The sequence below is a fragment of the Oncorhynchus gorbuscha genome, linkage group LG16, assembly GCF_021184085.1.
Source record: "Oncorhynchus gorbuscha isolate QuinsamMale2020 ecotype Even-year linkage group LG16, OgorEven_v1.0, whole genome shotgun sequence".
Taxonomy (NCBI): Eukaryota; Metazoa; Chordata; class Actinopteri; order Salmoniformes; family Salmonidae; genus Oncorhynchus; species Oncorhynchus gorbuscha.
The window spans coordinates 76,165,517-76,309,695 of record NC_060188.1 but is presented as its reverse complement, the minus strand read 5'-3'; the positions used below and the strand labels follow the sequence as shown (position 1 = coordinate 76,309,695).

Below are 144,179 nucleotides of genomic sequence, written 5' to 3'. Positions count from 1 at the left end.
GCGGTAGCAGAGAGAACAATCTGTGACTTGGGTGGCTGGAGTCTTTGACCATTTTTAGGGCCTTCCTCTTGTTGGCAGGGAGTTCAGCCCCAGTGATGTACTTAACATGTGATAAACAGTGATAAACATGTGACCTACTCTTTATCAGTCCAAGGTTATCTTTGTGTGCTGGAAAACACCAGCAGGGGTCATAACTCATTTTTGCAACTTCCACAAAATTTCACTATTGACTTGAAAAACACAGAGGACATAATTGTTCATGCCATCCAGGATCCTGCAAGGTTGGCAATCAATCATACTGCCGACTGCTGATAAAACATAAAAAAGATTGAGACAAACAAAGCCAAACAATATGGATTTATTTGGCCAGACAAGACGGCCATTTCATGAGAAGATTGTCAATGTTTCTGGTTTCGATATTTAATTTGGTTCTACTATAAAAGTGATTAAGAGCCAAATACATCTATGAAAATTATGTTTATTAAATTGCCAGCCTAAACCATTGACAGGGAAGGACTTAATTTGATCAAATCCACACTAAAACAAGAACAGCATGTGGTAACACACTGAATAGGCTACGTGATCAGAATGTGCCCTTCTTGAATTCGTTAATCTGGTGAGGGAAGTCAACACCCCCAAGTATACTTTTTGTAAACCACTGGCAAACAGATGACTAGGATATAGGGTGGCAATATTTCTATAAATTCCCTGTTTTTTCCAGAAATCCTGGTTGGAGGATTCTGGATTTCCTGCTTAATCCCTCCTGATTCCAGATATCCACCAACTAGGATTTTGGGAAAACCAGGGAATTTATTGAAAGGTCCCGTAATTTTTCAACCCTACTAAGGCAACAACATCATCTTGAACAATAGTGTAAAAACATGAGTAGGGGACAGCAATCAGAGAATGACTCAACTAATCTGTCCTCAACTTAATCTTTAACAAACAAGTTTCATTACATTTGATCTGGCTGAGCTAACGTGTGCGTAAACATTCAGGTTGCAGTAATGTTGTAAACAAGCACAAGATAATACACTTTATTCAAATAAAGAGAAGATTAATTTAGATTCATTCACTTTGACGGCCTGTTAGCATTAATGATGATACATTATCTACACAATCTCAACGTCATGAGACAGCAATCACATTCCATTCATCTGAATCTATTACAATTACATACATATGGTAGGAAATGTTAAATTTACCAAGTTGTCTGGCGCATGATGATCGGGAAAAATACCCACAATCTAAAGTGCATTTGATTGGCCATGCATATTTCAGTTTAAAATGATGCCCTGTATATCATTTGATTAGAGTTAACGTGAGGACTGTATGTATAGCCCCGGGGGAACACATTTGCTCCAATAAATAATTGCTTTAATTCATCACACTCAATGTCACTTTGTGTTAACACTCATTAAGTACCCCCTTAGCACTGTTGAATGGGGGAGACCAGTGGCTGCACTCAAAAGCCATATTATCCTTTCGGATTGGGGCGGCAGGGTAGCATAGTGGTTAGTGTTGGACTAGTAACCGAAAGGTCCCCGAGCTGACAAGGTACAAATCTGTTGTTCTGCCCCTGAACAGGCAGTTAACCCACTGTTTCTCGGCCGTCATTGAAAATAAGAATTTGTTCTTAACTGACTTGCCTAGTAAAATAAAGTTCAAATGAAATGTAAAGAAGTGGTGGACATCTCCTTGACAAGCCAAATTGGTTTATGGATATAGGAGTACACCCTGTATCGTCCTCCCTCATCTTAAACATCTCTGGCCAGCATGTATAACATGTGCACTTAGTTGAAGTTGTTTTGAAATTCTTATGACCTTGGCCTACTGTATATTAGATACACAGTTCTAACATTATGTATGCTTGCTTGAGTGAAAGGGTGCTAAAGAATTTGTTGATCCTAAGAGCTGTCTATTGGCAACAACCAATCTAAGCAATCTACGCAAGCTTTGAACATACAGTAAGATCTAAATCTATGCAATGGTTAAGGTTTCTCAAAAAACATATAGTTTAAAGAAGGACATGTTGAGCACTTTCTGGAAGACCACTCCTATACACCCTTTTTCACATAGGAGCGGTCTTCCAGACAATGCTCAACATGTCCTTTTTTAAACTATATGTTGGTGACAACTAGCCTACCTGGTTAAATAAAGGTGAAATAAAAAAATAAATAAAAATAACCGCTAACCGCTACACACAGCTTACATTGTTGTCACCATATAAGGTAACGTCATAGTCAACATAGCTACTAAAACTAACATGTTAGTAAACCCGCTACAATCATGCAGTACAGTGTACAGTCAGCAATCAGTTTAGCAGTTACACCGGCAGGCCCGGGTGACAATAAATTCATAAAACCAAAAGGTTACCTTGACTTAGAGTTCCAGTGTTGGATAGCCATTTCCAGCTAGCTAACATAGTATCCCTCTCTGTTTGAGCCGAGTGATTGAGTAGGCTAAACTAGCTAGCTGCATTCGCTAGATACACTGAACAAAAATATAAACACAACATGCAACAATTTCAAAGATTTTACTGAGTTACAGTTCATATAAGGAAATCATTCAATTGAAATAAACTCATTAGGCCCTAATCTATGGATTTCACATGACTGGGAATACAGATATGCATCTGTTGGTCACAGATACCTTAAAAAAGGTAGGGGCGTAGATCAGAAAACCAGTCAGTATCTGGTGTGACCACCATTTGCCTCATGCCGCGCTACACATCTCCTTCACATAGAGTTGATCAGACTGTTGATTGTGGCCTGTGGAATGTTGTCCCACTCATCTTCAATGGCTGTGCGAAGTTGCTGGAAACATGGGATCGTCCATTATCATGATGAAACATGGGGTGATGGCGGTGGATGAATGGCAAAACAATGGGCCTCAGGATCTGGTCACGGTATCTCTGTGCATTCAAATTGCCATCGATAAAATGCAATTGTGTTCATTGTCCGTAGTTTAGGCCTGCCATACCATAACATCACCGCTAGCATGGGGCACTCTGGTCACAACATTGACATCAGCAAACCGCTCACCCACACGACGCCATACCACGTGTCTGCGGATGTGAGGCCAGTTTGACATACTGCCAAATTCTCTAAAACAACGTTGGAGGTGGCTTATGGTAGATAAATTAACATATTATCTGGCAACAGTTCTGGTGGACATTCTTGCAGTCAGCATGCCAATTGCACGCTCCCTTAAACCTTGAGACATCAGTGGCATTGTGTTGCGTGACAAAACTGCACATTTTAGACTGGCCTTTTATGTTCCCCTCTATGCACCTTTGTAAGGTGCATAAACTGCACCTTTGTAATGATCATGCTGTTTAATCAGCTTCTTGGATTGTTTATCTTGGCAAAGGAGAACCATTTTAGAGAAATACCATTTTTGTGCATATGGAAAATTTGTGGAATCTTTTATTTCAGGTCATGAAACAGGGAACCAACACTTTACATGTTGTGTATATATTTTTTTCAGTGTAAGTGAAAGCAAATGTGAAAAAAAATACAACCAAATATAGCTCTCTCGCTCTCACTTCTCTTCCATTTTGAAATAAATTAATTTGTTGATGCTAGCTTATACATTCTCTGATCCTTTGTTTGGGATAGACAACATGTCTGTTTTTGAGTTGCTGTGCGTTTTGTTGCCAACCTATTTTGTTACCTGACAACTTTACGGTTTTTACTTTTTAATTACCGTTTATATTTTTGTTTTTTTTCCCTCAACTTTTTCACTCCGGACGCTTTATCTGGACACGATTTGTCAGGACCTCCAACAGCCGAAGCTAAGTAGTAACTTTAACATGATGCCTTCTAATTGCAGTCGCTGTACTCGCCTTATGGCGAGGATAGCTGTGCTACTAGCCCAGCTTCAGACGCAATCGTTAGGCAAGGGTAATTTCAGTGTAGGAAAGGATGAAACAGCATCTGTGCCACCAGTAAGTACAGATAGTAGTATAAATCCCCTGGCACAGTCCCCGCAGCCGGACAACTTTCTCACGGTTTCTGGAAGGAAATGCTGTAGGAACGCTCAACCGGTGTCGCTCATTCAGCCGACAGAAACTTTCAACTGGTTTTCTCCATTAAGCAACGAGTCGGAGTCAGAGGCCGAGTCTTCTCTGGTCTCTACTCCTCCCGTTACGGGGTCTGAGACGCTGAAGCTTCCCACCATTAGCTCTGACAAATTGAAAACTCTAGTCATTGGCGACTCCATTACCCGCATTATTAGACTTAAAACGAATCATCCAGCGATCATACACTGTTTACCAGGGGGCAGGGCTAACAACGTTAAGGCTAATCTGAAGATGGTGCTGGCTAAAGCTAAAACTGGCGAGTGTAGAGAGTATAGAGATATTGTTATCCACGTCGGCAACAACAATGTTAGGATGAAACAGTCAGAGATCACCAAGCGCAACATAGCTTCTGCGTGTAAATCAGCTAGAAAGATGTGTAGGCATCGAGTAATTGTCTCTGGCCCCCTCCCAGTTAGGGGGAGTGATGAGCTCTACAGCAGAGTCTCACAACTCAATCGCTGGTTGAAAACTGTTTTCTGCCCCTCCCAAAAGATAGAATTTGTAGATAATTGGCCCTCTTTCTGGGACTCACCCACAAACAGGACCAAGCTTGACCTGCTGAGGAGTGACGGACTCCATCCTAGCTGGAGGGGTGCTCTCATCTTATCTACCAACATAGACAGGGCTCTAACTCCTCTAGCTCCACAATGAAATAGGGTGCAGGCCAGGCAGCAGGCTGTTAGCTAGCCTGCCAGCATAGTGGATTCTGCCACTAGCACAGTCAGTGTAGTCAGCTCAGCTATCATCATTGAGACCGTGTCTGTGCCTCGACCTAGGTTGGGCAAAACTAAACATGGCGGTGTTCGCCTTAGCAATCTCACTAGGATAAAGATCACCTCCATTCCTGTCATTATTGAAAGAGATCATGATACCTCACATCTCAAAATAGAGCTACTTAATGTTAGATCCCTTACTTCAAAGGCAATTATAGTCAATGAACTAATCACTGATCATAATCTTGATGTGATTGGCCTGACTGAAACATAGCTTAAGCCTGATGAATTTACTGTGTTAAATAAGGCCTCACCTCCTGGCTACACTAGTGACCATATCCCCCGTGCATCCCGCAAAGGCGGGGGTGTTGCTAACATTTACGATAGCAAATTTCAATTTACAAAAAAAATGACGTTTTCGTCTTTTGAGCTTCTAGTCATGAAATCTATGCAGCCTTCTCAATCACTTTTTATAGCTACTGTTTACAGGCCTCCTGGGCCATATACAGCGTTCCTCACTGAGTTCCCTGAATTTCTATCGGACCTTGTAGTCATAGCAGATAATATTCTAATCTTTGGTGACTTTAATATTCACATGGAAAAGTCCACAGACCCACTCCAAAAGGTTTTCGGAGCCATCATCGACTCAGTGGGTTTTGTCCAACATGTCTCTGGACCCACTCACTGTCACAGTCATACGCTGGACCTAGTTTTGTCCCATGGAATAAATGTTGTGGATCTTAATGTTTTTCATCATAATCCTGGACTATCGGACCACCATTTTATTATGTTTGCAATTGCAACAAATAATCTGCTCAGACCCCAACCAAGGAACATCAAAAGTTGTGCTATAAATTCACAGACAACACAAATATTCCTTGATGTCCAACACAAAGATTCCTTGATGTCCTTCCAGATTCCCTCTGTCTACCCAAGGACGCCAGAGGACAAAAATCAGTTAACCACCTAACTGAGGACTCAATTTAACCTTGCGCAATACCCTAGATGCAGTTGCACCCCTAAAAACGAAAAACATTTCTCGTAAGAAACTAGCTCCCTGGTACACAGAAAATACCCAAGATCTTTTTTTAAATATATATATTTTTGTACCTTTATTTTACTAGGCAAGTCAGTTAAGAACAAATTCTTATTTTCAATGACAGCCTAGGAACAGTGGGTTAACTGCCTACTCAGGGGCAGAACAACAGATTTGTACCTTATCAACTCAGGGAATCAAACTTGCAACCTTTCAGTTACTAGTTCAACACTCTAACCACTAGGCTACCCTGCCATCTCTGAAGCAAGCTTCCAGAAAATTGTAACCGAAATGGCTCCACACCAAACTGGAAGTATTCCAACTGGCTTGGAAAGACAGTACCGTGCAGTACCGAAGAGCCCTTACTGCTGCTCGATCATCCTATTTTTCTAACTTAATTCAGGAAAATAAGAACAATCCGAAATTCCTCTTTGATACTGTCGCAAAGCTAACTAAAAAGCAGCATTCCCCAAGAGAGGATGACTTTCACTTTAGCAGTGATAAATTCATGAACTTCATTGAGGAAAAGATTATGATTATTAGAAAGCAAATTACGGACTCCTCTTTAAATCTGCGTATTCCTTCAAAGCTCAGTTGTCCTGAGTCTGCACAACTCTCCCAGGACCTAGGATCAAGAGAGACGCTCAAGTGTTTTTGTACTATATCTCTTGACACAATGATGAAAATAATCATGGCCTCTAAACCTTCAAGCTGCATACTGGACCCTATTCCAACTAAACTACTGAAAGAGCTGCTTCCTGTGCTTGGCCCTCCTTTGTTGAACATAATAAACGGCTCTCTATCCACCGGATGTGTAACAAACTCACTAAAAGTGGCAGTAATAAAGCCTCTCTTGAAAAAGCCAAACCTTGACCCAGAAAATATAAAAAACTATCGGCCTATATCGAATCTTCCATTCCTCTCAAAAATTTTAGAAAAGGCTGTTGCGCAGCAACTCACTGCCTTCCTGAAGACAAACAATGCGAAATGCTTCAGTCTGGTTTTAGACCCCATCATAGCACTGAGACGTCACTTGTGAAGGTGGTAAATTACATTTTAATGGCATCGGACCGAGGCTCTGCATCTGTCCTCGTGCTCCTAGACCTTAGTGCTGCTTTTGATACCATCGATCACGACATTCTTTTGGAGAGATTGGAAACCCAAATTGGTCTACACGGACAAGTTCTGGCCTGGTTTAGATCTTATCTGTCGGAAAGATATCAGTTTGTCTCTGTGAATGGTTTGTCCTCTGACAAATCAACTGTAAATTTCGGTGTTCCTCAAGGTTCCGTTTTAGGACCACTATTGTTTTCACTATATATTTTACCTCTTGGGGATGTTATTCGAAAACATAATGTGGTGTCCTTCTGTAGCTCAGTTGGTAGAGCATGGCGCTTGTAACGCCAGGGTAGTGGGTTCGATCCCCAGGACCACCCATACGTAGAATGTATGCACACATGACTGTAAGTTGCTTTGGATAAAAGCGTCTGCTAAATGGCATATACTATTATATTATTATTATAATGTTAACTTTCACTGCTATGCAGATGACCCACAGCTGTACATTTCAATGAAACGTGGTGAAGCCCCAAAATTTCCCTTGCTAGAAGCATGTGTTTCAGACATAAGGAAGTGGATGGCTGCAAACTTTCTACTTTTAAACTCTGACAAAACAGAGATGCTTGTTCTAGGTCCCAAGAAACAAAGATATCTTCTGTTGAATCTGACAATTAATCTTAATGGTTGTACAGTTGGCTCAAATAAAACTGTGAAGGACCTCGGCGTTACTCTGGACCCTGATCTCTCTTTTGAAGAATATATCAAGACCATTTCAAGGACAGGTTTTTTCCATCTACGTGACATTGCAAAAATCAGAAACTTTCTGTCCAAAAATGATGCAGAAAAATTAATCCATGCTTTTGTCACTTCTAGGTTAGACTAATGCAATGCTCTACTTTCCGGCTACCCGGATAAAGCACGAAATAAACTTCAGTTAGTGCTAAATACGGCTGCTAGAATCCTAACTAGAACACCCCCAAAAAAATCATATTACTCCAGTGCTTGCCTCTCTACACTGGATTCCTGTCAAAGCAAGGGCTGATTTCAAGGTTTTACTGCTAACCTACAAAGCATTTACATGGGCTTGCTCCTACCTATCCTCTCTGATTTGGTCCTGCCGTACATACCTACACGTACGCTACGGTCACAAGACGCAGGCCTCCTAATTGTCCCTAGAATTTCTAAGCAAACAGCTGGAGGCAGGGCTTTCTCCTACAGAGCTTCATTTTTATGGAACGGTCTGCCTACCCATGTCAGAGACGCAAAATCGGTCTCAACCTTTAAGTCTTTACTGAAGACTCATCTCTTCAGTGGGTCATATGATTGAGTGTAGTCTGGCCCAGGAGTGGGAAGGTGAACGGAAAGGCTCTGGTGCCACGAACTGCCCTTGCTGTCTCTGCCTGGCCGGTTCCCCTCTTTCCACTGGGATTCTCTGCCTCTAACCCTATTACAGGGGCTGAGTCACTGGCTTGCTGGGGCTCTCTCATGCCGTCCCTGGAAGGGGTGCATCACCTGAGTGGGTTGATTCACTGATGTGGTCATCCTGTCTGGGTTGGCACCCCCCCCCCCTTGGGTTGTGTCATGGCGGAGATCTTTGTGGGCTATACTGAGGATGGTAAGTTGGTGGTTGAAGATATCCCTCTAGTGGTGTGGGTGCTGTGCTTTGGCAAAGTGGGTGGGGTTATATCCTTCCTGTTTGGCCCTGTCCGGGGGTGTCCTCGGATGGGGCCACAGTGTCTCCTGACCCCTCCTGTCTCAGCCTCCAGTATTTATGCTGTAGTAGTTTATGTGTCGGGGGGCTAGGGTTAGTTTGTTATATCGGGAGTACTTCTCCTGTCCTATTCGGTGTCCTGTGTGAATCTAAGTGTGCGTTCTCTAATTCTCTCCTTCTCTCTTTCTTTCTCTCTCTCAGAGGACCTGAGGCCTAGGACCATGCCCCAGGACTACCTGACATGATGACTCCTTGCTGTCCTCAGTCCACCTGGCTGTGCTGCTGCTCCAGTTTCAACTGTTCTGCCTTGTTATTATTCGACCATGCTGGTCATTTCTGAACATTTGAACATCTTGGCCATGTTCTGTTATAATCTCCACCCGGCACAGCCAGAAGAGGACTGGCCACCCCACATATGCTCTCTCTAATTCTCTCTTTCTTTCTCTCTCTTGGAGGACCTGAGCCCTAGGACCATGCCCCAGGACTACCTGACATGATGACTCCTTGCTGTCCCCAGTCCACTTGACCGTGCTGCTGCTCCAGTTTAAACTGTTCTGCCTTATTATTATTCGACCATGCTGGTCATTTATGAAGAGGACTGGCCACCCCACATAGCCTGGTTCCTTTCTAGGTTTCTTCCATGGTTTTGGTCTTTCTAGGGAGTTTTTCCTAGCCACCGTGCTTCTACACCTGCATTGCTTGCTGTTTGGGGTTTTAGGCTGGGTTTCTGTACAGCACTTTGAGATATCAGCTGATGTACGAAGGGCTTTATAAATACATTTGATTGATTGAGTCAAGAGTTTTGATAAGTAGAAGGACATCCTCCGGAAGTTGTCATAATTACTTTGTAACTCTTTGGAATGGGGTGAAAACCATGAGCCTCCTAGGTTTTGTATTTAAGTCAATGTACCCTGTGGTGGGCGCAAACTAGCTGTGCTCTGGCTACACCATGCTGCTGCCCTACAGTGCTGTTGAGGCAACTGTCGACCTTCATTGGAGAACAGTGTGTTTTAATCAATTATTTTGTGACGTGAATATATTTAGTAGTTTTATCTAAAACCCTTTTTTAAAGTTTCACTATTTAAAAAAATAATTAACTTAGGAAGATGGCCCTCCCCTTCATCCTGTCATGTTCATTGTATGGAGGAGACCAAGGCGAACCATGAAGCTAATATGGCTAGTGCAGACAGACAACTAAACATAGAATAATAACCCACAAATACCCTGTGGAAATGGCTACCTAAATATGGTCCCCAATCAGAGACAATGATAGACAGCTGCCTCTGATTGGGAACCAATTCAGGCCACCATAGACCTATATATACCTACACTTACAAAAAAAACCTAGATATACAAAACAACCTAGACAATACAAAAACTAACATACCCACCCTAGTCACATCCTGACCTGACCAAAATAATAAAGAAATCAAAGATAACTAAGGTCAGGGCGTGACACATTCTCTGAGGAGCCTCCACTGATGTTGGCATGGAACTGGTACTGAGTTGAAATTGTATTCTATGTGCATTCTAGACTACAAAATTAATATTTCCATCCTCCTCTGCCTCCCTACCCAATTTGTATTCTTAAATGTGAGGATTTGGGCTGAACTTTGCCATGAGGGACACTATCTGCCGGCAGCATTGAAAATGCCTCTAGTCTGCTTGTGAGAGCCATCTCACTGGTACTGCTGCCCTCTACTCTGCAGCTAAGCCTTAACAGCATTCCAACCCACCTCTGCTTCGAGTACACAATCTCAACGGAGCCCATGGGTCTTGAATCTTGATTATGGATTTAATATCGTCCTAAGGCCACCTGTTGAATATGTGGCACTGGTAAAATACTGACACATGAAAGGGAAAGTTGAATATGCAACATTGAATACTTCAAAGTAAGGTAGGTGTGGAAAGGGAGCAGAAGAGTACCTCGTCTATAGGACAGTGCACCTTTGTGCTCACCAGGAAACCATGGTATGGAGTGGCACATAATGAGTTCTTTAGCCTGCGTCATATGTGTCTTGGAAAGCATAGGTAATGAGGCATCACTATTCAGTCCGGGGAGCAGAGGATGCAGACGGCCATGTGGGCCAGCCTCCGCCTCGGTTGTCACTAGTTACCACAGCCTCATAGTCAAAATTGCTGATATCATAAAAGTACATTAAAACAAAAATGTAGGTTTGGGCTAGGCATAAGGCTAGCAGTGTGATTACGGTTATCATTAAGTTTAGGGCTAGTTTTAAAATCAGATTTTAAGAAGATAAATTGTAGAAATAGGCTTTATGTCACGCCTTGGTCATTGTATTTTGTGTTTTTGGTATATGTTTGGGTAAGCCAAGGTGTGACATGGGTTTATATGTTGTGTTTCGTATTGGGGTTTGTAGTAATTGGGATTGTGTATGATTAGGGGTGTGTCTAGTTAGGCTTGGCTGCCTGGGGCGATTCTCAATCAGAGTCAGGTGCTTGTCGTTGTCTCTGATTGAGAACCGTATTTAGACAGCCTGACTTTCGCGTTGTAATTTGTGGGTGTTTGTTCCTGTCTTAGTGTTGTAGTCACCAGATAGGCTGTAATAGGTTTCACGGTTCGTTTGTTGTTTTCATATACAGTTATTTAATGTACCGCGATTATTTTCATTAAAGTCATGAGTAACCTACACGCTGCATTTCGGTCTGACTCTCTTCATACAACAGACGAACGTCATTACACTTTAGCCATAATTGTGACTTTGTTGCTGTAGTAACTAGTGCCGAACCTCTGCCTCTCGAACCATGAATCATTCAGTGAGCCATAGAAAATAACAATTGCATTCTGCATGAGGAGAGCGCCTGGCTGTCCGCAACTTCACAACTCAGCTTTATTGGCTCATGACATGATTCCAATGAATGTGAAGGCAGACACAGAGAAGTGCTTCTGCTTAACATGTGGAGGTCTGCTCTCAGCTCATTGGTGGGAAGGAGATTCTGTCTTTACTCTGTACATATAACCAAGACCGTCGAAGAATCGAAGCTGGTTCCATATCAGTGTTATATTTAAGAGCCCTTTTGTTTTGTTTGTTTGACTGCCATTGGAGGAAGAAATACATTTTAGATCTGTATGTTAAATTCATTAAATGGGGTGGTCTGATTGCCACCAGTCAATTGCTTAAATACTGTAGCACACACTTGCAAAGCACATTTCACACAGACGCCACACCTTGTTTTCTTCCTTTTTTGGAGTATGGTGTTGGAGCCCTGAGGGTTGCTCGTCCTAAGGAGAGAGGCTATAGAGCAGCCTTCAGCAACTCAACATTGTGATGCCGTTATTTCATTGGCTCAATGTGGTTTCAGAGGGCCTTTAATCTCATTAGCTTGCTTTTCACAGGAACAGCTCTCATAAGCCACTTCACGCTTCCAAATCTGATCACACTGCATCACTGCTCACACCAATGATTCTAAATGTTCATAGGTGGCATCATGGATCATGTGTTTCTAGTGGTGATATGTTTCCTAATATTTATGTCTTTGATTGTAAAACTTTATTTGAATACTCCATTTGAATGCTTCACAAGGTACAATATGTTTTTACACCTGACTTAAAGGTTAACGTAGTTCATACTGACAGTATCTATAAAAAAGTATGTCACATAACTATGTCTCATTCACGTATGTGCCTTTGATGCATGACACAAGGTACACAGTAAGGTTTCGATATGTCATGCTTCATAACACATTTATGAAGGGAATATAACAATACTGTCAACTGAAATATGCAAACAGCATAGTAAAGCGTGACTGGCTTATAAAGCTGATACAAGCTGATACACAGATCTCGATGTGTGTAATGAGGCGACAGTTGGACTGTTCACCCTTGACTTGCTACTCAACCTCAGGAGCTGCATGTTGTTCCTCAGGTTTCCGCAAGCCATGGATGGAGTTTTAACCTGGCCTATGATTTTGAGGAACTTAGAACTGCATTTTAGAGTAACAAAATAGTGTTCCAGCCAAGGTCGGGAAATGGGGTGCTTTCTATTTATACCACATGCTTTTATCTATCTGTTTGATGCAATATATCATTGTTTCAATGGAACAATGCTTCATATTCCTTTACACCAAACATGTGTTAACAGCTACACCACCACTTCCATCCATCTGGACAGGGTGTGGTCTCTGCCAGTGGCGAACCGTGACTATAGGACGTAGGCCTTCAGAGGGGGTCAAAACCTTCCAATACATTGTATCAAAATCAAAAATCAAGAAAATAACAGAAAACAAAGCATCACTGACATTACATATTCTGTTGTCTGACCATTCTAGTTCTATTGAGGGAGGACCAATGTTTTTTGATGACATTATGAATGAATCAAACAGGCCGCGCTTCGGGCTGCTGCACACACAGAGACAGAACTGGCACCGACATGACATGTGACACACAGCATAAAATAATGCGTCCAGCAAAACAGAAAACGCACTGTTTACACAACCTATGGTAGCCTAACACCACTATCACCATTAGCAACAACAAGTGTCATATCAAAGGTGATAGCCTTGTGGTGTTGAAAGAACCGACAGGCACGGCTAATAGACAGTCGACAGCAGTCACACATAACATTAAAGAATGTTAATGAATAAGAAGCACATTCAATCCAGTAGGCCCCAGGAAATCATAACAATACAAAAGCACAACTATTTCATGTCCAAAATAAAATGAACAAATCAGCTATTACTTCTCATTGCAAATACATTTTATCACATTCATCACACTAACCGGTGATCTAAAATGTAAATGCAACAATGTTTCACAATCATTATTTTAAAAGACAAAGCTAACAGCCAGCTAGCTACAAAGCAAAACAGTGCCACTCACCAGATGATGATCATTTGTAAACTAAGTTTGAATGTTAATCTTGTAAAGGGTGATGCTAACAAATTAGCAACAACATCCACCTTGAAGCTGATAACAGCTGCTGCAGCCGCTGTCACCATTGTCACACTACTACAATCACATTTCAATCAATGTGTTTGTATTTATAAATGTGTGTGTATTTATAAAGCCCTTCTTACATCAGCTGATGTCACAAAGTGCTGTACAGAAACCCAGCCTAAAACCCCAAACAGCAAGCAATGCAGGTGTAGAGGCTAGCTAACATTACTAGCCTTATCGTGGGAAAACTACTGCTTGCGCCACTGATTATTTGCTCATGTACTCTCAGTAGTGATGTGTCTAGGGCTTCAAGAAGGCCCCACTCATTGCAAGTCAAAACGTGATTGTTCATTCCACTGTCACTCCAAAATTCTGCTCTAATACAATTGAATGGCAGAGGCCTTCTGTCCAGCTTTTGAAGGCCTAGCCAATGGCTGACTGAGCTGGCTAGATTTTTCTACCTAGAGAGCACCAAAGAAAAATCCTGATTGGATATATTTTTTTTTTCTTCAGTATTAACCCTTCTCTTTCCAACTCAAACTGAAGAGATGAACACAGAGGAACATCAACATTATTGTGAAGATGAAATAGAAATTCAAATGAAAAAAAATATATATAAAACATAAATCCTACAGTTCCCGACTGATCTCTGCATGCTTTAAGCCTGTGGTTGTGGTGGCCACAGTTGTGCCTGATCACATATTCATGTCCGCACTCAAGTTAACATGAAGGAATTACTTGTGTTGTCACACAGCACAGGGTGACCAGATTGACCTACTGTACTACTCTAATGCTTCAGTAGCTTGAATATTTAATCTAGGGTGCCATAGAAAGAGCAAAGTACTGTAAAAGCGCTACAAATCACGGTCATGTATGCATGGGAAGGTTCATGGCACAAGCATGTGTCTCCATACATTCCATTTAGGTGTGTGTCTGGGCGTTTGGGCAAAGGTCTTTGTCATGATGTAACTAACCCCTTTCTAATTGCCACTGTCCCCTTCATAGCTGCAGACTCAGCTTCTCACAGCTGCTGACATCCAGATTCACAGCCAGCTCTCAGGAAGTGGACAGGGCTTTTGGCTTTTGGCCGCCTGCTCTTTATGCCTGCCTGGGTGACTGACTGCCCAGTTACTGGAAATTCTATGAACCGAGAGCAATCACAGATTTGGAGAGCTGCCACCCAGAGTCACTTAGTGGGATGCTTTCAGCATGAACCAGAGACTGTCAATAAATAGGCCCTATTTTGCAAAGAGGCTAGTGCCAGAGTGAATCATAAGTAACATAATAGTGACTCAATACCAAACAGGCTACCCTGCCACCCCAGTATACTGTAGCTAGAGATAGTAAGGGTTGAGAAGTTGGCAAATTTGAGAGTTCAGAATCTTAAAATCAATTCTCAATATTATTCAGTGTTCTTAGTCTAATAGACTGGTCTAATTAACACTGTCTTCTGACTAGTTACAAAAATACTTACCTGATTGGTTAATCCTGTGACTTTTTACATGTACATACATTGGTGGATGTTCTGCCTCTGAAATGTTTTCATTATTGTTCTGTATGGCTCCTGCCTGTAAGATGGAGAGACATGATATGTCTGCCATTTCTACATGGCTCAACTGACAGTTCATGACACAGTTTATTACTCTATTTTGACAGCCAAAGGCTGTCTGTCTGCACTCTATAACTCACGAGGGTCTAAACCGGAAAAAGGGAAGGATACATTAGAGGGCCCTTTGGGCACTTCTGAGACTAAGATGTCGTCAGTCAGGAGGACATGGCTTTTAAGACCAATTCAACTGTGCATTTTCATTGCACTTCCTTTTTCGCCCAAAAACACAATCATCGTCGAATTCCACTCATCCCTTGTGTCCTCTGGTCAGACATCAAAGACACGAGGTCATGGATAATCCATATGGGGTATATTAATTGTGTAAAAGCAATCTTTATTGTTTGTGTCCCGTTAATTAATGCACCATGCACCTGTAAACCTTAATGAGATGAGAAAAACAACATCCAAAATGAACATGGTATCCCTCTGATACACTCTTAGAAGAAAGGTTCTATCTAGAACCTAGAAAGGTTATTTGGCTGTCCGTAGGATAAACCCTTTAAGAACCCTTTTTGATTCCAGGTAGAACCCTTTTGATAAGGGAATTTATATGTTTAAAGTAATGACTAAAGAATTCCATCCTGAAACATATTTAGGGCCTTTAACGGGATTGATATGACAACAGCCAGTGAAAGTGCAGAGCGCCAAATTCAAACTACAGAAATCTCACAATTAAAATTCCTCAAACAGACATGTATCTTATATCATTTTAAAGGTAATCTTGTTGTTAATCCCACCAAAGCGTCCAATTTCGAATAGGCCTTACAGCGAAAGCACTACTAACGATTATGTTAGGTCCCCGCCAAGTCACAGAAAAATTCAGCCATTTTTCCAGCCAAAGGGAGGAGTCACAAAAAGCACAAATATAGATCAAATTAATCATTAACCTTTGATGACCTTCATCAGATGACACTCATAGGACTTCATGTTCAACATACATATATGTTTTGTTCGATAAAGTGCATATAGATATAAAAAAAATCTCAGTATACAATGGCGCGTTACGTTCACTAGTTCCAAATACATTCGGTGATATTGCAGAGCGCCACATCATTTTACAGAGATACTCATTATAAATTTAGATGAAAATACAATTGTTAGACATGGAAATATAGATACACTTCTCCTTAATGCAACTGCTGTGTCAGATTTGAAAAAAACTTTACGGAAAAAAGCAAACTATGCAATACTCTGAGTTCAGTTTTCAGACAAAAAAGCAGCCAAAAAGATATCCGCCATATTGGGTAGTCAACAGAAGTCAGAAATAGCATTATAAATATTCACTTACCTTTGATGATCTTCATCAGAATTCACTCACAGGAATCCCAGTTCCACATTAAATGTTTGATTTAGTTCGATAATGTCCATCATTTGTGTCCAAAGAGCTACTTTTGTGAGCACGTTTGGTAAACAAATCCAAAGTCATGAAGCGCGCTCCCTAGTTGCAGACGAAATGTCAAAAATTTCCGTTCCTGTCCGTAGAAACATATTAAACAATGTATGGAATCAATCTTTAGGATGTTTTTAACATAAAACGTCAATAATGTTCCAACCGGAGAATTCCATTGTCTTCAGAAGTGTGATGGAACGGAGCTCCCTCTCATGTGAATGTGCATGGTCAGAGCATAGTCAGCTCATGGCAGACCTTACTCATTCCCTTCTCATTCGGTCCCACTTCACAGTAGAATCCTTATTCAATTTTCTAAAGATGGTTGACATCTAGTGGAAACCTTAGGAAGTGCAACATAACCAATATCCCACTGTGTATTCAATAGGGGCTGGGTTGAAAATCGACCAACCTCAGATTTCCCACTTCCTGTTTGGATTTTTTTGGTTTTTGCCTGCCATATGAGTTCTGTTATACTCACAGACATCATTGAAACAGTTTTAGAAACTTCAGAGTGTTTTCTATCCAATACTAATAATAATATGCAAGTCTGGTAGAAAAGTGATAAAACTGTGTGTGTGTGTGTGTGTGTGTGTGTGTGTGTGTGTGTGTGTGTGTGTGTGTGTGTGTGTGTGTGTGTGTGTGTGTGTGTGTGTGTGTGTGTGTGTGTGTGTGTGTGTGTGTGTGTGTGTGTGTGTGTGTGTGTGTGTGTGTAGGTGGGGGTGAGAGTTATAAAATGAATGTCTTTGCATTTTTGACTTCGGAACGTTCTCTGAATAAAGAACTAACCTTTTGCAGACTGGGGGCTTTGTCTAATTCTTCATTAACCAGGGTCTTACAAACTTCTGGGAATTGGTCAAAGCTATAGTGATAGTTGAGTTCAACCATTGGGATAAAAATTCTCGTGACACCTTTCCACAGAGGGTTCTGCATGGAAACTCACCGGGTTCTACCTGGAACAGTAGAACGTAATAAACAGAGTGTATCCTTCGTCAAAAAGACATGGTAAAGCCTTGAAGTGTGAGCACTCTTTAAAAGGAATGACAGATCTACTTATTGTACATTTGACTAAAGTATTTCCATGAATTACACATTTCGTAAAACCCCTGGAGTCACCAAACCTGTACATCTCTAGTCTCAGTATGACTTCTCTGACAAAATAAAGATTAAATAATAAAAAATGTATTCTGTCCTTATTGAAAAACCATGTATTGTCATGCCAAGGCCTTTGGTTCTCCTGCATGATGGTAGATTCCTTTATCCCTGATCTTGACACTTTCGGAGCTAATTTTAATCTCACACAACCTCTCTAGGATAGGATCATATTGACCTCATTTATTCTAAATGTTATATATGTGAGGTATACCTCTGCAGTGTACTGACATTTCAATTATGGTTTTCTACATGTACAGTGCCTTGCGAAAGCCCCCTTGAACTTTGCGACCTTTTGCCACATTTCAGGCTTCAAACATAAAGATATAAAACTGTATTTTTTTGTGAAGAATCAACAACAAGTGGGACACAATCATGAAGTGGAACGACATTTATTGGATATTTCAAACTTTTTTAACAATTCAAAAACTGAAAAATGGGCGTGCAAAATTATTCAGCCCCTTTACTTTCAGTGCAGCAAACTCTCTCCAGAAGTTCAGTGAGGATCTCTGAATGATCCAATGTTGACCTAAATGACTAATGATGATAAATACAATCCACCTGTGTGTAATCAAGTCTCCGTATAAATGCACCTGCACTGTGATAGTCTCAGAGGTCCGTTAAAAGCGCAGAGAGCATCATGAAGAACAAGGAACACACCAGGCAGGTCCGAGATACTGTTGTGAATAAGTTTAAAGCTGGATTTGTATACAAAAAGATTTCCCAAGCTTTAAACATCCCAAGGAGCACTGTGCAAGCGATAATATTGAAATGGAAGGAGTATCAGACCACTGCAAATCTACCAAGACCTGGCCGTCCCTCTAAACTTTCAGCTCATACAAGGAGAAGACTGATCAGAGATGCAGCCAAGAGGCCCATGATCACTCTGGATGAACTGCAGAGATCTACAGCTGAGGTGGGAGACTCTGTCCATAGGACAACAATCAGTCGTATATTGCACAAATCTGGCCTTTATGGAAGAGTGGCAAGAAGAAAGCCATTTCTTAAAGATATCCATAAAAAGTGTTGTTTAAAGTTTGCCACAAGCCACCTGGGAGACACACCAAACATGTGGAAGAAGGTGCTCTGGTCAGATGAAACCAAAATTGATTTTTTTGGCAACAATGCAAAATGTTATGTTTGGCATAAATGCAACACAGCTCATCACCCTGAAAATTACCATCCCCACTGTCAAACATGGTGGTGGCAGCATCATGGTTTGGGCCTGCTTTTCTTCAGCAGGGACAGGGAAGATGTTTAAAATTGATGGGAAGATGGATAGAGCCAAATACAGGACCATTCTGGAAGAAAACCTGATGGAGTCTGCAAAAGACCTGAGACTGGGACGGAGATTTGTCTTCCAACAAGACAATGATCCAAAACATAAAGCAAAATCTACAATGGAATGGTTCAAAAATAAACATATCCAGGTGTTAGAATGGCCAAGTCAAAGTCCAGACCAGAATCCAATCGAGAATCTGTGGAAAGAACTGAAAACTGCTGTTCACAAATGCTCTCTATCAAACCTCACTGAGCTCGAGCTGTTTTGCAAGGAGGAATGGGAAAAAATTTCAGTCTCTCGATGTGCAAAACTGATGGAGACATACCCCAAGCAACTTACAGCTGTAATCGCAGCAAAAGGTGGCGCTACAAAGTATTAACTTAAGGGGGCTGAATAATTTTGCACGCCCAATTTTTCAGTTTTTGGTTTGTTAAAAAAGTTTGAAATATCCAAAAAATGTCGTTCCACTTCATGATTGTGTCCCACTTTTTGTTGATTCTTCACAAAAAAATACAGTTTTATATCTTTACGTTTGAAGCCTGAAATGTGGCAAAAGGTCGCAAAGTTCAAGGGGGCCGAATACTTTCGCAAGGCACTGTACCTGGGCAACTGTGGCCCCCAACCCCTTTTGTATGACCGTGGATCAATTACCACCTCCACCACCCCAAAAAACATTTTATATATAATACAATATATATTTAAGAAATCAGTCAGGGTCTCAATTAACTGTTGAGGATTAGAATTGTAGAACACACAAGGTGCAATTTTTAAATTTGGTTGTCCTTCAGCAGTTTTTCTCTTGTTATTTCAGTCACTGACATTCAGTGACTGACACTGACATTCACTCAATTAACCCATATCAGCTTTAGATTGGTAACTTAGTCTATCCAGCTATCTAAACTTGTAGTAATCGTGGTTGAATTACTGACTTGCGTGCCCTCATTGACATTGTCATTCATGTTAAAATCTTCAAACATTTCTCTCCATCCTTTGGCAAAATGAATGGAATTGCATGAAATTTGCCTTGAAATGGCTAAATATTATCTTAGTACATGGCAAAATATGTAGAATTACATCAAACGTTAGTTAAAACGGCAACATTTTTTCTTCGACCTTGGTAAAATGTGTAGAATCGCATGAAATTACCTACACAATGTAAATAATTGTTTCGCTCCACTGTGGCCCCCACCCCCATCAAAGTTGCCCATCCCTGTTCTAGTGTGTCCAATCAAAACCCATATTTAGACCAATGGGTAGATAATCTTCTAAGAAACCAATGGTCCAAAAGTCATGTCTCTATCATAATCTTTTAAAACTTATTGTAGTTTTTACCATTGTAGGATTTTTATTTTTTTATATATTTTTTTATTTCACCTTTATTTAACCAGGTAGGCTAGTTGAGAACAAGTTCTCATTTACAACTGTGACCTGGCCAAGATAAAGCAAAACAGTGTGAACAGACAGCAGCACAGAGTTAGTTACACTTGTAGTAAACAATAAACAAGTCAATAACACAGTAGAAAAAAAGGCTATATACATTGTGTGCAAAACGTATGAGGAGGTAGACAAATAATTACAATTTAGCAGATTAACACTGGAGTGATAAATGATCAGATGGTCATGTGCAGGTAGAGATACTAGTGTGCAAAAGAGCAGAAAAGTAAATAAATAAAAACAGTATGGGGATGAGGTAGGTAAATTGGGTGGGCTATTTACCGATGGACTATGTACAGCTGCAACGATCGGTTAGCTGCTCAGATAGCAGATGGTTAAAGTTGGTGAGGGAGATAAAAGTCTCCAACTTCAACGATTTTTGCAATTCGTTCCAGTCACAGGCAGCAGAGAACTGGAAGAAAAGGCGGCCAAATGAGGTGTTGGCTTTAGGGATAATCAGTGAGATACACCTGCTGGAGCGCGTGCTACGGGTGGGTGTTGCCATCGTGACCAGTGAACTGAGATAAGGCGGAGCTTTACCTAGCATGGACTTGTAGATGACCTGGAGCCAGTGGGTCTGGCGACAAATATGTAGCGAGGGCCAGCCGACTAGAGCATACAGGTCGTAGAGGTGGGTGGTATAAGGTGCTTTAGTAACAGAACGGATGGCACTGTGATAAACTGCATCCAGTTTGCTGAGTAGAGTATTGGAAGCCATTTTGTAGATGACATCGCCGAAGTTGAGGATCGGTAGGATAGTCAGTTTTACTAGGGTAAGTTTGGCGGCGTGAGTGAAGGAGGCTTTGTTGTGAAATAGAAAGACGATTCTAGATTTGATTTTGGATTGGAGATGTTTGATATGAGTCTGGAAGGAGAGTTTACAGTCTGGCCAGATACCTAGGTACTTATAGATGTCCACATTTTCTAGGTCAGAACCATCCAGGGTGGTGATGCTAGTCGGGCGTCGGGGTGCAGGCAGGGAACGGTTGAAAAGCATGCATTTGGTTTTACTAGCGTTTAAGAGCAGTTGGAGGCCACAGAAGGAGTGTTGTATGGCATTGAAGCTCATTTGGAGGTTAGATAGCACAGTGTCCAAGGAAGGGCCAGAAGTATACAGAATGGTGTCATCTGCGTAGAGGTGGATCAGGGAATCGCCCGCAGCAAGAGCAACATCATTGATATATACAGAGAAAAGAGTCGGCCCGAGAATTGAACCCTGTGGCACCCCCATAGAAACTGCCAGAGGACCGGAAAACATGTCCTCCAATTTGACACACTGAACTCTGTCTGCAAAGTAGTTGGAGCACTAGCCAAGGCAATCATTAGAAAATCCGAGGCTACTGAGTCTGCCGATGAGAATATGGTGATTGACAGAGTCGAAAGCCTTGGCCAGGTCGATGAAGACAGCTGCACAGTACTGTCTTTTATCGATGGCGGTTATGATATCGTTTAGTACCTTTAGCGTGGCTGAGGTGGACCCGTGACCGGCTCGGAAACCAGAAACCGGAGCTGTTGGCCGAGGTTGGAGTAGCCAGGAGGAAGGCATGGCCAGCAGTTGAGAAATGCTTGTTGAAGTTTTCAATTATCATGGATTTATCGGTGGTGACCGTGTTACCTAGCCTCAGTGCAGTGGGCAGCTGGGAGGAGGTTCTCTTGTTCTCCATGGACTTTACAGTGTCCCAGAACTTTCTGGAGTTAGAGCTACAGGATGCAAATTTCTGCTTGAAAAAGCTGGCCTTTGCTTTCCTGACTGACTGCGTGTATTGGTTCCTGACTTCCCTGAACAGTTGCATAAAGCGGGGACTATTCGATGCTATTGCAGTCCGCCACAGAATGTTTCGGCGCTGGTCGAGGGCAGTCAGGTCTGGAGTGAACCAGGGGCTATATCTGTTCTTAGTTCTGCATTTTTTGAACGGAGCATGCTTATCTAAGATTGCGAGGAAGTTACTTTTAAAGAATGACCAGACATCGTCAACTGACGGGATGAGGTCAATATCCTTCCAGGATACCCGGGCCAGGTAGAATATATTTAGGGCATAATGCGGAGACAGGGGTATGGTGGGGTGCGGGTACAGCGGAGGTAAGTCCAGGGGGCAGCAGTAGATGGAGCCCCACTACGTGAGCCCCACTACGCTAGCGACACAGCGTTTAAAGTTCGTAGCGTCTGCTCCGACGGAGGCCGGATGAAGGCACAGTGCGGCGGGGGGCCGTGTCGACAGAGAATCCAAGCCAGATGGCGAAAGAGGTATTGTGGAATTTAGTTTGCTAGCTGGGAGATATGCCTGGCTCACGGCTAACTGGTGCTAGCTTCGTGGCAGTGGCGTTAGCCACTATATCCAATCGGTAGCAGCGGTGATCCGGTGCCAAGGTCCAGAGTTTACAGCAAGGATCCGGTGGAGTTTTGGGCTCTAGCCGTGTATGAGTGGGGTTCGGGTGAACAGCTGAGTAGGCCGGGAGGTGGGCCTCAGGGAATAGCTTCGGTACTAGGTGCCACGGTGAGTGAAAGCTGTGAGCTAGCTAGCTGTGAGATAGCTAGCAGTGAGCTATGAGCTAGCCAGCTATGAGCTATCTGGCTGTGAGCTATGAGCTAGCTAGCTGCAAGCTGTGAGCTAGCTAGCTAGCTGCAATCTAACTGTGAAGATCAGAAGTAGTGGTCCAGGGATTACGGCAGGAATCCGGCGTTGTTGTGGAGAGACAGTCTGATATTGGTAGACAAGCGATATTGGTAGACAGGCGGGTATTATCCAGGCTAAAAACAGGGCTAGTATCTGTGCAGAAGGTAAAAGCTGCTAGCAGTGACTAATAATGACCAAATAGCTTGTAGCTAAGATTCTTGAATGTGTTCTAAAATTGAAAATAATAGCGATTCCGCATCACATTGGGTGAGGCAGGTGACCGGGAGGTATAATCAAATAAAAAAAATCGAGAAGAGATTGAAAATCAATTGAAATATATATACAAAAAAATATGAAAAAAATACAAAAGTACACGATAACAAAACAAACACGTCTTCACTGCTACGCCATCTTGGATCAAGGATGGTAAAAATTAGGGTGAATAAATCAATTCCAGAGAAAAAAAGGGGACAAAAATCATGAAAATAGCATCGTGTCAGCTGGACTGGATGCTGTAAAATAATTAAGGCAATCTGACAGGGTAACCATTGATCTTGTCATCTTTCTTCTCAAATCTGAAGGACAAAGAACAATACAGAGGCAAGATACTAGATATCGATTTTGAGACATGACATTACTTTTTTGAAGACTTCTCACAAAAACAAGCGTATCTCTGTAAAATGTCAACAGAGTGCTGAGCCTACCGCAAGCTTTTTATTTGATTTCAGCTTGTGTCTTGCTAATTTAGCTATTTACGACCCGCGGAAACAACTTGTATGACGACAACCACAAAATGTGTCCAGCAAGCTGCACTGCTCTGTCAAACGAGCTCGGTGCTTATTATCGGATGTATTAGGTTACGATATCCAACTTTTTGGATATAATGTTAACATAATGTTAGAGAAACGATTCAGAACATGAAAAATCTTATTCGTCTTGGCAAAATTTATTTTATAACATAAAGAAATTAAATGTGATCACCTAAGCACCTTACATCTTCCCTTGTTTTGTGGTGGAACACATACAAAATGTGCTGCTGCATTGGGCTTAGGTATAAGGAGTTCCTGTTAGGCTCATATATGGATTTCCTGCTAGGGCTCCATTCCAACATGACTTCGACCAGAGTCAGCTACGCCCATATATGAAGTCCCTATCAGTCTGAGTACTCAGACTAGGCTGTAGATATACAAAACCAATCAATCAATCAGCACTTTGTGACTTTATGCACTTTGTGACATCAGCTGATGTAAAAATGGCTTTATAAATATATTTGATTGAGATATACAAAACAAGCTTTCACAGACTCCAAAACTATTTATACACAATGCTCTCAGCTTAGCGAAGCCTGATTAAGACAATTTGCAGTTGTGGATGCTACACCACTTTTGAAAAAATTATTATAATAATATTATCAGCTCCAGATACAAAGACATACAAATAAAGTAAATCTTTCATGAGTCATGTCAATCTCACTACATATAGGATTATACAGTGATCTATGAAATACTAAATAGAGCATAAATAGAGCATATAGTAGAACAGGCCTACCAAGTAAAAAAACTATTTGCATTCAAAAAACACTGTAAAAACACCAGCAAATCAGCTCCATGTGATTATCATTTTGGAAATCTCTTCCAAACTATCCACAGTGATAATAGAGAGATATATGTGATCGCATACACATTTAAACAAGGTTTGAAATTATTACTTTTTTAGACAAATATGTGACTCACCATCTGGATTTGGTCTTACGTAGCAAAATTTGCAATGGTGTTTTTACATTAGATAAAAGTAGAGACTCAGAGCTACAAAATGGTATATCATACACTGCATTTGAGAAACAATGGGAAAGTAATTCTTCTTTGAAAGTTGATCAACTTGTAAACTCACTTTTTAGAAAATTGCCTTTGAATGGTTTGCTATCTAGTGAAGAGCGCTTCTTTGTCTACACCCATTCAGCATTGTTCACACCCTCTTAAGCTTTAGCCCCACCCATCTTGTCTCGCTCTTGAGGTGCACACTCGACACTCTGGCCGATGATTTGTTTACCTCAGGATAACATGAAAACAGCCTAACCAGCTCTGCTGGCAACAATTTCATTACGCTTTTTTTGCAGACTTTTACTGACACTGGCCATATTCAACAGGTGTTGTACACACGTCACGTAATGTTAGATAACAAACCAGCCAACCAACTTTAGCTAGTTTAACAACAATGAACAGTGCCAACAATGCCACAGTGCTGGGAGCTAACAAACCATGTTCAATGTTAGCTAACTAACATTAGGCTCTAACTAGAACAGCAAACGGCTCTGGGAAACTAATAATAACGTCAGCTAGGGAGCCAGCCAGTTAATGTCAGCTAGATAGCTAACAGTACACTTCATCTTGAAATTTACCCTTACCCTTAGCTTGAAGATGTAATCCGGAGACAGGTGCTTTCTCCATCTCTTTAACTATCATACTTTAATTCCACTGATTTCAAAATGTGATCCTCCAGAAAGTGCAGAGCAACACTTATGCAGCTCCACTATACCAAACATTTTTTATTAAAGTGCGTTTGACAGGATTACCAACACAGACTGAATAGCTTCTATGGCAGACCAATCCGAACTCCGACCTCCACATGTTTTATTTGCATTTACGGATGGCATACAAGTTTGTTTTTAAGGCACATGAAAGCTCACATGTTCGAGAAGGCATTTCTGCCAAGAAACGCATTTTGATGAAACTTTTTTTTAAACATTCAAACGGCTCTCCTGTGGAGTTGTGACTTACGACCTACGCTTAGTCTCCTGAATCAGGTAATATATTATATCTGTTTGGGCTTCTTCTGGTCAATTTGCGGTCTACAAACTACTTTATCTAGTTGATGATCCCTGCAGTAGACACTCAGTTAGTCTTATGGCTAAGAGGCTGATGCTAATTACCCAGCAAGTTTCTTTTTCTCACTCTCAGCTGTGACCTTGTTAAGAAGGCTGAGGTGTTTCTTATTTAGTCCCACTTCCTGGGGACCTGCTATAATCCAGCTGTGCTAGCTGACCTCACACTGCACAGTAGGGAGAGAGAGAGAGAGAGAGAGAGAGAGAGAGAGAGAGAGAGAGAGAGAGAGAGAGAGAGAGAGAGAGAGAGAGAGAGAGAGAGAGAGCAGTCATCCACATTAGCCTGGCCATGAAAAATATTACAAGGAATGAAGCATTAATGTTATGAACACAAGGCCTCAGGTAGCTTTCATAGGAAATGAAACATCACTTAATTTATGAAAGACACATACTTAATGGTATATAACATTGGTAAGACATTACAGGGAAAAGTTAAGTAGGAAAACACAGGTGTGAAATCTATAAAATGTGTGTAAGTTTATATCATATTTCCTCCATTTAACATGCCATAAGTAGTGGAGTAATTGTATAACATTAACATACCCCCCCCCCAACCGTGGCACATAGCATACGCCCACCCAATGCAGGCCCTCCTTACCACCGCATTAATTAAGCTTTGACCTGAAATAGATCCTATTCTCATTTTAAGATTCCATCAACGATTTCACAAGTATTGCATCAGGTCGCTAGGGAAATTTACCTCAAACCATGCTGATAGCGTTTCATTCAAAACTCGCCACGAGCCCTCGCAAGTGCAGCAATTCGGAGTGCCATAAGTGATTCCTTAGCATTGAGTTTAGGCACCAGAGAGAGGTCGGTCACCCTGTCCCCTTCAGTGAGAATAAATGAAAAAGGAATGGCTTCAACTCCTGTGGTCGGGCAGCCGCTAACGGTGCCCCTGGTGTGAAAAATGCCACAGCAAGACATTTTCAATGCTTTCATATCGTAAAGAGAAGACTGCTGGAAGTCCCATGAGTGGAATCCTGTAATGAAGAGGCTCTTCCTCTCCTGCTACTGCTATTGAGATGAGTCACAGTGTCTTTGGTGCTGAGAGGGTTGGAGAAGTCAATGATGAATCAGGATGCTGCAATTAAATTACCATAAATACGGAATTAATTTTTGCCTCAACAGCATGTTCCTTTCTTATTAGTTAGACATTGGTTCAGGTTTTTGTTAGGGTTAAAGAAACGTTTATTTTCCTCTAACAAATGTTGCTGCAATAGTTCACAGTTAATAATGGACTGAAAATTGACTTGGTAAGAATACTTAAGAATACTTGTTATGTGTGTATAAAATGTGCAAATGTATTCTCATACTCAACTTTTGGTTGTCTTGGTTTTCATACTAGTAGGCTATGTTGGGCCATCTAGCATCCCACTTGGCACAGACTTCAGTTCAACATCTAGTTTTGATTTACATTTTAATAAGTTATCAACTAACGTGAATTCGACATTAAATCAACGGAAATGTGAACCATGTCATAGGATTTAGGTTAACATATGGGTGAAAAAATGATAACAATTCCTGAAACGTCTTCACGTTGATGACCAATCAGTTTTCCACATTGATTCAAAGTGGCCACCTATATTTTTTGTTGTTGAAATTACATGGATTTTTGTGCCAAGTGGGAGGATTCTTCTTTCACATGGATTTTAGCTGTGAAGTTCCACTGGAAGCTAGTTCAGGTGCAGGATCTTAATTTGAGCCAGTTTAGTACAGCAAGAAAATGATCCTGCAGCAACAGGAAATGTGAATTATTATGTGGATAATAATTAGTGGACATTTTTGTATGGGTTGAAACATGACATTTCTAAGTGGAAAAGACACACTTCAGAAGCTTAAATGTTTAACTGTCCTGCATTGCAGGAAAGTTATCCTGCAACAGAGTGATCAAATTAAGATCCTACATCTGGATGCGGTTACAGCTGTTGAGTAATGGAAGCTGCATTATTTCTTTACCCAGCTGAATGGTTCTGAGAGCTGTTTGAACTCATTGATCAAAATTAATTTCCTAACCAAAGGCTTCACTTCCTAAGTAAGGACTGTCTCATTTGTTTCCCTCAGTTTCATTCTCACATTGACAGCACCTTTGATTTGATCTCAGGTTAAGTACCATGACTTGTTATCATTAGACCATGTTTTGAGAAGCTATTAAGTGAAATGTAATTTCATCAGTGACAAGCAGTCAGGGATAGCAGCAGGAGCATTTGTAGGATTTGAAGATATTGGGGGTTTAGCCCAAAGACATTAGTGGGGTCCCGGGTCATCCTTCCTCCGTCTCTCTTGTCTGACCTCTTCTGTTGCTGTTTCTTGTCTTCCTTCCTCTCTCTTCCTGTCCTTGTTGTAAAAAGTGTCAAAGTAAAACAAAAATGTAATATATATTTTTGATCTCACCAGCTAATTCTTTGTTTTACCGTTTACCTTTTCGCTGTCCTTATTTCACCTGTTATAATTTGTGCAAATAAACACAACTTGTAAAAATCTACAGAGCAGCTTCAAGTGATACAAGCTGTGTGCGTAACCCACCTCTGTTCTCTCTCCATCTGCCCTCTTCTGTCACTTTCTCTGTGTCTTGTCTGTTGCTGTCTCAGGTTCTTGTTTGTTACTGTCTCCTTTGTCTACCATCTTCTGTTATGCCAGTTGTGTTATTCTGGTGTCTCTCTATCATATTCTATTCTTCTGTATACAGTGCATTCGGAAAGTATTCAGACCACTTGACCTTTTCCGAATTTTTCTACATTACAACCTTATTCTGAAATGGATTAAATTGTTTTTTTCCCCTCATAAATCTGTACACAATGCCCCATGATGACAAAGCGAAAACAGGTTTTTAGAATGTTTGCAAATGTATACAAAATTTAAAATGTACATAAGTATTCAGACCTTTTACTCAGTACCTTTTTGAAGCACCTTAGGCAGCGAAAACAGCCTCAAGTTTTCTTGGGTATGACTCTACAAGCTTGGCACACCTGTATTTGGGAAGTTTCTCCCATTCTTCTCTGCAGATCCTCTCAAGCTGTCAGGTTGGATGAGAAACGTCGCTGTACAGCTATTTTCAGATCTCCCCTGAGATGTTCGATTGGGTTCAAGTCCGGGCTCTGGCTTGGCCACTCGAGGACATTGAGAGACTTGTCCTGAAGCCACTCCTCCATTGTCTTGTCTGTTTGCTTAGGGTCGTTTTCCTGTTGGAAGGTGAACCTTCACCCTAGTCTGGGGTCCTGGGTGCTCTGGAGCAGGTTTTCATCAAGGATCTCTCTGTACTTTGCTGAGTTCATGCCACCACCATGCTTCACCGTGGGGATGGTGCCAGGTTTCCTCCAGACACGATGCTTGGCATTCAGGCCAAAGAGTTCAATATTGTTTTCATCAGACCAGAGAATCTTGTTTCTCATGGTCTGAGAGTCATTTAGGTGCCTTTTTACAAACTCCAAGCAGGCTGTCATGTGCCTTTTACCGAGGAGGGGCTTCAGTCTGGCCACTCTACCATAAATGCCTGATTGGTGGAGTGCTGGAGAGATGGTTGTCTTTCTGGAACAACTCTGGAGCTCTGTTAGAGTGACCATCGAGGTCCTGATCACCTCCTTTACCAAGGCCATTCTCCCCCGATTTCTCAGTTTGGCCGGGCGGCCAGCTCTTGGAAGAGTCTTTGCGGTTTCAATCTTCCTCCATTTAAGAATGATGGCAGCCACTGTGTTCTTTGGGTCTTTCAACGCTGCAAAACTGTTTTGGTACCCTTCCCTAAATCTGTGACTTGACACAATCCTGTCTCGGAGCTCTGCAGACAATTCCTTCAACCTCGTCAATAAGATTTAAATGTTTTTATTTAATTCATTTTAGAATAAGACTGTAACATTACAAAATGGGAAGGCTTCTGAATACTTTTGGGATTGCACTGTATATATATACGCACTGTATATGCCATTTAGCAGATGCTTTTATGAAAAGCGACTTACAGTTGTGCATACATTTTACATTTGGGAGGTCGCGGGAATCGAATCCACTGCCCTGACGTTACATGCATCATACTCTACCAACTGAGCTAGGTCCTTACTATCCGGGATCCTTGGGATGTCCCTATGATGGTCCTTCTGTAGCTCAGTTGGTAGAGCATGGCGCTTGTAACGCCAGGGTAGTGGGTTCGATTCCCGGGACCACCCATACGTAGAATGTATGCACACATGACTGTAAGTCGCTTTGGATAAAAGCGTCTGCTAAATGGCATATTATTATTTTATTATTACTTCCCATTGAAGTTGACATTTAAAGTGGTTACGTTAAAGGTTATGGTTAGGGTTAAGGTAAGGGTAGGGGTTAGGTTAGGGATGTCCTAATGGATACCAGATGGCGCTAACCATTATTGTCTAGCTTGTCTTTCTTAACACATAGACTCATCTTTATATCTTGTGTCATTACAGCATCTGTGACAGCATGGACAGTGACATTAAGGATGCAACCCATAGGATTCCCCACCCAGTCGACTACTTTAAAATGGAGGAAGCATGGTGGAAGCTTTCAATGGCACTGACCATGCTAAAATTGCCTTTTGGCCGCTAGAGGCCTCTATCATTTTCTATGAGCTTAATGCTACCTATCTAGCTACTTAGCTAGCTAGGTTTATTATTTGTTGTAGCTAATTTAACTTTACATAGAAATTATGTGTCTCTGCAAGCCTAACAGTCTCTCAGTCTTTCATGAACAAGGAAGCTAACTAACGTTACAAGTTTTTTGTTTAATGTTTGGATACAAAGTTGCAGGTACAAACCCAACGTTCCGCATGTCTCCAACAAGTGAGTATCTCCAAAGTGACTTCCAATAAACATGATATAGCTAAATATGCTATCTTTGTTGTTTTCTTGGTTTTCAGTTCTTTTTGCTAATGTTTAACGATGATTCTTTACGAAGTGAATAGCAATTTCTTTTTACAAAGATTTATTTTCAAACGTTGTGCTCTCATGCACAGTACTTAAAAATCACACCTCACGAGCATCGCTGAGCAACTGCTTCATCAAGGCTTGGTATTGACTCTTAAGGACCACTCGAGCACTCAAAGTTTCCTTCTTTTTAAATGTTTAGCTAACGTTAACTTTTATTTTGGTGTCGTGCATTTTCTATTTCGCTAGCTAGCTCTAATTTACCATTGTCAAGGTATAAACGGTACCTCTGGGACCATATTGTCTCAGAGGTACCTAAGTCAACTATAAGGTATCTATGAGGCGATGTAAGTAACGTTAGCTTGCTAGCTTGCCTAACTTTAGCCTCTAATATGTGCTGAATCTATTGTTGAAAAGAAATCTTATTTGTTGTAGAACTGTCCGCATGCGCAATTGAACTCAGACCAGTATGACGTGGACGACAATAGCCAGGTAACGTTAGACACACTAGGTTTGCACAAGTTTGCTAGCAGAGCTGTGCTGACACTGTCCCCTCTACTTTGTTTCAGACGAACCTTGTGAATACCCAATTAAACTTGGGCCATGATGAAGGAATAGAATGTGAGAACCAGGTAGGCCCAGCTAATCATCAAGTCATGATAACACTAACGAGACACACTTGACTTTTCCTCCAAAGGCACATAGTCCTCAAAGCCTTAAGTGTGCTGACACAGTCTGCCCTCATTGGCTTCAGGGGAACCATGTGAATGCCCAGCTGAACTTGGACCATGATGAATGAATAGAATGTGAGAACATGGTAGGCCCAACTAATCATCAGGGCCTGATAACATTACCTAGACACGCTTGATTTTCCCTCAAAAGACACATAGTCCTTAAGTTTATTGACACAATCTGTCCTCCTTTGTTTCAGGGGAACCTCGGGAATAATGGACTAGACTTTGACAATGATGGGTGATGATGGGACATGGGTGATGATGGCCAGATAGGTTACATTTTTGCTTCGTCTAACCTTTTGAAAATCTTCTTGTGGATTTACTACAAAATTACTTGAAATTATTGAAACGGATGGCTAATGAGGCTACCCTTTCACATACTTAACATATACTAGCTTATACAGTGGATGGTAAGGTTTCTATATTATTTAGATAAGATAATGTAACTGCTTCTTTGCACTCAGTTTCACACTATACTTGGCATAATTTAATTTCAGGCAACATTTGAAGATACAGACACTGATGAAGACTCTTCAGACGAACAAGAGCTAGAGGAATATGATAGAACACTCTTTGCCGCATCAGGCCTTACTGTTGGTGGTGCTATTGTTCTCATAATGTGTTTTGTTGTACAATTCAATCTGTTATGGCTTGCTCTTGTCGTGGAAATTTTCTGTATTACCAAATGAGGGGAGTTACAGACCACACACTAGTCAGAGTTATACTTAAATTTCATCTTTAATAATATGAGCTTCACAATAGCCCTTTGACTTTCAGATCATTTCAGTGTCTTTAATGAATTCTGAGAGTCCCTACAGTAGAATACAAAGATATTTTATAGCCAAGATAAACCCCTCTCAACTTACATGACGAACCACAGATCTTAGGAACTCTTCGCAAAGGGCCTTTTACTTGAGTAAGGAGTATCCCATAGCCAGATAGCATTAGCTATATATTATCGTTCAGTTTGGTCTCTAAGACGAGGTTCTAATCTCGTTCCTGGTATTTCATAGTACCAAAAAATTACCTCATCCAAGGCATAACTCAATTGTCAACTCTATGTACTCCCATCTCAAGTAAACCCCCTCTTCTCACCACTACTGGACAAGCTCACTGAGGGGAGTGACTTACGCACCGACATTGTGGAGCCAAGAGATAATTGGTTCCCCCTTAATCACGCCATCCCTTCACATGGTTGAACAGATACATTCACATATGAAGACAATGTTCCATTCTGACCTCTCCCCTCTCTGGGCCCCAAGTTACTGAGCCCTAGCTGAGAAGGGTAAAGTGCAACTGCCAACAGTATAGTCCAAAGGGATACATTCTAATGACAAGTATCTCACATAAGCTATATTATGTAAATAAAAAATCTTATTTATCTATGTTACCCAACTAATTCTGATTCATCCTCCACACTCTGCATGGGCTGTTTATGTTTCTCTGTTCATTGATGCCAAACTCCAACCTGCCTACCACAAAGTACCTGTTCAGAACATTTTTCAAAGTATGTGCGGCTATAGTGGAGTTTTATTTAGTTTGTCCCGTATTTTCTACATACACAGGTCCTAACAGTAAAATCTATGTTTAGTTCTTGCCATACAGAGACAAGGTCAGACACACTGTCTGTAACGGCGTTCGTCTGTTGAAGGAAGAGAGTCGGACCGAAATGCAGCGTGTTTGTTACTCATGATCTTTAATGAATGAAAACGAAACGATACATGAAATAACTCAATACAAAAACAACAAACGGAACGTGAAACCTATAACAGCCTATCTGGTGAACACTACACAGAGACAGGAACAATCACCCACGAATTACAAAGCGAAACTCTGGCTACCTAAATACGGTTCCCAATCAGAGACAACGAGAATCACCTGACTCTGATTGAGAATCGCCTCAGGCAGCCAAGCCTATACAACACCCCTAATCAGCCGCGATCCCAAATACTACAAACCCCAATACGAAAAACAACATATAAACCCATGTCACACCCTGGCCTAACCAAACATATAACAAAAACACAAAATACAATGAACAAGGCGTGACACTGTCATTGAAATTCCAATGAAGCAACAGTTATGTGACATGTTTAAGAATAGCAATCTGTCTGGTCTTATCACATGTCATTGCAAACAATACAATACACAACTTTCAAAGGATTATTTTATGTAAACAATATTTCATTGACATGGAATTCTGATTTCAATCATCCAAGATGTCCATATGGCCTATACACATTGTTATTACTGAGATGCCCGTTCTTTAAGATCCGGCGTGCTCACCTAGTTCTGACAGGGTTATGGTTTTGGTCCATCAAAGCCTGCTATGTGCTCTTTTCTAAAACAATTTGTGGCTGAGTGCAGATTACTTCAAGAGAAGGATTTATCCTAGTATTGTTAGACTTCATAACATTTTAAGAGAACAAAAGTTTTTAATTTGGTATGTTCATGCGACACAATAGCTTTCAGTATTTTTCAGAATGTGAAACAGGTTCATGATAAATTTGGCTGTGTGATGTATCTTAATCCAGTTGAAGTGGTGCCCAAGGGCAATGGTTTTGTGAGGGTTTATGATTCATAAGAGTACCCCAAATGAAGTAAAGACAATTTCATAAGAGACACAGAAAAAACAGTAAGATACAACACTTTAAGACATGGTGTTGAAGGTGCATCACCTCTCTTGCTTATTGACTCATTTGACATTGTCAAAGTTTTTCCGGTTGATGTTATGTACTGTGTCCTCTTAGGTGTTACTAAGTAGAAGACAAACTTGTGATTTGACTCTGTACATCATATTTCCCCATGGTACAGTGGAAGAAAAGTTGGTCATGTTGACAAATAGTTGAAGAGTGTAATACCTACAATGAATAAAACCTTTGTAGCTCAGTTGGTAGACCATGGAATTTGCAATGCAAGAGTGGTGGGTTCAATTCCTACAGAAGATCAGTTTGGGAAAGTTTGTAAAATGCATGCACTCACTAATTTAAGTTGCTCTGGATAAGTATCTACTAAATGACTGAAAAGTGCAACTCCAAGGTCAATATCTGAAAAGCTTCTGAATGAAGAAACAGGTGTTTGTTTTACTCACTCATTTGTGTTAATGGTATTCTTCCAATGATCTATCTAAGGCACTTTCTGCTTCAAGTTAAAGGTATTGACGTGCTGCTTCTAGAATCAATAAGTCCAAATTACCTGTTGAGAGCAAATTCTTTGTTGAGAACCTTTTCTCACAGAAGTCCCAGGTTTGTCTGCCATGAATCACATGACCTTTAATATTCATCAACTGTTTCATATTACGGAGTCGGTGGATAACTAAGGTCCGCTGTGGGGCACAACAAACTTTGTTTGAAACTGGGAACCACACAATATTAAAACATCCAACAGATTTGTAGAGTCACAAGCTTGATGTAGTCATTGTGTGCTATGAATATGGGACCAAATTAGTGATGCACCGATATTACGTTTGGCCTTTACCGATATCCAATGTTTTCCTTGCCAAAAAACGGACAAATCAAATCAAATCAAAATCATGTATATAGCCCTTCATAAATCTGGTGATATCTCAAAGTGCTGTACAGAAACCCAGCCTAAAACCCCAAACAGCAAGCAATGCAGGTGTAGAAACACGGTGGCTAGAAAAACTCCCTAGAAAAGCCAAAACCTAGGAAGTAACCTAGAGAGGAACCAGGCTATGTGGGGTGGCCAGTCCTCTTCTGGCTGTGCCGGGTGGAGATTATAACAGAACATGGCCAAGATGTTCAAATGTTCATAAATGACCAGCATGGTCGAATAATAATAAGGCAGAACAGTTGAAACTGGAGCAGCAGCACGGCCAGGTGGACTGGGGACAGCAAGGAGTCATCATGTCAGGTAGTCCTGGGGCATGGTCCAAGGGCTAAGGTCCTCCGAGAGAGAGAAAGAAAGAGAGAAGGAGAGAATTAGAGAACGCACACTTAGATTCACACAGGACGCCGAATAGGACAGGAGAAGTACTCCAGATAAAACAAACTGACCCTAGCCCCCCGACACATAAACTACTGCAGCATAAATACTGGAGGCTGAGACAGGAGGGGTCAGGAGACACTGTGGCCCCATCCGAGGACACCCCCGGACAGGGCCATACAGGAAGGATATAACCCCACCCACTTTGCCAAAGTACAGCCCCCACACCACTAGAGGGATATCTTCAACCACCAACTTACCATCCTGAGACAAGGCCTAGTATAGCCCACAAAGATCCCCGCCACGGCACAACCCAAGGGGGGGGGGGGGCGCCAACCCAGACAGGATGACCACATCAGTGAATCAACCCACTCAGGTGACGCACCCCTTCCAGGGACGGCATGAGAGAGGCCCAGTAAGCCAATGACTCAGCCCCTGTAATAGGATTAGAGGCAGAGACTCCCAGGGGATACTGATACCGATAACCAATATTTAACATTTTTGCGCCCCTTTTAGGATTCTAGTACAGTTAAGTAGTTAACACACAAACACAGATGCAGCGGCCTAAGGCACTGCATCTCAGTGCAAGAGGCGTCACTACAGTCCCTGGTTCGAATCCAGGCTGTATCACATCTGGCCGTGATTGGGAGTCCCATAGGGCGGCGCACAATTGGCCCAGTGTCGTCCGGGCCATAATTGTAAATAATAATTTGTTCTTAACTGACTTGCCAAGTTAAATAAAGGTTACACACACACACCACACTGACTAAAAAGTTATTTTGCTGGCATTTATGTATGTCCCCATTACCAGTAAAGCATAATCAAAACCTATTTCTTTCACTTACTTGCTGTGCTGTTTCGTGGTTAATTTGTTCAGTCGTTTCATTCTCAACCAGGATTTCTATGGAACGCCGTTTGGGTCGTTGCGTGTCAAAAAAAGATATACGTCAACACTATTTGACGTGTCAAGTACCACTATTTGACAGGTCAAATAAGCTTGTTGACCAATCAGGACCTGAATATGGCTGCATGTCAGATAATAATTTAACTCGTTCATACATTTTTTACACATTGATTACACTATCACTCACATTTCATATGTCACAACAATTCATCAATACATATGTTATGATGCTGGTAAAATAGTCTCGCACACCTACAGTGCTGGTCATGAGAAAATGCAAACAATGTTCTTCCCCAAAAACTAGCTCAGGTAACTATAGAGTTAGGTGTCATCGTCTAAAATAACTCTAATTTATAAGACAGTTCTTATTTGATTAATGGTGGTCAGACCCATCTATGTGAAGCTAGCCACAATACAATAATCTACATCAAGGTGTTTGTGTGGTAATGGGATGAGAACTGCCTCCTACAATAGTGGACTTTGCGGTTAGCCTTAAAAATAAAAGTATGGCAAAATTCTACTGTTTGTATTCATTTACATCACTGTCAATGACATACTTTTATTTTGAAGGCAAACTGCAAATTCCACTATTGTGGCTAATCGTTATTGTGGGTAGCTTCACAACACATAACCCGGTCCGGTCGAGCCTCACTAGCCAGATTACATTTACATTTACATTACATTTAAGTCATTTAGCAGACGCTCTTATCCAGAGCGACTTACAAATTGGTGCATTCACCTTATGACATCCAGTGGGACAGTCACTTAACAATAGTGCATCTAAAACTTAGGGGGGGGGTGGGGTGAGAGGGATTACTTAACCTATCCTAGGTATTCCTTAAAGAGGTGGGGTTTCAGGTGTCTCCGGAAGGTGGTGATTGACTCCGCTGTCCTGGCGTCGTGAGGGAGTTTGTTCCACCATTGGGGGGGCCAGGGCAGCGAACAGTTTTGACTGGGCTGAGCGGGAGCTGTACTTCCTCAGTGGTAGGGAGGCGAGCAGGCCAGAGGTGGATGAACGCAGTGCCCTTGTTTGGGTGTAGGGCCTGATCAGAGCCTGGAGGTACTGAGGTGCCGTTCCCCTCACAGCTCCGTAGGCAAGCACCATGGTCTTGTAGCGGATGCGAGCTTCAACTGGAAGCCAGTGGAGAGAACGGAGGAGCGGGGTGACGTGAGAGAACTTGGGAAGGTTGAACACCAGACGGGCTGCGGCGTTCTGGATGAGTTGAAGGGGTTTAATGGCACAGGCAGGGAGCCCAGCCAACAGCGAGTTGCAGTAATCCAGACGGGAGATGACAAGTGCCTGGATTAGGACCTGCGCCGCTTCCTGTGTGAGGCAGGGTCGTACTCTGCGGATGTTGTAGAGCATGAACCTACAGGAACGGGCCACCGCCTTGATGTTAGTTGAGAACGACAGGGTGTTGTCCAGGATCACACCAAGGTTCTTGGCGCTCTGGGAGGAGGACACAGTGGAGTTGTCAACCGTGATGGCGAGATCATGGAACGGGCAGTCCTTCCCCGGGAGGAAGAGCAGCTCCGTCTTGCCGAGGTTCAGCTTGAGGTGGTGATCCGTCATCCACACTGATATGTCTGCCAGACATGCAGAGATGCGATTCGCCACCTGGTCATCAGAAGGGGGAAAGGAGAAGATTAATTGTGTGTCGTCTGCATAGCAATGATAAGAGAGACCATGTGAGGTTATGACAGAGCCAAGTGACTTGGTGTATAGCGAGAATAGGAGAGGGCCAAGAACAGAGCCCTGGGGGACACCAGTGGTGAGAGCGCGTGGTGAGGAGACAGATTCTCGCCACGCCACCTGGTAGGAGCGACCTGTCAGGTAGGACGCAATCCAAGCGTGGGCCGCGCCGGAGATGCCCAACTCGGAGAGGGTGGAGAGGAGGATCTGATGGTTCACAGTATCGAAGGCAGCCGATAGATCTAGAAGGATGAGAGCAGAGGAGAGAGAGTTAGCTTTAGCAGTGCGGAGCGCCTCCGTGATACAGAGGAGAGCAGTCTCAGTTGAATGACTAGTCTTGAAACCTGACTGATTTGGATCAAGAAGGTCATTCAGAGAGAGATAGCGGGAGAGCTGGCCAAGGACGGCACGTTCAAGAGTTTTGGAGAGAAAAGAAAGAAGGGATACTGGTCTGTAATTGTTGACATCGGAGGGATCGAGTGTAGGTTTTTTCAGAAGGGTGCAACTCTCGCTCTCTTGAAGACGGAAGGGACGTAGCCAACGGTCAGGGATGAGTTGATGAGCGAGGTGAGGTAAGGGAGAAGGTCTCCGGAAATGGTCTGGAGAAGAGAGGAGGGGATAGGGTCAAGCGGGCAGGTTGTTGGGCGGCCGGCCGTCACAAGACGCGAGATTTCATCTGGAGAGAGAGGGAGAAAGAGGTCAGAGCATAGGGTAGGGCAGTGTGAGCAGAACCAGCGGTGTCGTTTGACTTAGCAAACGAGGATCGGATGTCGTCGACCTTCTTTTCAAAATGGTTGACGAAGTCATCTGCAGAGAGGGAGGAGGGGGGAGGGGGCGGAGGATTCAGGAGGGAGGAGAAGGTGGCAAAGAGCTTCCTAGGGTTAGAGGCAGAAGCTTGGAATTTAGCGTGGTAGAAAGTGGCTTTAGCAGCAGAGACAGAGGAGGAAAATGTAGAGAGGAGGGAGTGAAAGGATGCCAGGTCCGCAGGGAGGCGAGTTTTCCTCCATTTCCGCTCGGCTGCCCGGAGCCCTGTTCTGTGAGCTCGCAATGAGTCATCGAGCCACGGAGCGGGAGGGAGGACCGAGCCGGCCTGGAGGATAGGGGACATAGAGAGTCAAGGGATGCAGAGAGGGAGGAGAGGAGGGTTGAGGAGGCAGAATCAGGAGATAGGTGGGAGAAGGTTTGAGCGGAGGGAAGAGATGATAGGATGGAAGAGGAGAGAGTAGCGGGGGAGAGAGAGCGAAGGTTGGGACGGCGCGATACCATCCGAGTAGGGGCAGTGTGGGAGGTGTTGGATGAGAGCGAGAGGGAAAAGGATACAAGGCAGTGGTCGGAGACTTGGAGGGGTTGCAATGAGGTTAGTGGAAGAACAGCATCTAGTAAAGATGAGGTCGAGCGTATTGCCTGCCTTGTGAGTAGGGGGAAGGTGAGAGGGTGAGGTCAAAAGAGGAGAGGAGTGGAAAGAAGGAGGCAGAGAGGAAAGAGTCAAAGGTAGACGTGGGGAGGTTAAAGTCGCCCAGAACTGTGAGAGGTGAGCCGTCCTCAGGAAAGGAGCTTATCAAGGCATCAAGCTCATTGATGAACTCTCCGAGGGAACCTGGAGGGCGATAAATGATAAGGATGTTAAGCTTGAAAGGGCTAGTGACTGTGACAGCATGGAATTCAAAGGAGGCGATAGACAGATGGGTAAGGGGAGAAAGAGAGAATGACCACTTGGGAGAGATGAGGATCCCGGTGCCACCACCCCGCTGACCAGACGCTCTCGGGGTGTGCGAGAACACGTGGGCGGACGAAGAGAGAGCAGTAGGAGTAGCAGTGTTGTCTGTGGTGATCCATGTTTCCGTCAGGGCCAAGAAGTCGAGGACTGGAGGGAGGCATGGGCTGAGATGAACTCTGCCTTGTTGACCGCAGATTGGCAGTTCCAGAGGCTACCGGAGACCTGGAACTCCACGTGGGTCGTGCGCGCTGGGACCACCAGAGTAGGGTGGCCGCGGCCACGCGGTGAGGAGCGTTTGTATGGTCTGTGCAGAGAGGAGAGAACAGGGATAAACCGACACATAGTTGACAGGCTACAGAAGTGGCTACGCTAATGCAAAGGAGATTGGAATGACAAGTGGACTACACGTCTCGAATGTTCAGAAAGTTAAGCTACGTAGCAAGAATCTTATGGACTAAAATGATTAAAATGATACAGTACTGCTGAAGTAGGCCAGCTGGCAGTGGGTGCGTTGTTGACACTACACTAATCAAGTCGTTCCGTTGAGTGTAATAGTTTCTGCAGTGTTGCTATTCGGGGGCTAGCAGGCTAGCTAGCAGTGTTGTTTACGTTACGTTGCGTTAAAAGAACGACAATAGATGGCTAGCGAACCTAGAAAATCGCTCTAGACTACACAATTATCTTTGATACAAAGACGGCTATGTAGCTAGCTAAGTAGCTAGCTACGATCAAACAAATCAAACCGTTGTACTGTAATGAAAATGAAGTGAAAATGTGATACAACCTGTGAATGCGACCGGGTAGTTGAGTTCTATACAGAAGACGTTGGCTAGCGTTGGCTAGCTGTTGGCTAGCTAGCAGAGTCACCTACGTTAAGGACGACAAATAGCTGGCTAGCTAACCTCGGTAAATTAAGATAATCACTCTAAGACTACACACTCTAAACCTAAACAACACAATTATCTTGGATACGATGATACGATGATACGAAGACAGCAAAGACAGCTATGTAGCTAGCTGACACTAAACTAATCAAGTCGTTCAGTTGAGTGTAACAGTTTCTCCAGTGCAGCTAATCAGTGGACGTTAGCTAGCTGGCTAGTGAAGACTAGTGAAGACTACGTTAGGACGGCGAAATACGATAATTACGCAATTATCTTTTGATACAAAGACGGCTATGTAGCTAGCTGAGAAGAAATTGCTAAGATAAGACAAATCAAACCGTTGTGATATAATGAAATATAATGAAAAAGTTATACTACCCGTTGGAGCGACGTGCAGATGCGACCACTCGCTCCCTAACCTTAACACCTAACCATAACTCCTAACTCTAACTGTATCCCTAACCCTAACCTTAACACCTAACCATAACTCCTAACTAACTGTATCCCTAACCTTAACACCTAACCATAACTCATAACTCTAACTGTATCCCTAACCCTAAACTTAACCCCTAAGCCTAAAATAACCTTTTTCCTTAGTCAAACCAAACACACAGATAGTCAAACCAAACACACACACACACACACAGTTCACCATGTGGTCTCCATGTGTAGGTACCGTAAGGTGAAGCTATCTGGCTGCTTATAATGTTAGCTTTGGGCAGCAGGGTTAAGTAGCTGGCTAGCTATTTATTTTCCTGAACTGAAGTTCAATTTCAATAAGAGAACAATACTTACTCACAAGGATTCCTAAATCATAATGAAAATGACAGCAGTTTCTACTGGTCATTGTTTTCAGGCTGGTTGAATTGGTGATAGCTAGGTACCAAGCTAACGCTATCTACCCCAGAAGTTGCGGTCGAACAAATGATGCTTTAATACCAACGCGGTATTGTAAACACATCGTTTGGGGCCGGTATTTGCTTGTTTGCAGACTTTTTTGTACAGCTTTGACAGTGCTACTGTATGTTTTTTTTGACATGCAAAGACCCAAACGGCATTCCATAGTATGTATGTCATGAAGCTAATAGTGATGCTATTACTGTGTAACTCTAGTAGGGCAACATCTGAAAAATAGCACAGCAGCGAAAAAGCCAACATCACCCACGACAGAGAACGGTTGATTGTCAAGGGGAATGAATTCCATTATCTTGGCTTTAATGGATTTCACCTTTGAGTTGTCTCGCTGAAATTGTCTTACTCTTTCAAATGACTGCTCGACTTTTTGACTGCTCGATCCGCACATCAGACATTGTGGGCTAGGTTAGGAATATTGTGTCGCACGTGTAGCGCAAAATCATATGTGCCGTCATTACATAATATACCTACGTTATGTAAGTATGCACGGTAGCTTTGACATCGGTTTTTAAAATTGGCGTTAAACTAGACTGATGTCTAAACTAGACCGATGCCGATGATAGCAGTTTTAGCTAATATTAATAATTGGCCGATTCTGATTTGTTCACCAATATATTGTACATCCCTAGACCAAATACTTCACTTTTTAATACTTTAATAAACATTTTGCTACACCCGCAATAACATCTGCTAAATATGTGTACGTGACCAGTAAAATATGATTTGATACCGTATAAGTGAATTTGTTCCAATATTTTTTATCACCTAAAATGGGGAGACTATTTACAAGAATTGCTGTAATTTCTAAACAGTTCACCCAATATGAACGAAAATACCCTCAAATTAAAGTTGGCAGTCGGCGCCTTAACCTCATAGTCATTGTTTAATTTCAAATCCAAAGTGCTGGAATACAGAGACAAAACAAACAAACAAACAAGCTACTGGAGTAAATCCTCCTGCTCCCTACCATTTGCCCCTAGCTGCTCCACTGGCCTGCTGTTCTCATCTTCCTCCTCCTTGGCTAATCTGCAAGGTAGCAAGGTAGAGGTGCAACATGTCATTAGTTAGTTTTAAAGGGAGACTGCAATTCCTGTTTTGGCCTCGTTCTAGAGTTGGCTCACAAAGACATGCTAGCGGCCATGACTGAATTAAATTCCTAGCAACTAAAGACGATGTCGTCAAAGGATATATGTTGATATTGGCCATTGTGGATCTTCTTCTTCAGTGGGGTTTATCTGTGGTTGGCATTCAACGTTATGGTGCATTTCCTGTATCCCCTTCTCACTTATACTGGATTTCAGCCTCCAGCTTTCCCCCCTCATACTGCCCACACTGTAGCAGTACATGCTCCACTCTCTCTGTTTCCTGGCAAAACTCACACTTTCTTGTTGGATGCTTTCCTTTGACATTTAAAGTCTTATTCAACCGGCTGTGTCCCACCCTTAGTCTTGTAGAAAATATCCTCCTCTCTTCTGTCTCTTCCTACCGTCCTCCCCTCCCAACTTTCCTCTGTACTTGGAATAGACGCCTGCTCATAGTATCTCTATTCCACTGCTCCTGCCATCTCTGCACCACCACTGTCCATATCAGGCTTTTTGCTTCTGCCTTGCTGATAGCAAAAACTACAACATCAACATCCACACTACTAAGTGCATGTTTAGCCAGTACATCAGCTGCCTCGTTTCCCTCCACCCCCACATGGGCTGGGACCCAAGTAAACCTTGTCTGTATTCCTATCTGTCTAAGCCTGCCATGGGTTTGTAGTACCTCATACAGCAGGTCTTGTCCGCTACGTGAGCTAAAGGACTGAAGACTCATCAACACTACACATAGGTCAAAGCAAATAACTACTCTGTCTGGCTTGACTTCTTCCACCCACTGCAAAGCCAACTGTACAGCCATCAGCTCCACCATATATACAGCCAGGGGATCTGTAATACGTTTCCTGACTGCCACCTCACATTCCCGCACTACAAATGTTGACCGAGTACGTCCTGTCCATGGATCTTTTGAACCACCTGTGTAAATGTACACAAAATCCTGATATATAGTATCCAGACTATTAAACAAATCAGATGGATCAACTGCCTCCCTATCTTCTGTGGTCTCTCCAACATGGAGGGCATGTTGTCCGGACCTCTGGCAGTCTCTATGGGGGAGCCACTGGGTTCCATCCTCGGGCCGACTCTTTTCTCTGTATACATCAATGATGTACTCTTGCTGCTGGTGATTCTCTGATCCACCTCTATGCAGACGACACCATTCTGTATACTTCTGGCCCTTCTTAGGACACTGTGTTAACTAACCTCCAGACAAGCTTCAATGCCATACATATCTCCTTCCGTTGCCTCCAACTGCTCTTAAATGCAAGTAAAACTAAATGCATGCTCTTCAACTGATCGCTGTCCACACCTGCCCACCCATCCAGCATCTCTACTCTGGACGGTTCTGACTTAGAATATGTGGACAACTACAAATACCTAGGTGTCTGGTTAGACTGTAAAGACTCTCTTTCCAGACTCGCATTAAGCATCTCCAATCCCAAAATTAAATCTAGAATCGGCTTCCTATTTCGCAACAAAGCATCCTTTGCTCATGCTGCCAAACATACCCTCATAAAACTGACTATCCTACCGATCCTTGACTTTGGCGATGTCATTTACAAAATAGCCTCCAACACTCTACTCAGCAAATTGGATGCAGTCTATCACAGTGCCATCCGTTTTGTCACCAAAGCCCCACATACTACCCACCACTGAAACCTGTAGGCGCTCATTGGCTGGCCCTCGCTTCATATTCATCTCCAAATCCACTGGCTCCAGGTCATCTATAAGTTTTTGCTAGGTAAGGCCCCGCCTTATCTCAGCTCACTGGTCACCATAGCAGCACCCACCCGTAGCACGCGCTCCAGCAGGTATATTTCACTGGTCACCCCGAAAGCCAATTCCTCCTTTGGCTGCCTTTCCTTCCAGTTCTCTGCTGCCAATGACTGGAACGAACTGCAAAAATCACTGACGCTGGAGACTCATATCTCCCTCACTAACTTTAAGCACCAGCTGTCAGAGCAGCTCTCAAATCACTGCACCTGTACATAGCCTGTCATGCTGGTGAATGAGGACCCAAAAGCGACTTGGCGAAAACAGAGTATTTAATCCAGAATAAACTTTACAAAACAAAAAGCATAATACTACACGTAAAGACGAGAACAGACTGGAGACTTGATCGAGAACTGCAGGTTGCCTCGGGAAGGCACTTGAACCTAGCAGACTCAGACACCTGCTCACCACGCAGCATCTGAGGGAAACACGACACGACAGGGCAAAACATAGACACAGCACGGTGAATTATAAATGAGGATCCGACAGGGCAGGTACGGGAAACAAGGAGTGAAATAGGGACTCTAATCAGGGAAAAGGATCGGGAACAGGTGTGGGAAGACTAAATGATGATTAGGGGAATAGGAACAGCTGGGAGCAGGAACGGAACGATAGAGAGAAGAGAGAGCGAGAGAGTGAGAGAGGGAGGGGGAGAGAGAGGGATAGAAAGAGGGAAAGAACCTAATAAGACCAGCAGAGGGAAACGAATAGAATGGGAAGCACAGGGACAAGACAAGATAATAAATGACAAAACATGACAGTACCCCCCACTCACCGAGCGCCTCCTGGCGCACTCGAGGAGGAATCCTGGCGGCAACGGAGGAAATCATCAATGAGTGAACGGTCCAGCACGTCCCGAGACGGAACCCAACTCCTCTCCTCAGGACCGTAACCCTCCCAATCCACTAAGTATTGGTGACCCCGTCCCGAGAACGCATGTCCATGATCTTATGTACCTTGTAAATAGGTGCGCTCTCGACAAGGACGGGAGGGGGGAGGGAAGACGAACGGGGGTGCGAAGAAAGGGCTTAACACAGGAGACATGGAAGACAGGATGGACGCGACGAAGATGTCGCGGAAGAAGCAGTCGCACAGCGACAGGATTGACGACCTGGGAGACACGGAACGGACCAATGAACCGCGGAGTCAACTTACGAGAAGCTGTCGTAAGAGGAAGGTTGCGAGTGGAAAGCCACACTCTCTGGCCGCAACAATACCTAGGACTCTTAATCCTGCGTTTATTGGCGGCTCTCACAGTCTGTGCCCTGTAGCGGCAAAGTGCAGACCTCACCCTCCTCCAGGTGCGCTCACAACGTTGGACAAACGCTTGAGCGGAGGGAACGCTGGACTCGGCAAGCTGGGAAGAGAATAGAGGAGGCTGATAACCCAGACTACTCTGAAACGGAGATAACCCGGTAGCAGACGAAGGAAGCGAGTTGTGAGCGTATTCTGCCCAGGGGAGCTGTTCTGCCCAAGACGCAGGGTTTCTGAAAGAAAGGCTGCGTAGTATGCGACCAATCGTCTGATTGGCCCTCTCTGCTTGACCGTTAGACTGGGGATGAAACCCGGAAGAGAGACTGACGGACGCACCAATCAAACGACAGAACTCCCTCCAAAACTGTGACGTGAATTGCGGGCCTCTGTCTGAAACGGCGTCTAACGGGAGGCCATGAATTCTGAACACATTCTCGATAATGATTTGTGCCGTCTCCTTAGCGGAAGGAAGTTTAGCGAGGGAATGAAATGTGCCGCCTTAGAGAACCTATCGACAACCGTAAGAATCACAGTCTTCCCCGCAGACAAAGGCAGACCGGTAATGAAGTCTAGGGCGATGTGAGACCATGGTCGAGAAGGAATGGGGAGCGGTCTGAGACGACCGGCAGGAGGAGAGAGTTACCCGACTTAGTCTGCGCGCAGTCCGAACAAGCAGCCACGAAACGGCGCGTGTCACGCTCCTGAGTCGGCCACCAAAAGCGCTGGCGAATAGACGCAAGAGTGCCTCGAACACCGGGATGACCAGCTAACTTGGCAGAGTGAGCCCACTGAAGAACAGCCAGACGAGTGGAAACAGGAACGAAAAGGAGGTTACTAGGACAAGCGCGCGCGACGCAGTGTGCGTGAGTGCTTGCTTAACCTGTCTTTCAATTCCCCAGACTGTCAACCCGACAACACGCCCATAAGGAAGAATCCCCTCGGGATCAGTAGAAGCCACAGAAGAACTAAACAGACGGATAAGGCATCAGGCTTGGTGTTCTTGCTACCCGGACGGTAAGAAATCACAAACTCGAAACGAGCGAAAAACAACGCCCAACGAGCTTGACGGGCATTAAGTCGTTTGGCAGAACGGATGTACTCAAGGTTCTTATGGTCTGTCCAAACGACAAAAGGAACGGTCGCCCCTCCAACCACTGTCGCCATTCGCCTAGGGCTAAGCGGATGGCGAGCAGTTCACGGTTACCCACATCATAGTTGCGCTCAGATGGCGACAGGCGATGAGAAAAATAAGCGCAAGGATGAACCTTATCGTCAGACTGGAAGCGCTGGGATAGAATGGCTCCCACGCCTACCTCTGAAGCGTCAACCTCGACAATGAATTGTCTAGTGACGTCAGGAGTAACGAGGATAGGAGCGGACGTAAAACGTTCTTTTAGAAGATCAAAAGCTCCCTGGGCGGAACCGGACCACTTAAAACACGTCTTGACAGAAGTAAGAGCTGTGAGAGGGGCAGCAACTTGACCGAAATTACGAATGAAACGCCGATAGAAATTAGCGAAACCTAAAAAAGCGCTGCAACTCGACACGTGACCTTGGAACGGGCCAATCACTGACAGCTTGGACCTTAGCGGAATCCATCTGAATGCCTTCAGCGGAAATAACGGAACCGAGAAAAGTAACGGAGGAGACATGAAAAGAGCACTTCTCAGCCTTTACGTAGAGACAATTCTCTAAAAGGCGCTGTAGAACACGTCGAACGTGCTGAACATGAATCTCGAGTGACGGTGAAAAAATCAGGATATCGTCAAGATAGACAAAAACAAAGATGTTCAGCATGTCTCTCAGAACATCATTAACTAATGCCTGAAAAACAGCTGGCGCATTGGCGAGACCAAACGGCAGAACCCGGTACTCAAAATGCCCTAACGGAGTGTTAAACGCCGTTTTCCACTCGTCCCCCTCTCTGATGCGCACGAGATGGTAAGCGTTACGAAGGTCCAACTTAGTAAAGCACCTGGCTCCCTGCAGAATCTCGAAGGCTGATGACATAAGGGGAAGCGGATAACGATTCTTAACCGTTATGTCATTCGCCCTCGATAATCCACGCAGGGGCGCAGAGTACCGTCCTTCTTCTTAACAAAAGAACCCCGCCCCGGCCGGAGAGGAAGAAGGCACTATGGTACCGGCGTCAAGAGACACAGATAAATAATCCTCGAGAGCCTTACGTTCGGGAGCCGACAGAGAGTATAGTCTACCCCGAGGAGGAGTGGTCCCCGGAAGGAGATCAATACTACAATCATACGACCGGTGAGGAGGAAGGGAGTTGGCTCGGGACCGACTGAAGACCGTGCGCAGATCATGATATTCCTCCGGCACTCCTGTCAAATCGCCAGGTTCCTCCTGAGAAGTGGGGACAGAAGAAATGGGAGGGATGGCAGACATTAAGCACTTCACATGACAAGATACGTTCCAGGATAGGATAGAATTACAAGACCAATTAATAGAAGGATTATGACATACTAGCCAGGGATGACCCAAAACAACAGGTGTGAAAGGTGAACGAAAAATCAAAAAAGAAATAGTCTCACTGTGGTTACCAGATACTGTGAGAGTTAAAGGTAGTGTCTCAAATCTGATACTGGGAAGATGACTACCATCTAAGGCAAACATGGGCGTAGGCTTGTCTAACTGTCTGAAAGGAATGTTATGTTTCCGAACCCATGCTTCGTCCATGAAACAACCCTCAGCCCCAGAGTCAATCAAGGCACTGCATGTAGCACCCGAACCGGTCCAGCGTAGATGGACCGACATAGTAGTACAAGATCTAGATGAAGAGACCTGAGTAGTAGCGCTCACCAGTAGCCCTCCGCTTACTGATGGGCTCTGGCCTCTTACTGGACATGAATTAACAAAATGTCCATCAAATCCGCAATAGAGGCACAGGCGGTTGGTGATCCTCCGTTCCCTCTCCTTAGTCGAGATGCGAATCCTCCCAGCTGCATGGGCTCAGTCTCAGAGCCAGAGGAGGGAGATGGTTGCGATGCGGAGCAGGGAAACACCGTTGATGCGAGCTCTCTTCCACGAGCCTGGTGACGAAGATCTACCCGTCGTTCTATGCGGATGGCGAGAGCAATCAAAGAGTCCACACTGGAAGGAACCTCCCGAGAGAGAATCTCATCTTTGACCACTGTGTGGAGTCCCTCCAGAAAACGAGCGAGCAGCGCCGGCTCGTTCCAGTCACTAGAGGCAGCAAGAGTACGAAACTCTATAGAGTAATCCGTTATGGATCGATCACCTTGGCATAGGGAAGCCAGGACCCTAGAAGCCTCCCCACCAAAAACTGAACGGTCAAAAACCCGAATCATCTCCTCTTTAAAGTTCTGGTAATTGTTAGAACAATCAGCCCTTGCCTCCCAGATAGCTGTGCCCCACTCTCGGGCCCGGCCAGTAAGGAGTGAAATGACGTAAGCAACCCGAGCTCTCTCTCTAGAGTATGTGTTGGGTTGGAGAGAGAACACAATCTCACACTGGGTGAGAAAGGAGCGGCACTCAGTGGGCTGCCCGGAGTAGCAAGGTGGGTTATTAACCCTAGGTTCTGGAGGCTCGGCAGGCCAGGAAGTAACAGGTGGCACGAGACGAAGACTCTGGAACTGTCCAGAGAGGTCGGAAACCTGAGCGGCCAGGCTCTCCACGGCATGGCGAGCAGCAGACAATTCCTGCTCGTGTCTGCCGAGCATGGCTCCTTGGATCTCGACGGCAGTGTTACGAGCGTCTGTAGTCGCTGGGTCCATTCCTTGGTCGGATCCTTCTGTCATGCTGGTGAATGAGGACCCAAAAGCGACTTGGCGAAAACAGAGTATTTAATCCAGAATAAACTTTACAAAACAAAAAGCATAATACTACACGTAAAGACGAGAACAGACTGGAGACTTGATCGAGAACTGCAGGTTGCCTCGGGAAGGCACTTGAACCTAGCAGACTCAGACACCTGCTCACCACGCAGCATCTGAGGGAAACACGACACGACAGGGCAAAACATAGACACAGCACGGTGAATTATAAATGAGGATCCGACAGGGCAGGTACGGGAAACAAGGAGTGAAATAGGGACTCTAATCAGGGAAAAGGATCGGGAACAGGTGTGGGAAGACTAAATGATGATTAGGGGAATAGGAACAGCTGGGAGCAGGAACGGAACGATAGAGAGAAGAGAGAGCGAGAGAGTGAGAGAGGGAGGGGGAGAGAGAGGGATAGAAAGAGGGAAAGAACCTAATAAGACCAGCAGAGGGAAACGAATAGAATGGGAAGCACAGGGACAAGACAAGATAATAAATGACAAAACATGACATAGCCAATCTGTAAATAGCCCATCCAACTACCTCATCCCCATACTGTTATTTTTATTTTTTATTTTGCTCCTTTGCACTCCAGTATCTCTACTTGCACACTCATCTTCTGCACATCTATCACTGTGTGTTTAATTGCTATATTGTAATTATTTCTCCACTCTGGCCTATTTATTGCCTTATCCCTCCCTTATCTTACCTCATTTGCACACACTGTATATAGACTTTTCTATTGTATTATTGACTGTATGTTTGTTTATTCAATGTGTAACTTTGTGTTGTTGTTTGTGTCGAACTGCTTTGCTTTATCTTGGCCAGGTCGCAGTTGTAAATGAGAACTTGTTCTCAACTAGCCTACCTGGTTAAATAAAGGTGAAATAAAAAAATATATATTAAAAAAACACTTCTGGATCAACTACTGGAGGTGGGAGTAGCCATGGTGGGTTCACAGGATTAGCTGCCGTAGGGCTAATCTCCGTGTTCTGTCCTCATTCATGTTCCTGTAGAATCCCTTTCGCAGGATGAGACATCCCATGTCCCTGTAGGTTAACCCAATAATTAATTGTCAGCTGCTGTGTCTGTTATGCAGGTGAATGAGGACCCAAAAGCGACTTGGCGAAAACAGAGTCTTTAATCCAGTAAAGTAAATATTCAATCATAAAGCACAATTCCACTCGTAATGACGAGAACAGACTGGAGACTCGATCATGAACTGCAGGTTGCCTCGGGAAGGCACTTGAACGTAGCAGACTCAGACACCTGCTCACCACGCAGCATCTGAGGGAAACACGACACGACAGGGCGATACACAGACACAGCACGGTGAACAATAGACAAGGATCCGACAGGACAGAAACGGAAAACAAGGGGAGAAATAGGGACTCTAATCAGGGGAAAAGATAGGGAACAGGTGTGGGAAGACTAAATGATTGATTAGGGGAATAGGAACAGCTGGGAGCAGGAACGGAACGATTGAGAGAAGAGAGAGAGGGAGGGAGAGAGAAAAAAGGGAACAAACCTAAAAAGACCAGCAGGGGGAAAATGAACAGAAGGGAAAGCAAAATGACAAGACAATATAAGACAAAACATGACAGTACCCCCCCACTCACCGAGCGCCTCCTGGCGCTCTCGAGGAGGAACACTGGCGGCAACGGAGGAAATCATAGATCACAAACGGTCCAGCACGTCCCGAGAAAGAACCCAACTCCTCTCCTCAGGACCGTAACGAAAAACGATAAAAAGGGAAACTAGGGTACTACTCTAAAAAAAAATGAGACACGGGTAGAGATCTGAAAGCTTTAGAGCAAACAGGACCAAACAGGCCAGGAGAGTAACAACTAGGGACAGACTGAGACACAGCAAGGGCAGGAACAAGAACAGGAGAGATGCGATGGCAGGGAACAGACTGAGACCCAGCAAGACCAGGAGCAGAAGCAGAAAAAAATTACCAGACTTATTCTGCGCGCAGTCCGAACACGCAGCCACGAAACGGCGCGTGTCACGCTCCTGAGTAGGCCACCAAAACCGCTGGCGAATAGAAGCAAGCGTACCCCGAACGCCGGGATGGCCAGCTAACTTGGCAGAGTGAGCCCACTGAAGAACAGCCAGACGAGTAGAAACAGGAACGAAAAGTAGGTTACTAGGACAAGCGCGGCGACGCAGTGTGCGTGAGTGCTTGCTTAACCTGTCTCTCAATTCCCCAGACAGTCAACCCGACAACACGCCCAACAGGAAGGATCCCCTCGGGATCGGTAGAAGCCACAGAAGAACTAAAGAGACGGGATAAAGCATGAGGCTTGGTGTTCTTAGTACCCGGGCAATAAGAAATAACGAACTCGAAACGAGCGAAAAACAACGCCCAACGAGCATGACGCGCATTCAGTCGTTTGGCAGAACGGATGTACTCAAGGTTCTTTTGGTCAGTCCAAACGACAAAAGGAACGGTCGCCCCCTCCAACCACTGTCGCCATTTGCCTAGGGCTAAACGGATGGCGAGCAGTTCGCGGTTAGCCACATCATAGTTACGTTCCGACGGTGACAGGCGATGAGAAAAATACGCACAAGGGTGGACCCCATCGTCAGTATCGGAGCGCTGGGACAGAATGGCTCCCTTTCTCACGCCCACCCCGACGCGTCAACCTCAACAATAAACTGTTTAGTGACGTCAGGTGCAACAAGGATAGGAGCGGATGCAAAACGCTTCTTGAAGAGATCAGAACAACAATCATACGACCGGTGAGGAGGAAGGGAGTTGGTTCTGGACCGACTGAAGACCGTGCGCAGACCATGATATTCCTCCGGCACTCCTGTCAAATCACCAGGTTCCTCCTGAGAAGAGGGGACAGAACAAACAGGAGAAATAGCAGACATTAAACACTTCACATGACAAGAAACGTTCCAGGAAAGGATAGAATTACTAGACCAATCAAAAGAAGGATTATGACACACTAGCCAGGGATGACCCAAAACAACAGGTGTAAAAGGTGAACAAAAAATCAAAAAGAAATGGTCTCACTATGGTTACCAGATACAGTGAGGGTTAAAGGTAGTGTTTCACATAATATACTGGGGAGAGGACTACCATCCAAGGCGAACATGACCGTGGGCTCCCTAACTGTCTGAGAGGAATGTCATGTTCCCGAGCCCAGGCTTCGTCCATAAAACAGCCCTCCGCCCCAGAGTCTATTAATGCACTGCAGGAAGCTGCCGATCCGGTCCAGCGTAGATGGACCGGTAAGGTAGTACAGGTACTTGACGGAGAGGACCGTCTAGTAGCGCTTATCAGTCGCCCTCCGCTTACTGATGAGCTCTGGCCTTTAACTGGACATGAAATGACAAAATGACCAGCAGAACCGCAATAGAGACAGAGGCGGTTGGTGATTCTCCGTTCCCTCTCCTTAGTCGAAATTCGAATACCCCCCAGCTGCATGGGCTCAACACCAGAGTCAGTGGGGAAAGATGGTAGTGTCGGAGAGAGGGGAGACACAGTTAACGCGAGCTCTCTTCTATGAGCTCGGTGACGAAGGTGTACCCGTCGTTCAATGCGAATAGCGAGTTCAATCAAAGAATCCACGCTGGATGGAACCTCCCGAGAGAGAATCTCATCCTTAACCTTAGCGTGGAGTCCCTCCAGAAAACGAGCGAGCAACGCCTGCTCGTTCCAGTTACTGGAGGCAGCAAGAGTGCGAAACTCTATAGAGTAATCCGTTATGGATCGATTACCTTGACATAGGGAAGACAGGGACCAGGAAGCTTCTTTCCCAAAAACTGAACGATCAAAAACCCTTATCATCTCCTCTTTAAAGTTCAGATAATCGTTAGTGCACTCAGCGCTTGCCTCCCAGATAGCTGTGCCCCACTGCCGAGCCCGACCAGTAAGGAGTGATATGACGTAGGCAATCCGAGCTCTCTCTCTTGAGTATGTGTTGGGTTGGAGAGAGAACACTATATCACACTGGGTGAGAAAGGAGCGGCACTCAGTGGGCTGCCCAGAATAACATGGTGGGTTATTAACCCTAGGTTCCGGAGGCTCGGAAGACCCGGAAGTAGCTGGTGGCACGAGACGAAGACTCTGATACTGTCCTGAGAGGTCGGAGACCTGAGCGGCCAGGGTCTCAACGGCATGCCGAGCAGCTGACAATTCCTGCTCGTGTCTGCCGAGCATCGCTCCCTGGAACTCGAGAGTAGAGTAGAGAGAATCCATAGTCGCTGGGTCCATTCTTGGTCGGATCCTTCTGTTATGCAGGTGAATGAGGACCCAAAAGCGACTTGGCGAAAACAGAGTCTTTAATCCAGTAAAGTAAATATACAATCATAAAGCACAATTCCACTCGTAATGACGAGAACAGACTGGAGACTCGATCATGAACTGCAGGTTGCCTCGGGAAGGCACTTGAACGTAGCAGACTCAGACACCTGCTCACCACGCAGCATCTGAGGGAAACACGACACGACAGGGCGATACAGAGACACAGCACGGTGAACAATAGACAAGGATCCGACAGGACAGAAACGGAAAACAAGGGGAGAAATAGGGACTCTAATCAGGGGAAAAGATAGGGAACAGGTGTGGGAAGACTAAATGATTGATTAGGGGAATAGGAACAGCTGGGAGCAGGAACGGAACGATTGAGAGAAGAGAGAGAGGGAGGGAGAGAGAAAAAAGGGAACGAACCTAAAAAGACCAGCAGGGGGAAAACGAACAGAAGGGAAAGCAAAATGACAAGACAATATAAGACAAAACATGACAGTGTCCTAATCTGCAATGCATATCCCCCATCTCCACCTGTAATGCAGACACTGGGGAGGTCTGAAATGCCCCACTACATATTCTGAGTCCTTGCTTTGCAGTTCTTTTAGTTAGCTTTTTCTTCTCTGTTGCTTCTTAATTTTTTAATCATAGAACCCCTTGTTGGTCACCATGGCAACCAGCAAACCTGGGAGCTACCACACCTGAACCTGATGAGCTTAACGAGCCATGTGCACCATACAAAAAGGAGTTATCAGCTCACTTCCGGCAGCTACGCTGCAAGGAAAAGTTGCCGAATGCGGACGTTGAAGTGGATTGTGAATTGAATGGCAGTAGAATTAAGGAGAATTTGAATATTATCCAAAAGAATGGAAAACGGAGCAAAGTAGTGAACAGTGCTGAGAAGGTCCCTTCATAGCATCTAGGAGTATGGTTTGTTAATAAGGAGCATCTGATCGTATTACCAATCTTGAAGAATCCGTTTCAGAGAGTGCTGGGTAAAGGGAAGGTTGTGAGGATCACGAGAGGCCGGCATGTTCCGATTTTTTTTGTACTTCTGCTTCTTTTATACATTTGACCTGTTGTGTGTGTCTCCTTGGAACGGGGCACCCCTCAAGGGGGTAATATCTGGCGTCTAGTGGGAAGTTGTTGTTGAAGAGATTAAAATTATTTGATTAATGCACGTCGGCTGAATCATGTGGTGAATGATAAAGTTTAGAGTCTATCTGTTCTTTTGTTTTTGAAATGGTGTCTCTACCTACTCAAGTGCAGTTGGGGTATATAAACTGCAGAGTCAGAGGATTTATCCCAAGACAAATGCAGGTGGAGAGAAGGTCCAGAAAAACAGATATCATTATGGATGCATCGGATCGTGTCCTGGGACTGAAAGATTTCTTGGTGGAGGAGTTGCATGGAGTATTGTCACAAGCCGTACCACCCTCTCAGGCCCTAGAGCCTGAAAAGGCAGATTTGTTTTGGTTTTGTCAATGTACTATTTTTATTTGGGTGGAAGTTGCTAACTGGTGCAACTAGCGTTACCCATAGCCTTCCAGACATTGTGCTAACGCTAGTTATCATTGGCTCGCAAGACTACTAACTTCCTTCATACTGGACATAGACATATAAATCGTATCCACAAATTAATCTGACTCTGGGGAAATAAATAAAAAGCCTCATTGCCAAAATCTTGAAGTATCCCTTTAATGTAGATCATTCCATGATTACAGGTAACCCTGAATGAATTGTGAATTAGTGAGGAAAGTTAGAGACTCAAGGGTCATACCCCCAAGACATGCTAACCTCCCCTGTTATTGTTAATGGTAAAAATATTATCAAATATAATTTCCCCCATTTTGCATATAATGTAGCTCAGTATGTGAATTATTTTATACAGCCATTGTTGCTCATCTTTATCAAGGGTGTCAATAATGTCAGACCCCACTGTGTATCTTGCAAGATACGAAGTGATATGTCGTTTTTGCTATCTTTAAAACAAATGATTTAAATGTTTTCTATATTAAACGTTTTCACTGTAATAACCTTGTCCTTACAGAGCATAACAAAGAGAGAGTACTTGAGTTGGATGCTTGGATGGGGTGGAAGGGTAGCCTAGTGGTTAGAGCATTGGACTAGTAACTGGAAGGTTGCAAGATCAAATCCCTGAGCTGACAAGGCAAAAATCTGTTGTTCTGCCCCTGAAAAAGGCAGTTAACCCACTGTTCCTATGCTGTCATTGAAAATAATAATGTGTTCTTAACTGACCTCCCTATGATTAATGGATGGGGCAGGAGCCAGGTTCAATTATCAATCCTCTATGGAGCAGGACTAATCGTGTCACTTTATTCCATTAAACCATTCAACTCAGTACGAGACACGAGAGAGAAAAGTCCCTCAGCTTGAAAAGTTGGAGTGGTAGTACTAACACGTAACAGACGAGGCACAAATTGTCTCTCTTAGGGAGACAGGATAACTTCTGCAAGGTTTCATGTTCTGAATATTGAATGAGTGTGAGATTGTGACAAGCCATTCGTGTTAGAAGTTTATCTACTGTGTTATATCAACAACAACAAAACGAATCAAGTGTATTATTCAAAGAAGTCTAGCAGCAGCAAAGAATAGGTAATGTTGATTGTTGAAAAGCTCGTTTGAGCAGAACATCTGACGACATGGCCGTCAGGCCCTAACTGTAGATACACTTCGGTTTCACAAAGGTTCTTAGACTGTACGTACAGTACATATGCCTATTCACCGTGGTTTCTTTCTTCTATGCAAATTAGACTCCAGAAGAGAGAAATGATTGACAAATGATACCATCTAACTCATTATTGTAATAATTATTTGCGGTACACTAATGCGTTTTCAACAACCACAGTGGACAATATGATCAATATTTCATATGGCCTACATCATTTCAGACCAAGTGTCCTACAGTAACGATGAATTAATTAAAGATGGATGAAGAATATATTGCCCTTGGTGATACATTTCAATTAACAGTAGCTGGATATGTATGACACTTACTGCAGTGCCAGGCCATACTCATGTCACCAAACAGGAAGTGAATGATTATATCCATGAACATGAATATTATTTAAAGATGGAATGGATGTGGTGGTTTCACCATTAACGATTCCAGCTTTAATGTTCAGGTTTGACTAATGGCAATGATTGGTGGGCTAGGCTGGGACATTCAACTACATCATCCATGCTCTGCAGTGAGGACATTGTCAATAAAGTGGTCAGACCTCTTGTTGATCAGTCTTTTTAAATGTCATCACACCTAAAGAACATTGTAAATGTACTAACAGTGTTAAGGTTTTCTTCCGTCGGAAGAGAGGAGGACCAAAATGCAGCGTGGTTATCTCGATACATCTTTAATAAAGATAAAAACAAACAATACAAAAAAACACTAAACGTAACGTGAAAAACCAAAACGGCTCTATCTGGTGCAAACAAACACAGAGACAGGAACAATCACCCACGAAACACTCAAAGAATATGGCTGCCTAAATATGGTTCCCAATCAGAGACAACGATAAACACCTGCCTCTGATTGAGAACCACTCCAGGCAACCATAGACTTTTCTAGACAACTATACTACACCACAATCCTATAACCTACAAAAAAACAAGACAAAACACACCACATAAATAACCCATGTCACACCCTGGCCTGACCAAAATAATAAAGAAAACACAAAATACTAAGACCAGGGCGTGACAGAACCGCGGACTCACGGCCGCACACCTAAACCCATAGGGGAGTGTCCGGGTGGGCATCTGTCCACAGTGGCGGCTCCGGCGCGGGACGTGGACCCCACTCCAACAAAGTCTTAGTCCGCTTAATTAGCGTCCTTAGATTGGGGACCCTCGCAGCCAACCTTGGCCTTGTAACCCTAACCAAGGGCCCCAATGGACTGAGGGACAGCTCCGGACTGAGGGACAGCTCGGGACTGAGGTAGCTCGGGACTGAGGGGTAGCTCGGGACTGAGGGGTAGCTCAAGACTGAAGGGTAGCTCAAGACTGAAGGGTAGCTCAAGACTGAGAGGAAGCTCAGCACTGAGAGGAAGCTCAGGCAGGTTGATGGTTCTGGCAGATCCTGGCTGACTGGCGGCTCTGGCAGATCCTGGCTGACTGGCGGCTCTGGCAGATCCTGGCTGACTGGCGGATCCTGGCTGAATGGCGGATCCTGGCTGACTGGCGGATCCTGGCTGAATGGCGGATCCTGGCTGACTGGCGGATCCTGGCTGCTCCATGCTGACTGACGACTCTGGCTGCTCCATGCTAACTGGCGGCTCGGGATGCTCCATGCTGACTGACGGCTCTGGCTGCTCCATGCAGACTGGCGGCTCTGGCTGCTCCATGCAGACTGGCGGCTCTGGCTGCTCCATGCAGACTGGCGGCTCTGGCTGCTCCATGCAGACTGGCGGCTCTGGCTACTCCTTGCAGACTGGCAGCTCTGGCTGCTTACATTTACATTTACATTTAAGTCATTTAGCAGACGCTCTTATCCAGAGCGACTTACAAATTGGTGCATTCACCTTATGACATCCAGTGGAACAGTCACTTTACAATAGTGCATCTAAATCTTAAAGGGGGGGGTGAGAAGGATTACTTATCCTATCCTAGGTATTCCTTAAAGAGGTGGGGTTTCAGGTGTCTCCAGAAGGTGGTGATTGACTCCGCTGTCCTGGCGTCGTGAGGGAGTTTGTTCCACCATTGGGGGGCCAGAGCAGCGAACAGTTTTGACTGGGCTGAGCGGGAACTGTACTTCCTCAGTGGTAGGGAGGCGAGCAGGCCAGAGGTGGATGAACGCAGTGCCTTTGTTTGGGTGTAGGGCCTGATCAGAGCCTGGAGGTACTGAGGTACCGTTCCCCTCACAGCTCCGTAGGCAAGCACCATGGTCTTGTAGCGGATGCGAGCTTCAACTGGAAGCCAGTGGAGAGAGCGGAGGAGCGGGGTGACGTGAGAGAACTTGGGAAGGTTGAACACCAGACAGGCTGCGGCGTTCTGGATGAGTTGTAGGGGTTTAATGGCACAGGCAGGGAGCCCAGCCAACAGCGAGTTGCAGTAATCCAGACGGGAGATGACAAGTGCCTGGATTAGGACCTGCACCGCTTCCTGTGTGAGGCAGGGTCGTACTCTGCGGATGTTGTAGAGCATGAACCTACAGGAACGGGCCACCGCCTTGATGTTAGTTGAGAACGACAGGGTGTTGTCCAGGATCACGCCAAGGTTCTTAGCGCTCTGGGAGGAGGACACAATGGAGTTGTCAACCGTGATGGCGAGATCATGGAACGGGCAGTCCTTCCCCGGGAGGAAGAGCAGCTACGTCTTGCCGAGGTTCAGCTTGAGGTGGTGATCCGTCATCCACACTGATATGGCTGCTCCTTGCAGACTGGCAGCTCTGACGGCTCCTTGCACACTGGCAGCTCTAGCAGCACTGGACAGGCGGGAGACTCCGGCAGCGCTGAACAGGCGGGAGACTCCGGCAGCACTGGACAGGAGGAAGGCTCTGGCAGCGCTGGAAAGGCGAAGCGCACTGTAGGCCTGGTGCGTGCTGCTGGCACTGGTGGTACTGGGCCGAGGACACGCACAGGAAGCCTGGTGCGGGGAGCTGCCACCGGAGGGCTGGTTCGTGAAGGTGGTACTGGATAGACCGGACCGTGCAGGCGCACTGGAGCTCTTGAGCACCGAACCTGCCCAACCTTACCTGATTGAATGCTCCTGATCACCCTGCCAGTGTGGCGAGGTAGAATAGCCCGCACTGGGCTATGCAGGCAAACCAGGGACACCGTGCGCAAGGCTGGTGCCATGTAAGCCGGCCCAAGGAAACGCACTGGAGACCAGATGCGTAGAGCCGGCTTCATGACACTTGGCTCGATGCCCACTCTAGTCCGGCCGATACGAGGAGCTGGTATGTACTGCACCGGGCTATGCACCCGCACTGGAGACACCATGCGCTCTACAGCATAACACGGTGCCTGCCCGGTCTCTCTAGCCCTCCGGTAAGCACAGGAAGTTGGTGCAGGTATCCTACCTGGCTTCGCCATACTCCCTGTGTGCCCTCCCCAAGAAAGTTTTGGGGCTGACTCTCGGGCTTCCATCCACGTTGCCGTGCTGCCTCCTCATACCAGCGCCTCTCCGCCTTTTACCGCCTCCAGCTTTTCTTTGGGGCGGCGATATTCTCCTGGCTGTGTCCAGGGTCCTTTACCATCCAAGATTTCCTCCCATGTCCAGAAATCTGGATTTTGCTGCTCCTGCTGCCGCTGCCTGTCACCACGCCGCTTGGTCCTGTTATGGTGGGTGATTCTGTTAAGGTTTTCTTCCGTCGGAAGAGAAGGGGACCAAAATGCAAGCGTGGTTATCTCGATACATCTTTAATAAAGATAATAACGAACAATACAAAAACCACTAAACATAACGTGAACAACCAAAACAGCCCTATCTGGTGCAAACAAACACAGAGACAGGAACAATCACCCACGAAACACTCAAAGAATATGGCTGCCTAAATATGGTTCCCAATCAGAGACAACGATAAACACCTGCCTCTGATTGAGAACCACTCCAGGCAACCATAGACTTTTCTAGACAACTATACTACACCACAATCCTATAAACTACAAAAAAGACAAAACACACCACATAAATAACCCATGTCACACCCTGGCCTGACCAAAATAATAAAGAAAACACAAAATACTAAAACCAGGGCGTGACAAACAGCAATAATATAACAATAATCTCATGACTTCCGGCGCCGACAATCACGGACTACAAGAAGAAAACCAGCCCAGTCTGTTAAGCTAAGGTAACTGAGCTAAATGACTACCGCCCCGTAGCACTCACTTCCATCATCATGAAGTGCTTTGACAGACTAGTCAAGGACCATATCACCTCCACCCTACCTGACACCCTAGACCCACTCCAATTTGCTTACCGCCCAAATAGGTCCACAGACGATGCAATCTCAACCACACTGCACACTGCCCTAACCCATCTGGACAAGAGGAATACCTATGTGAGAATGCTGTTCATCGACTACAGCTCGGCATTCAACACCATAGTACCCTCCAAGCTCGTCATCAAGCTCGAGACCCTGGGTCTCGACCCCGCCCTGTGCAGCTGGGTACTGGACTTCCTGACGGGCCGCCCCCAGGTGGTGAGGGTAGGCAACAACATCTCCACCCCGCTGATCCTCAATACTGGGGCCCCACAAGGGTGTGTTCTGAGCCCTCTCCTGTACTCCCTGTTCACCCACGACTGCGTGGCCACGCACGCCTCCAACTCAATCATCAAGTTTGCGGACGACACAACAGTGGTAGGCTTGATTACCAACAACGACGAGACGGCCTACAGGGAGGAGGTGAGGGCCCTCGGAGTGTGGTGTCAGGAAAATAACCTCACACTCAACGTCAACAAAACTAAGGAGATGATTATGGACTTCAGGAAACAGCAGAGGGAACACCCCCCTATCCACATCGATGGAACAGTAGTGGAGAGGGTAGCAAGTTTTAAGTTCCTCGGCATACACATCACAGACAAACTGAATTGGTCTACTCACACAGACAGCATCGTGAAGAAGGCGCAGCAGCGCCTCTTCAACCTCAGGAGGCTGAAGAAATTTGGCTTGTCACCAAAAGCACTCACAAACTTCTACAGATGCACAATCGAGAGCATCCTGGCGGGCTGTATCACCGCCTGGTACGGCAACTGCTCCGCCCACAACCGTAAGGCTCTCCAGAGGGTAGTGAGGTCTGCACAACGCATCACTGGGGGCAAACTACCTGCCCTCCAGGACACCTACACCACCCGATGTTACAGGAAGGCCATAAAGATCATCAAGGACAACAACCACCCGAGCCACTGCCTGTTCACCCCGCTATCATCCAGAAGGCGAGGTCAGTACCGGTGCATCAAAGCTGGGGCCGAGAGACTGAAAAACAGCTTCTATCTCAAGGCCATCAGACTGTTAAACAGCCACCACTAACATTGAGTGGCTGCTGCCAACACACTGACACTGACTCAACTCCAGCCACTTTAATAATGGGAATTGATGGGAAATGATGTAAAATATATCACTAGCCACTTTAAACAATGCTACCTTATATAATGTTACATACCCTACATTATTCATCTCATATGCATACGTATATATTGTACTCTATATCATCGACTGCATCCTTATGTAATACATGTATCACTAGCCACTTTAACTATGCCACTTTGTTTACATAATCATCTCATATGTATATACTGTACTCGATACCATCTACTGTATCTTGCCTATGCTGCTCTGTACCATCACTCATTCATATATCTTTATGTACATATTCTTTATCCCCTTACACTGTGTATAAGACAGTAGTTTTGGAATTGTTAGTTAGATTACTTGTTGGTTATTACTGCATTGTCGGAACTAGAAGCACAAGCATTTCGCAACACTCGCATTAACATCTGCTAACCATGTGTATGTGACAAATAAAATTTGATTTGATTTGATTTGAATCTTTTTTTGTGAGGTACTGTATTGACCTCAATGAAAAGCATTTTAAATGATCAGATTACTTTTATTTACAACATATATAAACGGGGGTTCAATTATTATTATTTGAGCCATTGCAGTACAGTTGTTATAGCTAAAGCCATGGTAAAGAATAATGCAGCTAAAACACACTTGGGATTTATTTGTGCTCTGTATTTTTGGAGCTATTCGAATAGGGATTTAATTTCTTACTTATGTGGGAGTATCCTATTCATCCCTGGTGTTCTTGACCTTCCGGAAGGTGTATCTTAATTTGACTCTGCTTCTCACAGCAGCAACAGAAATTGGAATCATTATGTGGATTACAATTAATGGACTTTTTTGTAAGGGTTGATACATTTTTCGTAAGGGGAAAATGAAGTCTGAAATTTCAAAGTGGAAATTACAAACTTCAGAAGTGTTTTAAAACCTAAAATACACAACAAATGTTACATTTTCTGTATTGCAAGAAAGTTCTGCTCCAACAGGGTGATCAAATTAAGATCCTATCTCAAGGTTCTGAGTAATGAGTAATGCAAATAAAATAATTTGTCTATTATTGGTCCTGTAATGTTTCCGTAGACCTTTACAGTATCGTTCCTGAAAATGTGTGTTCCTGAATGATTCATGTGTTCCTAAAATTGCTTTATGGTATTCAAATGGGATCTATTTTGAAAAATTGAGATACAATTACTAGTGTTCATTATATGCATCATTGCAAGTATATGTTGAAACCGTTAACAACTATTTTACTCAAAATCATGTGTCTGTGGTCTAGTGAATGGCATCTAAAAATATTTTTAAGGTTAAATATTGAATTTATTAAATATTCCTATTCCTGAGAATGGCTTACCAATAACAACTTCCAAAAGGACTAATTAGAAGTAAAAATTAGTTGGAGTGGACCCCCTGAGTGGCGCAGTGGTCTAGAGTCATCACTACAGACCCAGGTTCGATCTCGGGCTGTATCACAACTGTCTGTGATCGGGAGTCCCATAGGGCGGCGCACAATTGGTCCAGCACCTTAGGGGAGGTTTTGGCTGGGGGCTTTACTTGGCTCATCGTGCTCTAGTGTCTCCTTGTGGCGGGCTGGGCGCCTGTAGGCTGACCCCGGCCGTCAGTTGAACGGTGTTTCTTCCGACACATTGGTGCGGCTGGCTTCTGGATTAAGCAGGCAGGTGTTAAGAAGTTCAGTTTGGCGGGTCATGTTCAGGAGGACTCATGACTTAACCTTCTCCTTCCGAGCCGGTTGGGGAGTTGCAGCGATGAGACAAGATTGAGTTGGAACACCCGATAAAAAAAGGCAGAGTGATTTATTTTGCTCACTTTATTTCACTGTACAGGATGAGAACAGACGACTAGCGTTTCGACGTCAAACTGACATCTTCCTCAGTGACCTGATCATTGCACTTAACTCCTATTTATAGCCTAATAGCCCATTGTGAAACAACAATGTAAAGCAAGTATAATGATATGTTTCAAGGTAAAATAGTGTGTCTCGTTAGTCAATAGGTCATGTCAAAATATACTGTACGTCCGGATTCACAGAATATCACCAATGTATATTTTTACATGGCCTGTTGATTAACGAGACACACTATTTATGTAATTATTTTGTGCTGTAACCTGCCATTTACCTTGAAACATATTATCATTTAAAAAAAATAAAAGTGTTGTGTCTCAATGGGCCAGTAGGCTATAAATAGGAGCTAAGTGCAATGGTCAGGTCACTCCGGAAGACATCAGCTTGACGTCAAAACATCAGTACTTCTGTTCGTATCCTGTACAGTGGATTAAAGTTAGCAGTGCTCAAACTCCTCTTTACTTTGAATTAGTCCTTTTGGAATTAGTTAGTTTTTTTTGGTAAGCCATTCTCATAATTATTGTCATGGTTGTTGAGCAGCCCTCCTTTCCTTTGTTTGTTGAAGCGCGAAGACCCACCTGAACTCATTCCTATTAGAAAGTTAACCTTCACTGAGTTTGTATGATTGACTTGCCTTAAGAAAAATATATTGGCTGCAAAATATCCTGCATTTTTTTGTTAATCTGTTTAACCTACTGTACATTATTCCAAGAAATGTGTGAAGGTATCTAAAAATATTCCTCTGAATGTAATAGTAATGATGACAATGATGTCAGGATTTGGCCAGGGTTGTTCCGGTTTTTGGTCACTAGATGCCCCCATTGTGCTTTTTGACCTTTTGTTTTCCCTTGATCCCCATTATTATTTGCACCTGTGCCTCGTTTCCCCTGATTGTATTTAAACCCTTAGTTTTCCTCAGTTATTTGCTCTGTGTTTGTATGTTAGCACCCAGCCCTAGTATTCTGTGTACTCTTGTTGATCCCGGTGGACTCGCTTGTGGAATTCTGTTTTTTGTTCTTGTTTATTTATTTTTGAGAATCTTTTGAGGCTTTTTATGCTATACCTACCACCTTGAGGGTTTACCTTTTTGTCTTGGAGGATTACCTTTGTTCTTGTGGAATTCCTTTTGAGGTTGGGGAGGTACATGTTTTCCTGCAGGACTTCACTTTTTTACTTCATTAAATACACTGTCTCAAGTACTGCTGTGCCTGCCTCATCTTCTGGGTTCTGCCGACTATTCGTGGCTCAGTTGGTTAAGTGACTGTTTCTCACTCCGGAGGCCCGGGTTCGTAACCGGGTCCTGACAAATGATAGCTTAGATGATACTATTTGGAAAGGAACCATATGCAAGAGGTACATTTACCATTACATTACTGCCTCTTTTTGCTATGTGCTGGCAGATGCCTAAAGCATATAATGTAGCTGTGTTCTCATAGGTTTAATGCAGCACAGAAACTGTCAGAAGTGGACTAAAATTAATTATGGGGTGGCAGGTAGCCTAGCGGTTGACAGTGTTGAGTCAATAACCAAAAGGTTGCTGGTTGCTGTCTGTACCCTTGAACAAGGCATTTACTGTCACGATTGTTATAAGGAGTGGACCAAGATACAGCGTGGTATGTTTCCATCCTTTATTTTGGAATAGAAAACTTTAAACAACAAAACGAACAAACGAAACTACTACAATGCTCACAGGCAACTATACATAGACAAGATCCCACAATGCACAATGGGAAAATGGCTACCTGAATATGAACCCCAATCAGAGACAACAATAAACAGCTGCCTCGGATTGGGAACCATACTAGATCAACATAGAAATATAAATCACCTAGATAACCAACCCTTAAATCACACCCCGATCTAACCAACATAGAGAATAAATGCTCTCTATGGTCAGGGAGTGACAGTATCCCCCTCCCCCGCCCTAATCGCCAGATGCTCCTATGGTCAGGGCGTGACAGTACCCCCTCGTCGCCAGAGTCTCCGGACCGCAGACCGTCGCCGGATGCTCCGGACCGCAGACCGTCGCCGGATGCTCCGGACCGCAGACCGTCGCCGGATGCTCCGGACCGCAGACCGTCGCCGGGCTGGGAACTGTCGCCAGAAGCTCTGGACTGGGAACTGTCGCCAGAAGCTCTGGACTGTGGAGGCCTGATGCGTGGGACCGGTACAGGTGGCACCGGGCTGATGGCATGCACCTCAGGGCGAGTGCGGGGAGGAAGCACAGGACGTACTGGACTATGGAGGAGCACTTGAGGCCTGATGCGTGGGACCTGTACAGGTGGCACCGGGCTGATGACACGCACCTCAGAGCGAGTGCAGGGAGGAAGCACAGGACGTACTGGACTGTAGAGGCGCACTAGAGACACAGTACGTATGGTCGGAGCAGGATATACTGGGCCGTGGAGGCGCACTGGAGGTCTGGAGCATAGAGCTGGCACAACGCGTCCAGGCTGGATGCTCACTTTAGCCAGGCAAGTGCGGGTGCGCTGGCACAGGATTCACTGGGCTGTGAAGGCGCACTGGCGACACAGTGCGTAGAGCTGGCACGGGATATCCTGGACCGAGGATGCGTACTGGAGACCAGGAGCGCTGAGCCGGCACAATCCATCCTGGCTGGATGCTCACTTTCGCACGGCAAGTGCGAGGAGCTGGCACAGAACGCACCGGGTTGTGGATGCGCACTGGAGACACATTGCGTATCTCCGCAAAACATGGTGCCTGACTGGTCCCACGCTCCTCACGGCGACTGTCTTGCTCCAGACACTCAAAACAACCACTCTACCTCATCACTCCCCTCAACTATCTCACAATACTCCTTGCTCAGTCTATCCCAATATTCCTCTTCGCTCTCAGATTCGCCGACCAACCTGTGTATCCCCCCCAAAAAAATGTTTTGTGGGCTGCCTCTCAGACTTCGGTCGTGGTCGTGAACTTCTGAGTCGCCGTTGATCCTCCTGCATCTGCTTCCATGGAAGGCTTTCGTCTCCTGCCATTATCTTCTCCCAAGTCCAGGATGTCTTCTCCTCCTGGCCACGCTGCTTGGTCTGTTTGTTGTGGGATCTTCTGTCACGATCATTATAAGGAGTGGACCAAGATGCAGTGTGGTATGTTTCCATTCTTTATTTTGGAATAGAGAACTTTAAACAACAAAAATGCAGAAACGAACCGCTACTATAATGCTCACAGGCAAATATACATAGACAAGATCCCACAAAGCACAATGGGAAAATGGCTACTTAAATATGATCCCCAATCAGAGACAACGATAAACAGCTGCCTCTGATTGGAAACCATACTAGGCCAACATAGAAATATAATTCACCTAGATAACCCACTCTTAAATCACACCCCGACCTAACCAAAATAGAGAATACAAGCTCTCTATGGTCAGGGCGTGACACTTAACTCTAATTGCTCTGGATAAAATCTGAATTAATTCCTTCATTAAAACAATATAATAAGAATCTTCACTGTAAGGTATTGAAGTATAATATGTTACATTATTCAGATTTTCTGTACTAAGTATCATGTTATTGCTGTTTTATTGGCTAATACTTCTGGGAGTGGTGCGATTAAATTGGTTTGAAATCCAGCAACAATTGGACTAAAAATATTAATTTGAAAGTCCATTTAAATGAATGGAGTCAGTCATACCCTTCTATGAAATCAGATATGCATCATGAAACTTAATAAGTTGTCAATATCCCTCTGATTGACCTTGAATTGACCGGTGCATCAGCGACCCCACATTGATTTATGTCTGTGTCATCGTGTTTCCAGCAGGTCTCGCTCATGGGTTTTGACATAATTAGATCTTGTATTTACACATTCCATCGTGATCAAGAAAAATGAGTGGTGTGCTCTCAGCAGGTTAAACATTGTATTTATCTAAATAGAAAGTGTTATTATGTTACAAAGCTGCCAGAGACAAGACAATCACCATCTGCAATGTTGTCTGTCCCCTTTTTTAACCTTTATTTAACTAGGCAAGTCAGTTAAGTATACCGCTGCGCCACTCAGGAGCCCACAGTAGGAGGCTATATTTCCTACTTATACAAAGAAAGCTGGTGACTATACTTTTTTTATTTGCTTGAATAAATAGCATAACAAATGTAAGAAAAAGAATACTTTATTTGCAATATATTTATACTTTTACACAAGTAAAATAAAATGCATATCTATAGTACACAGCAACTTCAGTGAACAAATAGACAGTACTCTTTTGAGAATGCTACCCATAACCACAGCGTGACATGAAACATTAAGTATTTGTCTTACATTTACACTTATAAACATAAAAATAGCATTTAAATCAATGTTCCACTCTAAAAAAAGATTAACAAAAATAAATGGAGGAATACGATCTATCACATCTTTGGGGTTGTCATGAAGGAAACCTCAGAACATTCTTAGTTTTAAACAGCTTGTGCTGTTTCAGTGTCTTTGTAATAACCAATCACCACCATTGGCAGAGTAAACCTAGAGAGGATAGGGCCTCCCAGAATAAGTGCTTTATAGCTGGGCAGAACATACAGTATCACCTGGGAACAAATCCATTACATGTATACATTTGGAATGGACATACTGTAGAAAGGCATCCATTTGTTGAATTGTCTTTTTTTTAGCTCTTCCAATTCTCTTTTCAAATTCATATCATCAGATCTACATGTAACTGACAAAATAAAGGAAACACGGACATAACGTGTCTTAATAGGGTGTTGGGGCACCACAATCCAGAACAGCTTCATTGCACCTTGGAATATATTATAGTGTCTGGAACTCTATTGGAGGGATGCGACACCATTCCACGAGAAATTCCATAATTTGGTGTTATGTTGAATTTACCATAAGTGTTCAAATGGGTTGAGATCTGGTGACTGAGACTGCCATGGCATATGGTTTACATAATTTTCATGTTCAACAAACCATTCAGTGACCACTCATGTCCTATGGATGGGGGCATAGCCATGGTAGCCAAATTATTGGCCAAAATAAAGGCCTGCCCAGTCATTTTAAAGATGACTCTAAAGGCCCATTTATGCTTGCTCCATAAATGCGAAGGCTTGCGGAGATCAAATTGAGCTCTGTACAGCATCGCAGTGCGCTCTGTAATTCTCCGTATAGCTCTGCATTAACATGATTGGTTGACAGTAGCTGGGGGTGAGAGGTCCAATATAAACATAAACTTACTTCCTTGACAATTTCCTTCACAACAGCTCTGCTCTGCACCGCAAAGTGCAAAAAATATCAATGCCCTGACTTCTGGTGAGGCCATATCACACTAAATGTACGGCCACTGAAGATGGCAGATTGATCATGCAGAGCCTTTGAGCATGACGGGATGTTAAGTGCCTAATTAAATCAGGAACCACACCTGTGTGAAAGCCCCTGCTTTCAGAATACTTTGTATCCCTCATTTAGTCAAGTGTTTCCATTATTTTGGAAGTTACTTGACTGAAAGTTCTGTTCCCCTTTCCCACCCTTGGCACTTAGCAGGGCCTCCTGCACTGGCCTTACACTGGCCCATATTATCCCTCTGTTATTGTAACTTCTAACAGAAGTCTAAGGATAGCCAAAACACAGGCAGAAAGACAAGCCTCCATGCTCCAATTGTAGATCCGTGGGACTTGAGACACAGAGGGTCTGACATGTTCTCCTTTGCACACCTTTTCTTCTTTTCAGGGTCATTGGAGGGGCTTAGATCCTCTGAGGACTGGTCCGGGTTGTTAGATAATGTTCCCACTGGCACATCGTTCAAACTATGTTTGTTCTGGGGTTTGTTGCGGTCAGCTTCCAACAGCTTCGTTTTGGAGATGTTCTCTTTCTCCTTCAGAGGATTGTTGGTGATTTGTCTGCTGTTGTAGGAGGAGGGATCTGGGAGACCCTTGCTGGAGATGATGGACGACTTGTCTTTATCTGAGAGGCAGCACCTGGGAATACCAGCCCTAAGTGGACTCTCCGTGGTGAGTTTTCCAGATCGTGTCTTGGAACTGAACATGCTAATCCAAGTATGGTCAGAGCTGTCATAGCAACCTTCCAGGTCAGGGATCTTTAGCTGTTTCAGGTCTTTTCCGGACAGTCTGGCCGGAACATGGCACTCAAGCTCTGAGCTAGACCCTTTAAATCCCTTAAACCAGTCCCACAGGGTCCTGGCCCGGCAGTCACAGATCCACTGGTTCCCATTCAGACGCAGGTACTGGAGGGACACCAGTGGGTCCATGGTCTCCCCTGTCAGCACTGTTAGATTATTGAAGAACAGAAACAAAGTGGTCAGCTTGCGTAGGTCATGAAAAGAATTGCGCTGGACGAAGGTCACTCGATTCTGATGCAGCAGCAAGCGGTCCAAGTTCACCAAGCCTCGCAGCATGTGATCCGTCACAGTCTTTATCTTGTTGTTGTGGAGGAACAGGTAGGTCAGGTTGGCCAGGTCCAGAAAAGTATCGTCATGGAGAGTCAGTAAGCTGTTGTCCTGGAGATAGAGGTGCTGCAGGGAAAATAGTCCCCTGAAAACGCCTACAGGCAGCACAGACAAGCCACAGCTGTGCAGGTGCAGGGTGTGCAGTCTAGACAGGCCTCGGAAGGCAGTGGGGCTGATGATCCTCAGGTCATTGTCCCCTATGTCCAGCTCCTCCAGCCTCTCTAGGCCGTAGAAGGCACCAGCCTCGATGTGGCTGATGTTGTTGGAGTAGAGCCAGAGTACGGTGAGGTTTCTGCAGGGACTGAAGCTGGTGGAGCGGACCACGGTAAGCTTGTTGTTCTGGAGGAAGATGCGCTGGCTGTGGATAGGGATCTCTGTGGGGATGGAGTAGAGGCCCTGCTGTTGACAGGCCAAGGTGGGCCGTGGCTCACTGTGGCATATGCATGGCGCTGGGCAGCCCTCCACCCAACCTTCCATCCGAGGCACTGACTGAAGCCAAAGGACCAGAAAGTAGAGTTCGCCAACTGCAAAAGAGGAATAAACAAGTGGGTAATGAGAATATGTTGGGGTTCTGCTGGACTTAGAAGAAAAGCATTTGTGTTAACTTCCAAACACCCAGCCTGCTGTAAATCATACAACATGAATAGAGTCTTGTCCTTGAGGCAGAACTGAGCAATTTCCTTTAAGGTAGGCCAGGTGCAAAGTCAAAATTGGCTATATTTAAAAAATTTATGAACCCAAAAAATGTGTTCTTTGTTTCTAATTTAAGGTTAGGGTTAGGCATTAGGGTTAACAGTGTGGTTAGGGCTAGGGTTAAGGTTAGGGTTATGTTTAAAATCATATTGTATGACTTTGTTCTAGCATAGGGTTTCCCAAACTCAGTCCTGGTTGATTATTTGAATCGCCTGTGTAGTGCACCCAGGGGGGGCCCCAGGACCAAGTTTGGGAAAGCTGATCTAACACATACTGTAGAATATTTAAACAGTCTCTTAAACTACCTCACAGCACATTTATAAAGTTCGAATTTACCTATTAAAGCTAGAATATATTTAAACAATGGAAAATAAAACACAATAATAGATAGAAGCATGTAATTCATGATTTTACAAATGTAGTGCTCTTTAGATCTTTACGTTTTGGGATTTTGTTGAATGAAGCAGCAGAACACAACACCCTCTATAAAATGGCGATATTTACAATCCTTAGAAGGAATCAGTTGTGCAAGTCTAATCAGAGCAGAAGATCCTGGTTTAGATTTCACTGACTGTGCCTCAACATTTCATCTCTGTTCAGCTCTCCAACTACTGCAGTATCTCAGTCTCTTCCTCTGTTTTACTACTATATAATCCCCTTATGATGTCTTCAAATTGAGTTTTTATTTACTATAGAAAACAACATTTATTAAGTGAAATGGATATAATGCACACAAGATGTACTCACTCAGTCAATTCACATAAAAAATCCACATTTCCCTGTATGAGTAAAGCATACCATATAAAGTGGATAGCGGCTGGAATACACATCAAATTTGGTAGCTTTTGACCACTTCATTTTGATTCCTGTTCTGGAAGCACGGGCCAGAGAGATAGGGAAAGAGACAGAGGGGAGCGAGAGAAGGGGGGGGGGTGTAGGGAGAGAATGCAGGAGTGGGGGGGTGGACTATTTGACAAATTAACAAAACATTATTGGGTTGAGAAAATTTGCTCCAGACTAACAGAGCAAATCACATTTGAGGATAGCTGGGAATTGCCACTTGGCCTGTGCTAGAGATCTCAGTGGATTTTCTTGCTTCAATAGTATCAGGAGTGATGGGGTGGAGAAAGGAAAGTTGGCATAGGGCTCTCACATCAGTACTGACATCACATGAGTGCCTACAGTAGAACTCGTGTCCAGTGCAGGATGCACTTTCCTCCTACAGTTACTATACTTTACTCTTATAGTAAAGGACAACTCAATTTGATAAAACAGATATGTTTTCTTAAACATAATATCCATAAAAAAACATAAACAAACTGTGTGCGGAAAAGTCTTACTTTGCAGGACTATGACACCTCAAAATATCATATGGACTACAGGTTTTTGCCAATTGATGTGCATTGGAGAAATAATTACAATATAGCAATTAAACACTGAAGTGATAGATGTGCTGACGATGAGTGTGCAAGTAGAGATATTGGGGTGCAAAGGAGCAAAATAAATAAAATAAATAACAGTATGAGGAGGAGGTAGTTGGATGAGCTATTTACAGACGGGCTATGTACAAGCGCAGTCATCTGTGAGCTGCTCTGACAGCTGGTGCTTAAAGCTAGTGAGGGAGATATGAGTCTCCAGCTTCAGTAATTTTGTTGGAGTGTTGGAGGCTATTTTGTAAATGACATCGCTGAAGTCAAGGTTCGGTAGGATAGTCAGTTTACGAGGGTATGTTTGGCAGCATGAGTGAAGAAGACTGTGTTAAGAAATAGGAAGCCGATTCTAGATTTAATTTTGGATTGGAGATGCTTAATGTGCGTCTGGAAGGAGAGTTTACAGTCTAACCAGACACCTAAGTATTTGTAGTTGTCCACGTATTCTAAGTCAGAGCCGTCCAGAGTAGCGATGCTGGATGGGCGGACAGGTGTGGGCAGCGATCGGTTGAAGAGCATGCATTTAGTTTTACTTGCATTTAAGAGCAGTTGGAGGCCACGGAAGTAGAGTTGTATGGCATTGAAGCTCGACTGGGGGTTAGTTAACACAGTGCCCTAAGAAGGGCCAGAAGTATACAGAATGGTGTCATCTGCGTAGAGGTGTATCAGAGAATCACCTGCAGAAAGAGCGACATCATTGATGTATACAGAGAAAAGAATTGGCCCAAAGAATTGAACCCTGTGGCACCCCCATAGAGACTGCCAGAGGTCCGGACAAAAGGCCCTCCGATTTGACACACTGAACTCTGTCTGAGAAGTAGTTGGTGAACCAGGCAAGGCAGTCATTTGAGAAACCAAGGCTGTTGAGTCTGCCGTTAAGAATGTGCTGATTGACAGATTCGAAAGCCTTGGTCAAATCGATGAATACAGCTGCACAGTATTGTCTCTACTTGATGGCAGTTATGATATTGTTAGGACCTTGAGCGTGACTGAGGTGCACTCATGACCAGCTCGGAAACCAGATTGCATAGCGGAGAAGGTACGGTGGGATTCAAAATGGTTGGTGATCTGTTTGTTAGGGGGCGAGGGGGGTATCTTTACTTTCTTGGGCACAGGGACTATGGTGGTCTACTTTAAACATGTAGGTATTACAGACGTGGTCAGGGAGAGGTTGAAAATGTCAGTGAAGACACTTGCCAGCTGGCCCATTCATGCTCTGAGGACACATCCTGGTAATCCGCCTGGCCCCACAGCCTTGTGAATGTTGACCTGTTTAAAGGTCTTGCTCACATTGGCTACGGAGAGTGGGATCACATTTGTCCAGAACAGCTGGTGCTCACATGCACGCTTCAGTGTTGCTTGCCTCGAATTGAGCATAAAAGGCATTTGGCTTGTCTGGTAGGCTCACCTCACTGGGCAGCTCTTGGCTGGGTTTGCCTTTGTAGTCTGTAATAGTTTGCAAGCCCTGCTACATCTGACGAGTGTCAGAGCCGGTTAGTAGGTTTCCATCTTAATCCTGTATTGACTCTTTGCTTGTTTGATGGTTCGTCTGAGGACATAGCAGGATTTATTTTAAGCAACAGGATTAGTGCCCTGCTCCTTGAAAGCGGCAGCTCTCCCCTTTAACTCGGTGCGGATGTTGCCTGTAATCCTTGGTTTCTGGTTGGGATATCTACATACGCTCATTGTGGGGATGACGTCATCGATGCACTTATTGATGAAGCCTGTGATTGAGGTGGTATACTGGTCATTGCCATTGGATGAAACCCGGAACATATTCTGTATTGAGTGCGTCACTGGTACTTCCTGCTTTAGAATTAGCTTGTAAGCAGGAATCAGGAGGATATAATTATGGTTCGATTTGGCAAATGGAGGATGAGGGAGAGTTTTGTATAGATCTCTTGTGTGTGGAGTAAAAATGGTCTACTTTTTTTTCTCTGGTTGCACATGTGACATGCTGGTAAAAATGATGTAAAACGGATTTAAATTTGCCTGCATTAAAGTCCCTGGCCACTAGGGGTGCCACTTCTGGATGAGTGCCAGCATCGGTTTGTGGTGATAAATAGACGGCTACGAAGAATATAGATGAAAACTCTCATGGTAGATAGTGTGGTCTACAGCTTATCATGAGGTACTCTACCTCAGGCGAGCAATACCTTGAGACTTTCTTAATATTAGACATCGCGCACTAGCTGTTATTGACAAAAAGACACACATACCCACCCCTCGTCTTACCAGACATAGCTGTTCTATCCTGCCGATACACAGAAATCCCAGCCAACTGTATATTATCTGTGTCGTCGTTTAGCCACGACTCGGTGAAACCTAATATATTACAGTTTTTAATGTCCCGTTGTTAGGATAGTCTTGAACAGAGATTATCCAGTTTATTCTCCAGCAATTGCACGTTGGCCAATAGAACGGATGGTAGAGGCGGTTTACCCACTCGCAAAAGGAATTCTCACAAGGCACCCCGATCTCCGCCCCATGTATTTCTGTATTTTCTTCATGCGAATGACAGGGATTTGGGCCTGGTCTCGGAGAAGCAGTATAATAATAATATAATAATATATCCTTCGCATTGAACTCATTAAAGAAAGAATCTTCATCCAGTTCGAGGTGAGTAAATGCTGTTCTGATATCCAGCAGCTATTTTCGGTCATAAGAGACGGTAGCAGCAACAATATGTACAAAATAAGTTACAAACAACGCGAAAAAACACACAAAATAGCCCAATTGGTTAGGATCCAGTAAAACGGCAGCCATCCCGACACCATTATTAATTAACACAATATAATATATTTGTATTCTCAGATTTTTTTAGAGCCATTCCAACCAGACAGTTATTTCATCAACATTGCCCAACGTGTTCTGGGATGTGGGCATTGCCCATTGGTCCTCAGTGTGATAAAGGCAGGCCTTAGTCATCTAAGTTAAATATTCCTCTGGCACAGGTGCCAGCTTTGGGACTAGGAGACCTCTCAGAAGAGATGCGCACAGCTTCAGCATTATGTTCTCTCTCGTAAAGGTCCCCACAGCTACAGTAATTATCCTGTAAATGAAGCCATCATCATTTCAGGAACTGAGAGGTGACTCCCAAATGAACTGCCGCCACATAGCGTATTTACTCACAGTGAAAATGGCACGTGTGCATTTTCCAACACTAAAACGAAACCTGAAATTGTACAATTGCACTCATAAAGATGTTTGTCGGTATTGACATACTGTACATGTATTTACAGTACATTCATAGAAACTCATAATCAAATGTCTTAACAGGGTTTAATTTATTATTGGTATAAAGATTTTCAGGACACCCATTGTTTCTGAACTGCTTGGGAGTCTATGGCTATTATAATTGGCAGCAATTCCGCTGGTTCTTTTCAGAGGGAGAAAAAAAGCATAGCTTTCAGCATCAAGCAATGCAAGAAGAAAAAGCTGATGCTTGCTAGACAGGACACCACAGTACAGACAGTCACAACAAGTCATTCAAACTGCAAAGCATTGAGATCAGCTCAGGAATAAGTGTTTGCAGTAAATAGACAGTACATAAAGTCAACTCGACACCCAAGCATACGGTATCAGTATTTATGAAAAATATGTTTTTCCTCCAGATGTTTCAGAGTTGATAACACATTTATTCACCTTTATTCAATCATACAAATCAGTTAGAATGAACTTAAAACTTTGAATTCCATTATAAAACTGGTTGTTTAGATCCCGGTTGCTAATTGGGCGAGCTGTCTACCTATAGTAAACTGTAGTATACCGTAGAATACTATACTACACACTGTACTATCCCTCGATCATGATGGAAACTCTATTCACAGTAGGATACTATAGTGAACACTACAGTATTATGTTAAAAATAACACTGTAGTAAATACTACAGTATCTAATTTGCATATACCCTGCCCATTCCCCTTCCCCATATCACAGTTTGTACCACCCATAAGTGAGAAACCTACATGCCAAGTATAGATGATATATTGTGTTCCCTACAGATAATATGAAAGAGCAGAAGCGCTGAACTATCTGTTCAGATCTACCTGCCTCCTAGTTATGGAGAATGTGCTCTTTTAGTATTTCTCCAGTAGGTTCCCTCAAGGAAACAGGCTCTGTTTCTATGTCAAATGTAATAATACCAAAACACTGTAGTAAATACTACAGTACAATAGATTCTGCAAAAACACTCAAATAAATACTACCTTTTAGTAATGTCTGCAAAAATTTGACAGTAAATACTACAGTACACTACAATTTGCAAAAACAGTATATTAATTACTATAGAATAATATATACTACAGTTCTTTTACTACAGTATTTATACTATAGTTAACTGTAAATCCTACAGTATACTACAATATACTACACTAAATACTACAGTAAGCCTAAATACTAAAGTAATGTCCACAAAAACACTACAGTGAATACTACAGTATTTATACCATATTATAAACTGGGTGGTTCGAGCCCTGCATGCTGATTGACTGAAAGCCATGATACATTAGACCGTATACCACAGGAATCACAAAACATGTATTTTTACTGCTCTAATTATGTTGGTGACCAGTTTATACAGTGCATTCGGAAAGTAATCAGACCCCTTGACATTTTCCACATTTTGTTACATTACAGCCTTATTCTAAAATTGATTAAATTGTGTTTTTCCCCTCATCAATCTACACAAAATACCCCATAATAACAAAGCAAAAACAGGTTTTTACACATGTTTGCACATTTATATACATATAAAAAATATATATATATCACATTTGCATAAATATTCAGATCCCTTAGTACTTTGTTAAAAGCATCTTTAGCTGCAATTACAGCCTCAAGTCTTCTTGGGTATGAGGCTACAAGCTTTGCACACCTGTATTTGGGGAGTTTCTCTCATTCTTCTCTTCAGATCCTCTTAAGCTCTGTCAGGTTGGATAGGGAGTGTCGCTGCACAGCTATTTTCAGGTCCCTCTTGAGAAGTTTGACTGGGTTCAACTCCGGGCTCTGGCTGGGCCACTCAAGTACATTCAGAGACTTGTCCTGAAGCCATTCTTGCGTTGTCTTGGCTATGTGCTTAGGGCCATTGTCCTGTTGGAAGGTGAACCTTCGCCACAATCTGAGGTCCTAAGCACTCTGGCGCAGGTTTTCATCAAGGATCACTCTGTACTTTGCTCCATTCATCCTTCCCTTGATCCTGACTAGTCTCCCAGTGCCTGCCGCTGAACAAAATCCCCACAGCATGATGCTACCACCACCATGCTCCACAGTAGAGATGGTGCCAGGTTTCCTTTAGACGTGACGCTTGGCATTCAGGCCAAAGAGTTCAATCAGATCAGAGAATCTTGTTTCTCATTGTCAGAGTCCTTTAGGTGACCTTTGCATACTCCAAGTGAGCTGTCATGTGCCTTTTACTGAGGAATGGCTTCTGTGTGGCCACTCTACCATGAAGGCCTGATTGGTGGAGTGCTGAGAGATAGTTGTCCTTCTGGAAGGTTTTCCCATCTCCACAGAGCAACTCTGAAATGCTGTCAGCATCGGTTTCTTCCTTCCCCAGATCTGTGCCTCAACACAATCCTGTCTCGGAGCTCTACGGACAATTTCTTCAACCTCATGGCTTGAGTTTGCTCTGACATGCACTGCCAACTGTGGGACCTTATATAGACAGGTGGGTGCCTTTCCAAATCATGTCCAATCAGTTGAATTTACCACAGGTGGGCTCCAATCAAATTGTAGAAACATCTCAAGGATGATCAATGGAAACAGAATGCACCTGAGCTCAATTTCGAGTCTCATAGCAAAAGGTCTGAATACTTATGTAAATAAGGTATTTCTGTTTTTTATTTTTAATACATTTGCAAAACATTTATTATTGGGTATTTTGTGTAGATTGATAAGGAAAAACATGTATTTCATACATTTTAGAATAAGGCTGTATCGCAATAAAATGTGGAAAAAGTCAAGGGGTGTGAATACTTTCCGAATGTACTGTAATATAAATAATGCACTTCAAGTTTTTGTGGTATATTGCCAATATACCATGGCTAAGGGCTGTATCCAGGCACTTGTGCAAAGGAACAGCCCTTAGCCGTGGTATATTGGCCATATACCACACCCCCTCGGTCCTTATTGCTTAAGCATACCATAGTATTCATGTGGGCAACCTCGGAAACAATGTTTCACTTTTGAGTTTTGATCTCTGTGTCTACACTTGACACTTACATGTGGTTGCTGCTATCAGAATACAAAGATCGCATTGAAGGTCATAACAGGTCAAGATGCACAAAAGTTGCATTGTGGTTAGATTGTGTTCAGATCTGGCATACTACTTCAGTAGGTGGTCAGGGACGCATTGTGTGCGGATTTCTTCTCAGTCTGGATGCAATCAGGCCACCTGAAAGAGCATTGAGTGGGCGACTTCATCAGCACAAATCTTGTGTTTTGGGAGCAGCTGGCACCTCTTTTCATTAAACGTTGGAGGAAATACCTTCCTTGCGTGTGAGAAACGTGTTTGCTGGCTTTATAAATGCTAGCCAGCTAGCTTATTAGGGAAAGCATTTTTGGGGGGGAGATATGCTAACCTGTTTGCAATACCCTTAGCTTTACTAGCTAGCTTGCTGGCTAGATACAGAGGTTAGCTGGCTAGTTAGCTACACTAGTTGGCTAGTGCTATCAAGTTGTTGTGTTATTTTCAGATTTAGCCTGTTCCACCATTTGCAGAATGCATACTGGTATTTCAATATAGTGTGGGAAAAGGGTATATGGACACTATAAATGCACTAAAAGAGTCAAATGAAAGCAGACGGTTCCATCAACCAGTTTGGAGCACATTCATCAAGTCTGATCTACTAAGTGGATTTTGCTAAAATCCGTTATGATTGATTTATTGCAAAAAGCCCACAATGTGGTTACTTATGTCTGATTTGGATATATTTGGCTGTTTTCACTGCACAACATTTGCATACATGTAAGTGTTCCCTTTTCAGGTTTAGAAGAAGTGACTGCTAAATGCTAACTCCAGTTACTATAAACTGGTTTGCATAGCTAGCATACAGAAATCGGTAGTCAAAGTCTTTTTTAACTGTAATGCAGTTGATTGGCGACGATGACATGAATATGTGTTGGGGTTGACAGCCATACAAGCATTATACTCTGATTTGTATATCAACATAATGTGAAATACACATATAAACAATAGCCTAAATATGTCAATTCCATTGTTTTGGTTGAGTTCGATAGACCTCTTTAACACTATCTATAACCATTTTCCATATAAAATATTAATGTGCTAGAACTGCTGCGCATCAAGTAATAACGACGACAAATGTACTGGAAAACTGCTTAAATCAACTTTAGGCGCACTAGAGCACATAAGATACATTTGCTTGTAAGAAGTGGTTTTAACTCCATTTTAATGTAAACTTTACTTTGAGAAACCGAATCAAGAGAGTTAAGGGTTTTATGCATGCTCAGTTGTTGGGTCTCGAGCACTGGGCGAAAGGACATTTGAAATGGAAGTTATGGAGCTCCCTTGCGTGCTTCTGTTATGTGTAAAGTTACAGGAAACTGATATGTGGAGAATGATACATTTGCATCTGATGGCCATCACGTATAAACTCAGCAAAAAAGAAATGTCCACTGTGTTTATTTTCAGCAAAATTAACATGTATAAATATTTGTGTGAACATAAGATTCAACAAGTGAGATATAAACTGAACAAGTTCCACAGACATGTGACTAACAGAAGAGGAATAATGTGTCCCTGAACAGGGGGAAGGGGGTGTCAAAATCAAAAGTAACAGTCAGTATCTGGTTTGGCAATCAGATGCATTAAGTACTTAAGTACTGAATTGCATCTCCTCCTCATGGACTGCACCAGATTTGCCAGTTCTTGTCGTGATACCCCACTCTTCCACCAAGGCACCTGCAAGTTCCCGGACATTTCTGGGGGGAACGGCCCTAGTCCTCACCCTCTGATCCAACAGGTCCCAGATGTACTCAATGGGATTGAGATCCGGGCTCTTCGCTGGCCATGGCAGAACACTGACATACCTGTCTTGCAGGAAATCACAGACCGAGCAGTATGGCTGGTTGCATTGTCATGCTAGGGAGTCATGTCAGGGTGAGCCTGCAGGAAGGGTACCACATGAGGGAGGAGGATGTCTTCCCTGTAACGCACAGCGTTTGAGATTGCCTGCAATGACATCAAACTCAGTCTGATGATGCTGTGACACACCACCCCAGACCATGATGGACCCTCCACCTCCAAATCGATCCCACTCCAAAGTACAGGCATCGGTGTAACGCTCATTCCTTCTACGGTAAACGGAAATCCGACAATCACCCCTGGTGAGACAAAACCGTGACTCGTCAGTGAAGAGCACTTTTGCCAGCCCTGTCTGGTCCAGCGATGGTGGGTTTGTGCCCATAGGCGACGTTGTTGCCGGTGATGTCTGGTGAGGACCTGCCTTACAACAGGCCTACAAGCCCTCAGTCCAGCCTCTCTCAGCCTATTGCGGACAGTCTGAGCACTGATTGATGCATTCCTGGTGTAACTCGGGCAGTTGATGTTGCCATCCTGTACCTGACCTGCAGGTGTGATTTTCGGATGTACCGATCCTGCACAGGTGTTGTCACACGTGGTCTGCCACTGCAAGGACGATCAGCTGTCTCCCTGTAGCGCTGTCTTAGGCGTCTCACAGTACGGATATTGCAATTTATTGCCCTGGCCACATCTGCAGTCCTCATGCCTCCTTGCAGCATGCCCAAGGCACGTTCACGCAGATGAGCAGGGACCCTGGGTATCTTTCTATTGGTGTTTTTTAGAGTCAGTAGAAAGGCCTCTTTAGTGTCCTAAGTTTTCATAACGGTGACCTTAATTTCCAACCGTCTGTAAGTTGTTAGTGTCTTATCGACCGTTCCACAGGTGGATGTTCATTAATTGTTTGTGGTTAATTGAACTAGCATGGGAAATAGTGTTTAAACCCTTAACTATGAAGATCTGTGAAGTTATGTGGATTTTTATTAATTATCTTTGAATGACAGGGACGTTTATTTTTTTGCTGAGTACATACTGAACAAAAATATAAATGCAACATGCAACAATTTCAAAGATTTTCTTGAGTTACAGTTCATATAAGGAAATCAGGGGTGCAGCCATGGGTGGACCTGGGAGGGCATAGGCCCACCCACTGGGGAGCCAGACCCAACCAATCAGAATGAGTTTTCCCCACAAAATGGCTTTATTACAGACAGAAATACTCCTCAGCACAAGGTGTACCTGTGTAATGATCATGCTGTTTAATCAGCTTCTTAATATGCCACACCTGTCAGGTGGATGGCCTATATTGGCAAAGGATAAGTGCTCACTAATAGGAATGTAAACACATTTGTGCACAACATCTGAGAGAAATAAGCAATTTGTGCATATGGAACATTTCAGGGATTTTTTTTCAGCTCATGAAACATGGGACCAACACTTTACATGTTGTGTTTATATTTTTGTTCAGGGTCCATTTCTATGCCATTGTAGGCTACTGTAGCTTGCATTTGATTTGGAGCTGGTAAACAGATTTAATAAATAGCCTATAAATTCAGTTTATTGCTGTAACTTTCTGTTATTATGCAATTATGAATGGCAAAGTTTAGTTTAAATGGGAAGTTATCAATTGGGAAGGGAAAGGAGATTGGGCCTAGGCCCATTGAAAATACAAGTCAATCACGCAAATTGGCCCAACTATTGCATTATCCATTTATAACGGTGTGTATAACTTCTGGCACAATTGCCAGAAAATATCATGCATTTTTTATTTTTTCGTCCAAGTGTTCCTTGGGCAGAGATGTCGAGATCCTCTGTCCAACTTTCATCACTCTTTCCTGACCAATTCATCCATAGCTATGCAAATGCAAAAAAAAAAAAACATGTATTTACAATCACGAGCAGTCAAAGAAATCAAATCGACATCCATTGATGGAAAATTATATGGCGAATATAATAAGGAACAATTCTATTTAGTTTTCCAACATATGCAAATTCTTTATTAAGCTTTTTTTTATGACAACATTTTTTTTACATTTGTTTTATGTCGCTACAGGTTACAGTGACATTCCTTCTTAATTCGCTGTGAAAAAAAAGGTTAATGTGGACACGGTAGACACATTTAAATATTGCTGTAGACTCATGACGTGTTCGCAATTCCATGATCAGAACTCAATGATCAGAATACAAAAGCTGTCTAGACATAGAGAGTGAATGATGCCTAGGCTAGACTAGATGAGAAGAGACATTTTTCTCTGAGACAAACGAAATCACGCATCAACGTCATTCTCATGGAAATATGCAAGTAAATGCCCAATAGAACATTTTTTTTTACAAAAATGCACCTAGTGTATGTACTGTCATTCCAGGTGCAATGTTTGACATGATTGAGTTAGCTTCAATTGGCTATAACTAGCAAGTGACAAGGACGTTATCCAGCCTTCATAGCGACCATATTGTTTAGAACATACATCCAATTTATTTGCAAAAATAATTTACGAGTGGGTTGCATCTGTAATAACATGACCAAAAGATCTAACAACCACATTTTTGTCCAGACTATATTTTTCTGGTGTAATAATGAAATTGTTTGAATTTACTTGTCAAAATAACATTTTAATGAAAATATGTTATTCATTGTTATTTTAATATCTTGGTAACCGTTTTATAAAAGCAATAAGAAAGGCGAGCCTGTGCTGTATCATGAATACAGTTACAGGTAAATGGGTTGACTGGCTGTCCGCTATCGTGTCGGGTAGAACAACGCCATTTACTTTTGACTGTATTCATGATACAGCACTGCCTCTTGTACCTTATTTATTAAATGTACTTTAGTCGAAAGCCCTGATTTGCAGAACACTGAGACAAAACCCTGTCAAATAATGACAACCAACATCTGGTAAACAGTAAATGAAAGCATGGGAGCTACCGAGTTGGTGGCAGGGGGGTTTAGAAACATAATGACAATCTCCAGATATTAACTATACAGTAATTGCAGACCTTTTGTAACAACTATGTCCTTGTTGAAGTCAAATTGCAGGCAAGTGCAGAACATCGCTCAGTCACAGACTATGCTAAACAAATTAAGTCCAAGAATATCCCAAATGAATTGAAGGTGTTAAGTGCATCAGTGTGCATAGACTATGTGCATAGACATAGGTGTATCGTTGTGCGTCATCTACATTCTTGACAGACTGGTGCTTTTTTCATCCTCTTTGACGTGTCACGAAACAGTGTGAAATTGTTTTATCTGACTGTGAAGTGCACGTCAACAGAAAAAAAGCTAAAACAACATTTTGGGGGGGGATTACATTTGCACTGAGAGAGAGAGGTGGGCCCCAATCCATCACAAAGAAATAGAAAAGTTTGACTGTGCCCTTAAAGGTTTTAAATGTTGTGCTGAACATCCTATGGAGGCGGAAAAGGTGCTGCATTATTGACAAGCTGCTCTTGTTCGGGTGCTCCTGGGTGCACTAAGCCCTGTGGTGGAAAATAGATTCTGCAGTAAATAGTAGCGATAAGGCACGAGGCCACTGAACCCTGGCGCTCTCCACCTCTAGATCATCGCACAACGCGCTCTGGAGCTTCTCATTGCTCAGCTGATAGGACACTTCTCAGCCACAGCCTTTTATTGATCCATCACCTTTTCATTTAGAGGGCTGTCCAGTCTAAGCCCTGCCTTGCTCTCCACAGCACAGCACAGCTCCTTTGCTGGCCAGCCCAGACAGCCATCACTCTTGGTCTTGTTCCCTTCCCCTTTTCTCATCCCCTTATCTCACCGCTACTGAACAACAACCAAAATGCAAGCAGACATGAAATTAGTTTGTGTACCTCACTCGACATGGCCCTGAAGAAAGGGGTAGGGGGTGTTGAGTAAGCCAAAGGCAGCGTCAGCAGTGATTTGATAAGTGTCTGTGTTCGACAGGCGGCATCTGCGAAGGTGGAGGATCGCACAGCTGTAAGGGCCCCTATCTGCTGCCTACCTCCACTGTTCAGGCGGTCACAGAGAGGAGTAGGAGAGGCTGAGCCTACACTCCTCCTGCTTGTCACAGACAGTCTGAGCTGCCTTGGTACTGCTGTACTGAAGGGGGTAAACATGCCTGCAGCTGGAGAACAGAGCCTGCTCTCTGGCCCCACCACAGCCTGGTGGTACTCGAATACTGGCTATGAATACTGTGCCTATTAAAACCATAAAACCTGCCGTAGCAATATTTCTAGATCAGCTTTGTTTACAATAGTGTCAGTGCACACACTTGTTATCTAACGAAATCTGGAAGGATCTACTTGTGACTCCTGTGCCTACACTCATATGTTCCATTTGGAATGAAGCCTATGATTATGTAAGCTCAACCTGCTTTTTGTTTGTTCAAATGAGGTGCTGCCTTGAATTCATCCTATTTTGGATATTGTCCATGGGTACACTCCAATTTTCAAATATCTGTGAGAAGAGCACAACTGGTATTTTCACAATGCCCAAAATCATTTCACGATTTTATTTGACAATGGGTAACAAGGGTATGCATGCTACAGCATGTATTTCATGAAAACTTCAAAGCGAGTCTGATTCTATTGGGTCCCATATAAGCCAAACCTATTGTCTCAGCTTCCATCCTCCCATTGATAATGAAGCTCTAAATGTATATGTTCTTCATGGAGGCTGAAGGGTTGAGTCTATAAATCACCAGTCTCCACCTTCACTGCAAATAGTCTCACATTGCATCTATTATGCTGCTATGTTTAACAAGAAATGTGGATCTAAAGTTAACATGTTGGCGTTCCTTTTGAATCCATCCAAAATCAGTTTATTGGTTGTGTACACAGATTTGCAGATGTTATCGCAGGTGCAGCCAAATGCTTATTTCTAGTCCCAACAGTGCGGTAATACCTAGCAAAAGAAATATATGAAATAATAATAATACTAATATCAGAACGAGCAATTGTTCTTCTGTCTCGTGGTTGTTGGTAATCAGGCCTACTACTGTTGTGTCGTCAGCAAACTTGATGATTGAGTTGGAGACATGCACAGCCACGCATTCATGAGTGAACAGGGAGCAGGTTCCTGCTATGTATGCCTTGCATAAATACACAACTAAAACAAGTTACAGAGAAAGATGCCATATGGCAGAGAAAAAAGGATGAAAGTGATTTCACACAGATGTGACGTTGCATCTTAACGGCCCTCATAAAAACCCTGCATATCTTCCATAGTTCTTCCATATGGTTTATTATGTGGCTTAGCCTATTCAAATATATTGTGGGTTTTGTATGTCACATACACTGAGTGTACACAAACGTGTACGAAACATTAGGAACACCTGCTCTTTCCATGACAGACTGACTAGGTGAACCACACCTGTTAAATCCACTTCAGTGTGTATCAAGAATGCCACCCAAAGGACATCCAGCCAACTTGACACAACTGTGGAAAGCATTGGAGTCAACATGAGCCAGCATCCCTGTGGAACGCCTTGTAGAGTCCATGCCCCGACGAATTGAGGGCAAAAGGGGGTGCAACTCAATATTAGGAAGGTGTTCCTAATGTTTTGTACACTCAATGCATACACACACAAATATTAATAATTGTGTTAGATCGTTAAATTCTACTGATCAAACAACATATTCAGATATGAATAAACTCTGTCTGTATAAAAAAATTTATGTACTTTGGCAGATTAAATTTAAGCTGTACATTGCCAAGCGTCTATGAATCAGCAACGAAAACTTGATAAGCATCTCTCTCCATTTCTCTCGGCTTCTCTCCATCCCTATACCATCCCACCCTCGGTTTCTTACTTCCATAAGTCTCCTCTACCTTCCCACTCTGAGTGTCCTTGCATCATTCATCTACCCTCCCCCTCCTTTCATCTTTGTGTATTCACAACCACAAACTCAAGAGGGAAATCTGTTTGCACATGGGCGCCTTTGACGATCTGAACTGGGATCTCCTCTGCCTGCCCCCCTCTTTTCTCTCCCTCTCTCTCACTTCCCCCCCTCTCTCTATCACACACTCCCCTCTCCCACTCCCCTCCTCACACACACCCCTCCCTCTCTCATCAACTGCTGAAGATGTCACACATTGTATTCACAAGAGGAACACACAGTAGATGAGCTATCTGTGAAAGTAGCCCCAATGCTACACTGCTGCATGTATGGATCTAATGATCAGAACAGTACATTGTCAGAGCATAGCACCCCTCAATGAATACAAATTTAAACACTAAATGATTGTGTAGAATCACTACATGCGCGTTGTGCCCGTAGAATCGTATTCCCCATACACATTATGCAACTTTATGATCACCAAGTTTTAATTTGCATACTAGTTTAGGCTATATGGTATAAGCCCAAACTCTTAGAAAAGGGTTCTTCAAAGGGTTCTCCTATGGGGACAGCTGAAGAACGCACAGTGTCAAGTTGCCTGGATGTCCTTTGGGTGGTGGACCATTCTTGATACACACAGGAAACTGTTGAGCATTAAAAACTCAGCAACGTTTGTAAGGGTTTTCCTCCTATTCTTCCGAAGAGGAGAGGCGAAAAGGATCAGAGGACCAATATGCGGCGTGGTAAGTGTCCATGGTTCTTTTTAATATGTAAAGGTACACATGAACAACTGACTACAAAAACAAGAAATGTGAAAAACCCCAAACAGTCCTATCTGGTGCAGACAGAGACAGGAACAATCACCCACAAACACACAGTGAAACCCAGGCTACCTAAGTATGATTCTCAATCAGAGACAACTAATGACACCTGCCTCTGATTGAGAACCATACTAGGCCGAAACATAGAAATACACCAAAACATAGAAAAACAAACAGACTGCCCACCCAACTCATGCCCTGACCATACTAAAATAAATACAAAAACAAAGGAAATAAAGGTCAGAACGTGACAGTACCCCCCCCATAGGTGCGGACTCCGGCCGCAAAACCTTAACCTATAGGGGAGGGTCTGGGTGGGCGTCTGTCCGCGGTGGCGGCTCTGGCGCAGGACGCGGACCCCACTTCCCCATTGTCTTAGTCCACCTCCGTGGCTTTCTAACCATGGCCACCCTTCTCAATGACCCCACTGGATAGAGGGGCAGCTCGGGACAGAGGGGCGGACGCTCTGGCGCCTCTGGGCTGAGGGGCTCTGGTGCCTCTGACTCCGGCAGTAGCGCCGGACAGGCGGGAGGCTCCGGCAGCAGCGCCGGACAGGACGGAGGCTCCGGCAGCAGCGCCGGACAGGCGGGAGGCTCCGGCAGCAGCGCCGGACAGGCGGGAGGCTCCGGCAGCAGCGCCGGACAGGCGGGAGGCTCCGGCAGCAGCGCCGGACAGACAGGACCACCTGTAGGGAGGAGACAGAGAGACAGCCTGGTGCGTGGGGCTGCCACCGGAACCACCAGGCTGGGGAGACCCTCAGGAGGCTTGGTGTTAGGAGGCACCTGAAGGACCGGGCTGTGGGGGAGCACTGGAGCTCTGGTGTGCAGCCTTGGCACCACTTCCCCAGGCTGGACAACTACTCTAGCCCGGACCCTTCAGAGTGCAGGCACAGGTTGAACCCGGCTGTGGGTAAGCACGGGAGATCTAGTGCTTACTACACGCACCTCTCCCTTAGGCTCCATTCCCACATTTGCCCGGCACGAGCGGAGCGCAGGCATAGGACGCACTGCACCCTCCCAGCGCCCCGGAGACACAGCACGCAGAGCCGGCGCAGGATACCCTGGCCCGAAACAGCGTACCGGCGACCAGACACGCTGAGCAGGCACCATACGCCCTGGCTGGATGCCCACACTCACATGGCACTCTCGGGGGGCTGCCCTATAGCGCACCGGGCTATGGGCACGTACTGGCGACACCGTGCACTTAACCGCATAACACGGTGCCTGACCAGTAACGCACTGCTTATAATAAACACAAGGAGTGAGCTCAGGTCTGCTACATGGCTTAGGCCCACACCTCGCCTGCCCCCCCCAAAATGTTTTGGGGCTGCCTCTCGTACCTGTCGCACTGCCTCCTCATATCACCGCCGCTCAGCTTTCGCTGCCTCCAACTCTGCTTTGGGGCGGCGATATTCCCCAGCCTGTGCCCAGGGTCCCTCTCCGTTCAGTATCTCCTCCCATGTCCAGGAGTCCTGTAATGCCGGCCGCTGTTGTTGCTGTTGCTGCTGCTGTCGTCGCTGTCTTTTACCACGCCGCTTGGTCCTTGGTTGGTGGGTGATTCTGTAAGGGATTTCCTCCTCTTCTTCCGAAGAGGAGAGGCGAAAAGGATCAGAGGACCAATATGCGGCGTGGTAAGTGTCCATGGCTCTTTTTAATACGTAAAGGTACACATGAACAACTGACTACAAAAACAAGAAATGTGAAAAACCCCAAACAGTCCTATCTGGTACAGACACAGAGACAGGAACAATCACCCACAAACACACAGTGAAACCCAGGCTACCTAAGTATGATTCTCAATCAGAGACAACTAATGACACCTGCCTCTGATGGAGAACCATACTAGGCCGAAACATAGAAATACCCCAAAACATAGAAAAACAAACATAGACTGCCCACCCATCTCACCATACTAAAATAAATACAAAAACAAAGGAAATAAAGGTCAGAACGTGACAGCGTTGCAGTTCTTGACACACTCAAACCAGTGTGCCTGCCACTTACCACTATACCTAATTCAAAGGCACTTTAATATCTTGTCTTTCCCATTCACCATCTGAATGGCACAAACACAATCCATTTGTCAATTATCTCTAGGCTTAAAAATCCTTTTTCAACCTGTCTCTTCCCATTCAACTACACTGATTGAAGTGGATTTAACAGGTGACCTGGTTTCACCTGGTCAGTCTATGTCATGGAAAAAGCAGGCGTTCCTAATGTTTTGTACACTCAGTGTACATTCTCAGAAAACAGTGCGAATACAGTTGATCTGCCTCTCGCGAAGCCTGCAGTCTAGAAGCTGATGTTCTAAACCATAGTATGGGAAAACATCAAAGTGAGAAGGTAATCCTTTTGGAAAAAGCTCCTGACTGTGAATACGTGGAAAGGTGCACCTGTAAACCTCTCTTCACCTACTCTCTATCTCTCTCTCCATTTCAGTGGGATGACCCATTTGCTATGTTGACTGGAGCTAATGGCATAATTAAGTGAGTTTGAACTGCCAGGCAGTTCTGTCAGCGTTGTTTCAAGTCCCAATCACAAATCACTTGAGGAACAAAGACACCAGGTCACCCACACATTTAAGCTATGCTATCATAATGTTTTATTCTGTAAACATGTGGGTGACCTGGTGTCTTTGTTCCTCAAGTGATTTGTGATTGGGACTTGAAACAACGCTGACAGAACTGCCTGGCAGTTCAAACTCACTTAATTATGCCATTAGCTCCAGTCAACATAGCAAATGGGTCATCCCACTGAAATGGAGAGAGAGATAGAGAGTAGGTGAAGAGAGGGAGTCTGTAGTAAAACAACTACTTGAGACTGCCAGGCTTAAAAAGCTACAGTACTGATGACATAATTGTCCAACACAGTTATCACCATGACATAAACAATAATGATAGCAACTGACTTAGTTCTGACACAAACAGTTATGTAGGTAACCTAAGCTTCAATTAGTCAGCTAAACTATTTTCAGAGTCAGCATAACTCAAAAAGTCCATAGTTATCTAAAAGGAAACAACCCCAAAAAATGAATCCGCACAACACAAATGAACATTGCAAACTCAAGACAAGCATCTGCTATTTAAATCTGATAATGTGTGTCCAAAATATTATCACCCCTTTGGAAAAGATTCCAGTTTACTGTAAAACATTGAACAGAAATCCGCAAAATCTAAGACAAAAACTAAGTTAGGAGATTGTCTATTTTAATCTGAACCCCAAAAAGGGGAAGCAGGGAAGGAAGGAGGAAAGCAAACAATGGCTTGAAATAGTTTAGAAATGTGTTCCTTTGTGTGGCATTAATCCACATGCAAAGCAAGATTGTCTTCTGTGTTGGGCAACTTGTCCTTCCATGAGACAGGATTTGCTGAAGATGGGTTTTTTTGTTTTTTGAGAGGAAGATGCTCCGAGTCCTCTGGCCAACAGGGATAAATACAAGAACAGAATGCCGCCAGATAAACTAGTGGAAAACAGACAGCAGAGATCCAATGTAAAAGGATTTGATCCCGTTTCCTGTCAGATAAAGCTTGATCATATTAATGCACCATACTGTGGTCCACCCCATCAACATAGTCTATTGGATTAGCTCCTACATAAGTCACATTTAAAGTCATTGGAGCTCCATTAAGAAACTCAGATTCTTCCCCATCTATTCTTAGTGTTCCTGACTGAAAAGTGAGCAGCGATATCACTATCATTATGTCACTTCTATCAATAGGGCCTGCTAACGTACAGTAGAATGTATGCACACATGACTGTAAGTCGCTTTGGATAAAAGCGTCTGCTAAATGGAATATATTATTATTATTATTATTAGTAGAGGTTGCTTTGGGGAAATCTCATAATATCTGAACTAATCACAATTCCACAAAAATGTGGTTACGGAGCAGAGTGATATTAGAGAGGGCAGGGACAGTGATTCACTACAGCTTGCTATATTTTAGCTATGGAAAATGTTTTACTGAGGAAGATAGATAGAAAACTCAATACTGATTGGTTTACACATGCACACAGTTCAGCAGGTCTCTTGAGCAGCCAGGCTTTTCATGCTCAATGGAAAATGTCTTAGACTATGAATTCTGGTCTTGGTCCTCGAGCAAGTCCAACCCAGCTGGTGGCCTCTAGGCAGAATTGAAATAACCAAATTAATAATTGAATTCAAACCCCCAATCAAACCACAGAGAGGACATCACAGAGATTAAATGGGCAAGTCAATTAGATTGAAATAACTGTCTGACTTTGAGTGACAAGCAAAGCTGTCTTTCTGTGAACAATGAACTCAGTTTTGAGTTTGTATGGTTCTTGACATATACCAAGTAGGCCTAAGGCAAGCTACCAAGGTAGAACAGACACCTGATAGGTCTTAGGTCAGTCACCACTTTATTTTAAGAATGTGAAACGTCAGATTAATAGAAGAGAGAATGATTTATTTCAGATTTGTATTTTTTCATCACATTCGCAGTGGGTTTACACTCAATTAGTACTTTGCCTTTAAATTGTTTAACTTGGGTCAAATGTTTTGGGTAGCCTTCCACAAGACTCCCACAATAAATTGGGTGAATTTTGGCCCATTCCTCCTGACAGAGCTGGTGTAACTGAGTCAGGTTTGTAGGCCTCCTTGCTCGCACACGCTTTTTCAGTTCTGCCCACAAATTATCTATGGGATCGAGGTCAGGGCTTTGTGATGGCCACTCCAATACATTGACTTTGTTGTCCTTAAGCCTTTTTGCCACAACTTTGGAAGTATGTTTGGAGTCATTGTCCATTTGGAAGACCCATTTGCGACCAAGTTTTAACTTCCTGACTGATATCTTGAGATGTTGCTTCAATATATCCACATAATTTTCCTGCCTCATGATCAACATGATGCTGCCACCCCCATGCTTCACGTTTGGGATGGTGTTCTTCGGCTTGCAAGCCTCCCCTTTTTCCTTCAAACAACGATGGTCATTATGGCCAAACAGTTATATTTTTGTTTCATCAGACCAGAGGACATTTCTCACAAGAGTACAATCTTTGTCCCCATGTGCAGTTGCAAACCGTAGTCTGGCTTTTTTAATGGCGGTTTTGGAGCAGTGGCTTCTTCCTTGCTGAGCGGCCTTTCAGGTTTTGTCGATATAGGACTCATTTTACTGTGGATATAGATACTTTTGTACCTGTTTCCTCCAGCATCTTCACAAGGTCCTTTGCTGTTGTTCTGGGATTGATTTGCACTTTTCGCACCAAAGTACGTTCATCTCTAGGAGACAGAACCCGTCTCCTTCCTGGAAGGTATGATGGCTGTGTGGTCCCATGGTGTTAATACTTGTGTACTATTGTTTGTACAGATGAACGTGGTATATTCAGGCGATTGGAAATTGCTCCCAAGGATGAACCAGACTTGTGGAGATCTACAGTTCTTTTCTGAGGTCTTGAATGATTTCTTTTGATTTTCCCATGATGTCAAGCAAAGAGGCACTCAGTTTGAAAGTAGGCCTTGAAATACATCCACAGGTACACCTCCAATTGACTCAAATGATGTCAATTAGCCTATCAGAAGCTTCTAAAGTCATGACATCATTTTCTGGAATTTTCCAAGCTGTTTAAAGGCACAGTCAACTTAGTGTATGTAAACTTCTGACCAACTGGAATTGTGATACAGTGAATTATGAAATAGTCTGTCTGTAAACAGTTGTTGGAAAAATTACTTGTGTCATGCACAAAGTAGATGTCCTAACTGACTTTCCAAAACTATATTGTGTTTACAAGAATTTGTGGAGTGGTTGAAAAACAAGTTTTAATGACTCCAACCTAAATGTATGTAAACCTCTGACTTCAACTTTATGATAGACAGGGACACAACACTGAGTTGTATAAAGGATAGATATTACTGAAACCATGCTATTATATATGGGGTGGGGTTGGGCAGTATCCAGATTTTCACACTTCATACCGTTGCTGTACCATACAGTATACATTATTACCTGAAGTGCCCACAAGGGGCGCTTTTTATTAAATGGTATTGAAAATCATACCATCTGTATTTTTAAATACCCCAGTAGACAATACAAATGGTAAATTGCCCAAGGCTAATATGTGGTGCCAAAAACTTGAGAACTTCTCATTCTGTCCTCTAAATCATCATGGTAATTTGCAGCTCTTGTTAAGGGCAGGCTAAAATTGTGGGCTAGACAAAGAGAGGGTCATCATTATTATACGTGACCCATCACCTGGATTCGGTCCTATGCTGCAAAATTTGAAGTAGTGTATTTTACATTGGCTAAAAGTAGAGACTCCAAGCTAGAAAATTGTAAATCATACACTGCAGTTGAGGAACAATGAGAAAGTTATTCTGCTTTGAAAGTTGATAAATGTTTTGGTACACCTACTGGAGTGCTCTTTGTTTACACCCATGCAGCATCGTTCACACCCTCTTAAGCTTCAGCCCCAACCATCTCGTTAAGGATTCACATTGTAGTAAAAAAACTAAGATTTCAAACAAAAAGTGATGAAAGTAGTAGCAAAAAGTAGTAGTAAACATTAATTGTATCTAGTCCTTGGCCTTTATCCTAATCTGACTTTGGTGCAGGTCATGTTGTTCTTCACATTACCATCTCTGGTCAACACACACCATATGAAATAAAATGTAAGTTTCTTTAACACATGCACAGGACACAGAAGGTGTAAACGGTACAGTGTAATGTTTACTTGCATAGTGGAGTCTTTTGTTTAGACATGTAGCTAGCTAGCTAACTAAACAATAACCATAATCCCAACTCTGATGCCGCGTTCAAAACAAATAATAAACTCAGAATGTCATTCCGGGACCTTGGGCCTCTTTCTAGAGCTCCTACAGAGGTCATACATGTAATGTTATCTAGCGAGCCAGCCTGCTAAAGTTAGCTACAGTAGATAGCTAACAGTATGCTTTAACTTACATCAAAAATGACTTTCTGACCAAATTAGAAGCATATTATATCTGAAAATGTAGCTAAACTCTTACCCATATACATGGATGAACGCTTCTCCCTCATGGATGCCATGGTTGCCCTTAGTTTGATGTGATCTGGAGACAGGAGTTTTATACAACAGCCTTCTTTCTGTGTTTTCTTTTTGGACTCTCTCTGCATTTGGCAATACTCTCTCTGCTCCCACCAGTCAAAGAGAGTGAGCACGGCACGATCATCCTCCAGAATGTAGTCCATCACAACGTTTTCACACTGTGCTTTGTCGATAGCGCTATTACCTTCAGGGCAGCAATGTTGAGAACAGTAGCTACATTTATTCAGTTCTTCATGATATATATTTTTTAAGCCATGTAAAACAGGATTATCCACACATATTTAGCAGCTCATGTTATAGACAGAAGCATGCTACATAGCAGACCAATCCGAACTCATCTCTCGGGCATGTCCAACTCATCCATTATCTCAGCCAATCACGGCAAGCAGGAAGGTTCCTGTATTTTTCGAGGCTAAGCCAACTAGGCTCGTTATTTAGCAATTTTATTCGTATTTACAGATGGCATACAAGTTCGTTACTAAGGGACATGAAAGTTCACATGTTCCACAAGTTCCATTTGTGCCCCAAAATATCCTTTGATACACATTTTTACAGAAACTTCAAATGCCTCTCCTGTGAAGTAGTGACGTGCGACATATGACCTATTTTCTTCCGAATTTTCCTTTGTCTACACCCATTCTTTGAGAGTGTCACGTGTGCTCCCTCTCCGGCCTCTAGGTTACCAGGCTGCTTGTTATGGCGCACAGCTGTCACCATCGTTACACACACCTGCGTGTCATCACTCACCTGGACTCCATCACTTCCTTGATTACCTGCCCTATATATGTCACTCCCTTTGGTTCCTTCCCCAGGCGTCATTGTTTCTGTTTCCTGTCTGTGCGTTGTTCGTGTTTCTTGTTTAGTATTATGTTTCATTTATTTATTAAAACACTCACTCCCCAAACTTGCTTCCAGACTCTCAGCGCACATCGTTACAGAGAGGGAGCTTCTGAGCATCCTCTGTTCTCTAGCCGAACCTGTCTCCCAGAGAGGCCTGAGATGTCCCACTCTCTCTCAGGCTATGTTTGTGCAGTATTTTTAGGGAGGAATTCATTCAAGTGAAAAACAAATGCTCTGGCATTATTTATAGCATGCATTGTCAGGACTGTCTGGAAAGAGATCCCTCTGCATGGGCTGGAAAAGGAATGTGGTTGGAATAGGAACCCCGATTCTGAGATTAAGATTACTGACATTTTCTTCTCCCACCATACATTCTATGGGTTCCTCATGCTAGCTTTAACAGCAGTTGTCCATACTAAACAGTTAATTGATTGAGTGCTCTAGCAGGAAAATATTGGATAGTTCATTGGGGTGCTAACACATCATGGCGTAGAAATGGACCATGCTTCTGGCCTTCCTGGTTTATGGCATACAACAAGTTAGGCCATCAAGTATTCTTGGGAGAGACAGAGTGATGCCTTATTTTTTCATGCGTCCATACAGCACAATGCAAATCTACAGGTATAGTAACTGCCAAAATAAAGGAAACACTAACATAGTGTCTTAATAGGGTGATGGGCCACCACAAGCTACCAGAACAGCTTCAATGCACCTTGGCATGGAGTCTACAAGTGCCGTCTCAGGCGTCGCTTCAGAATCTCCCATAAGTGTTCAATTGAGTTGAGATCTGGTGACTAACACACACACACACCCACCCACCCAACCCCCTATCCTTCTTTAAAACCTATCATTCAAAGTCACTGATAGCTCTTCTTCTAGCCATGGTAGCGAAAAGTAATAGTTAACTGGGCATTTTTATACATGCCCCTAAGCATGATGGTTAATTGACTCAGGAACCACACTCGCATGGAAGCACCAGCAATTCATTCTGCAGACAACTCTGCATACATTGTAATTCCTCACAAAGCTAAACCTGATCATTGGAAACACCAATAAAACACTTTACATGCTGTATGGGTGTAGTGGTGAGGTTGGACCCAGGCGCAGAGAAGTGACCAGACGAGGAATTGGTGGTTCAAGATAAACACAATACTTTACTGAGGAACGGTAAACAAACGATCACAGTAACACTGGGAAAACAACAAACACTAAGTCTCGAAAACTCACTCAGGAGACAAACGCACATGGCAAACAATTCAAGCTTCTGCAAAGGAAACCAGAACAACCCCTCTTTTAGCAGGTAAATCATAATGAGTAGTAGGACACATCTGAGTGTCATTAATGTCTCTAGGACTGTCTCTGCCGCCCTTTGGTGACAGGTGAAACCATGACAATACCCCCCCTTTCTAGGAGTGGCTGAGGTGTGGGCAGAGAGAAGGGACTGGTGCTTACCATCTTGAGACGGGAGACGGGAGACATGGAAGATGGCCAGACCCTTATAGACCTGGGAAGCTGGAGACGATAGGAGACCGGGAAGATGTGACTCAGGAGCATGAATGGTCCCATGTAGTGTGGAGCGAGCTTCTGTGAGTCCACCTTAAAGGGAAGATCATGGGTGGAGAGACACACCCGATGACCTGGTCAGAGGAGCCAAAGAGGCCTTCGATGTCAGTTTGCCTGGTATTGGTGTCGGGCAGAGGAGTGGAGCAAGGAGGATCGTGCTCTGATCCAGATGGGCGACATCGTCGAATGAATGCCTCGGCTGATGGCTCCCCTGCATCGGCATCTTGTACAGGAAAAGGGGGCGAACCCGAACTGACACTCAAACGGTGACAATCCAGTGGATGAGTTCAGCAGAGTGTTATGAGCATATTCCGCCCAGATGAGGAATTGCTCCAATTGCTGGCCTGAGAGGAAATGAAACAGCGGAGGAACTTCTCCTGCTCCTGGTTGGCCCGCTCCTGGTTGGCCCACCCCGAGGAGAGACTCACCGACGCCCCCAACAGGCAGCAGAAGGCCTTCCAACACCGTGTGACGAACTGGGACCCACAATGTCCTGAGGAAGTCGGTGTAGTCAAAATACATGGGTAATCCTGAGATCAGCGGTCTCCTTCGCTGAGGGCAGCTTGGGTAAGGCGATGAAATGGATTGCCTTGGAGAACTGATCGACGACCACCGGGATAGTGGTAAGCCCTTGGGATGGAGGTAACCCTGTGATAAAGTCTACGGACAGGTGGGACCAGGGCCAGGTGGGGATGGGCTGAGGTTGGAGCAACCCAGCCGGTTGCTGTCAAGAGGACTTGCTTTGTGCACAGGTGGAACAGACCGCAACAAAGGATCTCACATCCTCAATCATGTTGGGCCACCAGAATGTCTGCCTCAGGAACTCCAGTGTCCGATTAACCCCTGGATGCCCAGTTAATTTAGAGGTTGGTGTCCCCATTGTAGAACTCCAGAACAGGCTGATTGCGGAACATAAAGTCTGTTCGTGGGACCCCTGCCGGGGTTAGGTTCTCAGGTCTGGGCTTGTCGTACCATGGCCCCAATACTCCATATCACAGGGGCCACAATGCGGGAGATGTGGATGATGGGCTCAGAGTCCCTCTCCTCATTAAAGACATAATGTTGGCGGGACAGGGTATCGGATTTCTGATTCTTGGATCCAGGGAGATAGGCTAGTGTGAAAACAAACTGTTAAAAACAGCCTACCTAGCCTGGTGAGCGTTCAACCTCTTGGCTTCTTGAATGGAGACCAAGTTCTTATGGTCCATCCAGATCACGAAAGGATGAGGTAACCTCCGCAGTAGAGATTCAGCAACCTTCGCACATTCACCTGTCATGCTCATGTGGGCTCAGATGTGTGTGTCCCAGCTGCATGGGCTCCACAATGCTGGGTTTGGGGGGGGCTTGGGATGCTCAGGAAACTGGGATCCTGGGGTAGTGTCAAAAAGGCGCTGTCTCACGTTCTCGGAGGCGGTTGTAGATCCTGATTGCCAGCGTTATCAGGGACTCGAGGTCCTTTGCCAGTTCCCGAGAGGCCAGTTCATCCTTGATAGAGTTAGACAAACCCTGATGGAAAGCGGTAACCAGGGTCTCCGTATTCCACCCACTCTCAGCGGCGAGGGTGCGGAACTCAATTGCCAAGTCAACCACTGGTCTACCCCTTGGCGGATGTTGAACAGTCAGCTGGCAGCTTCTCATCCGCCGACTGGGTGGTCGAAGACTAGTTGCAGCTCGGCAGGGAAGACTAATACGGAGCTGCAGGATGGTGGCTCTTGTTCCCACACCACCGTTGCCCATGCCAGAGCCAGTAAGTCCCTCACTGTTGCCGCTTGATATAGACCCCCCTCAGCTCCCAGCTGTGCCCTGGACACCATATGTGAATAGATTGCCCCCCATCTATCGTCAGAGTTCGTACTATTAGGTGATCTAAACTGGGATATGCTTAACACCCCGGCCATCCTACAATCTAAGAAAGATGCCCTGAATCTCATACAAATTATCAAGGAACCTACCAGGTACAACCACAAATTCGTAAACATGGGCACCCTCATAGATATCATCCTGAACAATTTGCCCTCTAAATATACCTCTGCAGTTTTTAACCACGGTCTCAGAGATCACTGCCTCATTGCCTGCATCCATTATGGGTACAACCAACCCTCTCATCACTGTCAAACGCTTCCTAAAACACTTCTGCGTGCAGGCCTTTCTAATCGACCTGGCCCGGGTATCCTGGAAGGATATAGACCTCATCCCGTCAGTAGAGGATGCCTGGTTGTTCTTTAAAAGTGTATTCCTCAACATCTTAAATAAGCATGCCCCTTTAAAAAAGTGAACTAAGAACAGATATAGCCCTTGGTTCACTCCAGACCTAACTGCCTAAGAACAGCACAAAAACATTCTGTGGAGTTCTGCATTAGCATCGAATAGTCCCCGCAATTTGCAACGTTTCAGGGAAGTCAGGAACCAATATACCGTCAGTTAGGAAAGCAAAGGCTAGCTTTTTCAAACAGAAATTTGCATCCCGCAGAACTAATTCCAAAAGGTTTTGGGACACTGTAAAATCCATGGAGAATAAGCGCACCTCCTCCCAGCTGCCCACTGCACTGAGGCTAGGAAACACTGTCACCACCGATAAATCCATGATAATCGAGCATTTCAATAAGCTATTCTCTACGGCTGGCCATGCTTTTCACCTGGCTACCCCAACCCCGGCCAACAGCTCTGCACCCCCCACAGCAACTGGCCCAAGCCACCTGCCCCTCCCCCCGCTTCTCCTTCACCCAAATCCAGACAGCTGATGTTCTAAAAGAGCTGCAAAATCTGGATCCCTATAAATCAGCCGGGCTAGACAATCTGGACTCTCTCTTCCTATAATTATCCGCCGCCATTGTTGCAAGCCATATTACTACTCTGTTCAACCTCTGTTTCCTATCGTCTGAGATTCCTAAAGATTGGAAAGCGGCTGCGGTCATCCCCCTCTTCAAAGGGGGGGACACTCTAGACCCAAACTGTTACAGACCTATATCCATCCTGCCCTGCCTATCTAAAGACTTCGAAAGCCAAGTGAACAAACAGATCACCAGTCATTTCGAATCTCACCGTACCTTTTCCGGTATGCAATCCGGTTTTCGAGCTGGTCACAGGTACACTTCAGCCACGCTCAAGGTCCTAGACAATATCATAACCGCCATCAAAAAAAGACACTACTGTGCAGCCGTCTTCATCGACCTGGCCAAGGCTTTCGACTCTGTCAATCACCGTGATCTTATCGGCAGATTCAACAGCCTTGGTTTCTCAAATGACTGCCTCGCCTGGTTCACCAACTACTTCTCAGATAGAGTTCAGTATGTAAAATCGGAGGGCCTGTTGTCCGGACCTCTGGCAGTCTCTATGGGGGTGCCACAGGGTTCAATTGTTGGGCCGACTCTTTTCTGTCTGTATACATCCATGATGTCGCTCTTGCTACTGGTGATTCTTTGATGCACCTCTACTCAGACGACACCATTCTGTATACATCTGGCCCATCTTTGGACACTATGTTAACAAACCACCAAACAAGCTTCAATGCCATACAACACTCCTTCCGTGGCCTCTAACTGCTCTTAAATGCTAGTAAAGCGAAATGCATGTGTCACGCCTTGGTCATTGTATTTTGTGTTTTTGGTATATGTTTGGGTAGGCCAGGGTGTGACATGGGTTTATATGTTGTGTTTCGTATTGGGGTTTGTATTAATTGGGATTGTGTATGATTAGGGGTGTGTCTAGTTAGGCTTGGCTGCCTGAGGCGATTCTCAATCAGAGTCAGGTGCTTGTCGTTGTCTCTGATTGGGAACCGTATTTAGGTAGCCTGAGTGCGCGTTGTATTTTGTGGGTGTTTGTTCCTGTCTCTGTGTAGTGTTCACCAGATAGGCTGTAATAGGTTTCACGTTCCGTTTGTTGTTTTTGTATTTATTCAGTTATTTCATGTACCGCGATATATTTCATTAAAGTCATGAGTAACCTACACGCTGCATTTCGGTCTGACTCTCTTCATTCAACAGACGAACAACGTTACAGCATGCTCTTCAACCAATCGCTGCCCACACCCGCCCGCCCGACTAACATCACTACTCTGGACAACTATAAATACCTAAGTGTCTGGCTAGACTGTAAACTCTCATTCCAGACTCACATTAAGCATCTCCAATACAAAATTAAATCTAGAATCAGACTTCCTATTTTACAAACAAAGCCTCCTTCACTCATGCTGTCAAACATATTCTCGTATAACTGACTATCCTACCGATCCATGACTTCAGTGATATAATTTACAAAATAGCCTCCAACACTCTACTCAGCAAATTGGATGCAGTCTATCACAGTGCCACCAAATCCCCATATACTTTGTCACCAAAGCCCCATATACTACCCACCACTGCGACTGTATGCTCTCGTTGGCTGGTCCTCACTACATATTCGTCGCCAAACCCACAGGCTCCAGGTAATCTATTAGTCTTTGCTAGGTAAAGCTCTGCATTATCTCAGCTTACTGGTCACCATAGCAACACCCGCCCATAGCACGGTCTCCAGCAGGTATATTTTACTGGTCATCCCCAAAGCCAACAATGACTTTGGCCGCTTTCGATCAAGTTATCTGCTGCCAATGATTGGAACGAATTGTAAAAATCACTGAAGTTGGAGACTTATATCTCCCTCACTAACTTCAAGCATCAGCTGTCAGAGCAGCTTACCGATTGCTGCAGCTGTACACAGCCAATCTGTAAATAGCCCATCCAACCAAATACAGTTGAAGTCGGAAGATTGCATACACCTTAGCCAAATACATAAGTTTGTCACAATTCCTGACATTTAATACTAGTAAGAATTCCCTGTTTTAGGTCAGTTAGGATCTCCATTTTATTTTAAGAATGTGAAATGTCAGAATAATAGTAGAGAGAATGATCATTTCAGCTATTATTTATTTCATCACATTCGCAGTGGGTCACAAGTTTACATACACTCAATTAATATTTGGTACCATTGCCTTTAAATTGTTTAACTTGGGTCAAACATTTCGGAAAGCCTTGCACAATCTTCCCACAATAGGTTGGTGAATTTTGACCCATTCCTCCTGACAGAGCTGGTGTAACTGAGTCAGGTTTGTATAAGCCTCCTTGCTCGCACACGCTTTTTCAGTTCTGCCCACAAATTTTCAATGGGACTGAGGTCAGTGCTTTGTGATGGCCACTCCAATATCTTGACTTTGTTGTCCTTAAGCCATTTTTCCACAACTTTGGAAGTATGCTTGGGGTCATTGTCCATTTGGAAGACCCATTTGAGACCAAGCTTTAACTTCCTGACTGATGTAATGTGTAACGGTTTTCATGTGGTGAAGGAGAGTCGGACCAAAATGCAGCGTGTAGATTGCGATCCATGTTTAATGAACAAAACGTAACACAAATCTAAATACAAACACTACAAAATAAAGAACATAACCGAAACAGCCTATACTAGTGTAAACTAACACAGAGACAGGAACAAGGACACTAAGGACAATCACCCACCAAAACACTCAAAGAATATGGCTGCCAAAATATGGTTCCCAATCAGAGACAACGATAAACACCTGCCTCTGATTGAGAACCACTTCAGACAGCCATAGACCTAACTAAAACACCCCACTAAGCTACAATCCCAATACATACACACCACATACAAAAACCCATGCCACACCCTGGCCTGACCAAATAAATGAAGATAAACACAAAATACTTTGACCAGGGCGTGACATAATGAGAGGTTGCTTCAATATATCCACATCATTTTCCTGCCATTTATTTTGTGAAGTGCACCAGTCCCTCCTTCTGCAAAGCACCCCCACAACATAATGCTGCCACCCCTGTGCTTCACGGTTGGGATGGTGTTCTTCGGCTTGCAAGCCTCCCCCTTTTTCCTTCAAACATAACGATGGTCATTATGGCCAAACAGTTCTATTTTTATTTCATCAGACGAGAGGACATTTCTCCAAAAAGTACGATCTTTGTCCCCATGTGCAGTTGCAAACCGTATTCTGGCTTTTTTTATGGTATTTTTGGAGCAGCGGCTTCTTCCTTGCTGAGTGGCCTTTCAGGTTATGTCGATATCGGATTCATTTTACTTTGGATATAGATACTTTTGTACCAGTTTCCTCCAGCATCTCCACATGGTCCTTTGCTGTTGTTCTGGGATTGATTTGCAATTTTCTCACCAAAGTACGTTCATCTCTAGGAGACGTCTCCTTCCTGAGCTATGTGACGGCTGCGTGGTCCCATGGTGGTTATACTTGCGTACTAGTGTTTGTACAGATGAACATGGTATCTTCAGGCGCTTGGAAATTGCTGCCAACGATGAACCAGACTTGTGGAGGTCTACAATTTCTTTCTGAGATCTTGGCTGATTCCTTTTGATTTTCCGAATGATGTCAATCAAAGAGGCACCGAGTTAGAAAGTAGGCCTTGAAATACATCCACAGGTACACCTCCAATTGGCTGAAATGATGTCTATTAGCCTATCGGAAGCTTCTAAAGCCATGACATCATTTTCTGGAATTTTCCAAGCTTTTTAAAGGCACAGTCAACTTAGTGTATGTAAACTTCTGACCCACTGGAATTGTGATACAGTGAATTATAAGTGAAATAACCTGTAAACAATTGTTGAAAAATGACTTGTGTCATGCACAAAGTAGATGTCCTAAACGACTTGCCAAAACTGGTTTGTTAACCTTTTGCTCCTACCTGGCACGCAGGCGTCCCATCTAGAGCTGTGGAAATTCAAATGCACTACGCTAAATGCTAATAGTATTAGTTAAAATTCAAACGTTCATTAAAATATACATGCAGGGTATTGAATTAAAGCTACACTCGTTGTGAATCCAGGCAACAAGTGGGATTTTTAAAATGCTTTTCGGCGAAAGCATGAGAAGCTATTATCTGATAGCATGTAACACCCCAAAAGACCCGCAGGGGACGTAAACAAAATAATTAGCATAGTCGTCGCTACACAAACCGCACAAATAAAATATAAAACATTCATTACCTTTGACCATCTTCTTTGTTGGCACTCCTAGATGTCCCATAATCACTATTGGGTCTTTTTTTCGATTAAATCGGTCCATATATAGCCTAGATATCGATCTATGAAGACTGTGTGATAAACGGAAAAAAATAGCGTTTCATAACGTAACGTCATTTTTTTAAATTCAAAAAGTCGACAATAAACTTTCACAAAACACTTCGAAATACTTTTGTAATGCAACTTTAGGTATTAGTGCACGTTAATAAGTGATAATTATTCATCAGGAGGCGATGTAAATTCTATAGCTGTCCGTCTCGAAAAGATGTCAGGAGAGAGCTCTACCAAAACATCCGGTCGGAGACCGGAGGGAATCGGTTCCCTTGATTCGGTTTGACCAAGAATCAAAGCTGAATCAAATGACAAGACTCTAGACATCGTGTGGAAGCTGTAGGCACTGAAACCTCGGCCTCATGTAATTCGGTTCACTTTGAACAATTCCTGGAAGTAGCGCAAGGATATTTATTTCCATTTTCAGTGATCAGATTTTCTTGCACTTTTCGATGAAACGCACGTTCTGTTATAGTCACAGCCGTGATTTAACCAGTTTTATAAATGTCTGAGTGTTTTCTATCCACACATACTAATCATATGCATATACTATATTCCTGGCCTGAGTAGCAGGGCGCTGAAATGTTACGTGATTTTTAACAGAATGTTCGAAAAAGTAGAGGGTCGACTGAAGAGGTTTTAACAAGAAATTTGTGGAGTGGTTGAAAAACGAGTTTTAATGACTCCAACCTAAGTGTATGTAAACTTCCGACTTTAACTGTACCTACCTCATCTCCATATTTGTTTTTGTTTTTCTGCTCTTTTGCATACCAGTATTTCTACTTGCACATCCTCATCTGCACATCTACTTCGCCACTATGGCCTATTTATTGCCTTACCTCCTTACTTCATTTGCACACACTGTATACAGATTTTTCTATTGTGTTATTGACTGTACGTTTGTTTATCCCATGTGTAACTGTGTTGTTGTTTTTGTCACACTGCTTTGCTTTATCTTGGCCAGGTCTCAGTTGTAAATGAGAACTTGATCTCAACTGGCCTACCTGGTTAAATAAAGGTGAAATATATATATTTTAAGTCTCTCAAGCTCACAAAGGTATATTAAATTGCTACTGTGCTGAGTTTCGTAGACGTAAGCTGTATTGTACTTGTTTAAAAGAGCAAGTTTAATGTTGTGAAGCTGACAGCTGTAAGCCTTAGTTATTATTCTGTTTTTAAGTTAAAGGTTACTCTTCTACCATACTGAGTGAGTATGCAAATGCTTGGTGCACTCTGACCAGATTCATGGTAGAATAACAAAGAACAGTTTTTACTCTGAACACCCTGATGGCATCATGTTTTATCTCTGAAAGTTGTAGGAGCACTTTCTTTGTATCGCAACACAAGAGTTCTGGCACCAGTTTTTTGTCTGTTTCCATAGTTTATATACACATTGTCCACATACCAACAGCATGGGCTCCGTCTGTTCACATGGAGATAGGAGGGAAAATATGCCAATGTACCCCTGATAAGTGATGGAGCCGATCAAGGGTAGCATTCCAGAGAGACATCAGAGACTGTAACGTTCTTTGTTTCACGGAAACATGGCTCACTCGAGACATCTGATCTGAGTTGGTACAGCCACCTCGTTTCTTCACGCATCGCGCCGACAGAAACAAGCATCTCTCTCTGGTAAGAAGAAGGGCGGGGGTGTTGTGATCATAACAACATACAGGAACTCAAGTCCTTTTGTTCACCTGACTTAGAATTCCTCACAATCAAATGCAGACTGCATTATCTACCAAGAAAATTATCTTCGATCGTAATCACAGTCGTGTATATTCCCCCCCAAGCAGTCACATCGACGGCCCTGAAAGTACTTAATTCGACTCTATGTAAACTGGAAACCACATATCCTGAGGCTGCATTTATTGTAGCTGGGGATTTTAACAAGGTTAATCTGAGACAAGGCTCCTCAAATTCTATCAGCATATCGATTGTGCTACCAGGGCTGGCAAAACCCTAGATCACTGTTATTCTAACTTCCGCGACGCATATAAGGCCCTCCCCCGCGTTCCCTTTGGAAAAGCTGACCACGAATCCATTTTGTTGCTCCCAGCCTACAGACAGAAACAAAAACAGGAAGCACTCGCGCTCAGGTCTGTTCAGCGCTGGTACGACCAATCGGATTCCACACTTCAAGATTGCTTCGATCACGTGGACTGGGATATGTTCCGCTTTGCGGCGAACAACAACATTGACGAATACGCTGATTCGGTGAGAGCATCGGTGATGTTGTACCCACAGCGTCTATTAAAACTGTCATGCAGGTGAAAGAGGACCCAAAAGCGACTTAACAGAAACAGAGTTTATTTAAGTCCAAACAGGGAATAACAGAAATCCTCTAGACTTGTAGAGGGGAAATAACTGGAGAAGCGGCCACAGACTGCAGGTTGCTTCGGGTAGGCGCAGGCCGTAGTCGACAGAGACACCTGCTCACACGCAGCATCTGATGAAGGCAAAAAAACACGACAGGACAGGGCGATACACAATCACAGCAAAAACACGACAGGACAGGGCGAAACGCAATCACAGCATGGTGAATACAATACAAGGAACCGACGGGACAGGAACGGATCACAAAGGAATAAATAGGGACTCTAATCAGGGGAAAGGATCGGGAACAGGTGTGGGAAGACTAAATGATGATTAGGGGAATAGGAACAGCTGGGAGCAGGAACGGAACGATAGAGAGAAGAGAGAGCGAGAGAGTGAGAGAGGGAGGGGGAGAGAGAAGGATAGAAAGAGGGAAAGAACCTAATAAGACCAGCAGAGGGAAACGAATAGAATGGGGAGCACAGGGACAAGACAAGATAATAAATGACAAACATGACAGTACCCCCCAAGCAGGGGAAACGAACAGAAGGAAAAGCAAAATGACAAGATGATATAAGACAAAACATGACAGTACCCCCCCACTCACCGAGCGCCTCCTGGCGCTCTCGAGGAGGAACACTGGCGGCAACGGAGGAAATCATAGATCAAACGGTCCAGCACGTCCCGAGAAAGAACCCAACTCCTCTCCTCAGGACCGTAACGAAAAACGATAAAAAGGGAAACTAGGGTACTACTCTAAAAAAAAAATGAGAACTAGGGACAGACTGAGACACAGCAAGGGCAGGAACAAGAACAGGAGAGATGCGATGGCAGGGAACAGACTGAGACCCAGCAAGACCAGGAGCAGAAGCAGAAAAAAATTACCAGACTTCTTCTGCGCGCAGTCTGAACACGCAGCCACGAAACGGCGCGTGTCACGCTCCTGAGTCGGCCACCAAAAGCGCTGGCGAATAGACGCAAGAGTGCCTCGAACACCGGGATGACCAGCTAACTTGGCAGAGTGAGCCCACTGAAGAACAGCCAGACGAGTGGAAACAGGAACGAAAAGGAGGTTACTAGGACAAGCGCGCGGCGACGCAGTGTGCGTGAGTGCTTGCTTAACCTGTCTTTCAATTCCCCAGACTGTCAACCCGACAACACGCCCATAAGGAAGAATCCCCTCGAGATCAGTAGAAGCCACAGAAGAACTAAACAGACGGGATAAGGCATCAGGCTTGGTGTTCTTGCTACCCGGACGGTAAGAAATCACAAACTCGAAACGAGCGAAAAACAACGCCCAACGAGCTTGACGGGCATTAAGTCGTTTGGCAGAACGGATGTACTCAAGGTTCTTATGGTCTGTCCAAACGACAAAAGGAACGGTCGCCCCCTCCAACCACTGTCGCCATTCGCCTAGGGCTAAGCGGATGGCGAGCAGTTCACGGTTACCCACATCATAGTTGCGCTCAGATGGCGACAGGCGATGAGAAAAATAAGCGCAAGGATGAACCTTATCGTCAGACTGGAAGCGCTGGGATAGAATGGCTCCCACGCCTACCTCTGAAGCGTCAACCTCGACAATGAATTGTCTAGTGACGTCAGGAGTAACGAGGATAGGAGCGGACGTAAAACGTTCTTTTAGAAGATCAAAAGCTCCTGGGCGGAACCGGACCACTTAAAACACGTCTTGACAGAAGTAAGAGCTGTGAGAGGGGCAGCAACTTGACCGAAATTACGAATGAAACGCCGATAGAAATTAGCGAAACCTAAAAAGCGCTGCAACTCGACACGTGACCTTGGAACGGGCCAATCACTGACAGCTTGGACCTTAGCGGAATCCATCTGAATGCCTTCAGCGGAAATAACGGAACCGAGAAAAGTAACGGAGGAGACATGAAAAGAGCACTTCTCAGCCTTTACGTAGAGACAATTCTCTAAAAGGCGCTGTAGAACACGTCGAACGTGCTGAACATGAATCTCGAGTGACGGAGAAAAAATCAGGATATCGTCAAGATAGACAAAAACAAAAATGTTCAGCATGTCTCTCAGAACATCATTAACTAATGCCTGAAAAACAGCTGGCGCATTGGCGAGACCGAACGGCAGAACCCGGTACTCAAAATGCCCTAACGGAGTGTTAAACGCCGTTTTCCACTCGTCCCCCTCTCTGATGCGCACGAGATGGTAAGCGTTACGAAGGTCCAACTTAGTAAAGCACCTGGCTCCCTGCAGAATCTCGAAGGCTGATGACATAAGGGGAAGCGGATAACGATTCTTAACCGTTATGTCATTCAGCCCTCGATAATCCACGCAGGGGCGCAGAGTACCGTCCTTCTTCTTAACAAAAAGAACCCCGCCCCGGCCGGAGAAGAAGAAGGCACTATGGTACCGGCGTCAAGAGACACAGACAAATAATCCTCGAGAGCCTTACGTTCGGGAGCCGACAGAGAGTATAGTCTACCTCGAGGGGGAGTGGTCCCCGGAAGGAGATCAATACTACAATCATACGACCGGTGAGGAGGAAGGGAGTTGGCTCGGGACCGACTGAAGACCGTGCGCAGATCATGATATTCCTCCGGCACTCCTGTCAAATCGCCAGGTTCCTCCTGAGAAGTAGGGACAGAAGAAACAGGAGGGATGGCAGACATTAAACACTTCACATGACAAGAAACGTTCCAGGATAGGATAGAATTACTAGACCAATTAATAGAAGGATTATGACATACTAGCCAGGGATGACCCAAAACAACAGGAGTAAACGGTGAACGGAAAATCAAAAAAGAAATAGTCTCACTGTGGTTACCAGATACTGTGAGAGTTAAAGGTAGTGTCTCAAATTTGATACTGGGAAGATGACTACCATCTAAGGCAAACATGGGCGTAGGCTTGTCTAACGGTCTGAAAGGAATGTTATGTTTCCGAACCCATGCTTCGTCCATGAAACAACCCTCAGCCCCAGAGTCAATCAAGGCACTGCATGTAGCACCCGAACCGGTCCAGCGTAGATGGACCGACATAGTAGTACAAGATCTAGATGAAGAGACCAGAGTAGTAGCGCTCACCAGTAGCCCTCCGCTTACTGATGGGCTCTGGCCTCTTACTGGACATGAATTAACAAAATGTCCAGCAACTCCGCAATAGAGGCACAGGCGGTTGGTGATCCTCCGTTCCCTCTCCTTAGTCGAGATGCGAATCCCTCCCAGCTGCATGGGCTCAGTCTCAAAGCCAGAGGAGGGAGATGGTTGCGATGCGGAGCAGGGAAACACCGTTGATGCGAGCTCTCTTCCACGAGCCCGGTGACGAAGATCTACCCGTCGTTCTATGTGGATGGCGAGAGCAATCAAAGAGTCCACATCTGAAGGAACCTCCCGGGAGAGAATCTCATCCTTAACCACTGCGTGGAGTCCCTCCAGAAAACGAGCGAGCAGCGCCGGCTCGTTCCACTCACTAGAGGCAGCAAGAGTGCGAAACTCAATAGAATAATCCGTTATGGACCGTTCACCTTGGCATAAGGAAGCCAGGGCCCTAGAAGCCTCCCTACCAAAAACTGAACGGTCAAAAACCCGAATCATCTCCTCTTTAAAGTTCTGGAACTTGTTAGAGCAATCAGCCCTTGCCTCCCAGATAGCTGTGCCCCATTCTCGAGCCCGGCCAGTAAGGAGTGAAATGACGTAAGCAACCCGAGCTCTCTCTCTAGAGTATGTGTTGGGTTGGAGAGAGAACACAATCTCACACTGCGTGAGAAAGGAGCGGCACTCAGTGGGCTGCCCGGAGTAGCAAGGTGGGTTATTAACCCTAGGTTCTGGAGGCTCGGCAGGCCAGGAAGTAACAGGTGGCACGAGACGTAGACTCTGGAACTGTCCAGAGAGGTCGGAAACCTGAGCGGCCAGGTTCTCCACGGCATGGCGAGCAGCAGACAATTCCTGCTCGTGTCTGCCGAGCATGGCTCCTTGGATCTCGACGGCAGTGTAACGAGCGTCTGAAGTCGCTGGGTCCATTCCTTGGTCGGTTCCTTCTGTCATGCAGGTGAAAGAGGACCCAAAAGCGACTTAACAGAAACAGAGTTTATTTAAGTCCAAACAGGGAATAACAGAAATCCTCTAGACTTGTAGAGGGGAAATAACTGGAGAAGCGGCCACAGACTGCAGGTCGCTTCGGGTAGGCGCAGGCCGTAGTCGACAGAGACACCTGCTCACACGCAGCATCTGATGAAGGCAAAAAAACACGACAGGACAGGGCGATACACAATCACAGCAAAAACACGACAGGACAGGGCGAAACGCAATCACAGCATGGTGAATACAATACAAGGAACCGACGGGACAGGAACGGATCACAAAGGAATAAATAGGGACTCTAATCAGGGGAAAGGATCGGGAACAGGTGTGGGAAGACTAAATGATGATTAGGGGAATAGGAACAGCTGGGAGCAGGAACGGAACGATAGAGAGAAGAGAGAGCGAGAGAGTGAGAGGGAGGGGGAGAGAGAAGGATAGAAAGAGGGAAAGAACCTAATAAGACCAGCAGAGGGAAACGAATAGAATGGGGAGCACAGGGACAAGACAAGATAATAAATGACAAACATGACAGTACCCCCCCAAGCAGGGGGAAACGAACAGAAGGAAAAGCAAAATGACAAGATGATATAAGACAAAACATGACAAAAACATTCCCCAACCAGAAACCGTGGATTGATGGCAGCATTCGCGCAAAACTGAAAGCATGAACCACTGCTTTTAATCAAGGCAAGGTGACCGGAAACATGAACGAATACAAACAGTGTAGCTATTCCCTCTGCAAGTCAATCAAACAAGCTAAGCGTCAGTATAGAGACAAAGTGGAGTCGCAATTCAAAGGCTTAGACACGAGAGGTATGTGGCAGGGTCTACAGTCAATCACAGACTACTTGCTCCCAGACAGAATAAAAACAGGAAAATACAGTTCCACTGACACGGCCCGCTACCAAAAACTGCGGGCTCTCCTTCACTGTAGCCAACATGAGTAAAACATTTAAACGTGTTAACCCTCGGAAGGGTGCATGCCCAGACGGCATCCCCGGCCGTGTCCTCAGAGCATGCAAAGACCAGCTAGCTGGTGTGTTTACTGACATATTCAATCAATCCTTATCCCAGTCTGCTGTTCCCACATGCTTCAAGAGGACCACCATTGTTCCTGTTCCCAAGAAAGCGAAGGTAACTGAGCTAAATGACTACCGCCCTGTAGCACTCACTTCCGTCATCATGAAGTGTTTTGAGAGACTAGTGAAGGACCATATCAACTCCACCCTATCTGACACCAGGTGCATTAAAGCGGGGACCGAGAGACTGAAAAACAGCTTCTATCTCAAGGCCATCAGACTGTTAAACAGCCATCACTAACATTGAGTGGCTGCTGCCAACATACTGACTAATCTCTAGCCACTTTAATAATGGAAAATTTGATGTAATCAATCTATCACTAGCCACTTTATATAATGCTTACATACCCTACATTACTCATCTCATATGTATATACTGTACTCTATACCATCTACTGCATCTTGCCTATGCCGTTCGGGCATCACTCTTTCATATATTTTTATGTACATATTCGTATTCATTCCTTTACACTTGTGTGTGTATAAGGTAGTTGTTGTGAAATTGTTAGTTATTACTGCATGGTCGGAACTAGAAGCACAAGCATTTCGCTACACTCGCATTAACATCTGCTAACCATGTGTATGTGACAAATAAATTTGATTTTATTTTATTTGGATATCACATGATGTCAATACAACGATAAGGCATTCAAATGTTTTTTTTGATTGATTATTATGATTGCCGGCTCTGCTCCAATCACTAAATACTGCCAAATTGCACAGCCATGACAATAATCACAATAACATACAGGCACCAGTTTATTACTGCTTTTATAAAAACATTTTTTTACATCAACAATCAATAAATTGTTCAGGCAACAACCCTCATGTAAGCATTTATTTTTTGCAGCTCGTCATTTTCACACCGAGTCAATAATTATTGGCTTTATTTAAAAAAGCTGATGATTGCTTTAACAACAGGTTTGACTTGCTGAGGGTATTATGAAACCTAAAGGCTTCGTCTGCAAGGAAGGCAGATGATCCATTTTCAAACCTTGTACACTGACAAAAAACACTGAAATATTGCTGAAGCTCTTCATTGTCTCTATCAATCACCTCTATGAAACTTTCTACAGAAATATGCCTACAGAATTGTAATTTTCGTGAATGTTTGCAGTCTAAACCTATACAGTCGTAGCCAAATGTTTTGATAATGACACAAATATTAATTTCCACAAAGTTTGCTGCTTCAGTGTCTTTAGATATTTTTGCCAGTTGTTTCTATGTAATACTGAAGTATGATTACAAGCATTTCATAAGTGTCAAATATTTGCAGTGTTGACCCTTCTTTTTCAAGACCTCTGCAGTCCAACCTGGCATGCTGTCATTACATGTACTGTAATTGGGATTTTTCCTGGGATGCATTTACGATCCAGAGGAGAGGTATGAACCATCACCTTCAAGCTCTTCTGAAAAGCCCATCAGCGTCAGAATAACAAAGTAGCAAGTAGCTGTGCAACCTTTCGAGCCTGACTTTCTTCAGAATAATTATGAACATAAAATATTCTCAGTTGACATGACTTTAATTGGCATAAATACATGTGTTAAGATGCACCCTCTTTCTCCTTACCCAGTCAGGAAGCTCAAGCCTGGGGTATCAGGGCCAGAAATCAGCAAGGATAGATTACAAGTAGAAAGTCTTAATGCTGCATTACTTATTTATTGAAACACTGAATATTGGTTTACTGGTACATGCTCCTATGTCATCAATGTCATAATAATCATCAAACTCTCACAGACCCATTTACAAAACGCCTTATTGCATCACAGAGCTCTGCCTATAATAACATGAATGGACCATGAACCAAAATGTGTTCTAAATTAAAAGGAAGTTAAAGATTAAGCTAAGTAAATCCCATCGGTTTAATTCGAACTCCAATTCGAACTCCATTGAGCAGCAATGTTCAGTTTATGTGGAAACCATTCACAGCACAGTCAATGGTCTGTGACTTCACGCTACAATACCCAAGCAAATAAAGTAAAAACACAGGTTTAACCATGCAGGTGTGTGTGATGTCTAATTGATGATGTACATTTGCCACACCCTAATTCCCTCCTAAAATGGCTGCTTCCATTTGGCTCAATTATCAATCAACCAAACCATTCCTCCCTTCCTCTGCAACACGCATAATAATGAGAAGAACATGCCTTCCACCAATAAACCACCAACATACCCTCCACCCTCCCAGACACTTTCATGGTAGATACCGCCCGTCCGTGTCCACGACTGATTGAACCATAAAGTCTCCAGCGAGCTAATGGAAGGGGCCCACCCACAGCATGCTCACACACAGCAATGGATTCAACCCTTCTGCAATTAAAGCTAATCTGAGGCCAAAGGCGTAGCCTAATGGATTTCAATAAAGGAGGCTGGCTGCAACAGACAATTGGGACGTTGATTTATGTGTGCTGAACTGTGGAGGGAGAGTGGTTGATGTACAGGAAGCACAGTGAGGAGCTGTGCACATCTCAGTGGTTGTTTCTCCTAGAGGGACATCATGCACTGCTGAGTGTAATGACTACAGGCTCAATCTTTCAAAGGTGATGGGTTTGGGGATGGATTGACCTTTACACTGACGAGATTCCTGTTTCCACTCAACATACCATATCATATGAGTATTTGTCTGATCTTTAAACCTGACCAAACACAGCAGAGCCATAACAGAGGAGTTACGATTATTTTATTGGATAGCAAAGGATTCGTGCCTTGTTCTCATTTGCAAAAACATTCTATATTTACAGTGCAGGCTGTTCAGGGTCTTTCCTCCAGTAAGTAAGAATGAAAAATAATTGTCAGTGGATTCCAGATTATTACTCACTTCCTACAGACAATGGTGTAACTGTGCACACTATAGGAAACAGAAACAATAGCTATACCTGTCATGCTTGTCATATTACATAATACCACAAACACTATGCCTATACAGACATATAGAACAACCTCGTAATAACCGGCTATCCATTCCTCCTGCATCCTCACTGTCTTTTATCCTATAATCTTTGCTCTTGCTTCCACACACACCAACAGGCACGACAACGCCTCTTCCCCCTCAGGAGGCTGGAAAGACTGCTAGGCACTACAGAGGGTAGTGCATACTGCCCATCACTGGGACCGAGCTCCCTGCCATCCAGGACCTCTGTACCGGACAGTGTCAGAGAAAGGCCCTAAGAATTGTCAAAAACTCCAGCTGCCAAGACTGTTCTCTCTACCACCGCACGGCAAGCAGTACTGATGTACCAAATCTGGAACCAACAGGACCCTGAACAGCTTCTAACCCCAAGCCATAAGACTACTAAATAGTTAACCAAATAGCTACCCGGACAATCTGCATTGACCCTCTTTGCACTAACTCGTTTGATTCATCACATACGCTGCTGCTTCTATTTATTATCTATCCTGTTGCCTAGGCACTTTACCCCTACCTATATGTGTATACCTACCTCAATTGCCTTATACCCCTACACATCAACTTGGTACTGGTACTCTGTGTAAATAGACAAGTTATCGTTACTCATTGTGTACTTGTTCTTCATGTTACTATTTTTTCTAAATTTTTCTCTCTGCATTGTTGGGAAGGGCTAGTAAGTAAGCATCTCACTGTTAGTCTACACCTGTTGTTTACTAAGCACGTGACAAATAACATTTGATTTGATGGTTTTCACCATCTGCTCTCAAGTATTCTCCATGTCTCTAATGAGTCTAATCCAACACCCTGTTTGCCATATCTCACATATTATCTCTCTCTCTCTCTCTCTCTCTCTCTCTCTCTCTCTCTCTCTCTCTCTCTCTCTCTCTCTCTCTCTCTCTCTCTCTCTCTCTCTCATTCACACACACTTCACACCCTAGTTTCTTGCTGTCTAGATTTCTCGCACACACTTAGACACTTACAACCTATGCTCTCTCCCTATCGCTCTATTCTTTCTCCGCTTCCTTTGAGCTATGGATCGTTTGATGTATTTTCATCACACTGGGCATTTGGTTGGGATTATTATTCATTATTCAGGACTGTTCTCCTCTACCCCCAGCTGGTGTGATAGACAGGGATCCAGCCTGGCAGCCTCCCTCCCTGGGTCTGGTGGTGAATCACACTTTATGTATTGTGACCTGGGTTCTCCAGGAATTAACATTTAAGAGGCATGCAGTGGCATCCCACATGCACAGACAGAAAAAGAACAAAGACAAAAGTAGGCATGCACTCACTCATACAAACAAGAAACCATATTATTTAATTGCTATTAGGTAAGGCAAACACCCCGCCCAATCCCCAACTCCCCAGTCCCAAATCCCCACTGCGTGACTAGATGCGATATACAAAATGAGCAGTGAACACTGATAAATCATTTTCATGAGCTCTGGTGGTCTTCGCCAACATTTAGGACGACATGGGTGATTGGTCACCGTGCACAATAGTCTCAAAGGCGCTGGTTAAAAAAAGAGAGCGATAGAGAGAGAAAGCTTAGTGCAAACAGAACCCCCCCACTTTTTTATCTGACAAATGGAGCTCTTGGGATGTCACGTGTTTACACATTGATTATTTTGGGGTAACTATAAAACAACATTAAAGGTTTACTATGCATGTTTTATGTGTTTCAACTAGCATGCAACATTAGGCTACAATATCATTTTAAAAGATAAACGTCGAAAAATACTTTGCTTATTATATATCTATTAGCCTACATTGGCATGTTACAGGCTGTATCTTCTCATTTAAACAAGTTAAGTACACATTAAGTAGGCCTAGGCTATACATCAATACGTTGTGTTCAGACTTACAATAGCAAGCACTGATATTTATATAATATGTTTCTGCAAATCAACATAAAATCGTCTGCAAATTGAATCAGAGTTTGCTAAACCAGTAAAAGACTAACAAACAAGCAAACACACGACACCTTCGGATCTGATGTAAACGTATCCCATACGTACCTCGGATAAAAACGGACTTCATTTTGGAGATAGATTCCAAAAGAAGGCACCTCTTGTGTGCGTGGTAAAATACTTGTTCTCTGCTTGAAAAGCAAAGACCCTGTTCAGAGGGATAGCAGTGGAAAATCCAGGGCACCGTCCATGAAAACTTTAGCCCAAGGTTCTAACATAGAAGCGAGATGGAGAACGCAGTCTCCTCTTCGCGCCACGCTTAGTCATTTGAGAGGTGCGCAGGGAACAAAACCTCCGATTTACATCCGAATACAGGCAACCCAAAGGAACGTCTCCAAACGGACCACATAAACGCACGGGTGGCAGCAATCCAATGGGCTACAGAATTAAAACCAGCAGCTGTCCACGGTTAAGAACAGTCCTATATCCAATCATCCTTCGTGTGGTTTCCAACGCAGAGTTATCCTAGATGAGTAGTTCATTATCGGTTGGCTTGTGAAGGTGGAGATCCAAAGACCTGCGCATCTCTAGAAGCTTAGAACAAGACAGGGCAGTGGGGAGATGCAGGCGCGCGGGCGTCTTTTTGAGCCAGAACGTGAGGAGGCAACTGAGATCATGGACTCATTTACACAGACAGCCCAATTCTGATATTTTTTTCCACTAATTGGTCTTTTGACCAATCACATCATATCTTTTGACATCTGATCTATTTCAAAGCTGATCTGATTGGTTAAAATACCTATTAGTGAAATAAATATCAGAATTGGGCTGCTTGTGTAAACGCAGCAATTATGTTGGTGTTGCTGAACTTCTCTGTACTCTTTGATCACAACCCATATCCTTGAACAACAACCACATACACGCAGAACTGATGATCGCAACAAACGACATCCACTTGGCAAAAACTGGTTGTATCAACGTCGTTTCCACGTCATTAAAAAAAACACACAAAGATACAATATGACGATGAATCAATGTGGAAAACTGATTGGATTAGTGAAAAGACTACAATTTTTTTACCCAACTTTTAACCTAAATCCAATGGCATGGTGACATTTGTTGTTGATTTAACGTTAAATTCACGTTGACAACTCAATCGAATGTAAATCACAACTAGACGTTGAAATTATGTCTGTGCCCAGTGGGTAATACGCATCTCAGTACCCTTATGTGATGGGCAGCAAACAAATGGTATATTTTTATTTAGTGATAGGTGTTGGTAGTGCTCTTGATTTATCTCGACCCGTTTAATTGATTGTAACACGACATAAAAAACGAGCTTACATCATAGGCTAGTCGTAATGATAGGTGAGAATGAGATATTCCTATCAGGCTATTCTAAATTAAGAGAGAGAGACGCCTCCCAGCGGTGGTGTGAACAATTAAGTTACCGCACCTCCCTGACTGTATTGGCTCAACAAGCCTATATTATATAACTATTATCCATGTTGCTGTAAAAAAGCACACCATTTAATAGAAGAATATCAGTCGTTGTTTCATGAAATGTTTGGCACAGAGAAGACAAACATGTTTTTTCTTTGAATGTCTGTAAAACACACTTCAACAGAGATGTATGTTTTTGCCTTTTCCGCCTTGCCTCATTGTGTTTATGCTAATCAGCACCATGGACAGCGCACGTATCCACTGCGCTCTTTCCCCTCGAGACGAGTAAACTTGAGGCTATCCTGCAGTAAGGAGTGCAGACGAGAACACTGGCTGTTGTAATTACTCGTCCTGTTTCCATGATAGATTGATGATTTGGCTCCGTGTGTTTAATGAACACTGTGTGCAAGTAACAGCAAGCCTAGCTCACGCAATGCTAAACGGAACACTATTTTGCGCCATAGAAAACATAAACTCATCAAAAAAAGAAATGTCCTCTCACTGTCAATTGCGTTTATTTTCAGCAAACTTAACATGTGTTCATTCAAATATTTACACAACAAGATTCAACAACTGAGACATAAACTGAACAAGTTCCACAGACATGTGACAAACAGAAATTCAATAATGTGTCCCTGAACAAAGGGGGGCAAAATCAAAAGTAACAGTTAGTATCTGGTGTGGCCACCAGCTGCATTAAGTACTGCATTGCATCTCTTCCTCATGGACTGCACCAGATTTGCCAGTTCTTGCTGTGAGACTTTACCCCACTCTTCCACCATGGCACCTGCAAGTTCCCAGACATTTCTGTGGGGAATGGCCCTAGCCCTCACCCTCTGATCCAACAGGTCCCAGACGTCCACTATGGGATTGAGATCCGGGCTCTTCGCTGGTCATGGCAGAACACTGACATTCTTGTCTTGCAGGAAATCACGCACAGAACGAGCAGTATGGCTGGTGGAATTGTCATGCTAGAGGGTCATGTCAGGATAAGCCTGCAGGAAGGGTACCACATGATGGAGGAGGATGTCGTCCCTGTAACTTACAGCGTTGAGATTGCCTGCAATGGCAACAAGCTCAGTCCGATGATGCTGTGACACACTGCCACAGACCATGACGGACCCTCCACCTCCAAATCAATACCCGCTCCAGAGTACAGGCCTCGGTGCAACGCTCATTCCTTCGATGATAAACGCAAATCCGACCATCACCCCTGGTGAGACAAAACCGCAACTTGTCAGCGAAGAGCACTTTTTGCCAGTCCTGTCTGGTCCACTGACGGTGGGTTTATGCCCATAGGCGCCGTTGTTACCGGTGATGTCTGGTGATGACCTGCCTTACAACAGGCCTACAAGCCCTCAGTCCAGCCTCTCTAAGCCTATTGCGGACAGTCTGAGCACTGATGGAGGGATTGTGCATTCCTGGTGTAACTCGGGCAGTTGTTGTTGCCATCCTGTACCTGTCCCGCAGGTGTGATGTTCGGCTGTACCGATCCTGTGCAGGTGTTGTTACATGTGCTCTGCCACTACGAGGACGATCAGCTGTCCGTCCTGTCTCCCTGTAGTTGTCACGCCTTGGTCATAGTGTTTTGTGTTTTGTTATATATTTGGTCAGGCCAGGGTGTGACATGGGTTTATTTTGTGGTATTTCGTATTGGGGTTTTGTAGTTATTGGGATTGCGGCTGAGTAGGGGTGTTGCATAGGCTTGGCTGCCTGAGGCGGTTCTCAATCAGAGTCAGGTGATTCTCGTTGTTTCTGATTGGGAACCGTATTTAGGTAGTCGGGGTTCACTGTGTATTTCGTGGGTGATTGTTCCTGTCTCTGTGTAGTGTTCACCAGATAGGCTGTAATTAGGTTTCACGTTCCGTTTTGTTGTTTTTGTATATTACGTTATTTTCATGTATCGTCATTTCATTCATTAAAGACATGAGTAACCACCACGCTGCATTTCGGTCCGACTCTCTTTCAACAAACGAAGAACGCTGTTACAGAAGTGCTGTCTTAGGCGTCTCTCTAGGGAATGTGCCATCCCGCTGTACAAAACCTGGTTGAATCAATGTTGTTTCCACGTCATTTCAAACCCAGAAATGTCAAAGTGATGATGTTCAATCAACGTGTAAAACGAATTGGATTTGCAAAAAGTAATTCTGACTGGTTAATAAGGTAAGGGTTAAGGTTTAGGATAGGGCTAAAACAGTAAAAACATCATGGTTGGGTGTAGGCATTCATTCTGAAAGGTGCAATATGCAGAAATCACCATTTCCTGGTTGCTACAATTCTAATAGTTTTCCCAATTTCAGCTTTTCTGACATAACAAGCTATGTATAGTGTAGAGAATCATTGTACCGAATCATACCAAAATAACTTTTCAATAACCAGAAATATAGTATTTTCAGCTGTTTGAAGCTGGTGTACAAAAGTGAAAGTAAAAGACACAAAAACAAAACTTAAAAACAGGAAGCATTGAAATGGCTAACATCTACCGCTTCTTAGACTTGCTTTCAATGAGAATGACAGATATACAGTGGGGCAAAAAGGTGGGGCTCATAATAGCTCTTTGAGTGGGTGGTCTGGCAGAAAGCCTCCATCTTATTGCGCGCGGTCACGAGAGACTGTTCTTGCGTTCCTATGCGTTTCTTCAGACAATGAAATTCTCCGGTTGGAACCTTATTGCTGATTAATGTTTAAAACATCCTAAATATGGATTGCATACATCATTTGACTTGTTTCTACGACCTGTAATGGAACTTTTTCAGTTTTTGTCTGGAGGAATTGCTCATGCTTTTTGAGGATTGAATGCTGGGCTGAACAAGCTAACAACAAGTGGCTAAATGGTGGGCTTTATGGAACTTTATGGAACAAATCACTCATTTATTGTCGAACAGGGATTCCTGGAACTGCCTTCTGATGAAGATATTCAAAGGTAAGTGAATATTTATAGTGTTTTTTTGTAGCTTCTGTTGACGCCAAAATGGCGGCTATTTCTTTGGGTTCTGAGCGCCGTTCTCAGATTATTATTTTTCCGTAAAAAAAAAATGGAAATCTGACACAGCGGTTGCATAAAGGATACGTTTATCTTTAATTCTGTGGATAACACTTGCATCTTTTATCAATGTTTATTGTGAGTATTTCTGCAAAATCACCGGATGTTTTGGAATCAAAACATTACTGCACGTAACGCACCAATGTAAACTGAGATTTTTTAAAATATATATATATATGCACATTATCGAACAAAACACACAATACATGTATAACATGATGTCCTATGAGTGTCATCTGATGGAGATAATCAAAGGTTAGTGATTCATTTGATCTATATTTATGCTTTTGTGACTGTAAAAACCGCTGTGTGTGTTTTTGAATTTGGTGGTCATCTAACATAAATATATGTTGTGTTTTAGCTGTAAAACATTTTAAAAATCGGACACGATGGGTAGATTAACAAGATGTTTATCTTTAATTTGCTGTATTTGTAACGGCTTTCTTCCTGGGAAGGAGAGGCGGACCAAAACACAGCGTGGTTAGGGTTAAACATCTTTAATAAAGACGAATACAGAGAAAACACTACAAATATACAAAACAATAAATGTGAAAACCGAAAACAGTCCTGTGTGGTGAAACAAACACAGACACGGAAATAATCACCCACAAAAACCCAACACAAAACAGGCTACCTAAATATGGTTCCCAATCAGAGACAATGACTAACACCTGCCTCTGATTGAGAACCATATCAGGCCAAACACAGAAACAGACAAACTAGACACACAACATAGAATGCCCACCCAGCTCACGTCCAGACCAACACAAAAACAAGGAAAACACACAAGAACTATGGTCGGAACGTGACAGTATTGGACTTGTTAATGTGTGAAAGTTAACTATTTCTAAATAATATTTTTTCAGCTGAATGGGAGGGATGTTCCCTTTAGGGAACTCCTTGTGCCCCCTAGCCCCAACAGGTTATATACCCTTTGTTGGCAATGACAGAGGTCAAACGTTTTCTGTAAGTCTTCACAAGGTTTTCACACACTGTTGCTGGTATTTTGGCCCATTCCTCCATGCAGATCTCCTCTAGAGCAGTGTTGTTTTGGGGCTGTTGCTGGGCAACATGGACGTTCAACTCCCTCCAAAGATTTTCTATGGGGTTGAGATCTGGAGACTGGCTAGGCCACGCCAGGACCTTGAAATGCTTCTTACGAAGCCCCTCTTTCGTTGCCCGGGCGGTGTGTTTGGGATCATTGTCACGCTGAAAGACCCAGCCATGTTTCATCTGCAATGCCCTTGCTGATGGTAGGCTTTGTTACTTTGGTCCCAGCTCTCTGCAGGTCATTCACTAGGTCCTCCCGTGTGGTTCTGGGATTTTTGCTCACCGTTCTTGTGATCATTTTGACCCCACAGGGTGAGATCTTGCGTGGAGCCCCAGATCGAGGGAGATTATCAGTGGTCTTGTATGTCTTCCATTTCCTAATAATTGCTCCCACAGTTGATTTCTTCAAACCAAGCTGCTTACCTATTGCAGATTCAGTCTTCCCAGCCTGGTGCAGGTCTACAATTTTGTTTCTGGTGTCCTTTGACAGCTCTTTGGTCTTGGACATAGTGGAGTTTGGAGTGTGACTGTTTGAGGTTGTGGACAGGTGTCTTTTATTGTAACGGCGTTCGTCTGTTGAAAGAAGAGAGTCGGACCGAAATGCAGCGTGTTGGTTACTCATGACTTTAATGAATGAAAAACGCGGTACATGAAATAACTGAAACTAAATACAAAAACAACAGAACGTGAAACTAATTACAGCTAAAACAGCTCTATCTGGTGACTACAACACAGAGACTGGTACAATCACCCACGAAATACAAAGCGAAACTCAGGCTGCCTAAATACGGTTCCCAATCAGAGACAACGATAAGCACCTGACTCTAATTGAGAATCGCCTCAGGCAGCCAAGCCTAACAACACCCCTAATCAGCCGCGATCCCAAATAATACAAACCCCAATACGAAACACAACATATAAACCCATGTCACACCCTGGCCTACCCAAACATATAACAAAAACACAAAATACAATGACCAAGGCGTGACATTTATACTGATAACACGTTCAAACAGGTGCCATTAATACAGGTAACGAGTGGAGGACAGAGGAGCCTCTTAAAGAAGAAGTTACAGGTCTGTGAGAGCCAGACATCTTGCTTGTTTATAGGTGACCAAATACTTATTTTCCACCATAATTTGCAAATAAATTCATAAAAAATCCTACAATGTGATTTTCTGGATTTTTTTTCTCATTTTGTCTGTCATAGTTGAAGTGTACCTATGATGAAAATGACAGGCCTCTCTTATCTTTTTAAGTGAGAGAACATGCACAATTGGTGGCTGACTAAATACTTTTTTGCCCCACTGTATAACTCACATTTATATGTGAATTTGGCCTGCTCACCCAAAAAGTTACATAATGCAACTTTAAGGTAGGGGTTCATGTTTGGCATAGGTTTGAATAAAAAAAATGTTTTTGAAAGAATGCTTGGCACTGGGATTGAACCCGCAATCCTCGGAGCCGGAGCGCACAGGTAATAGGAACTCACGTTGCCCCCAGTGGAAGGTATTGAAGGAATCTCCCGATGTCCTGGATACCTGGCCGAACGTTGAATACTGAAGTCTATCTGGGGTGATCTAGCTACTCTTCCCTACTTATGAGATATGGCTAATTTGCCTCTGGAGGCTGAGAAAATGATGCACTCCACTGCATTGTTTTTCAGAGAAAACACAAACCTCATTAACATCTTGCAGCCGGGACAATGTGAAATTGCTTATGTTAAGCTGCAATTACATGGCAACCTACTCTTTTTACTCACATTTCATCATTTAATTGGATTTCCTAACACTTCCTGCTGTTTGCAGGCTGCAGGATGGAGGGGTGTAAGTGTAAGTCTCTCTAAAATGCATGTCTAAATCTGCCTACCCCTAACACTGTGAATAAGAACTTTTGTCAGTAACTCAGTATAATGTAGAAGTAATTATACCTGTTATACATGTTCCTATGATTGTCAGGGTTGGCAATCTGTTTATTAACCAATACATTTTAGCTGAAGTAATCGTGTATCCAATTGACTTGCTCCTGCCATACAGTACAGCTTTGACTGGGCTGTAAAGTATTTCCTTCACATTACAACCAGACAACAAGCACAATGATGCAACATGCTCTTCTGCTTCTTGCATACACACGTTTATATGAAGCTTCATGAAAACTTAGTAGCTTATAAGCTGTCTATAATATTGGTGAATGCTCATGACATGTTTGCTCTGGTCAGCTGTGTTTGTACCATCCCTATGACTCTTGTTCCACCCTAATGTTAAGCATTAGTAAACAACAGCCTTTGCCAGGACATTTTTTCTGCTGCATTAAGTAATGATGCCTTAGTGAATTAGGCATGTTCCCTCATATGCCTATGGAGTTTTTATAAAGAAGCCAACATGTGAAGGTCTGACGTATTACATATAAATAATAAAGTATCTTAATATACTGCAGGCATTTATCAAAAGACAATCACTTTATTAAATGCATCACTTTATGCTGTTGATATTTTTCTGTTCAGAAACATATTTATTTTTTAAGTCCACACTTAAGACATGTTATATAAATCTTCTGTGCTCTGTCTTTTGGTATTAGGCTCACTGTGAGCTTGAGGATACAGACAGTTCTGTGTTTCTCTAAACTGGTTGCTTTGTACAAAACAAGTACAACAGATCTGTTTACTCTATTTACTGTGCCTCAGAAAATTCTAGGTCATATTTTCTGCAAAATGTCTGAAATTATACATCAATACAAGGAAGGTAATATAACTGTTACAAGATTTGGCCTGAGGCAAGAAAACTTTATGGATTTTGAATCAGCCCATATATCTAGCCAAGAATTCTCCTCGGCATCACAAAAACAAGTCATCTTTATGTACATATACAATCTATCCACAGAACTCTACCCATCTCCCACTTGCTCCCAATTATATATGGAGCCTGTAATTAAAAGATGCAAATCACTGTGGGCGTTTCAACTGTCAGGGAAGGGGGTGAAACAAGAAGGACTTTGTGATCCTTCTGAAGTACCTGTGACACACAGTTTGTAGTCAGTTGATTAATTCTATGCTCTGTGGACTCATTCACTCCGCTTTTAGAAAGCTTTCTGGGTCTATTAGAAGACATCTCCAAAAACACTTTACATCTCACCAAGATACCCTAACCCTACAGAAATATGCACCGTTTATGGCACAGACATGTGGTTTCATCAACAGAGTTTTATTTAAAATCATAAATCATCCTAGTACTGTCTTGGTACTGTTGGAAAGAGCTGTGAGCAAAGGTATCTTAGGACAGGCAATTTTCTGTACAGTAAACTTGAGCAGGAGCCATATGATGGACCCTCCAGCACCACAATATATGTTCTGATTAGAACTTAGCAGAGATTGAGGTATGTAACAACTCTGTTTGGAGATGTGTAGGCAGCTATTAATATTCTTGAGACAGTGTTCCGGAGCAGGAACCCAAAGCTTCTTAGCTGGGGGATGAAAAAGTCAATATGAAGATGAATTAATGATTCCTAAGCTCATCAGCAGCGCAGTGCTCACCAAGGCTGACATTTTGTGTACAGTCATTAATTACCTCTGTGCATACATCAGGCAGGAAGGAACACATTCGTGTTTGACATTGTGGGACTTCCAATATGGGTGGAAGACACTGATGGGCCCCAAGTCCAAAGAGGAGAAAGCTTGCCATCTGCCAATGAAAGAGAGTCAATGACAGTCACATCTGCTCTTTTCACCAGTTTGGCATTAGCGTCAGACATCTATGCAGGAGACACACAGAAACAAAACATTTAGCAAAATGACTGAAAACATATTTGTCATCTAATTACCGGTGATACTTTTTCAATAAGCTAAAAATTCCTCCTGCAGGATTGATGCCCCTTATTGAACAAAGCATAGCTCAAGTTTTAAACTCATTCATTAAGTCAATTTGTAAGTCGCTCTGGATAAGAGCGTCTGCTAAATGACTTAAATGTAAATGTAAAGTGAATGGTAACAGATCTCTTCTGCCTCCAATGAACAATAAGAATGAACACAAGAATAGGAGGACCTTTCAGCATTAATAGTCACCTGTTCATGCTATTCAGGAGTACAAAATATAAGCCATCCAAACAAAAATTAGAGTGTTATGATTGAAAAGTAATGCTCAAAATACAAGTTTATGATTAAAAATGTATTCTCAAAGTAAAGGGTTATGATTAAAAAGCAATGCTCAATGTACAGGTTTATGCTTGAAAAGCAATGCTTAAAGTGCAGGGTTATAAATGAAATGTAAGGTTTCTTTCACTATCACCAGCACGATGTCAATGATTTAAGTATAGCACAGGAGTACAAGGAAACTCAGAGTGATGCATCAACCTCACATATCCACATTTATAAAGCAATGGTTCAACATAATTACCCTTGTCGAAGTCATTGTCCTTGTGAATTATCCTCTAATACTGAAAAAGTTCACACCACAAAGCAAAATATAACATGTTATGCTTATTGCCACTCAAAATGGGCAAATTTCCACATTTCAACAAGGGCTAGAACAGTGAAGGTAAGGTAAAGTTCAGCTATTTCTCAACCCTGACATAGAAGGGACATTGACGTGTGGCCTAGCGGGCACCTTTCTCACAGTACATCACCTTCGTCAAGGTGCTTTGTCTATATTTGTTGACCGACCTTTCCTACATTCAGATCAATTGGAAAGGTATGGTGTTCTCTGACAGGGACTCTTTTAAACGTTCAAGACAATGACAAGACTGAGTCTCTCCAGCACATTGCATTACCATATATAATACTGCACTGTATATTGATACAAAGACATACGATTAATCTCTTCCATTGCTACAGTATCGTGTATTACATGTATTTGAAAGTGTAAATATCCCAGGTAAAAAAACTGAAATCATATATTTTAACAGCACGATTACTGTCTCAGTGTTTACTAGAAAGAGCAGAAAGAACAGAGGCAAAAAGCCATTACCTTGTCCTGGAGAGGGCTCTCTCTGGATGCTTAGCTGACTTCTGATGAGCAATTAAATCCTCAGGTTTCTTCTCTGTTGGTACAGCATTTAGAATAGCAATGGGAGGAAAGAGAGGGAAATGCTTCTGGATCATTATTTTCATAGATCTACTGCAGATGGGATTTTCAGTCAACTCTTGTCTACCTACTCAAATAGCTTGCTCTTGCCTGGGTTGCTCTTTGGGGGAAGGGGGGGGCTGAAGAGGTCACGTCTCACCACCAATCTGACGTTCCTCAGAATTCACACCCACCTTAGCTGGGTGAGAAGCAAGCCGACCTGTAACGACAGGTGAAGAACGGAGAAGGCCAAACACACAATAGAGTACTTTCTCCAATCTGTGCCTGAGGCACCTACACTCCAACACCACCATATTATGTGTCATCCTATATCTTGTCTAATATAGAGGTGACTGCAGTCTGAATGGCCCTAATAATGTAACAAATCATGTTGTCATTTTGCGAAAAAAGCGGTCTCAAAGGTCTGACAACTGTTGTGCGATCTGGAGCTGATGCTGTTCACACCTTGGTTCTCAGGGTTAAATAGAAACAGTCTCTCTCTCATATCAGTGATATGTAAACAAGGCCATTCCACAGGGCAGAGGTCAAGGCTCAGCTCCTGTTGCTAATATACAGAACCGGCGAATAACATATCAAATCAAATTTTATTTGTCACATGCTTCGTAAACAGGTGTAGACTAACAGGGAAAATGACACAGTGAACAACAAATAACTATAACGAGTAATAAATTATGCATATATAGGTACCAGTGCCAAAATTGATGTGCAGGGGAAGAGGTCAATTGATGTAGCTATGTACATATAGGTAGGGTTAAATTGACTAAGCAACTGAATAGATAATAGACAGTAGCAGAAGCATATGTGGTGAGTGTGAAAGTGTGTGTGTGTGTATTTACTGTATGTGTGTGCGGGCGTATGCAGTGTGTGTGTATGTGTGTGTTGTGTGTGTTGAGGTGTCAGTGTAAGTACTGTCCATTCTGACCCATTTACTTTTTCCACATTTTGTTAAGTTACAGCCTTATTCAAAATTGATTAAAAAAATTCCTCATCAATCTACACACAATACCCGTAATGTCAAAGCAAAAAGCAATGTTTAGAAATGTTTGCAAATGTATAAAAAAAATACTGAAATATCACATTTACATAAGTATTCAGACCCTTTACTAAGTACATTGATGAAACTCCTTTGGCAGTGATTACAATCTTCTTGGGTATGATGCTACAAGCTTAGCACACCTGTATTTGGGGAGTTCCTCTCATTCTTCTCTGCAGATCCTCTCAAAGTCTTTTAGGTTGGATGGGGAGAGTCACTAAATCAAATCAAATCAAATTTTATTTGTCACATACACATGGTTAGCAGATGTTAATGCGAGTGTAGCGAAATGCTTGTGCTTCTAGTTCCGACAATGCAGTGATAACCAACAAGTAATCTAACTAACAATTCCAAAACTACTGTCTTATACACAGTGTAAGGGGATAAGGAACATGTACATAAGGATATATGAATGAGTGATGGTACAGAGCAGCATACAGTAGATGGTATCGAGTACAGTATTTACATATGAGATGAGTGTGTAGACAAAGTAAACAAAGTGGCATAGTTAAAGTGGCTAGTGATACATGTGTTACATAAGGATGCAGTCGATGATGTAGAGTACAGTATATACATATGCATATGAGATGAATAATGTAGGGTAAGTAACATTATACAGCTATTTTCAGGTCTCTCCAGAGATGTTCAATTGGGTTCAAGTCCGGGCTCTGACTGGACCACTCATGCGTTGTCTTGGCTGTGTGCTTAGAGTCGTTGTCCAGTTGGAAGGTGACCAAGGGCCTTTCTCCCCCGATTGCCCAGTTTGGCCAGGTGGCCAGCTTCTTCCATTTAAGAATGATAGAGGCACATTGTTATTGGGGACCTTCAATGCTGCAGACATTTTTTGGCACCCTTCCCCAGATCTGTGCCTCGACACTATCCTGTCTCGGAGGTCTAAGGACAATTCCTTCAACCTTGTGGCTTTGTTTTTGCTCTGACATGCACTGTCAACTGTGGGACCTTATATAGACAGGTGTGTGCCTTTCCAAATCACGTCCAATCAATTGAATTTACCACAAGGAGACACCAATAAAGTTGTAGAAACATCTCAAGGATGATCAACACTGGAGCTCCCAAGGGGTGCGTGCTCAGTCCCCTCCTGTATTCCCTGTTCTCCCACGACTGCATGGCCAGGCACGACTCCAACACCATCATTAAGTTTGCTGAAGACACAACAGTGGTAGGCCTGATCACCGACAATGACGGGACAGCCTATAGGGAGGAGGTCAGAGACCTGGCTGGGTGGTGCCACAACCTATCCCTCAATGTAACTAAGACTAAGGAGATGACTGTGGACTACCGGAAAAGGAGCACCGAGCATGTCCCCATTCTCATCGACGGGGCTGTAGTGGAGCAGGTTGAGAGCTTCAAATTCCTTGGCGTCCACATCAACAACAAACTAGATTGGTCCAAACACAGCAAGACAGTCGTGAAGAGGGCACGACAAAGCCTATTCCCCCTCAGGAAACTAAAAAGATTTGGCATGGGTCCTGAGATCCTCAAAAGGTTCTACAGCTGCAACATCGAGAGCATCCTGACCGGTTGCATCACTGCCTGGAACGGCAATTGCTCCAGGACCTCTACACCAGGCGGTGTCAGAGGAAGGCCCTAAAAATTGACAAAGACCCCAGCCACCCCAGTCATAGACTGTTCTCTCTACTACCGCATGGCAAGTGGTACCCGAGTGCCAAGTCCAGGACAAAAAGGCTTCTCAACAGTTTTTACCCCAAGCCATACGACTCCGGAACAGGTAACAAAATGGTTGCATTGTGTGTGTCCCCCACCCCCAACCCCTATTTGACACTGCTGCTACTCTCTGTTTATCTTATATGCATAGTCACATTCACTATACGTTCATATACATACTACCTAAATGGCCCGACCAACCAGTGCTCCGGCATTGTGTCCCACCACCCGCCAACCCCTCTTTTTACGCTTCTGCTACTCTCTGTTCATCATATATGCATAGTTACTTTAACGATACCTATATGTACATACTACCTCAATAAGCCTGACTAACAGGTGTCTGTATATAGCCTTGCTACTCTTTTTTCAAATGTATTTTTACTGATGTTTTATTTCTTTACTTACCTACACACACACACACACACATACCCTGTTTTTTTCCCGCACCATTGGTTAGAGCCTGTAAGTAAGCATTTAACTGTAAGGTTTACACCTGTTGTATTCGACACAAGTGACAAATAGACTTTGATTTGATTTGGAAGCAGGATGCACCTGAGCTCAAATATTAGTCTCATAGCAAAGGGTCTGAGTACTTTTATTTTTTTTATTAAATAGCAAAATTCTATAAAAACCTGTTTTCGCTTTGTCATTGTGGGGTATTTTGTAGATTGACGAGGGACGTTTTTTATTTAATCCATTTCAGAAAAAGGCCGTAGCATAACAAAATATGGAAAAAGTCAAGGGGTCTGAATACTTTGTGAATGCACAGTATGTGTGTATAGAATCAGTGTAGAAGAGTTAGCGCAAAAAAAGGGTCAATGCAGGTAGTCTGGGTAGCCATTTGATTAGCTATTTAGCAGTCTTGTTTAGCAGTCTTATGGCTTGGAGGTAGAAGCTGTTCAGAGTCCTGTTGGTTCCGAACCTGGTGCATCGGTACCGTTTTCCATCCGATAGCAGACAGAGCAGTCTACGGCTGGTGGCTGGAGTCTTTGAATTTTTTGGGGGGGCCTTTCACTGACAGCGCCTGATATAGAGGTCCTGGATGGCAGGGAGCTCGGCCCCAGTAATGTACTGGGACATTCTCACCACCCTTTGTAGTGCCTTGCAGTTGCCGTACCACGCGGTGATGCAGCCAGTCAAGATGCTTTCAAGGGTGCAGCTGTAGAACTTTTTGAGGATCTGAGTGCCCATGCCAAATCAGCTTGATGAGGGGGAAGAGGCGCTGTCATGCCCTCTTCACAATTGTGTGGGTGTGTGTGGACTATGTTAATACCTTAGTTATCTGGACACCAAGGAACTTGAAGTTCTCAACCTTCTCCACTACAGCCCCATCGATGTGGATGGGGACATGTTCGACACTCCGTTTCCTGTAGTCCACAATCAGCTCCTTTGTCTTGCTGACATTGAGGGACAGGTAGTTGTACTGGCACTACACTGGTCTCTGACCTCCTCCCTATAAGTTGCCTCATCGTCGTCTGTGATCAATACTACCTCCGTCGTGTCGTCAGCAAACTTGATGATGGGGTTGGAGTTGTGTGCAGCCACACAGTTGTGGGTGAACAGGGAGCACAGGAGGGAACTAAGTCCACATTCCAGAGGAGCCCCTCTGTTGATGGTCACCGTGGCGGATGTGTTGTTGTCTACCCTCACTGTTTGGGGGTGGCCCATCAGAAAGTCCAGTTGCAGAAGGAGGTGTTCAGTCCCAGGGCTAGGGGATGAGCTCGGAGAGGACTATGGTGCTGAGCTGTAGTCAATGAACACCATTCTTACATAAGTATTCCTTTTGTCCAGGTGGATGAAGGCAGTGTGCTGTGCAAAAGCGATTGTGTCATCTGTGTATCTGTTGGGCAAAGCTACATTACAGGACTAAGATCGAATCCTACTGGTGCTCTCATGCATGGTTCAGTGTTGCCTGTGTAGAGGGAAGGCTTTTTCAGCAGAATTGTCCAATATTAAACCAGAAGAAAAAACATTCTGCACAAAAATTTGAATTAGAAATTAGAATTAGAAAAACTTTATTTGGAAATTTATCTAAGGCTTCAGTACATAAAAACAGATATTATGTAATATGCGCACATTTTATATACGGAAGGAAGACATTGAGCTGCACCCACTGCAAGTTACGGTAAATCTCTAGCATAAACACACGGGAGTTATTCTATATTCAAAATGACCCGTGACGTGTGACGTGAGGGCACATCAATTGACTACACCATCAGGAGCACATCATATTCGAGATCATGAAATAAACTTTACAAAAGTGCAAGTGCAGTTCCAAGTTAGTATACTTTACATCATCACTGGTCTAAAAGCCATAATCAACATAAAATGTATAATTAAAATAAATCATCATAATTAAACCATTAAGACCGAAGGGCACCTGGTCATCTACATAATTCAATAATTCATATGTACGTACATCATGATCCTAAAAAATTATATTAAAGGGAGAATCCATCCCCAGCAATCAAAATCATAATATTCATGTCAATTCGGTGAAAGCCTATGTTCTATTAGTGAGTAAAATTCTCCCTATAATTTAACCTCTAAGGGGTCTGTCTGTGAAATCAGGAAATCATTTAGGAATGCATCATAGCTACACTACATGACCAAAATTATGGGGACACCTGCTCATCGAACCTCTCATTCAAAAATCATTGGCATTAATATGGAGTTGGTCCCCCATTTGTTGCTATAATTCCCTCCACTCTTCTGGGAAAGCTTTCCATTAGATGTTGGAACATTGCTGCAGGGACTTGCGCATTAGTGAGGTTGGGCACTGATTTTGGGCGATTAGGCCTGGCTCGCAATCGGCCTTCCAATTCACCCAAAGGTGTTTGATGGGGTTGAGGTCAGGCTTCTGTGCAGGCCAGTCAAGTTTTTCCACCGATCTCAACTAACCATTTCTGTGTGAACCTCGCTTTGTGCACAGGGGCATTGTCATGCTGAAACAGGAATGGACCTTCACCAAACTGTTGCCACAAAGTTGGAAGCACAGGATCATATAGAATGTCATTGTGTGCTGTAGCGTTAAGATTTCCCTTCACTAGAACGAAGGGGCCTAACTTGAACCATGAAAAACAGCCCAAGACCATTATTCCTCCTACACCAAACTTTACAGTTAGCACTATGCATTGAGGCAGGTAGCTTCTCCTGGCATCCACCAAACCCAGATTAGTCTGTTGGAATGCCAGATGGTGAAGCGAGAACTGCAACACTGCTGGGTTTTTCACGCTCAACAGTTTCCCGTGTGTATCAAGAATGGTCCAGAACCCAAAGGACATCCAGCCAACTTGACATCACTGTGGGAAACATTGAAGTCAACATGGGCCAGCATCCCTGTGGAACGCTTTTGACACCTTGCAGAGAACTGAAGCTGTTTAGAGGGCAAACGGGGTTGCAACTCAATATTAAGAATGTGTTCCTGTTGTTTTGTACACTTAGTGTATTTAGCTAAGATGTGCTCAATCTAAACAGTGTACCAAATTATTCAAAAAGTACCATTTCGCAATGCTCCTTGCGTATCTGTGGGAAATGTGGGAAAGGCTGTTGTAGCCATAGCAACATACTGTGCACTTGCTCTGGGCAGGGAGGAACTGCACGTTGAATTAGTGAAATAGACTCCTAAATTGACAGTGCAGTTTGTTTAGGCAATTGTACAGCTAGCTAGCTACTTCACCTGCTGATATGTGATTGATCTAGCCAGCCCCGAGAGAGCATTGCATTGTGGGTTTTGTAGTTGACTTGAGCTGCAACAGATTTCCACAACGATTTTCACATGTTGCAACCAACCTAGTCTCGGTTAGTAAAATTCTCTTGCGAAAGTATGTCATTTCTTGTTTTACTTCTGGGTGGTATGGTGTTAACAATTGTGATAACCTTTTTGCAAAGAAAAGAAGCAAAGTCTCCTCCCTTGCAAATGGATTCTCTCTGCCAAACACCTCCCTTCAATTAATTTCACCCATGTTTATAATGAGCACATTTGAGCTTTCATACATTTTTCGGAATCAGAAAATGTTGACTTTGTGACTGTGGAATCTTATATATCATCAGCACACAGGCTTGAAATCACTGCACCAGTTTAAGCACTGCCTTTTCCCAATCCTGATTCGTGCAAATAATCAATGATAAAAACCCAAAACCAGGAACTATTGCTGCTCGTAATCACATAATTATATGTGAGCCTTGATAGATTCTCGTTGTTTCATCTGTCCATGAGAATCTGTCCATGGGAGATTAGTACCAACCTTATTATAACAACAAAATCAAAAATGTGTCCACAAAAAATATTGTTTTAGGATATTTGTGTTATTTAACACTGTTTAACACTCTTAATCATAGGAATTCATGTTTTGGGGTGGATTATCCCTTTAACATTGACAATGACACGTTCAGAAATATCAATGGAGTAGGAACTTCTCCTGTAAACCACTAACTGCCTGGCAAAGAGCCTTTGTAATACCAAATTCACTGTTAGGCCATTTTAGTAGTTGCACACCTCTAAATAGTGTGTCAGTGTTCTCTCAGCAGTCAGTGTCTGTCTCAGTAGCAGTTTGGCTGGTGAGTGTCTTCACACAACGCAAACATTTGATCCCAGTTGTAATTGATATTCATCTAATCCCTCCTCCAATTCCAGGCGGTTAGACATGCTAAAATCATTGCATCCCTTCTGCTCATGCTCTAAAGCCTTCTCCTGCTTGGCAAATTGATGTGTGTCCCGGAGGGCCTCGATACACATTAATCTGCTTAATCCAAATGTAATTGGTGCATGCTTCCTCTTCTCTTCAGAATGGCTCTGACGGGTTTACTGAGTGGTGTTCATCATCACGCTGGGCATTATTTCCCTGTCTGTTCTGTTGTAGGAGAGAAGGCTCATTGTCATACCCTAACTGCTGGTCTGGTAAGAATTCCAGGGGATGGAATGTTGGATACATACACTCATATGCTACTTTTCGACTGGTAACACCAGTGTTACACTAGGGCATAGACCCTTATGCTGTACTAGGGAAGTTGTGTTTCTAATTCTAGGGCTGTCAGTGAGGAGAATCAGCAGGTGTTAACATTTACAGCTAACCAACGTTATTTAAATGAAAGCTGAAAGGTACCAGTGACATGGCTTTGGCCCAAAGTGAGAACCGGTCCGCCGGGCCATGGCCAGTGAGACACAGGTGCCGGCCCACGTAGATGCAAACAGAAAAGTCTGAGCCTTTTGGGTAAAACACTGTGGTAAATCCTGTATGGAAATGTGCCAATAGAGTGTATTACAGAGGAGGTTGGTGGGAGGAGCAACAGTTGAAGTTGGAAGTTACATACACCATCGCCAAATACATTTAAACCCAGTTTTTCACAATTCCTGACATTTAATCTTCGTAAAAATTCCCTGTCCTAGGTCAATTAGGATCACCACTTTATTTTAAGAATGTGAAATGTCAGAATAATAGTAAGAGAGAATTATTTATTTCAGCTTTTATTTCATTCATGACATTCCCAGTGGGTCAGAAGTTTACATACAATCAATTGTATTTGGTAGCATTGCCTTTAAATGTTTTAACTTGGGTCAAACGTTTCAGGAAGCATTCCACAAGCTTCTCACAATAAGTTGGGTGAATTTTGGCCCATACCTCCTGACAGAGCTGGTGTAACGGAGTCAGGTTTGTAGGCCTCCTTGCTCGCACACGCTTTTTCAGTTCTGCCCACAAATTTCTATGGGATTGAGGTCAGGGCTTTGTGATGGCCACTCCAATACCTTGACTTTGTTGTCCTTAAGCCATTTTGCCACAACTTTGGAAGAATGCTTGGGGTCATTGTCCATTTGGAAGACCCATTTGCGACCAAGCTTTAACCTCCTGACTGATGTCTTGAGATGTTACTTCAATATATCCACATAATTTTCCTTTCCTCATGATGCCATCTATTTTGTTATGTGCACCAGTCCATCCTGCAGCAAAGCACCCCCACAACATGATGCTGCCACCCCCGTGCTTCACGGTTGGGATGGTGTTCTTTGGCTTGCAAGCCTTCCCCTTTTACCTCCAAGCATAACTGTCATGCAGGTGAAAGAGGACCCAAAAGCGACTTAACAGAAACAGAGTTTATTTAAATCCAAACAGGGAATAACAGAAATCCTCTAGTCTGTAGAGGGGAATAACTGGAGAAGCGGCCACAGACTGCAGGTCGCTTCGGGTAGGCGCAGGCCGTAGTGGACCGAGACACCTGCTCACACGCAGCATCTGATGAAGGCAAAAAACACGACAGGACAGGGCGAAACACAATCACAGCATGGTGAATACAAAACAAGGAACCGACGGGACAGGAACGGAACACAAAGGAATAAATAGGGACTCTAATCAGGGGAAAGGATCGGGAACAGGTGTGGGAAGACTAAATGATGATTAGGGGAATAGGAACAGCTGGGAGCAGGAACGGAACGATAGAGAGAAGAGAGAGCGAGAGAGTGAGAGAGGGAGGGGGAGAGAAAGGGATAGAAGGAGGGAAAGAACCAAATAAGACCAGCAGAGGGAAACGAATAGCATGGGGAGCACAGGGACAAGACATGATAATAAATGACAAACATGACAGTACCCCCCACTCACCGAGCGCCTCCTGGCGCACTCGAGGAGGAATCCTGGCGGCAACGGAGGAAATCATCGATGAGTGAACGGTCCAGCACGTCCCGAGACGGAACCCAACTCCTCTCCTCAGGACCGTAACCCTCCCAATCCACTAGGTATTGGTGACCCCGTCCCCGAGAACGCATGTCCATGATCTTATGTACCTTGTAAATAGGTGCGCTCTCGACAAGGACGGGAGGGGGGAGGGAAGACGAACGGGGTGCGAAGAAAGGGCTTAACACAGGAGACATGGAAGACAGGATGGACGCGACGAAGATGTCGCGGAAGAAGCTTCGCACAGCGACAGGATTGACGACCTGGGAGACACGGAACGGACCAATGAACATGAGTCAACTTACGAGAAGCTGTCGTAAGAGGAAGGTTGCGAGTGGAAAGCCACACTCTCTGGCCGCAACAATACCTTGGACTCTTAATCCTGCGTTTATTGGCGGCTCTCACCGTCTGTGCCCTGTAACGGCAAAGTGCAGACCTCACCCTCCTCCAGGTGCGCTCACAACGTTGGACAAACGCTTGAGCGGAGGGAACGCTGGACTCGGCAAGCTGGGATGAGAACAGAGGAGGCTGGTAACCCAGACTACTCTGAAACGGAGATAACCCGGTAGCAGACGAAGGAAGCGAATTGTGAGCGTATTCTGCCCAGGGGAGCTGTTCTGCCCAAGACGCAGGGTTTCTGAAAGAAAGGCTGCGTAGTATGCGACCAATCGTCTGATTGGCCCTCTCTGCTTGACCGTTAGACTGGGGATGAAACCCGGAAGAGAGACTGGACGGACGCACCAATCAAACGACAGAACTCCCTCCAAAACTGTGACGTGAATTGCGGGCCTCTGTCTGAAACGGCGTCTAACGGGAGGCCATGAATTCTGAATACATTCTCAATAATGATTTGTGCCGTCTCCTTAGCGGAAGGAAGTTTAGCGAGGGGAATGAAATGTGCCGCCTTAGAGAACCTATCGACAACCGTCAGAATCACAGTCTTCCCCGCAGACAAAGGCAGACCGGTAATGAAGTCTAAGGCAATGTGAGACCATGGTCGAGAAGGAATGGGGAGCGGTCTGAGACGACCGGCAGGAGGAGAGTTACCCGACTTAGTCTGCGCGCAGTCCGAACAAGCAGCCACGAAACGGCGCGTGTCACGCTCCTGAGTCGGCCACCAAAAGCGCTGGCGAATAGACGCAAGAGTGCCTCGAACACCGGGATGACCAGCTAACTTGGCAGAGTGAGCCCACTGAAGAACAGCCAGACGAGTGGAAACAGGAACGAAAAGGAGGTTACTAGGACAAGCGCGCGGCGACGCAGTGTGCGTGAGTGCCTGCTTAACCTGTCTTTCAATTCCCCAGACTGTTAACCCGACAACACGCCCATAAGGAAGAATCCCCTCGGGATCAGTAGAAGCCACAGAAGAACTAAACAGACGGGATAAGGCATCAGGCTTGGTGTTCTTGCTACCCGGACGGTAAGAAATCACAAACTCGAAACGAGCGAAAAACAACGCCCAACGAGCTTGACGGGCATTAAGTCGTTTGGCAGAACGGATGTACTCAAGGTTCTTATGGTCTGTCCAAACGACAAAAGGAACGGTCGCCCCCTCCAACGACTGTCGCCATTCGCCTAGGGCTAAGCGGATGGCGAGCAGTTCACGGTTACCCACATCATAGTTGCGCTCAGATGGCGACAGGCGATGAGAAAAATAAGCGCAAGGATGAACCTTATCGTCAGACTGGAAGCGCTGGGATAGAATGGCTCCCACGCCTACCTCTGAAGCGTCAACCTCGACAATGAATTGTCTAGTGACGTCAGGAGTAACGAGGATAGGAGCGGACGTAAAACGTTCTTTTAGAAGATCAAAAGCTCCCTGGGCGGAACCGGACCACTTAAAACACGTCTTGACAGAAGTAAGAGCTGTGAGAGGGCAGCAACTTGACCGAAATTACGAATGAAACGCCGATAGAAATTAGCGAAACCTAAAAAGCGCTGCAACTCGACACGTGACCTTGGAACGGGCCAATCACTGACAGCTTGGACCTTAGCGGAATCCATCTGAATGCCTTCAGCGGAAATAACGGAACCGAGAAAAGTAACGGAGGAGACATAAAAGAGCACTTCTCAGCCTTTACGTAGAGACAATTCTCTAAAAGGCGCTGTAGAACACGTCGAACGTGCTGAACATGAATCTCGAGTGACGGAGAAAAATCAGGATATCGTCAAGATAGACAAAAACAAAAATGTTCAGCATGTCTCTCAGAACATCATTAACTAATGCCTGAAAAACAGCTGGCGCATTGGCGAGACCGAACGGCAGAACCCGGTACTCAAAATGCCCTAACGGAGTGTTAAACGCCGTTTTCCACTCGTCCCCCTCTCTGATGCGCACGAGATGGTAAGCGTTACGAAGGTCCAACTTAGTAAAGCACCTGGCTCCCTGCAGAATCTCGAAGGCTGATGACATAAGGGGAAGCGGATAACGATTCTTAACCGTTATGTCATTCAGCCCTCGATAATCCACGCAGGGGCGCAGAGTACCGTCCTTCTTCTTAACAAAAAGAACCCCGCCCCGGCCGGAGAAGAAGAAGGCACTATGGTACCGGCGTCAAGAGACACAGACAAATAATCCTCGAGAGCCTTACGTTCGGGAGCCGACAGAGAGTATAGTCTACCTCGAGGAGGAGTGGTCCCCCGGAAGGAGATCAATACTACAATCATACGACCGGTGAGGAGGAAGGGAGTTGGCTCGGGACCGACTGAAGACCGTGCGCAGATCATGATATTCCTCCGGCACTCCTGTCAAATCGCCAGGTTCCTCCTGAGAAGTAGGGACAGAAGAAACGGGAGGGATGGCAGACATTAAACACTTCACATGACAAGAAACGTTCCAGGATAGGATAGAATTACTAGACCAATTAATAGAAGGATTATGACATACTAGCCAGGGATGACCCAAAACAACAGGTGTAAACGGTGAACGGAAAATCAAAAAAGAAATAGTCTCACTGTGGTTACCAGATACTGTGAGAGTTAAAGGTAGTGTCTCAAACTTGATACTGGGAAGATGACTACCATCTAAGGCAAACATGGGCGTAGGCCTGTCTAACGGTCTGAAAGGAATGTTATGTTTCCGAACCCATGCTTCGTCCATGAAACAACCCTCAGCCCCAGAGTCAATCAAGGCACTGCATGTAGCACCCGAACCGGTCCAGCGTAGATGGACCGGCATAGTAGTACAAGATCTAGATGAAGGGACCTGAGTAGTAGCGCTCACCAGTAGCCCTCCGCTTACTGATGGGCTCTGGCCTCTTACTGGACATGAATTAACAAAATGTCCAGCAACTCCGCAATAGAGGCACAGGCGGTTGGTGATCCTCCGTTCCCTCTCCTTAGTCGCGATGCGAATCCCTCCCAGCTGCATGGGCTCAGTCTCAAAGCCAGAGGAGGGAGATGGTTGCGATGCGGAGCAGGGAAACACCGTTGATGCGAGCTCTCTTCCACGAGCCCGGTGACGAAGATCTACCCGTCGTTCTATGCGGATGGCGAGAGCAATCAAAGAGTCCACATCTGATGGAACCTCCCGGGAGAGAATCTCATCCTTAACCACTGCGTGGAGTCCCTCCAGAAAACGAGCGAGCAGCGCCGGCTCGTTCCACTCACTAGAGGCAGCAAGAGTGCGAAACTCAATAGAATAATCCGTTATGGACCGTTCACCTTGGCATAAGGAAGCCAGGGCCCTAGAAGCCTCCCTACCAAAAACTGAACGGTCAAAAACCCGAATCATCTCCTCTTTAAAGTTCTGGAACTTGTTAGAGCAATCAGCCCTTGCCTCCCAGATAGCTGTGCCCCATTCTCGAGCCCGGCCAGTAAGGAGTGAAATGACGTAAGCAACCCGAGCTCTCTCTCTAGAGTATGTGTTGGGTTGGAGAGAGAACACAATCTCACACTGCGTGAGAAAGGAGCGGCACTCAGTGGGCTGCCCGGAGTAGCAAGGTGGGTTATTAACCCTAGGTTCTGGAGACTCGGCAGGCCAGGAAGTAACAGGTGGCACGAGACGTAGACTCTGGAACTGTCCAGAGAGGTCGGAAACCTGAGCGGCCAGGTTCTCCACGGCATGGCGAGCAGCAGACAATTCCTGCTCGTGTCTGCCGAGCATGGCTCCTTGGATCTCGACGGCAGTGTAACGAGCGTCTGAAGTCGCTGGGTCCATTCCTTGGTCGGTTCCTTCTGTCATGCAGGTGAAAGAGGACCCAAAAGCGACTTAACAGAAACAGAGTTTATTTAAATCCAAACAGGGAATAACAGAAATCCTCTAGTCTGTAGAGGGGAATAACTGGAGAAGCGGCCACAGACTGCAGGTCGCTTCGGGTAGGCGCAGGCCGTAGTGGACCGAGACACCTGCTCACACGCAGCATCTGATGAAGGCAAAAAACACGACAGGACAGGGCGAAACACAATCACAGCATGGTGAATACAAAACAAGGAACCGACGGGACAGGAACGGAACACAAAGGAATAAATAGGGACTCTAATCAGGGGAAAGGATCGGGAACAGGTGTGGGAAGACTAAATGATGATTAGGGGAATAGGAACAGCTGGGAGCAGGAACGGAACGATAGAGAGAAGAGAGAGCGAGAGAGTGAGAGAGGGAGGGGGGAGAGAAAGGGATAGAAGGAGGGAAAGAACCAAATAAGACCAGCAGAGGGAAACGAATAGCATGGGGAGCACAGGGACAAGACATGATAATAAATGACAAACATGACAATAACGATGGTCATTATGGCCAAACAGTCCTATTTATGTTTCATCAGACCAAAGGACATTTCTCCAAAAAGTATGATCTTTGCCCCCATGTGCAGTTGCAATCCGTAGACTGGCTTTTTTTAATGACGGTTTTGGAACAGTGTCTTCTTCCTTGCTGAGCGGCCTTTCAGGTTATGTTGATATAGGACTTGTTTTACTGTGGATAAATATGCTTTTGTACCTGTTTCCTCTAGCATTTTCACAAAGTCCTTTGCTGTTGTTCTGGGATTGATTTGCACTTTTCACACCAGAGCACATTAATCTCTAGGAGACAGAATGTGTCTCCTTCCTGAGCGGTATTGTCACGAATCCCGCCGAAGATGGTGCCTCTTCCTGTTTGGGCGGCGCTCGGCGGTCGTCGTCGCCGGCCTACTAGCTGCCACGATCCCCTTTTCTGTTTCATTTAGTTTTGTCTGATTAGTTGCACCTGTTTCTTGTTTAGGTTTTGGTTTTGGGCTATTTAAACCCAGTTAAATCCGACTGCACAACCTGCTAGCTGCCCGCGGGCCTTCAGAGGGGGTCCTGGAGGCTTCTCCTGCACCTACTGCGGCCGGAGAGGACACACTTCGGACCGGAGCTGGAGGAGTCCGTCTGGGATTCGAGATGGCAGACGGAACACTTCTCGGCCACCCCAGGTGAGTAGGCACCAAACTCACCCAGAGCTCCCGGTTGGTCACATGTTTTTATTTATTTATTTTCTCTCTCCAGCATAAGGCGCTAGTCGATTCAGGCGCAGCTGGGAGTTTTATGGATCGCGGACTCGCCCGTAATTTGAGGATTCAGATAGACCCATTCTTCCCCGTGTACTCCTTAGATAGCTGACCGTTAGGGTCAGGGCTGGTCAGGGAGGCCACGGTTCCGCTGGACATGGTAACGCAGGGGGATCATAGGGAGCGGATCAGTTTCTACTTTATCGTTTCACCTGCGTTTCCCGTGGTGTTGGGGATTCCCTGGCTGGCTATTCACAATCCCCTCATTTCCGGGGGGCTCTTCAGGGGTGGTCAGAGGAGTGTTCAGGTAGGTGTAGAGGAGTTTCCATCGGTGCCATGTCGGTTTGAGAGTCCAGACCAGGTTTCCACTGCGCGCATTCCCCCAGAATATATAGATTTGGCTATCGGTTTTTGTATAATTTTTTAAAACCAAATGACCACCTCATCGACGGGGGGATTGTGTGATAAATCTCGAGGAGAACTCTGCACTTCCCAGGAGTCACGTTTACCCATTGTCACAGGAGGAGACATTGGCTATGGAGACATATGTCACGGAATCTCTGAGACAGGGGTACATTTGGCCCTCCATGTCACCCATCTCCTTTGTAGATGAGATTCTCAGGGACCTGCAAGGGCAGGGTGTGGTGGTATACATGGATGACATCTTGATCTATTCTGCCACACGCGCTGCGCATGTCTCCCTGGTACGCAGGGTATTTGGGCGACTGCTGGAGCATGACCTATACGTCAAGGCTGAGAAATGTGTGTTCTCCAAACGAGCCGTTTCCATTTCCATTTCCATTTACATTTAAGTCATTTAGCAGACGCTCTTATCCAGAGCGACTTACAAATTGGTGCATTCACCTTATGACATCCAGTGGAACAGTCACTTTACAATAGTGCATCTAAAACTTAAGGGGGGTGAGAGGGATTACTTATCCTATCCTAGGTATTCCTTAAAGAGGTGGGGTTTCAGGTGTCTCCGGAAGGTGGTGATTGACTCCGCTGTCCTGGCGTCGTGAGGGAGTTTGTTCCACCATTGGGGGGCCAGGGCAGCGAACAGTTTTGACTGGGCTGAGCGGGAGCTGTACTTCCTCAGTGGTAGGGAGGCGAGCAGGCCAGAGGTGGATGAACGCAGTGCCCTTGTTTGGGTGTAGGGCCTGATCAGAGCCTGGAGGTACTGAGGTGCCGTTCCCCTCACAGCTCCGTAGGCAAGCACCATGGTCTTGTAGTGGATGCGAGCTTCAACTGGAAGCCAGTGGAGAGAACGGAGGAGCGGGGTGACGTGAGAGAACTTGGGAAGGTTGAACACCAGACGGGCTGCGGCGTTCTGGATGAGTTGAAGGGGTTTAATGGCACAGGCAGGGAGCCCAGCCAACAGCGAGTTGCAGTAATCCAGACGGGAGATGACAAGTGCCTGGATTAGGACCTGCGCCGCTTCCTGTGTGAGGCAGGGTCGTACTCTGCGGATGTTGTAGAGCATGAACCTACAGGAACGGGCCACCGCCTTGATGTTGGTTGAGAACGACAGGGTGTTGTCCAGGATCACGCCAAGGTTCTTGGCGCTCTGGGAGGAGGACACAATGGAGTTGTCAACCATGATGGCGAGATCATGGAACGGGCAGTCCTTCCCCGGGAGGAAGAGCAGCTCCGTCTTGCCGAGGTTCAGCTTGAGGTGGTGATCCGTCATCCACACTGATATGTCTGCCAGACATGCAGAGATGCGATTCGCCACCTGGTCATCAGAAGGGGGAAAGGAGAAGATTAATTGTGTGTCGTCTGCATAGCAATGATAAGAGAGACCATGTGAGGTTATGACAGAGCCAAGTGACTTGGTGTATAGCGAGAATAGGAGAGGGCCAAGAACAGAGCCCTGGGGGACACCAGTGGTGAGAGCGCGTGGTGAGGAGACAGATTCTCGCCACGCCACCTGGTAGGAGCGACCTGTCAGGTAGGACGCAATCCAAGCGTGGGCCGCGCCGGAGATGCCCAACTCGGAGAGGGTGGAGAGGAGGATCTGATGGTTCACAGTATCGAAGGCAGCCGATAGATCGTTTCCTTCCTGGGTAATCGCATTTCCACCTCGGGGGTGGTGATGGAGTATGACCGCGTTAACGCCGTGCGTAATTGGCCGACTCCGACCACGGTAAAGGAGGTGCAGCGGTTTTTAGGGTTTGCCAATTACTACTGGAGGTTTATCCGGGGTTTTGGCCAAGTGGGGGCGCCTATTACCTCACTGCTGAAGGGGTGGCTGGTGCGTTTACGGTGGTCGGTCGAGGCAGATGGAGCTTCCAACCAGTTGAAGGCACTGTTTACTGACGCGCCCGTGTTGGCGCATCCGGACCCTTCATTAGCATTCATAGTGAAGGTCAATGTGTCCGAGGCTGGGGTTGGAGCAATGCTGTCACAGCGCTCGGGCACGCCACCGAAACTCCGCCCCTGCGCTTTCTTTTCTAAGAAGCTGGGTCCGGCGGAGCGGAACTATGATGTGGGGGACCGGGAATTGCTAGCTATGGTAAAAGGTCCCCAGTTCACGTCCCGTGTTTGGAGGGTGTTTATGGAACGTCTGGGGGTCTCGGTCAGCCTGACCTCTGGTTATCACCCCGAGAGTAATGGGCAGGTGGAGAGAGTGAACCAGGAAGTGGGTAGGTTTCTGCAGTCGTATTGCCAGGACCGGCCAGGAGAATGGGCGGAGTTAGCCCAGAACTCACTCCGTCATTCCTCCATGAACATGTCGCCATTCCAATGCGTGCTGGGCTACCAGCGGTCCTGGCTCCGTGGCGTCAGCGATCTAGGGAGACCTGGCGAGCAGTCCAGGATGCTCCCAATCAGGCCAGTGGACGGCAGAAGAAGAGCACGGACCGCCACCACAGTGAGGCCCCTGTGTTCACACCAGGGGGGCAGGGTCTGGCTCTCGACCCGAAACTTGCCCCTCCGCCTGCCCTGCCGGAAGCTGGGGCCGCAGTGTGTGGGGCCATTTAAAGTCCTGAGGAGGATAAACGAGGTGTGTTATAGATTAAAATTTCCTTCTTACTATCGCATTAACCTCTCGTGTCATTGAGGGGTCCCCGGCGTACATGGTACGAGCTATTCTGGTGTGATT

The 144,179-nt window shown here is 44.2% G+C and overlaps 1 protein-coding gene across 1 annotated transcript; it reads right to left on the bottom strand.

The window, feature by feature from the left end:
- Positions 1 to 67,802: 67,802 nt before the first annotated feature.
- On the bottom strand, positions 67,803 to 116,226 carry LOC124000426 (reticulon-4 receptor-like). The gene is made up of 2 exons (XM_046306775.1): positions 115,728 to 116,226; positions 67,803 to 70,543 (listed from the first exon to the last, which is right to left on the bottom strand). The coding sequence occupies exons 1-2, from the start codon at positions 115,747 to 115,749 to the stop codon at positions 69,153 to 69,155; spliced, it is 1,413 nt and encodes a 470-aa protein (XP_046162731.1). The 5' UTR covers positions 115,750 to 116,226; the 3' UTR covers positions 67,803 to 69,152.
- Positions 116,227 to 144,179: the final 27,953 nt, after the last annotated feature.

Bases quoted from the DNA above. Each gene is read 5' to 3' on its own strand.
- LOC124000426 (XM_046306775.1), bottom strand. From the start codon at position 115,749: ATGAAGTCCGTTTTTATCCGAG. The intron at 70,544-115,727 runs GTACGTATGGGA...CCTCTTTTGCAG, and splicing joins GAAGTCCGTTTTTATCCGAG to TTGGCGAACTCTACTTTCTG.